The sequence below is a fragment of the Carassius carassius genome, chromosome 42 (assembly GCF_963082965.1).
Source record: "Carassius carassius chromosome 42, fCarCar2.1, whole genome shotgun sequence".
Taxonomy (NCBI): domain Eukaryota; kingdom Metazoa; phylum Chordata; class Actinopteri; order Cypriniformes; family Cyprinidae; genus Carassius; species Carassius carassius.
Window position 1 is genome coordinate 18,469,056 of NC_081796.1, and position 144,179 is coordinate 18,613,234.

Consider the following 144,179-nt stretch of genomic DNA (forward strand, 5'->3'; position numbering starts at 1 on the left):
TGATTTATTTCCCCTGTTGGACGTCTCTTCTTTGTTTTAATTAAAGCTAATTCTGCCAAGGGCGAGTCGCACAGAGGCCGAAGGGAATTTTTCTAATTATTGTACCCATCAAGACCGAATCTGGGTGATTAAAAACAGCAGCAGTTCCAAAGGCGCCATATATGACCGGGATCGAAACGACTCCGCAGTTTTTGTTTGCGTGCGAATTAGAAGGATTTTCTTAAACCATAAAACAACCTTGCCTCTAATGAAGATCTTGCACTGAAGATGATAAGACTTCTTTCAACCGTACCATATTTCAAAGTGCAATACAAGTGAGATAAAAGCGTTCGCAGCCTGCTTGATTTACTGCGCAGCATATTAAAAACTACATTGATTCATTAATATGTAAACTGCCTCAGTGTCATTAATATTGGTGGTTGGAGACGCCAGGCTAGTGCCGTGGTTCCTCGGACATGTGTAGATTGGGTTCAGGGCTTCTATTTCGACTGAGCCCCTAACCTTTGTTCTCCTCCTGTCCCAAGGGTAAGCAAGGCGAATAAATATGCTTGATTACTTATGGTATACTCCCATCAAGAGACAAATGTATGCAATTATTTGAGCATCTTACGCAGCCTTAAGTTAAAAGGAATTAAATATGATGCTACCTCCTTCATGATGAATGTTAGAAATGTCACATAGTATTTAAAAGATGACATTTGGCTGCAGTTTCTCTGATGCTATAGTGTTGCCGATGCACAAAAAGAGCGGAGAAGCACTTAATAGCGCTGGAGCTAATTGAAGTATGTTCTATACACATAGATTAAATTACATTCCTTTCATATTTCAGGTCTTTTCAACAGATTAATTATTTGCATTCATTACATAAAAGGTGAAATTGATCAAAATTGCAAATTGTGAATTATGAAGCTACTGCACAGATAATCATCCGTCACTTTAATGATAGCGACCTTGAGGTGAAAATTTTCCATCATTCTCTATTCTTACTCATCGTGAGGTATGATAACGCTTGGTATTTCTATTGTGACAAAAAACAAAGAAACAAAACACATTTTTCCCTTGACAATTTTTTCTTTTTATTCTCCTCCTAAATGTAAAAAAAGGGTAAACAATGCGATCTTGCGATCAGATCACCTAATTTAATGAACAATATCACTTTTTCTATAACGCATTATATAATATTATATAATTATATTTCAATATAATATAACAGTATAATATAATAATATATCATATTTTTAAACAACAGATTATATTATTTCACAAATGTCTAGTGATCAAAATAATTAATAACTTTATTTTTAAACATAAATTGTTTGAAAATCTTGAATTATTTATCAATACTTTTAAAATCGTCTAAGTGAAATCCACTTCTCCATTCTAAAACTGTTCTCTTTTTTTTTCACTCTCCCTAACACCAAGGGAATATTTTGCCCAGAATGCAGCTTTATCTAATGGGTGTGTTGTCTTGGAAAGCTGGTGACAAGTAAGGCAGTCAGAGGCAGGCTTTCATCACAGGTTATTTGGAGAAATAACTAATTTCAGTCTTTCTCCCAGCACGGACTCAACCTGCTGCCTCCGAGTCGTGATCTCTGGAGAGTTCATTAAGACAGTGGCATTCCAGATCTCCTAGTCAACAACTAAACATGGCAGTAACCTTTATACTGCAACAGTGTCTCATCTTGCCTTCGCCTGCACATGCTTAAATTCCAGTGTCCCATTCCAATGAGTACTTTGCACAGACAAAGGGCATGGAATGTTTATAGAGAATTATGTTGCTGTGGGCCAATTCTACAAGGAAGAATGAAATTAGATCACAAAATTACACCGTAAACATTGCTTGAAAATTGTTTGCTTAAAAATAGCTCAATATATTCACGTTTTAGACATTAGAAAGCATACATGTACAGAATATCTCTGAAGTTTATTGCCTAAGTGTGTACTTTTTCAAATACTAAAATGCCTATTACTATTATATTTAGAATTACATAAATAATTTAAAATTATCACTAACAGAACTACAAAAAGATCATAATATTATCACTGGTCTGACCTAATAGAATTGCAAAATTATTTGAAAATAATTTTCAATTGCATTTCTTCTTTTTATTAGCAGTAGTAGTAGTAGTAGTAGTAGTAGTAGTAGTACAGTACAGTTATCACAGTTAAAGAAAAGTTGTGTAACTTTTTTGGGTTTTATCCCATAAGCAAAGGCAACACGTACAAAAATATGACCTTCTGAAATTCCTAAAAACCCACCATGTGCTTTCTACAGGTCTCTCACCATATACCCATGTGCCATGCCAGGCTTATGGTGCCAAGTCAGGCTTGAAGGAACCAAAATTGCCTATGGCTCCCACACCACCGGAGGCACAAGAGCCCGTGAAGATTGTGCTAATTCGTCCATCTCAGTCAGCAAGGACAAAAGCAGGAGAGTAATTATTAATTCATTATTAAAAACTCGTATTATTTATTAGCCTAGGGATTGTGCCGCCTTGTATGTTTGGTATTCTGTCCAAAGAGGTCCCTCTGTTGATGAACACCAGCCCCAGGCACTGTACTGCCCTCTTTCTCTGTAGTCCAAGACGAGACCTGCTCCCCTGGGCATCACGCCATCATTCAACCAGGCTTCCACCTGAGACATCAGCTCCGTCGTGGCCCCATCATCAGTGTAGGTTTCTTCTGATCATAAGTGACCAAATTCCCACTTACAAGGCGCGGTTGTCCGGTTTTGACCTGATTTATATTAAGCTGTGTCTGGACACTCAGACCTACGCAAAGGAGCAAAAGGAACCCGATGCAAGATGCAACGGCCCAAGGCTAAAGGTTGGCTATACACAAGTGATGAAGAGGACTTACAGAACGAGCTGTGATCAGGCTTTATTGATTTTTCAAAGCACTTTCAAAGTCATAGCCAGCTTGTTTGTGAATCACAGAGTAATGCACTTCTTGCAGGAGAAGAAGGGGACTTCTATAAATTATAGCAGTTTTCACTATGTTGAAGCACGTGTACATTTGAATATTTCCAGGTGCATTAGAACTGCAGTTCCAACTTCACGTTGTCACAGAGTTTTACCAGTTAGGCTGATGGGTTTAAACCAGCCCCCACCCGGCCCCCTGCCAAAAACAGATTGTGAATTAAAAGCATGTTAATGGAACTGGGGGCAACAGCCAGGCTCTTGGTCAACCAAATGCTTCAGTGTACGACTGCAAAGTGATATTTATGTATATGTTTAAAACTCAATTTAACGCCAGGATAGCATAACTGTAATGGGCAGTACTTTTTGAGCTTGGAGCCAATCAATAATTGCTGAAAGCACAAATGATTCTGTTTTCTTGGGGCCACTGGAATGATGAGAGAATGGCTGAATTTGATATGTAACTGAATATTCTAGTAAATGTGTTAGATAAGATTATCATTTCGAAACCATCAGGCATGGGGCCTTGAGAAGCAGTGGGAGACAAACTCAAATCTGCACTGATTGATAATGAAAGGATCTCTACTCTAATCATTGCTCCTGGCTAAATAAAACTTTGTTGAATGCATTATTCTGGCTGACAGGACAAAGGCAGATGCATTGTGTGTGTCGCACAGAGACATCCAGCTAAGACACTTTTAGTCAAACAAAAAATTAGCTGTACAAGAAAATAGTATGTGGTCCAGGAAGTGACATAACACCTACAGAACATGGGGTATATCAAATGCCATATCCATCATCAATCAAATTATTTTTTTTTATGCATCTGAAGTACAAATGCCTGAACAGAAGTGTTCGATAAACCATTTTATAACACAACAATAACTAAAAATAAAACCTCAAAAGTCTGTATTTCCTCTTAAAAATTATAATTTTGGTTTGTACTAACTTGGAGAATTTCACCCTCTAGTCCATAATCATTCGGCTTGACCATTTAACATTCATCCAAATTACAAAAGAAAAAAATATCAAAATCTTTAAATTATGGAAAACATTTTCACTGTGGTTTTCAAAAAAGACTCTTATGTTCACCAAAGCTGCTTTTTTATATTTAAAAATACAAAATACAAAACTACAGTAAAAACAATAAAATTATTAACATTTAAAATGTGTGTTCTGTTTTAAGATATTTTAAAAAGTAATTGACTCTTTTGATGCCAAAATTCATAATACAGAAATCAGTTTAATATGTTGATATGGTGCTAAAGAAACATTTCTTCTTAAAATCAATGATGAAAACTGATTAAGTGCTGCTTAATTTTTGTGGAAACGGTGATAAATTTAAGGATTCTTTTATGTACAGTATATATTTAAAAAAAATGTGAGCCATAGTTCCAACTCACATTCTCTTATACAGTATACAAGTTTATACTAAAAGATCATAAATGAAATATATGTCCATGTACAAATCATAGTAAGAAAGACATGGACTAATCTTGAACAAAAAGTGAGTTCAAAGATAAATCGAAAGTTATGAAAGTACCGAAGTACCTAGTCAACAAACTAGACTATTTACGGTTTGCAATTTCAAGCTGATACTGCAGGTAACACAGATGCCTTTCATTCTTTTATATAAACTCAGAAAAGTCTGAAAAAAACATAGTCGATGATAACCCTTTACCACAAGTATACTGTAGTTATGAATATACTGTATAGCAACCTGTGCAACGGAAAGACACACATACAGACAAAAAAAAAAAAACATCATGGCCTCTCAGTCTTAAGGAAGCCATTCAGATGAACATCCCCATTTTGAAAACATGAACACAGCATCCAGTGGTAAACATTTTGCCTTGAGAGCCTCTTCAGCATTGGTAGATAAAAGCCTTGGTTAACAATCAGTTAATCAAAAAGTGAAGGTTTTTTCTTAAAAGGTGCTTTTCTGCTTTCAGTGGGTCTTGCACTGCAACACAGAACCAAAAGAGAGAAAGTAGACAGAACATGCTCTTCACAAGGACGTTGTAAAACCAACTTCATCAACTTTGGCACTGTCAATAGCCCAGACACCCAGCACATCACGAATGACTGATTGGAACCCACAAATAAATGTCTGCCCGGCTTGCCGTTTCAGATGTAAAGCGGATACTGTATGTAATTTAATTTCTCCGAAAAAAGGTGTCCCTTCTTATTTTATTATGAGCACCTTGGGAGGCTGGTGTTAAATGCTGTTTAGGTCACCTCTATGCGGTATAAGTGCAATCTATCTTCCTTTGTCACTGTCACAGATCCAGGGTCAAAGCACAGAACCACTGAGACTCTGCTTTCCACTGCCTTTGTCAGACTAAGAGTTCATTACAAATCCATGAGAGAAAAACAGGACGGATTAAAACAGGAATAGCTTTATTGATGCAGCTGTTAAAGGAGACTTGTAGGGCATTCAAAACACAGACATACTGAAGCTCTGACTTTATACTACCGGTATATAGACTGTACTACTAAGAATCCATGTCCACCATTTAAACAAACATGAGTAGGACAGATGCTCTGAGTTGCCATTAACTCTAACTTTATTACCTGCACTAGCAGTGGATATTCAACATAAGCTAGTAGAGCTTAACAAAAAATAAAAAATAAAAAAAACTTCTATATAAAAATATATTATGTCATTATTTATGATGTCATTATTATTAGTCCTTTGTCTGTTTCTTCTTCAGAGCAAAAAATATTATCATTTGAATTGTTAAATAATAACACTGAAAAATGCTTTGTCCTTATAATGAATTATTAATACTGCATTGATAAAACACAAAGACATTTTTCAGAAAAAAACTCTCCTCCCTATTTGCATAAAGATTTGAACTGACATGAATGTGAGTAAATCATGACATAATTTTTTAGGGGAAAAAATATCCCTTTTAAATCCATTTGTAACAAGTCATTTCAAAAAATTTTATAAAATATATTTTTAAAGAAATGTAAAGATCCATTCATCTTAACCTGGACTGAGGTTAAAATAAAATTTCAAAAAGTACTTTCAAAAAGATTTTTTAAAATAATAATTTAAATAAAGACTTTTCTCTGCACATTCATGGAAGCAGTCATATTTTATCCTTCTATTACTGTCTGTATTGTTAGGTGTAAATCACTGGTTACTGAAAATCAGAGGCTCTTGGCCTCAAATTTTATTGGATAATCATCACTGCCAACTGGGTTTTGAATTCCAATTCTGCACAAACATCAAACCATAATGAGAACTTAAGCAAAAGAGAGGCCCTCTGGTTCACTGGAAGGGGAATCACAGAGAGGCCAGTGTGATTTATGAATTAAACATTCTCAAAGAAAATTTTGTTTAGTAACATTTCGCAATATACTATGGCTTTCCTCCCTTTTCATTACAAACTGAAGTGCTGTAACATTTGCTGGCAGCACAGAGCCAGTTTTGAATGCTTTACACCGATGAAAATTTTTCCCTGGCATGCTAGCATAGCCACACATGGCTTTCCCACAAACAATGGAGTCTGGGTTTAGCAAAATAGCAGCCTGAGCTACAAATAAATGTAGCGGTGACAGACAGATTGCCTTGTTCCACTGTGAAGAGTCTGAGTGCACCATTGTCTTCCCTGAAAAGTATATTCCAAAAATCAATAATATACTGACAGATTGTATAAAGATCACCCATCTGCTTGCGGAGACCTCATTAGCGTACATACCTCCAGGAAAAATGTGCTGATAAATGAAAATAAAATTAACAACGCAGGAGCTCTTTTAAGAACTTGCCTGCAGTGTTCCTGTTAATTATTTCAGAGACCAAATTAGAATGAGACTAACCCGGCTTTTCACCTTTGGCTTTTGTGAAAAATAATACAACCTTTGTGTGGCTGTGTGTTCCTGGAGGCAGTGTTTCAGGGATGAGGGTAAACAATTCGCTTTCACTGAAGTGCAAACACATCTGAAACATGAGCCTTTAACAGATAATGACATGCCATGGCTCCGTTTGAAAGCTGCCATGCTAAGCTCAGATTTAACTAGTTCACTGCCAATTTCTAACATATAATGAAGGACAGTGACTCTAAAACACTGTTTGCATGATAAATCAAAGAGGATTTAAGAATATTTAAACCATTTATTTTTCTCTAAAATAAATGAATAGGATCAATAAAAACAGTAGAATTATTTATTTTATTTTATTTTGGTGATATCAGTAGGCTGAACACTGTCACAGAAATAACATTTTACAATAAAAGATGAAAGAAATACTCAAACAGAAGGGTGGTATAAATCACAAATCATGAAGTTGTGATTATTTTTTCTATCGACAGCTATAATTTTACAAAAATATGTATATATGTGAGACAAAAATCCTCTTCATCCTCTGGTTGGCCTTCTGTTTCTTTAATATATATGAAACCTAATGATCACACTGTAAAGTCTCTTTCTATTAAGCCTGGAATTAACAGATTTTGACTTATTGGTCGAATTTATACAAATTTGGCTCATAGACTTATCAATTTCAAAGTCATCCATAGAGCATACTGTACATAACTCCTTAGAAGTGGTTTCAAATTAAACTGCAATCGATCTATATCTGTCTGTAACATGGTATCATCAGGTATTTTTCTCCACATGTTTTAGGAACGTCCAGTTGTTGTCAACCTATGGACTGTCTCCTCAATCTTCTCAATCTAACACCTATATAAGTTGCTTTATATATTCTGTCATCATTTATCCACCCTCATGTCGCTAACTGACACTTTTTTTTCCCTATGGAACACAAAATGCATTATAACGAAGTTGATCTTTTCCATACAATGAAAATGCACAGGGATCACTGGTTGCTAATCTTGTTGAGTATTTTTAAAATAAAAAAATAAATGAAAAACAGACTGGTTGGAACCCATAGATTTGAACTCATGTCACATGGCAAAACTGCACCACAAAATGAGCACCTAACATTAACCACTACCAAGTTAATTATCCCACACTCTGAGAAAAAAAAAGGTACAAAAGTTGTCACTGGAGCTACTAAGCTACTAATACAGTATGTATGTAACATTGTGTTATTAATATGCACCATTTAGGTACTAATGTGTACACTTTAGGTGCTAATATGTACCTTTGCACCTTTTAGGAGTTAATTATGTGTACCTTTTGAAGGGATACTGCTACAGTAACAGCTTTTTGTACACTTAATTAATTGCACTTAGTAGGACAAGTAAGCCAGGATGACCACTGGTGCCCCTCTGAACAACTGGCAAATGATGCCTCGGTTACATTCCATATTTACCTCAATAGATGTCTTTACAGAAGCTGAACATTTAAAAAGCATGGAAAAGTAACACTAAACTAATCAAACAAAGCACTTTTGGGGTTCTGCATCAAATTCAGGGCATCGAATCAGGGGTAAGGCCCATCAAACCTATCAAAACACTGAGTAAAATTGCTTCAACATTAAGAGACTATGCTGCTGACCCTTGCTTTCTCACAGCTACTACTCGTTCTTCTGATGCACGCAAGTTCACCATGGCCATCAGTGAGCTCTCGGCTCTCGGGAAGGCGCACAGTCATTTCAATGAACTCCACATAGTTATCCTTCACAGTGTTGCTCTGAGTATCATTTCAAGTATTTGCCACCTCAGCCCTGGATGTGGCCTCCATAGACCCTCGTGCATTCATGTGTTTACTAAGAGAGAAAGAGCAGCATCCACCACAGGAAGGTGCATCTTACCAGCCTCTGTTTGAGGAGGTGGAGGTGTTGACGGGGGTGGAAGAGTAACCACAGTCCATTTAAATCGGCCCAGTGAGCCTCTGAAATTGCCTTTGGGGTGGAGCAATTGCAATGTTCTAGATCATTAGGTCAAATAAGTCATGGAGAAATTCCAGTTAGAGAGGGCAAATTTGCAGACATTTTGACAAAACTGTAAATCATGGTTGGTTTCTAAAGATGGGCCAGAGAGTGGGTTTTGCCTAAAATTGCTCCCTATTGTGAGGACGGAGTTAATGACCTCATAGCTCTCCTGTCTTTTCAGATGGCAGCCTGAGCTTCCAAACAATTTATATTAGTGTGACCAATGTGAATTGCAATACATCAGCCAATTTGATACTGAACAGCTCCACATGCTCTTCAAAATAAAAAAACATCCTAGTGTGTTGTGACTTTTTAAAAAACCTCACACCTTCATAGATATGCAAGAACTGATTCACTTTCCGCTGGTAAAATAACAGGCAGATTTCTGCTGTCGAGTAGTTTTTCAGACCGCTCTGGTTTCACAGTAGAGTCAGCCTCAAAAACTGCAATCATTCATTCTGAAAATAGAGTGGGAGGGTGTCAATTTGAATGCAAGGATGGCCAGAATTGTGAACTAGTTAGCCAACAACTAGACTGGCAATTAGTGACATCAGTTAGTTTATCTAGACCCACGGTGCTTTAAAAAGAATGAATAAAATGATTCAAACTGCATGCTAAAAGTCTTGGTTATAAAATCTAACATTAAAAAGCAGTTAAAAAAAATAAGTTTTACTGTTTCTGTTCAATTTCAAACAGACATGACCTGAAACATGAAATGCTAGCTATGCTAATGTTAATTTTTTTTTCCATGATTGCATATCTATGACAATTCATGTGGTGATCTAATCTACCATTCCTAAACTTGCAAATCTTATACATAGTCGTATAGTATCAGTGTACCACACAAACAAATGTAACACTGCAGATGGCGTCCAGCTCAGCCCACACAAGTTCAGTGTAAACTGCCTTATCAGGCAGAAAGCAAGCACTGAGGGTGTATCAGCATAGTGTGCATGTCCGTAGCGTACACCCTAAACACCCCGCTGCCTGTCTGACCACATCTGCAGTGTGTCACAGCACGTAAAACACTTTATTATGGCAGGTAATGTGTTTCCAGTTAAACCCCTGTCCACTTAAAGAAGGGTGGAAATGAATCAGCTTACGAAAGCATCACCTCACAGATTAGAGCAGTGGCGGCTTCATCTTATAGGTGGTCGAGGTGTGGCGTGGGGGCCGCTCAGCTCCCTTTGTAAAGCCCCCACATTGCCAACTGCTAACAGGCTTAAGAACGGGTCCATTGTCTTTCATCATGGCGGTGGGCCTGCTTGTCCATACTAGCCTGCCAAACCAATAGTTTTCACACATATGTATAGTTGGAAAGAAGTGGAGCAGATGTGACTTTCATCTCCCCTGACAAAGTTTCCCTAGAAATACAAACACCCCCAAAACTAAGTTTAATTCTCTGAGGCAGGGTATGATCCATTTTTTACAGTGGGCTCACCGCGTTCACAATGAAACACGACCCTACTGTTTGGCATTGCAGTCTGTATTTATTTTCAATCCATCCTTTCTTCTTTCTCTCATCTTTTAATTAATTTTTTATCCCCTGCGTGCGACTGGAGCCCCTTGCTAGCCTGTTCTCCTGTCGGGACGTTATATTATTCTCAAGCGTAAATGAAGACAAAGAAAATTTTCAAATCACCTCCAGTCAAGCACTATGATTTGTTTTATTCATCCTCGTCCAACCCCTTTTTTCCCTACATCCTCTTGTCAATTTTGCATATGCAGCCTGGTGTGAAGCCCTTCTCTGCTGTTTGTCCCACATGAGGGCTGTAACTTTCATGCCACTTTAGCATGCAAGTTCACTGCTGATCTCCCTCTAGGTACATGTATCCTTTGGTCTGAGGGCAAGTGTCCCGTCTGCCTGCAACATCATCTCCAGAAACAACACTAGTCCTTTTACAAGGAAAAATAAAAATAAAAATCACCTGTAATGAGAATACGAGTCTAATGCAAGCATTTGCAAAATGTTATTATTTCTTTCACTCTGTGTTTTTAATTAACAGTGCAGTGTCTCCACAAGTGCTTACCGATATTTTATAGCAGCTTTATGATTTATTCAAGTTTAGCTTGAAGGCATGTTACACATACCATAACAAGGGGAAGAACGAGGTAAGCTGTGTCACAATGTAATCAAGTTCCTATCCCCAGGAAAGGATAAATGAGTTGGAGGTAGATGAGCATACGTTGAATTATAATTCATTTCTGCAATCAGCTGAAATAGGGCCATAAAAATGACTTAGAAACAAAGTAAATTACAGATTTTTTAACAAAGTCTCTTATGCTTACCAAGGCTGCATTTGTTTGATTAAAAATACTGGAAAAACAGTAATTTGGTGAAATATTATTCATTTAAAGATTCACTTTTATAAAGTGTTTGAACACCGATATGTGCCCACAGTGTAAAAATCCACCAACACCTTTTGTTTCATTTTTTATAATCCCCTGTCATCCTACTATAGTTCCCATACGAGCACCTGTATTACAATTTTTAGATTAACATAACAGTACATGCTAGTCGATGAGTTGAATCAACGTAATTACACAACAACTACATAAATTTATCCTCTAAACATTCAGAAACGTTATGGTGCAGTCTAAAAGTCTCTATATCATTGTCCGAATCTGGTTCAAACATGTAAGGCTTCACTCCGTTAATGCTTGTTTCTGACATGGCATGAGACTCACCTGTTTTTTTGTTGCCGGAGAATCCAAAGAACGTGTAAAGGCTCCACCCTCTACTTGAAAGACTGTGGGGAGAACCAACTCATTTTCATTTAAAGGGACAGACACGGAAATGGCGCATTTTAGCCTACACCCTAATAGGGCTATAATAAATTATATGTGGGGTATTTTGAGCAAAAACTTTACAGACAAATTATGGGAACACCAAAGATTCATATTACATATTGTGAAAAGGGGCATAATATATTTTCTTTTTTGCTACTTTATAATATTTTAAAATGTAATTTATTCCTATGATAGTGAAGCCGAATTTTCAGCATTCAGCATTTGGTGCTCAACAAACATTTATTATCTTTATCAATGTTAAAAACATTTGTGCTGCTTATTTATTTATTTTTACTTTTTATGTATTCTCTGATTAATAATGAAGGTTAAAATCAACATTTTTTAAATGAATTTTCTGTTACAATGTAAATCCACTTTCTATCAATCTAATGTCAATAAAAGCAGTTAAAATCAAATCTTACCAACCGTACTATTTACATGGCCTGTTTAGCTTAACATTATTCATATTTTCAAAATCTAGACAGGAAAAGATTTAATATTTAGTATATTTGAACAAAATAAAACAATTTTCAACATCCCATAACAGTATTTTCTTACATTTAGAGGCAAAGATGAATGACCCTTGGTAATTTATAAATAATTTAGTTTTTTTTTTTTTAAGAATGGAAACTTTTCACAGACTGTGCTGATGCATTTCCACATAAAATTGCAAATCTAGCACAGTCTTTATATATATTTTCATTTTTAAATATTTTAAATATACGTACATTTATACTTTGTGCTTTCTTACCTTGGCATTAAATTACATAGAACTAGTTAATGCTGCTGCGTGACTATTTCTAATACTGTACATGAACCCCAGAAATGAGAAAACGTACCATATTTAAAAGTCACTCTGGCAAAAAATAATTTTGCTTGCCATTTAGAAAACTGACTTTGAAATTCCAAAATAAATAAATAATTGCATTTGCATTTGCATTAAAAAGACTTCTTATATGCAGCAGTGCACGATGGTCCCTTTATATCAATGTAGAAACTTGACAAAAATTGCACAATGTTTACTAGAAAAAGGGAGCAACACATCTTCCCCAACTCTCCCCTACTGTTCCAGCTCCTGAAAACATTGTTTTCACTTTCAGTAAGCTGCACTACCGTGTCCATTGTACTGCTTCAGCCGCCAGTAATACACTTGTGTTATCAACACATACAAGAGTTTGTAAGCTTGAACTTGACCTTGACTTGACATTTAAAGCCCTTTCTTTTGGTCAGGATTTGTTTTCAATTACAGCAACCTGTAAACCCCCCCACCACCACAACAGTGCCATGAAACGGGTCTCCGATGTATATTTCTGAGGTTGCTCGGCCTGCTTGACACATACAGAACATAAAACAGGTACAGATTTCTCAACCTCAATGGCAGCAAAAACAAAGACACCTTTGCTGAGAGGAAAATGTACTTCACTGTACCAAATCATCCAAATGAACACGGCCACTCTGTCACCCGCATAGCAAAAGAACACTTTTGTTCAGTTTAGCTACTTCATTCAGAGGATGTTCACACAGCTCTAATTATCTGTGGACATTAATAGTGAACAAAACTGAACTGTTTAATTACTTAATGTCTTGCTCATAATACAATATGCTCTTTATTATAAGCCAATTAACACAAAAAAGCGCTGCAACATTGTGTGAAGAGTAGTTTGAGATCTAACAACTGAGATTACTGACCCGATTAATCGCTAACTGATGAATTATTTCCATTATCTGCTACTTGCTAATTGCAAAGACTGCGGAGTTTATTTAAACAAATTAACTAATTGCTCTCTTGGTTTTTCAGCTGCCGGAGGGATGATAAAATGTAAATGTGAGAGTCATTACCAATTCTTGGCATCTATGCAGTGCCTCATGCCCTTATCAAACTGATTTTTACAATGTATGACTAATGCTTTTAATAATTTACCTTTCCTGATCATATTAAAGTTCATTGTTTCCAGACTCTGATTGCGAGACATGGATGGCTGTTACAAACGCATCTGAAAGTGACTGATCAAGAGAAATGTACTGCCATACTTCCATCAGCTTAAAGGTTGTGGGTCTCACAGAAAAGTGAAAATGGCAGACTCCTTCTACATGGAGAGGAACAGACCTTTTGTGCACGACTGACCTATAGGCTGATGAATTTGTTGCCTTGTTTTTCCTCATTTGTGCTACTGCTTGCAAACAGATCTTGCTGTAACTGAAGATGCGGGAAATTGTTTGTTTTATGAACAAATGTGTTTTAATTAGACAAAACTACTTTATCTGATTTCCATGAAATACAGTTTTATTTCCTTTTTTTGATGTACTTCCTTTTGAAACTAGAAGTGTGAGATATCATTTTCTTTTAAACAGCCGATCAGCTTTATGTTGCATCTATGAATTATGATTTATTACTTAATAGAGGGAGATTCTCACTTTAGAGGATATTTGATTGGACTAAAAACTTTGTGGTACAGAACAATGCATCATTATTTTTGGTCACTTTTAATGAAAAGAAAGACTGAATGTTATGGGTAAACATGAAAAGTCAAGATGAAGGTATATTTAATGCATTGACCTTCAAAAGATTTTTTAAGAAATTAAATAATTTAGCTTATACAATAAATTGATATAAAAAAACATGTATAATGTTATAAAACATTTCTATTTCAAATAAATGTTGTTCTTTTTAACTTTCTATTCTATTCAACTTTCAATAGAAATAAAAAAATGATATAGGAAATGTTTCTTGAGCACCAAATAAACATATTATAGTAATATACTTTGCATATTTCTGGACGTGACGCTGTGACGCTAAAGACTAGAGTAATGAGTTTTTAATGATTTTTATAATTCTTTGTCAAACTGATCAATTAAAAATGTAATTTAAATAAAGGCCTGCTTTCAGTTCATATCAACATTCAAATTCAAATGTATTAAAAATGTATAAAAAGAAAAAAAACATTTAAATGTGAATATTTGTTTAAGAACATTGACAAATTAAAGGACCACACTAGCATAATTAGCTGTCAAAACAGGCATGTAAAAAAGTGAGACTTTTTTTTTAAAGTTCATAGGGCCTTTAAATATCCAACACTACCAGGCTGAAAAAAATGGAAAAGGAAAAGGTGTGCTCTATTTCTACAATCTTACCCACATCTAGGCAGCCATGAAACATCCTAAATCATCAAGGTTTGTCCCAGAGGCCATGAAGATGCATAAATTAGATATAACATACTCTGCAGGTGACAAAGTGATGTGTTTTACTGACCCAGATCCACCTTTGCTTAGCTGGAGCAGGTCATAAACATCTTGTGTTTGCACACCCATGATCGGCCCACATCAAAAACCAGTCAATAATACAAAAAAAAAACACAGGGTGACATCATCCCAAGACTGAAAGAAAATAGCTGTTATGTAAAAGCATAATTCTCCACTGACTGATGAGTAGCCAAAGGGTGAGGTGTAAAGATCCCCATCAGATGGGAGAGCTTAGAGCAACATAGACGATCAATATATCAATATGCATTTAAAGGGTCTGGGTTGGACCTCTAATCAGGATTACAGCGCGCCTGAACAGGATTACCCTCAACGAATCAATTAACAAATGATATGTCCTCCATTGATACGTGTTCATAATGCGGCTTTATTGAAGATCGGCCTCGCTGCCTGTCACATGCCAGACCAGTCAAGGGCTGTTTTGTACAGCTCAGCAAGACCTTATCTTCTGTTTCATAGACTGCAGCCATGTCCTCAGCAACTGCATTTCCATGCTGTGCCTGCTGGTGTACAATCCAAAAAATGTCAGCTTAGTTTGCGCATTGTTATTCAAATGCCATCGAGACAATGGGGTTGATTTCTGGATGCAAGGCCATGAGGCCCGACTAATCCTCTCAGGGCTGTTACGCTTTAGCATCCCGATTCACTCAAGTCAGATGGGACACACTCAAGGTCTCATCACCTCCCAGCAGCCCTAGTATATAGTCACATCAGTCCTGAGAATTTATTATTGACTTGGTATTAATTGGTTAAGCTTTTAAAAGCATTTAACACAGTCTGTTGTGTGTGTTAAATACGGGCGGACTTCTAAAAGAGGGACAAACGTGAAGTGGAGCCAGGTTTAAAAAAAGTAACAGCTAGACTTTTGTTTTGGCTGTGATTTATTTATTTTTTCCCAAGCAGGAAAAACTGAATGGAGGAGGACATGCAGATAATCCTTCCCATGCGGTCTAATCCCTGCCAGCTAGTCTGAATTTAGAGATAGGCCGAAGCAATAAGAATCCCCATTTCTGGGGAACATTTCATAGTTTAATACGATCGATATCTGGGGTCTAATATGACCTAAAATATCACTGATAAACTAAACCGAATATTTATAGAAGAAAAACGAAATGATAGCTCATGATGTGATATGTGCTAAAACTTCATGGAAATTAACTGCACAGGACTGCATTGCAAGCACAATAAGTTTTAAGATGAACTTCAGTCCATTTTTGTGTTTAAACTCTGTCTGCATATCTGTCATAACAGAAAACTTCAGAAAACACTGAAATTACTGCCAAACAATTACTGAGAAACTGCTGACATCGTCTCACACATTTCCCGCATCTGCTGCACAAAGTCAACTTCAATGTCTAAAAGCCACATTAGTGCACAACGCATAATCTCTCCATACACTTTTTTCTATATTATTACTTTTTTCCCAGAGATGGACCACAGTTTTCCTTTTAAAAAGCTGCTACAAACAAACCGAACAATAAATCGATTTTCAGATGTGCATCTTTAGCTACTATAAGTAGTAACTTTTGTTTATTTACCATAATAGCTTGATGGTTGTGACCGTCTAGCACACTGTTTCTCAACCGGTGGGGCGCGCGAGTAGGCTACAGGATAGGAGGGGGGAAAAAACTGAAAAAAAAAAAAATATTGCAAATTTTTTTAGCACTAAACTACTGTCATATAATTTATAGTTTTGCATATACATATCTCCTGAATAAAAATTAAAAAGTGTTTGGACTGATTTAAAAAAAAAAAAGTTTGAACAAATTTCATTGGTTTGTCGATAGTGAGCGCAAATGCAGGTGATGTGGTTTTATTAAGCGAGTCATTGAGTCGTTCATTTTAAACGATTTGTTCAATCGGCCGGATCTATTTTTGCTGCTAAAATAGACCAAAACAGCCATTATTTCGTCTAAAATGTAAGTGACTTAATATTATTAACTTGTTTGTTGAACTGTCATATCAGTGTCACATTTTCAATCGCGAGGTGATGGTAAATTAAGTGATGGTCAATTGTCAGCTCTCTTGGTCGTCAGGCTGTGTGATGTATGTTGCTGAACTGTATTCAAATGTTATAAATATAAAAACATCACATTTTGAAATGAAACTGCAGTATGTCAATTTAGTGTACTTGTGTGTGCTGCGCTCATAGACTTTAGAAAACGGCGCTCATTTGTTTGATTTCTCCTCGAGAAGCTGCGCAAGCCTCAAAAGTTTAAGGTCCTTGCACCCTGACTGAGTCCGAAATTGTCGTATTCATTTGTTCATATTCGTCATTTGGTGGCTCTCAAAAAAAAAAAACTCAAAATATTTGCTACGGATGCGAAAAATGCAGAAAATCGAAACATCCAAATACATTTTTATGACGGATGGAAGTTTCAGAGGCTGCAAACGTATAAAACGTGAGGTCGTATTTAGTTTTTATATATATATATATATATATATATATATATATATATATATATATGGTTTTTGACAGAAATCAAATCAGATCTCGCGAAGCATCTGGATGACACTATGTGGCTTGCGTCTCTGTCCTATTTGGTCGATATATTTGACCGCTTGAATGGCCTCAACCTGTCTTTGCAAGGCCGCGAAACTCATATTTTCCTCCTTGCAGACAAAGTGCACGCCTTCACACAAAAACTCGACCTCTGGCATGGCTGCATCAGTCGAGGGAACTGCGACATGTTCCTCAGCCTCGCAGACTTTATTACTGATGCAGGCACGTCACACGATTTCTCCTCCCTATTTCAATCAATGTCTGAGCACTTTTCAGCAATGAGAAAACTATTTGCGACATACTTTAAAGAGGATTATTGCTCTTTTGCGTGGGTTCGAGATCCGTTTGTGTGCACAGCAAACGAGCTATCAATTGATATGCAGGAAAAGCTTATTGAGCTGAAGAGTGACAGTAGACTGACGGAACTTTTTAGCTCCTGCCCTCTTTCGTCATTCTGGGCAGCATTGATGCAGGAATACCCTCAACTCAGTGACGTTGCCTTCAGGGACGGACTGGGACTAAAAAACGGCCCTGGACTTTGACTAGGCCCGGCCCAAAGCAATCGGCGCGCGTAAACTCGACAACAACAACAATAACGCCTGGCATGAGTGTCAAAAGACTTTAATTGTGGCTCATGATACCATACCATCCAAATGATAGCAATAGCACTGATGTTGACTAGATGTTGAGCTGGAGTGGTTGTCTTTCTCTGCTCTTGGTCTAAGCTCAACCTGAATAAACAACGATGGAATGGATTTTTTTTTTTTTCCAAGATAGCATGGAATAGTTTATATAATATGCTGTTATAACAGCATATTATACAATATATTCCATGCTGTCTTAAAATGAATTTATTACTTAATAATCTTAATTTATGCAGTAATTAATTAATTAATCTTACTGCACAGATAATAATACCACATCTAAATGAAAATACACCATTACAAATGTAACTTCTGTATTCAAAATCTTCAAAGTTTGTAAGCATTAACTGTAACGTTACCAACATTTTTCAAAGTAAAAGCACAACATATTTCTTAATATTAGCTACTGCATGTGGCATTTTATAGCTAAAATGTTGAAGTTTAGCTGTTTTAATTACTGTAATCATTAAAAATGTAGCAACCTGAATATCACTTCCTAACATCATCCTCTCATGTTCCATACTTGGATCTGGATCTGCCTGTTGAACCAGCTCATCTTTCTGTCCCTCATCATCATCACTGGTGGCATGTTGCTGCATAGCTGTCTGGCTCACTTCTTCACTGCTGCTAATATTTATTGCGAGGTGCTGCTGCTTGAAAATATTGCTATATATTTCAGTTAGTTTGGGAAATTTAGCGGCTTCAGTATCTAAATTCCGCTTTTTTTTCTATCGCCTTCTCAGCCCCACCCTTTTATTTCCGTTTTTTACCCGCGGCCACGTTATGCATATTGTTTGTTTGTTTCTATGCTTCTTCTGTCTAACGTAAACGTCTTTGCTGTTCATTTCTTCCTACTCTTCCACTTCTTATTCTTCTTACTTGGCGGCCACATCCAGTGCAGTTGGCATCCAACTTAAAGATGCATTGCTGCCACCTACAGTACTGGAGTGTAAAACAGGTTAGCGGGGGGAAAAAAACTGCTGATGACTGCACGCGTGGCGGGTGGTGGCGCCCTGGAGTACCGGCCGTCCTGTGATTCTCCAGATCACACAGATGGCCAGTCCGCCCCTGGTTGCCTTGAAGATTCTCCTTCCTTTCGCGTCAACATACTTGTGTGAGGCAGGATTCTCAAAAATCACTACACTCAAAACGAAATACTGCAATCGTGCACAAACTGAGGATGATTTGAGGCTATAAAACATTGAGCCAAGAATTGAGGATCTTTGCAAGGCAAATCAGGCTCAGATCGCACATTAACATCACTGCAAGCTTCTGTAAAAAATGCAGATGATTGCCTACTATTAGGCCTAGTAATAATAATAATAATAATAAAGCATAAATTAATATCAGAGGTCTGGTGCAATTCCCAATTATAACAATAGCCTAGTAATGATAATAGGCCTACTGATGATAATAATAATAATAACAACAACAACAATAAAGCATGTAACCTCATTTCATTATATAGCAATAGCCTAGTAATGATGATAGGCCTACTACTACTCATAATAATAATAATAATGCCTGCAAGCTCATATTAGAGGTCTGGTGCTACTGCCAATTATAACAACAGCCTAGTAATGATAACAGGCCTACCTACCGCTACTGATGATAATAATAATAATAATAATAATGTGGGCCTAAAAATAATAGCCTAGGGCTATCTATCTATCTATCTATCTGGTGTGTGTGGGGGGGGGGGGGGGGGGGGGCGCTGGGGCCCCAACTGCAATGAACCAGCTTTGGGGGGGCCCGGCTTCCAAAAGGTTGAGAACCCCTGTTCTAGCATACGCCCCTCTTTCAGTTTCTTCTTTGTGAAAACATAAAATTTTAATATTTAAAATATACAATACTGATTCATTTTGTTGTGCACTTCACTACGGAGAATTATCTTATATAAGCAAAGGTTTGTTTCATTTATTTTAAATAATCATTATTTTTGTGTAAAAAGTTGAGTACACAATGATGCCCCTTAAACATTTATCTTATTTAAACTGGCTTTCTTCATGCTGGATTCATTAATATTGTATGGAATAATTTGTTTTAACAACTATCTTCCAGTCCATTCCAATCACTCTTGACCAGATTAGTTTTGCATGAATTTCTTTCTAGTGCAACATTTTTTGTTATATGATAATCAAGCTAACATATCACACCCCTGACAGTTGTCTGTCTCAAGCTTGTTTTATTTAACAGATGTGCACAACCATAGTAAGTCAGACTTAGAAATGAATTGCTAAATAAATAAATACTACAAATTAAACGTTGAGTGATGGACCAACATTTCGACAAAATAAATCAAAACAGTAAAAAACAAATCTGCTATCTGGTCTAATTCTGATTTATTAAAAGCATAATACATGTGCATTAACTCACTAATAACCTCAACAGTAAACACAGACCAATACATCTTAATCTAACATTTGAGATCTCACACAATGAATCCAGCAAGGACCAAAAAAAAGAGAGAGAGAGAGAGAGAAATAATGCTTAGATTGACCTTTGAGGGGCTTGCTGATCGAATCAGAATTCAGCAGTCGCCAGGCAGAAACTTTATTTGCTGTACAGGTTGAATTCTATTAAATACACCGACAAAAATGACCTTGACTTTTTGATGTTTTGATGTAAATGTCGAGAACTTGGCTACTTCAGGCTCTTGAGCTAAGAGAATCTATGAGTAAATGTGAAGAATGCATTAAAAACTGCAGAGCTGAGTAAATGCATGTTGCATTATACTATATGCTATGGCAAACATTGATTTGGTTGCATTTATTTCAAGCTATATGAAATGACGAGGGGTCAGATCAATCAAGAGAAAAAACATTTGACCACAAAGAGACTGTATGAGAGACTATTAGAAAGGAGCTAATCTTTTCAACCAAAAATCAACTTGCAAAGGATTCTTCTTTTTTTTTTTCTCTGACACAAGGTTTGGACTCTGTTAGGTCTCACAGCTCACAGGGGGAGACTGAAGCAAAACTGCATGTTTTCACCACCGCCCACCACCCCATTTATCTCCGCCAAAGCAAATGAGGCCCAGACAGGAATCAGCAGAGGAGATTCACACCGCATGAATCCATAATACATCAACACCGGCGAGCCACCAGCAGCCATGCTGCTTCAGAAATTGCATTTTACACTGCTGAAAAAAAAGGAGCCAGTGCTTATAAAATTCCAAAAACTGAGAAAAACTGATAGTGTTGTTGCAGAATGATTCACAAATCTATTTCATGATAATATAAAAAAATAAATTACCACAACATGATAAAGTTTTTAGTTATGCTAGTAACAATATAAAACAGGGACATTTATTACAGATTGGTTTGGGTCATTACAATATGCTGTTTTTATTTTTTAATGAAAAAAGAATATGAACAACAATGCAAGACATCTACCGATTAAATAAATGTAACCATGAATGTATTGATGAATGAATATATATACACACACACACACACAATTCTTTATTTAAATAAACACTCATCTCTCTAAGATTAAAAAAAAAATTGTATATATATATTTTTTACTTTGCATTCACGTGAACATGCAAATGCATAACCAAATCATGCCTACTATGTTTGCAAATTGCCCCCATCACTCTCATGTCCAGCTGGACGTTTGTTTCTCATCTTGAATAACAGTGCCACTGGTCAATATCCATATACATCTACATCTACATTTAAACAATGAAACTATCAGGTGAGTAACCGCGGCAGGACAGCAAGTCAATATGACTATGAAAGATCTCCAATAATCAACACAATTAAAGTCACGACATCTCTGATACATCTGCCTATCTTACTGACAGCGGCTGCTTTCAGTCACTGCATATCAACCCTAAAGTAAATCATCACTCCAAATGAAACCAGCATTTTCACTAAAGAACACACGACTTTATCCAGACCTGCGTGAAGAGAAACGGACAGCGGTTACCAGTGCAGCACACAGTCTTCAAGCATTATCAATTGATAAAATGAAGCTCATAAATCACATAAGAGTTAAAAAAAAAAAAATTCTGAACTTGGTCGACGCACATTAAGATGCAACCAGACTGAAGAAAATGATTAACGTGGGGGATTAAAATACTGATGTTTAAACAGAGTGGTTTGCCACTACAGAACAGGATTTTCGGTTTCATTTCCTCAGTCAAATGCCTGTCAGCGACTGTGTGGCACTGTTATAGCAATCAATGCAAGTCTGGTCTACAAACACAGGGCTGTTTTTTCTACCCCTTTTGCCACTGAGCATCTGTTCAAAGTGAGCCATTATACGGCATCATCATGTATAAACATTTTAGCAGGCATGGAGGGGAATAAACCTGCTCTCTTTTCACTTGCACACGTTATATTTCCATAATATGCTTTATTAGATTTTTTCGTGTGCATGTTTGAGTTTTGGGTGGGGTCAGTTCCAGGTCAGGGCCAATTGTACTGAGGGGTACAAGCATCACAGCTTGCAATTAAAGGCAGGTGATTTGGTTCAAAAACATTTTTTGTAATGCTGGTTCTGGTTGAATGTCTCTTCACATCCGGATAGCTATCAATAAGTTCAGTGGTCTAAATGTATTTATATCAACTGTGGAAGGCATAGGACCATAAAAAGTTCAACCAAACATTACGATTGGCTGTCCTACATGCCTGTCATCTTATGTATTTGAATGCCTCTGTGCACCTTGTTCGTGCAGACAGGATACAGTACATCATCTGTGCGTTCTATTACACTTTTGCAGACCAAGTGAGAATGGAAGGTTTTATTATTTTAATATTATGCACTTTATACTGTAATGTTTTCTCACCAGTGAATGAGACATGAGGTAATCTGACAGCATTGCATTCAATCCACCACCAATGCCATCTCTCATCACGCTGCTGATTAGCCTCTGCTCTGCCTGTGCAAGTGTTTTTTGGAGGCGTGGCTTTGCAGAGTGATTATGCAAGGAGGGTGGGATCTTGTTTTTAAAGCTAGCTTGCTATGCTATTGCTAGCCTTTTCCGAAATCACCTACCATAACTTTAATGCAGGAACATTTAATTTATAACATAGTGGGTGCTTTCAACAAACTTTGCAGAGCAAGATGGCACATACTGCTATATAAATGTAATTAATTATTACTGTAAAATAATAATTAAAAAAATAAAAATAAATCAATAGACAGCCTTAAAACGTTTTGGGCTGTTAAAGGTCTTTTCTATTTAAATACTTATAGCATGTTAAAAATACAGTTTAGACAAAAATTTGAAGTCTGTCATCATTTGATATTATCATTTATGCATGATCTGTTTTATACACAAAATGTGTTATTAAGCAACCGTTTTAAGAGATCAGGGACAGCTATGGTCACCATTCACTTTCATAACTGGAAAGAGAGCAGCACAAACTTCTTTGTGTTGCACAAAAGTCACACAGGTTTGACATGAATGAGAGTGAAAGTTGCAATTTATTTTATTTTTGTCTGAACTGGTCCTTTAAAATGCATTGACAGATATAAATAAAAGTAAATTTACTTCCCTGAAAAATAAAACTGCAATTTGTTGCTCCAACTAATGGAAAACATGGGGAGTGGTCAGGATTTTTATTTTTTATTTTTTTAATAGTTTGAAATCAATAACATAGCTCACATGAAGCAGGTGATGACGATGACAGAGAAACTAAGTGCAGTTTATTTAGAATGATGATCTAAAAACAAACATGAGGTCTTAAATACAAATCTATGGGTAATCACATGACATAAAACAACCAATGACTTAATTCTTACCCTGCTATCATAAGCTCACTGGGAAAACGCACTCCTACATACATTTTTTCCCCCCAAAGTTACCAAAAACAATTCACTGAAATGCCCACTAGTGTCCGTAAAACAGCAACAACTTTTATTCTTGTTCACACAAATTATTCCAGGTGCAGATTATCGAATAATAAAGACCTATTTGTTGCCCAATACTATGCCATGACCTCAAAACTAAGTCATTTTGATGTCTGAATCGTATAACCAGCTCCAGATGTATGACTTTTCTGACAAGGTAAACTTGCTCAGTAGCTAACCTTGTTCAGCACTTGGAGTGCAATGCAAAGCACCCAGGTACGAGTCCCATATCCAAGTTACGATAAAAGAACTCCAAGACTTGTACAAGCAAGCTAAAAATGGCATGGTGGCATTGGCATTTTTTTTTTTATCTCAAATTTCCTTTTTTAATCAGTAAGGTTGAGGGTAGGGTTTAGTGTAGGTGGAACATTCTTTTCAAACTTGACTCTTAGCAACACTCAACAGACATTTCACTTCTGAACTGCTTCTAGATGTACAATAATCAACATAAAACACTTATCTGTTTAAGATCAAAATGAACACTCTTTTAGAACCACTCCCTGAATTTGTCGCGTAATATTTCCTGGTTTGGAAATAGCTTACTTCCACAATGAACTTCAGACAGAATGAAACTGAAGACATGGTTAACGGTTAAATGCATGGTTATGTCAGCATGCATTGAAATATTATAATAAATAAGGCTGCACGATTATGACAAAAATCATAATTGATTATTCCCTTGAAATTGGAGTTGTGATTATTTATGATTATCACAATTTACACTGAATGATGTTTTTACCATTGTTTGATACAACTGCATGCCATATTATTATATAAAAATTAGCAGAAAACACTAACTGAAAAACCTTAAGTGCTTTTCTATAGTATTAAGCCTCAAATGTTATATACACATCAGATTGGTTTAAATTATATAAAAAAAAAAGTGCATGAATGATATTATAATGTTATACTAAAAGTAAAACAATGGAAAAACCCTTAAGATAACATAAAGAAGAAGAAAAAAACATATCTTAAGCGTGCAGAATAACATAAGTGAACTTAATTACCGATTTGAACGATTACTTAATTGTGGCATCCATAATTGTAATCGCGATTAGTTATTCAATTGAATGTGCAGCCCTCATAATAATTATACAGATATTTTTAGTAGGCCTAATTATACTGATGCAGATGAAGCTCATTTTCAAAGTGAGCTGGGCAGCGTATCATACACATGTCAAACATGAAGCCATTGGATACACAAAGATATTTTAACGTATAATTAAACTCATTAACTGCTGATTAGCGATTGCCTTGCCTGTGGCATAGGGCCTCCCATCATTTGGCCGACTTGAGTTAGCTGGCAGGGGAATAGGGCGTCCGGAGCTTAACAGGCCTGCTTTTGTCCACACTGACAAGCAACATGAGGAAGCCAATGCTGTTTTATTAATTAGTCCCTTTGAAAGTTGAACAATGTGGCTACACACATTACGACATTCGTGAGGCTGCTCCATGCATGCACACTTCTCCAGCTCCCTTGCTCTCTCTTTATTTCGCTATGAACGACTGAGGGCTGGTGGTCAATCATTACAGATGATCCATTCTTTCATAGCATGACCTTTGTGAGTCTGCTTATTTCAAAGCACTGCCCCTGCAATGCCTACATCTACCAGGCTCTCACTTTTAATTAAACGCAAATGAGAATGTTTGCTTTGATGAAAATGAGAAAAATCTTAGGTCAAGCACTTTCGTTATTTTCAACATGTAAATACTTAGCTTTGTTTTGCAATTGGTGCATCATGTTGATGCAGCAAACCCGAGGCACTGATGCTTTTGTTTTTGCCATGACTTACCCTTGTTTATTTGCCAAAAAACAATGATAGCATCATTATGTGAGATTATGTTTTGACAGGACATGTGCGGGGAGCGTTCGGCAGCAGACGAGCTCGGGATTACGTGCTAATGTTAAATCTGCATATGGTACAAGCAAAAATCAGCTTTAATGGGTCTGTAAATCCAAACTAATAAAGATTATTTCTAAGCTGATGAGAATGTAATACTGAATGTGAAAATGAACTACAGTACGTTCTGTCCTCGTTTTTTTACTAATTCCAGGGCATGATTAAAAACAACTGAAGAGAAACAACAAAGACAGACTGAACAAAACGAGTTATTGTAAATGACATCGTTTCAGCCATTTCATATTTTTCCTATTAAAATTATGAATCAGTGCATTCCATCATAAATACTGTCAGGGTAATATCACAGTGATTCTCAGGGTCATTTAGAGACATTTTCTTGCCTTTTTATACATCTCTGAACCTGCATTCGCTGATCTCTCACATCAGCAGTTGCTCAAGACCTGGGGAATCTCCTAATTGACTTTTCACTGAACAAATAATTAGATGAGTTAAGTCATTAAGAGTATAAGATGAAGTGCTACCATGGAGATCTCAGGGCGACTGAACACTATCTCAGCGTTGGATACCGACTCATCCTTCTGGACATGTAAATCTCTCTCTCTCTTCTGTTTTTCTCGGTCTATAAATGCAATGGAGTCAGATCTGATAATCAATCCTGTTTGATCCACAGTAAACATCACAATAACACAGTCAGAAAAGTATGTCAGCAGGCATTTGTAGGGACCCCTAAAATAAATATGCCTTTTGTTTTGAAGTATTTTAAAATATTGAAATTTGTGCTTTTCATTTTTTTTGTTTTCACATTTCAATATCATTTCAATGTGATATAACTAAATGTTTTGTTTCTTATCCAATGAGATGGCATTGAATGTAAATGTACTATTGCTGGCCAGTGATTGTTGAGCAGTATTAGTTTGCGTCATAACGTGTTACTAGAAGGGGGAGGAGCATCGCACATCGCGCATGGCGGAAAGAAAAAAGACGGTAATTTGACTGCTTGTGTTAGAAGTGCGTTATTTTGGAGACTTAATATATTCTGTGTAATATAAGGCCCAAAGTGTAGAGAAACGACGTGTGGTTTATTTTGTTTTTGCTATCTTCTTCGTGATCTTTGAGTCATAGTGCTGAGTCAAGACGTGTGTGATGAGGGCTTATCAGCTAGTGACATTCAAATTCATGGTCAATAACTGTGTCGAAGTTATTGGACGTTCGTGGTGGACTTCAGAATTCTTCCGGGACTGGAAAGATTGTGTGGTTCGTCATCGTGGGACGTGGATCAACTGGATTCATCGCGTGTCGGGACTGCTCGTGTGAAACTGTTCGTATTGACTACCCCATTGCTTCTTTCGTCGGATGGACGTAAGTCCATTATAAATGGACGTAAGTCCATTAAATTCATCAGCTGTAAATGTGCACCAACGAACTGGGCCCCAACGATAACCAACGACCGTATATTTGACTGCGTCACTGACTATGTATATTTGACTGCGTTACAGACTCTTAACTAATTTGCATACTGAAAGGAAAAACCTTATGTTGTGAATCGTGGGTTTTTTAATTGGTTTGAAAGAAATATTGTTTTATTTTCCTATTGCTCTACATGTTTCAGGAGAAAAGTGTTTAGCCTCTATCTAACAGGGTTTTGAATTTGTCAACTTGTATGCTGATTGAGGACAGTGTTTTAAAATAAAAAAGGAAAAAGTTAAAAATGCAAGTATAAAAACAAACATAAGAGAGACAAGGAATAGTTCTGAGACTGAACAGGTGATTTGTGCATTTTACTTACAAAAGAATAATCAATTTACATACCACTGAGTATAAGTGTTTATTTGTCTTCATACATAAAAAAAGTGTTTTTTTCCCCTTTTAAAGGGGATTATTACATTAATGTAAAATAAATATTTGTTGTTGTTTTTTTCCCCTTAACATTTGTATTCTGGTATTTCTTTGGAGTTTGGCAAGTTAATTCATTTAACAAGGTACTAATTTCTAGGAAACTATAAATAAGAATTATTTCATTTATTATTTTAGTAAAAGTTTTGTGTAATTGGTATAGGGAAAAGATACTTAAATTTTCATTTAAAGAAAAATACCGGCCAATTCACCATTCAACTGCCGGGAATCCAGGTTTTATCTTATTTGGGAAACATTAAAGTTAACCCCCAGGGTTAAGAAAAGGGTTACACATTATATTCATAATGGCTTGCGAAAGAAAAGTAACAAGTTTAATCCATCGACTAAAGCTGCGGTCTGGACTGAAACAAGACAAAACAAGCATAAAAGTCAGACAGCACAATCAGACAAAATATGGTTCAAATGTAAAAAAAAAGTGCAATCTCCCCAACCAGCACTATAATAATATATAGTGTGACCTCCGAGGAGGTAGGAATATCAGTGCTAGATATTGCAATGTTGAGGAGTCGCTGTGGGATGTAGCCATAGGTGGGAAATTGGCTCAGAGGGCAGCACGCCTGCTGCTCATGTGAAGTCCAAAGCCTCTTTGCTCAAGTACCGACTGGCCCACATCAGATCAACAACAGCAGGACAGCCAGAGCGGGGATACAGTATATCCTGATGAAAGATTCACCTCATCATTTGTAAGATGGAACTAGTCAAATCCTGGGAGTTCTCATCAACACTAGAAAGAAAAGTGTGGTTTAGAGCAGTGCTTCTCAACTGGTTTTGCTTTTTGCAATTTTACATTGGACATCAAGTGGCACCCCAAACCCAGTACCAAAATTGTTTATCATATAAGAGTAAACAAAAATGTCAAGCAACCTCTTCATGCGAGGTTCTGCCTTATTTCTTGCTTCTGCCCCCAAAAAACAATTTGTATCATATAGTATACAAGTAATTTCAAATTAAACACTCAAATGTATTAATAAAACAGCACTGTCTGATCAGATTATGCATGATTAGTGATGCAACAAATTAAAAAATTTCAATAATTATTTTAATGCTTTGGCCAATTCTAAAATTCTGAAATTTAGTCTAAATAAATAACCAAAACACTAAAAACCAAACCTTGATTGTTTTAATAGCTACATGTCAATTAAGTCATCACATTATAACGTATAGTATGAAAAAAAAGAAGAGATTTGGCAAATATAATATTTAAAATTGTTATTAAATACATATAGGTATGTAAAAATTGTGAAAATTAACATGTATAATCCAATATCAACTGATACAATACAATATAAATATCAACATAAGATATGTTGATATCTTTATAACAGCATAAAGTCTGAATAGATGCAAGACCTTGTCAACAAAAACACTGATAAATGCATTAGGAATTCAACAATATTAACGTTTCAAATAAGTATTATGGCCAGTGACGATACCCAAAAAATGCCCACAATATTTACACATTATATTTTAAATTTAGTCTAAATAATAGAGGCATCATATAAATGTACAATCCTGATATGTACAGATTTGCTAAAGATTACATTTAAGAGTGTAAATAAATTATTATTGTTTTTAAAGCTTATCATTAGAAGTCAGAATAATAATCTACATGTAAAAACAGAAAAAAAAAATTACATGCACAGTTAAATGTCCAAAAACAACTCATAGAATAATAATTTAAAAAAAATCATTGATAATAATAGTTTATATTACAGAATTATATATATATATATATATATATATATACACACATACACACACACACACTCAATAAAAAAATAAAAAATAAAAGGCACAAAAGCTGTCACTTTTTAAAAGGTACGTTTTTTTATATGTACACTTTAGGTACTAATTTGTACCTTTAAGGTACCAATATGGACTCTTTAGGTACAAAGCTGTGCCTTTTGAAAAGGTATCGCCCCAGTGACTGCTTTTTTACATTTTTTTTCTGAGAGTGTGTGTGTATGTGTGTATATATATATATTTTTTTTTTTTTTTTTTTTTTTTTTTGCAGTGTGATAGCAGTTTAGAACAACTGGTTAAAAAATATATCTACATTAGATATAATTTCTCATAAAGAGTGAAAAGGCTTCATTCACTCAATGTTCCCACTTCACAAGGGGTAGTAATCTACATTATTCTGTGCTGTAGTGGAAACTGAAATGATCAGTTATATATAACACACACCACAATAGATTGTTGGCCATGTGAAAATCATGAGTATCCAATCACACATAGACTATAAATCATTGATACATTGATCTCTTTTGCAACCACATCTGGCAAAAACACACAGTGGAAAAAATTGTGAAAAAAATGCTGCTTTGAATTTGTACACTGCCAGACTGAGGAATGCAAACCATGACACAGAGATGACTGAAACAGATTTGATTAATTTTATCTATCATTAGTGTTCACTTGAATAATACATTAATACTCGATAGAATTGGGAATTGCGCAAACATAGACAGCTGTCTAATTAAATATCAATGAAAGAAAGTCTGCCCATCGATATCACAAGGCTTGTGCATTAAATATGTTTAGTGTTGATGGTGATCATGGCACAATTCAGCCACAATCATAGCTTGTGTGTCATTAATAATTCATGAAAACTGAGTGAATAGATAAAGAGTAAATTGATCTTTATTTTACTAAACTTTACTCAAGTCTCACTTGCAGATTTAGTTATAATCTGATATGAAGCAAAATTATTAATCCTCTAAACAGCATAGAGTCTGATTAGACTCGAGACATCTGACGTTAACAAAAACACTAATAAATGCATGATTAGGGAGGCAACAAAATTAACATTTCTTATAATTATTTTAAATGCCAATTAAGATAAATCCCCAATATTAAAACTCTATTTTAGAAATGAAAATGCCATTTTGTCTAAAATAAAAAATAAATAATAACTCAATAATTTTAAATGTTAAATCTGAATTTAGAATCACAACATTTTAAATGTAGAGTGTCAAAAAATTTTTTTACAAGATTTGAAATTGTTTTAATACATTAATACTGACATAATTGTGGGAAAAGTGCAAACATAGACAGCTGTCTGATTAAATATCTATAAAATAAAGTTTTTGCCCATGAATAACACACTCAAGGCTTGTACATTAAATATGTTTAGTGTTGATGGTGATCATGGCACAATTCTACCATAATCAGAACTTGTGGCCTTCATGAAAACTTACTGATTAGGTGAAGAATAAATCAATCTTTATTTTACTAAACTCTTTACTCAGGTCTCACTTGCAGATTTAGTTATGATCTGATATAAAGCAAAATTGTTAATATTCTAAAACAGCACAAAGCCTAAATTTATTTTGTAAAAGCAAAAAAAAATTATAATAATACAAAAAAATATATATAATTTAAATGTTTGAATTTAGGCATCACAACATTATAATGTACTTTTTAAAAAACACATTTGTATTTGGAGAGTTGAATCGCTTGAATAATACATTAATACTCACATAGATGTGAGAACTGCGCACAACAAACAGCCGCCTAACTAAATAACTAAAATATTAAAACATTTCTGCACATTGATATTTAGCGCTGATGATGATGCGCAGCACATTTCAAACCTCCAGCTTTTTAATAATGAGCCATTCATGAAAAAAGTCATGAAAACTAACCAAATGGGTAAAGATAAAGAATAAATCAATCTTTATTTTACTAGACTCTCTACGCAAGTCTCACTCACAGATTTAGTTACGATCTGATACGAGGCTTTAATTTGTGTGTGCTGTTAGGATAGTGTTGTGTCACTGAGCCGAACGAGGAGCAGAAACAAACAATGAACAACCATAATCTGGAGCTTGAATCGTAGGTCACCGGGGGGCTGCTTGCGCTGCCTCCTAGTAAGTGTTGTGATGTCAGCTCCTTTACACACTCGCCATCCATCTTACTGAAGCAATGGAGTCCACTGCAAAAAAAAAAGAGAGAGGGAAAGAAAAACAATGGCTGAATGTATGTTTAGGGAAATAAATGAAATCTAAGGGTAAAGTACTCCTCCCCAGATGCAACATTTTCGACACTGAATCTGGAAACAAATGACGTAGGGGCCCCGCTAGGCCACAGCAAGACAGTTTGGGAAACAAATGTCCTCTGATCTAAATGCCCTCTGGTTTTAAGAGTCTAACCTACGAGCATTACACCAGGGCCCGCTAGCTAGGCTAACGCAAGCCATTATGCTCCTCTGCTCTTTACCTGCGCAATAGAGACAAGAGAGAGAAACAATGGAGCTCATCTTCTGCTATTCACACAGCACCTGAAGCAGAGCATGTCTTATTCCTCGCCCGAGGCCTTCCACCCCGTACAGGCTCGGATCACACCAAACAGTTCATCTTTAAAGCACGTCGCATGGAGACACCACAGTCATACTGATACCCAGGCTAAAGGTGCGAGGCTCTAGCATGCCTTTCTATCCCAGCATGCTAAGCTCAGAAAGATACAGGCTTTTAGATGAATACATAGCAGCTACCTATGTTATAAATAATGTCTCAGACCATTGTTAACAATGCATTGTTAGCCATATCTGGTAACAGAAAAACGGGGGTTTTCTGGAGAAAAAAAACACTACAAAATAAAATGCATTAACATCTATTTTAAATATTTTGACATTTGAAAAATGATTAAACTTAAAAGAAAACACACTTCTCCTACAAGGCTCCTCTTTGTTTTTCAACAGAGGATCTAAGCTTCCCTTTTAGTCATGAGCCATCTAAATGGGAGCAAATCTTATCATTCACAAATGCTGTGACAAGCTCACCTTGTTATAACTATGTAAGATATGATAATATGAACCCTCTGTCAAAGGAGCATCATGCGGTTACAGTTGTACTGAGTTTCATTTAGGATGTTTCTCTTTTCTACCCACTTCTTGTGCATGACACTACACATAAATCAGATGAAACATTTCACACTGCTCATCATCACAAAAACAAAATATAATTTCAAGGAGGATTTTCGAGAATAAAAATAGAAATGTCGTGTTAGTGCACTACCAGTGTTTTTTAGGAAAAGAGAAAAACTGAAATATGATTTCTTAATGACAGAGGAAATATAGCAGACAAAAAAAATGGCTAAGACTAAAAAAAAATTATTTGTAAAGTACATCAATAAAATACACTAATAATAATAATAATACCACAAAAGTGTGATTTTTTTTTTGTATACAAAACATGTTGCAAACATTTATCAGCAAAGCGACTCAAAAAAAACTTGACCAAAAATGCATACATTTATATGGAAACACAAATTGTTTTTTAGAAAAATAAATAACACATGAAACATATTTATACATGGTATGTGTGATCTGTTTTCTGTCTGGATTTGCTGCATTGCATTCTGAAAGTCATTCTCTTGTAAAGACTGGCCCTAAAGCACTTCTAATTTCCACGGTCTACCTATGCCTCCTATTGGCCTGTTTCATTCAGTCACCCTATACTGCATGCTGAGTGCAATCTAAAAGCGCAGAAAGACAGCAAGAAACCGAGGTGGTTGAGGGTGGGGGCAAGAGGGAGATGAGGTTAAGAGAGAAACAGAGAAAGAATGATATCTTATGAATGTTGACCACTGTCTCCTTACATAAATCTGCACATTAAGTACAATAAATGAGACTTTTGCTGCTGAGGCTTGGACAATGGAGTCTGAATCAGTAATGTCATTTAAAAGCATTCACATCAGAGGAGATGGCGGACCCAGACACAGCAAAACATGACGAGACAAGTCACACTTAGGTTTTAAATTTGTCTACTTGAAACTGAAATTTCTACATGCCTTACAATTAAAAGAAACCAAGAGATGCAAAACCGTTTACTATTATATATATGTGTGTGTGTGTGTGTGTGTGTGTGTGTGTGTGTGTGTGTGTGCACACAATATGTATGAATAAATATGTATGAATAAACATGGATAAGTGTTACAGTACTAAGTGGGTAAATGGCTTTAAGCTTGATTAGAAAAGAAAATAATGATTTTAATCTTGATTTTAAACTTTGTTACTTCTACTTCTTTTATAAATCCATTTGTATTGTGAAGTCTGTCCGTTTATTGTAATTTCGATAACCAAGCACATTATAAACCACATAAAAACAAATAAAAATAAATAAAATATATTTAAATGAATATATAATATACAAATATTTGATTAATATTAAAAAAGGTGTTTTCAACCCTGATAAAAAGATTTTCTTAAAAAAAGTCAAATAATCATATTAGTATATTTTTTTGAAGGATCGTGTGACACTGAAGACTGAAGTAATGACTGCTAAAAATTCAGCTTTACCATCCCAATTACATTTTAAAATATATTAAAATAGAAAAGGGGTATATTAAATAATAACTTAAAATATTACTGTATTTTGATCATGCGGTCTTGCTGAGCATTAGAGACTTCTTTCAAAACCATTAAATAAAATCTAACCAACCAAGCTTTATGTTTAAAACAGCTGTGTTGCTTAATACTGTTTGTATCTAATATCATTTTGCTGATATATACACCTGAAATGTATGTACTGGCTTCATAAAAAAACAAGATCATACGCCACATTTTGTTTAACTATAAATTAAAACTAAAAAATATTAAAGCAGTACCTCTTAAAAGGAAAAAGACAGATATTAGCTATTAGATCTTTTAATTTGTAACTTTAATTCTCAAATCAAGAAAGGTTCTGATCATTGTCCACACTGATGAGAGGAACCAGACTTTCAGCTTTTATTTTACACTTTCGTTCAATCCAAAAGCTCCAGATGGAATTTATGCATTTTATGTAGTAAAAGAGACAAGACTATTCTAAGCTTCGTACATGACCAGAGAGGACACTACATCGGTGTAAAAATCACTAAACGCACGTGCATTCAGCATTAGGGCCAAAACACCATGCATTAGTATAGTAATAAATATTGACGCACGCTAAAAATGACAGCATAAATGTTAGGAATCAGAGGGATTAGAATGTTTGAAGAAATGAAGCATGTAATGACGCTAGATTCACCTCCATTATTTTCAGCCTGCCACAATTCCTCTATTACTTCACTTAAGAGGCCACATCAAAGATGCAGCTGACGCCTTTGAAGCATGTATCGGAAACTGAACTCTCAATGGCCCCATTTTACAAAGCTTGACTCCGGGATCCCACCAAGTTCCAAGAAGCATATGACCCTCCCATTAGGCAGAACACAAAAAAGGGGTCAGGCACCCACAAACCCCCGCACATTTCAATTGGTAATGGAATCGCACGGGCGATAATTAATGTCCCTCTTTCCAAAGGTGGTTCATTTTAAATATCGCTGCTAAATCCCTCTCTCTGCACTGAACTGCTGCTTTTATTTTTTAAAGAGTAATCCTGCTATTGTTGAACCTGAACAGAAAGTGAGAGCCAACGAAGCACTGAGGTGGCAAGAGACAAAAAATAAATAAATTAAAAAAAATTGCGAATCCGAGTCATCAGAAATCAAGAAAGTGATCTAGGTCAGTGGTTCCCAAACTTTTCCATTCCACGACCCACCTAGACAAGTGTAATATATTTCACGACCCACCAAAATATAAAAAAAAAAAAAAAAACAACGAGTGAAATTACTTTAAACCTAATCTTACTTAAAATTTTTATGACAGAAATTAAGTATTTAAGAAAAATAACCATTTTATTTTAGAGTACAACTGAAAATTTCACTACAAATTTACAAGTTTTAATTTTTGTTTACTGGCGTTAAAATATGTAGTGTCCATAAAAACGTGAAGCAGGCTCACTCCAGTGAAGTGTGATCTGCGCTGCTGTGTTTTGTTGCATTCATGATCCTTCCGTGTGTGTCGGCGAGAACGGAGCACAATCCAACACTTTTTTAGAAAAGCATAAGAAGCAAAGCAGAACTATCTAAAACAGTTTGGAGATTAAAATAATTGTGAAATAGGTAAAAAAAGACCGATTGAACCTTTTAATGACATTGCTCTGAGACCTTCAAAACACGCAACGCACACGGACTTAATTGCAATTTGAAAATCACACTAAGGATATTGCAGTTCATTATTAATGTTGGTGGGCTATATCGTTGTGATGAGTGGGTTCCCAGTTCCCGCCTCCTTCTTCCTGTGATTGTGAAGATTTTAATGTTTTACACTGGTGCCGAAGCCAGGGAGGAAGGAGGGGCGCGCTGCCGAAGATCCTTCGCCGCTGGGGTGAATCCGCAGTGCCATCGAGCAGGGCGAAGGAGTCTGCCGCCGAGGGTGCTCGATGTGGTGGGCTGGAGTGAGTTGCCGGGGGGGGGGGGGGGGGGCGAACTCACTCCAGCCCACCGCCTCGATGACTCCTTCGTGGAAAGAGGTGGGAACCGGCGGACAATCAAACAAAGTTTTAATAACCAAATAAACACAAAACAGCGCGACAGCCCCTCTCGGATGACTGCCGTGCACAAATAAAAAACAAACACAAAATAAAACCCAGGCCTGGTCCTCTCTCGTCCTTCACTGTCATCGCTCCTCTTTTGTATCTTTCCGATCTCCTCCGTGGTTCTTGAGACCGGTGAGTGTTGCTCATTTCCCAATCACTCCACCGGCCTAGCTCTGTTCCCATGGCACTAGGCCCCGCCCCACTCGTCACATTCGTGCAGCCCTAGACTGAACTGTGTTAGTGTCTGTGTGTCATTGAAACGCAAAATTAGCTGCAGCCAAGTGACTTTGTGCGACCCACCTTGTTCCATTCCGTGACCCACGAGTGGGTCGCGACCCACAGTTTGAAAACCCCTGATCTAGGTGACCGATTGGATTCCCTTTTGATGCTCGGCCACAGTGGCTCTACGCTTGCCAACTCAAGCTCGGACCGTATACAGCATGGATCATCCAAACCAAACTAAAATGAAGAGGTTGATAAGCTAAAGTGTATTGGATCTGGTAAGAGTTTGTTTCTGGCCCCTGGGTGGTGGTTTATGGTAATGTTAGTATCAATACAAACAAAGGCCATACAGCTGTACAAAGTACATCAAGGAAATGAAAGACAAGGCTGCCTCTGTCAGTGCAGTTTACAATAAAAAAGGGATTTAAAGGCAGGCCGACCGATCACTGGGGAGCCACAAAATGAATGAACTGTAGAAATGCTCCGAGTTTATCCTTTTCGCTAGCGGTTTAGGGACTAGCTAATGGTCGGGACAGAAAATATATAACCCGGACACGTTTGGGCATCACAAAGGTCAGGAAAGGGTCAAACCAAGCAGACAGAATGATAGGGATCCTGTCATAAAACGCCATTATTGAGAGAATAATTGATGAATTTCTGTAAGCCATTAGATAAAACATTTCTGATTAGGAAGACGTCGTCAGCCATCACGTGAGAAATTTATATAGGGGTTAAATATGAAGTACAATCAATACACTGTTTGAAACCTTTAATGACAATTAAATGAAGAACAGGGGGCTTCAAGGTGAGAACAACCATTCATTTCTGAAAGATGCGTTGTGGATTTTAAAAAACTAAGTATAAATACATCACACTCACTGGAGAAACTCAGTGATTGATTACCATTTTTTAGTTTTTTGTTTTTTGTGTGGTTAAAAAATCATGTACTGTATAAACAAACAAGAAAAAAAAACCTTTGAAAGATATTTTAGCATCACACTGTACATCAATTATGAAATTGGAAATAAACATCCTTGTGTTGACATTACAGTATTAAATTCTTAAGAACGGTCTGGTGAAGAAACACAAAGAGATTGAGCACTTGATCCATATGAAGGGTTTATGACAAATCTCTGTTATCCACAATAAATCCATTCTTTTGTCCATTTCAGAATGTCCTCATTATTAAAATCTGGCAAAACAAAAATAGTATTTATGCTGATGGCTTAAATTGCATTGAAATTAAGATACTTACAATAACTAAGAGCTTAAAAACCCTCAAGTGCTCAATAAAAGCTCCTCAGAATTGCTAAGAATGGTGTATTACTGTATTACTATATTTCTGCTTCCCTGTATTACTTAATCTTGTTTCATTTCATTTTCTCCTGTCTCATTATGCCTCATTCTATAGTTTGTCTCTCAAATTATACGGAAATTACACTTAAAAGCAATAAAGGGTCATCTAAAATAGCTGTGTTTAAGATTGAATCATGAATTTCAAGGACCTATGAACGCAAGCTTCCATTACGGTCCAATTCCCAGCTTATTTCCCCGATATACATCTCCTGCCTGTATTCAAAATTCACAGTTCCACAAGTGACAAGAGCATGTCTCGGACATCTGAGAAGTAAAGGCTTATTCCTGACCTGGTTTCCATGGCAACCCAGTGCTGACTATTTGCTGGCAGGTTTTGACACGAAGGAGAAATGTAGGTCTGGCTGTCTTTGTTGAGCATTATATGTTTATGTTTTCATGTTCAACAGGATTTTTTTTTTCTTTATCAGATTGTGCTTTAAGGTTAATATACAAAATATATACCATATTCTGTGGCAAATATTTGAAATAAATATTGTGTCATTAATTGGTTGTTTCTAATTAAAACATAATACTAATTGTTACTATACTGATATTACTATATTAGGAAAAAATGGATAACATATTTGAAAATTATATTTTTTTTTGAGTGGGTGGGGGGGGGGAATCAATCGACTTGGCTTGCTATACAGGCCATCATACTGCAATTCATAATTATTTACCAACCCAGAGTACAAGAATTAGCATTTTGATTTATACTGACCCTGTTCAGGTTCAGGTCAATATCACTTCCATTTCTAAATAAATTCAGGAGAATTAATTGAAAATGAATTGACTGCTGAATTCCCCTTCGGTTTCCATATAAATGTCCAAAAAATGTATCCAAGTTCACCTCTTAAGTCTCTTACATCTCATCTCTTTACCTGCTTTCTGAATCAGCCTAATTGAAGCTCGAATAGACTCCTACATGAGATATATAACCCGACACACATACAAGTTCTATAAATCATACTAACATAAAAACATAACTATATTTTATCCTTTTAGTATGATTCACTTCAGTAAAAATTAGAAATTTTAGCTATTACAATTTTGACTGAAACTAAGAATAAAAAAATCATGGGATAATAGACTGTGAGAACAATCCCTCTCCTGTCACTTTGTAATGCATAAATTGCCAAAGCTGACCACCGTTACTTGTAAAAGCAATCTGGCATTCCTCTTTCATTTCTCCATCTCGCTCCGCAATCCTCCAGCAGTATTAGCGATACTAGGAAAGGTCACATGATAAATGACTGACAAACACATCAAACCATATTAGCTTGTAGCTTTGTTATCAGCTGACGGCAGAGATAACAGAAAAATGAAGCTTCTCCCGAATAATTCGGCTTTGTGTTTTGCCTGCTCTGCAGTCTAAATCAGAAGGAGGGATACTAAGGGGAGAAGGGAGAAGCTGTTTGTCTCAGCGCCTGACAGTGGGAGAGCAATAATACGCATTAATGATGGTGCGTGTGCAAGTCTGTGCAGCCAGGAGCAGTCAGTCACATTGGCTCCCAGGAGGTGCCAGTGAGCCAGGGTACACTTACACACACAGACACATATATATACACCTCCCCAAGGCCCCCAAGGTGAGAGTGACCACCGGCCCCTGTCTACCCTTTGAGTCAAATCAGGGTTTTCCAAAAGAGTGATTAAGAATGGCACAGGCGTGTTGAGAAGCGGGAAGAAATTTGGAAATGGCAGTTCAGAAACAATCAAGGCGAATTTCAAACGGATTAGCCTGGGAGGTTCTGAGCACGAGTTTTTAGACGCTAGCTCAACTTTCCAACTGAAAGTCATCACACAGCCAGAAAAAATCAATCACGTCTCCTCCAGGATGAGAAAAGTAATATGAAAAACAAGTGCAATGGCTGCCATCTGCGCAACACAAAACTGTTCTGCTCCAAAATGAATTGCCATAGATATTTCCTTCCCCAGCTTCCTGCTTTTTATTTGTGTTCCCCATCAGCCTGTTCTCATTTCTCAGTTGTACTTTTTGTAGTTGTGTATACAAAAAAAAAAAACTGTTCCGCTGAGAAAATTGGGTAGCTACACTTAGCAGGTTAATATTCCGCAAGTTAATCGAATTGTTACTTATAGACAACAAAGAAAAAGCAAAAGACGACAGAAACAATTTCTACTGGGTTGGAAACAACTTAAAATAGCAAAATGAAAGAACAAACATAGGGACTTGTAGGCACTTACATTGCATTGCTTCCGATCTTTACATAGTATTCTTTTTTACATAAAGACTTCTATTCTATATTCTATACTTATTTTTACTTAATGTTGCATTAATAAGATTAGTGTATAGCACTTTATGGATATACATGTCTATAGTTTTGTATGGTATTATACAGTACAGATATTCCTCTGCATCACCACAGCTGATTCAAAACAATGTTTCTTGCACTGAATTTACTTGGTAGCAAATTTTCCATGCGCTTCCTTTCCATCTTAAGCCTGACAGCATCTTAAAACATAGATTTCAGTGTTAGCAGGCCAGTTTGAGCGCTTTGGGTTATCCACTCCAACTTATGGACATGACCTGAGTGGGAGAGGAAGAGATTATGGCAGAATGAGCGAGGGAGAGGGCGCTTGGGACCTAAGCTCCCTCACATGAAGCTTTCATTACATGAAGGGCGAGCCGCAGAGAAACCTGATTTACCATGGGAATGTGTTCCTGCGCCAGAAAGCCAGTGCTCCTGTCAACCTCCATACCGGTATCCCTTACTGTAGCTAAATGGAGAGAAAGAAAAAGGAGACCCAACAATCCTTGTCAGAGCCAAATACTGTCTTTAGCCCGTGTACGGATTTGAAATAATTGCAGTTGTCATTAATGCCAAGAATTAGGCAGTGGCCTGCAATGGTGGAGCCAGGGCAGATGCTAACGAATCATGTGAAGCCATGCATACTTGACATTTATTACATAAAACAATAAGCAGCAAAAACCTCTTGCTGCATAATTACACCATTTAGACATGATCGGGATCAGACGTAATGAAAAAGACCTGCAGGAAAAAATAAATTAGTTGCCATCTGCTTTCCTGGAGGGCCTGCCACCACCCTGGAGAGACATCACGGATAATGTGAGACTTTAGGAGCTCTGCTTTAGCTGGGGAATGACACTAATTCTGCCCAGTGTTTATCTCCCCTCACTGAGCAGAACTCATAAAGATTTCGTGTTACTCAAATAAGCCCTACAGTTTTCACTCTGATCGTGCTATAGATAGATGTGCTAGACACAGCAGGCTTTACACAATCTTACAGCATACGTTTTATAGAAAGGTATTAAGACAAAGCGTCTTCATTTCAGACTTATCAAAGCTTAGTTTAACACCACTGTGGAAATTCAACTTAAATATTTATTAGGCTGAAGTTTTAGTATCAACAATTCGCATAAATCAGATAATGTGAAATTCTCAGTTAGGGGTCTTTTACTGTTTAGAATTTAGTAATAATAATGATAATGTACTATGAATTTCAATTTATATTTATAGAATTATAATCTTTATTATTATTATTATTACTAATATTGTTGCTATTATTATTATTATTTCTTCATCATCATTTAGGTAACTTTATAACAGTTTTCGACTTTTTTGCTGTATCCACAGCTGATCCAACTTTCTTCCAAAACTGAAAAATGTAATTAAAATGTCAAATATCATTGCCATCACACAGAAACAATATTACAAATCATCATCTTCATACACCCTGCACCAAAATCAAGACAAGTTGATCAAGGCCATGATCAGATGCTTATTCCAGGCCATACATGATAAATGTTTTAACATCTATTTCTATTTAAGAAGACAATATTAGTTGTGGAATAATTATTATTTATTAAGTAATATCAACATGGTAATATCATATGACACATTAATCTCATATCTCAATAACACACACACACATAATATAAAATGTTATATATTTATAAATTATGCCACAAATTATGACACTGGATACCAATTTACATCATGTTAAACAGTGTGTTCTTGTGTACTTTGCTTGTATAACATGCATGATATATTTAAAGGACAGGTCTGATATGGGTTTTGTGCAGTTTTCTGCAGCCAAGAGCAGCAAAGGCATATATAAGGCATTATTTTGGTGCGCTCCTGGCTACAGAGAATTAGAAAATATCAGACTGTCATTGTGATTTGATACTAGGATGAAAAATGTCAAAAGTGGAGATGACAAATCAGCCCAGTGAGGAGAAGTGGCTCTCAGACAGGGGATGTCATTTGTCATGATTGCCATTTGACTGCACTCCCAGTCCCCCTCCTCCACCGGCTTTACTGCCTACAGATGAATGATAAATTGATAGCCATTAATTCTAAATTACCCAAATTTGCATCTAGCATGTTTGTGAAAATCAAATTTATCAATGCTTTCCTTTTTCCATTTTTCCTCCCCTTCGCTCTCCTCTTCTTTGCTTTGCACGAAGCCTGAACCTTTCGGTGGACAGACGGGGAATTAGATTTGGACTCTGCACAATACACACAGCCAGACCATCAAACCCTAAGCTTGGTGACATTTCCAAATGTTCATCTCCCCTCATTTCAATCGTCCATTTGGAATGAATAAAACAGCCAGGCGACTTGAAAGAACGGCAGCCCCCTGAGCTTCGCTGAATCTATGGATCATATCTCCACCTCCTCGAAACCCCCAACCGCCCCCACCCTTATGCCCCCACCCTAAGCCCAACCTTTAGGAAGCCGAGAGGCTTTGTTGGAGGGGGACACAGCTGAGCCTGCCTCACATCCAGAGCCCCCTGCATAATACTGGAGGTAATTAAGCCACAGCTTCAAGGTTGCATGGACACAAGACAATTCGGCCTAATGAAGTATCGATCGGCTGCAGCAGAAGTAAAACAAGTTGACATTCATTTAGAGGAACTAGTGAGAATATGCCACAATGCCACGAATGACGTAAGGCTACAATGGCACACGGTTTAGTCATATGAAAACAATGTAGTCTAGACTATAAAACCTCTTGTTGAGCTACTTTGTCAAATCAACAATCACGACCATGTATGTTTTTGGTACTATTAAAGGGTGTATAATAGAGAGTTTGGTTATAAAACAAAATTAAAAATTGATTTCAAAGAAAAAAATAAGATTTAACCAAATGAGTTTTACAAGAAGCAATGGCTTTCAATGGCATTCCCCTTAGATTGATATCAGTCTAAATCTTGATATTACTTTTTAATAGAACAACGGACATTCAGATTGTATCAGACTGTGCGGTATTAAACAAATTCACAATTATTCCAATATGAAATATCCTGAGAAACATACTTGATTTGGTCTGTCAGGAGATGTTCCTGAGAATATGATATTATTGCTCCAATGAGGTCTGATCTAGGTTTGGTTTCACTAAAAAAGGTCTACATGTCCTGAGAAAACCTCTCATAGCAGAAACCCCCCAGTGACAATCAAATTTCTTTAACAAATCTGACTCATTAAAGTAGTTTGATTGACAAATGTTATGATTCATTACATTTGCCCTAGTTCAATGACCAAGCAGCTGACTACGCTGTGCTAAACTAATGAGTGGCTCTCTGAAGACCTTGCACTAGATCATCTTAGAGCAGCTTGAGAAGGCCTTTTCCAGATCAAAATTGGGTTTTGTTACTTAGTTTATTTTGATTAAATTAAAAATGACTGAGAATTCTTAAGTTTTATTTAAACACACTTACTGTACGGAATAAATTTAAATGTGTAATATCAAGTACTTACAATTCATTTGCATTCAAACTTCTTGATTATCATTATTTTATTTTTTTTATGCAATGCAGACTTACAGAGACGCATTTAATCATTTGTCTTAGAGTAGTTTAATACTTAAAACAATATCTAAATAAAATATTTTTTTATTTAGCATTATGGTGGAAAACCTATCACTCCCTTTTATTTGCATCTAATCAGTAAAATGTAAATTAATTTCTAAAATAGTAGCAAATCTGCTGAAACAAATTATGTTTGTTGAAAAGGCTTAATTTATTTATATGGTAAGGTTTTCACAATTTAAGTTGAATGTTTTTTTTCTTTTTTAAGTGCACATAAGGAGCATTAGGATGCGAATTACACATTTTACAGCAATTGCCGAGAAGAAAAGGTCTGACGGTCATCTAAACTACATCACATGCTAACAAAATGCTGATAAGAAACATAATTCACCACAACTAATCAATTCATTTTATCTGAAATAAACACAGCTCCGCACTTTCCATGAAATTCAAACCGAGCACTCAAAACACCCACATTTGTAGCTTATCAGCCCAATCAAATGCAAACATCTGGGCGAGAGCAGAAATTTTTCCTTAAGTAATTGTCAGTCTTTTAATGGAGTCCACAAATGTCAGTTGCCAATATGTTTTAGCATTAAATGCAGCAGGAAGGATCCAGAAAGGTGGGCTATTCAGCAGAACACAACGCATTGTTAAACAGCCTCAATTATGCCAAATAGCCAGGTTTGGACACATATTTGCATTGTGTAATATCTACAATCAATGCAGACATGAAAGTCAATTTGACTCTGCTTCATAAGGTGAAACTCACAGTAAGTGAAAACCACTAGCGCTTTACATAAAAAGTACAGTGAGTTCCATTTGTCAGAGGCACGGTTCAAATATTTTGACATACTTTATGATAATAGCTGCATAAACCTGCTAACAAATCACCAATCATGTGCAAACAGGAAAAAAGAATTCGTTCCACTGCCAAAAAGATCACACTGATGCATTACTGTATCTTTGTCAAAAAATGGCAGTCAAGTGTCACGGTGCGTTAACATTAGCGCAAGGCCTTAAATACATTTACACAAAACATGGTACAAAAAAATTCCACCCACAGAAGCAGAATACTTTATATAAAAGTCCGCATAGCATTTGGAGTGAAGGTGAGAGATGCTCAAAGTGCAGGTCAGGTGACATGATAAACAGAGAACTGAACATGTACTCAAATCTCTAACTCCCTTTTATTCTCTCTGTGCTCATGGCATAGACTGCAAAGATTACATAACATAGCATAACTACACACTACATTAAGGATTCCGGTAGAAACACCTAAAGGCAAAAGCTTACTCTAAAAAGGTTTTTTATACACATTTATATGGATATGAATTCAAAATTTGCTGGCCAACAAAACACATTTTGAGACAAAAGCTAAAAAGGTTTTAATGAAACATTGGTCATTCAGTTGCACAGACTAATTAAGAAGTCAGACAGTGAATTATAAACCACCTAAACATTTGATTTCACTTTGTACTCAGAAATACTACTACTTTTTGATAGCTTATAGCGATCATAAATCACATAAATTATAAATGAGAGATTGTTTTGACACACATGGAGAAAAAAAAAAGAAACCGCTGTCCAGTTTATGAAAGAAGTCAGCATAAATAAAAAATGTTCTCATGGGCAATCATAAATATGGAGAAGCGAGGTGTGAAAATGAATATCTAGTCACCGCAAAAAAGAAAGGAAAAAAAAATAGGGGCGCATTGTGCAGGGCTGCTCTCTGCTTGTCTTACTGTGAGTTGTTTGGTTTCTTCTCTTACCCGTCACAGACGCAGATGAGTCAGTCCAGTTTCTCAGAGGATTCTGCTGCTGCTGAAGACCATCTACAGAAACCACACTGTGAACACTTCACTGAAATACATATACTTCAGATATTATTTGCGTCAAAACATCCACGACTTTAACTTTTGTCACAGCTCGCAAAACGCACAATGATCGCTGTATACATTTGCATGTATTGGATTTTGTACAGCTCTCAGTTCTATGAACGTGTATATCTACATTCACAAAGCTGTACTCTGAAAAAAAGAAAAAGGTGATCAAACAAATTTCACCACACTGTATAATAAGAAGAAGAAGAATTTTAAAAAAATACACTTAAAATAAAACAAACAAAAAACAATAAAAGAAATATACAGCTTGTTTAGTTTCTGATAGCAAAAGCTTTTAAAGTAAAAAAAATTTAACTTATTTATTGCTTGTTTTTAAAAATGTTTTTAAGAAAATGTAAAAAAGAATTTTCATTTCCCTTTATTATGATTTTATATATATATATATATATATATATATATATATATATATATATATATATATATATATATATATATATATATATATATATATATATATAATTTCAAAAGAGAAAGAAATATGATAAACAATAAAAAAATATAAATAAATAATATTAAAAAAACACAAAACTTGATTAGTTTTTGATTGGAAAAGCTTTTAAAGTTGTTAATAAAAAAGTATTTTGATATGTATTGACATAATAATGAAATTTAAATATGAATTGAATTAAATTATATATATATGATTTATTTAATTTTTTTATACAGTGCAATCTTAAAAAAAAAAACAATTTCATACACATCATATTTCTTTTGTAATTAGTTTTTATTCAACCACTACTGTAATTTAAAGTGTTACTGATATTAATTTCACAACTTCTGGCTAGGCAGACACTTTACACAGATTTCAAAGTTTCTCTTTAACTGTACTTTGCTAAACTGCAATATCAGTATGTCATATGAAAAAGTAGGCCAGGAACTATCAATCTAATCCTCATCACTACCCAATCTGCTGTATATGAATAGTGCATGATTCATTCTTCAGTATTAATCATGTACTTTGTTCATATAAAACAAAGCTTAAGCTCTATTTGCTAAGATATTTGACCCTGTGAAAGAGTTAAGACATTACAGCTTGGATTTAAAATGCATCTAAAGATTAAAACTCCTGGTTGACTATTAGAGAGGATTATAGATGAAGGAAAATTATTTTTCATTTTGATGCAAAAGTAAAAATAAGGAACAGGTGGTACATAATATAAATTTTGATAGCAGATAAGGTTACGCAGAATATGTGTAACATATCGCTCCCCTCGCTTCAATCAGAGCAATAAAATTAAAGTAATACCTTGCACAAGCAACAAGATTTGTTGTAAATATATGCTTCAGTGCTTCAGGCAATGTGCTACTTCAGAAATACAGCACGACTTTGATCTTTACTCATTGTAATGAAAAAATCCTTTATGACTATCAAATAAGTCTTACATTTTTTTTCCTTTTTCTGACTGTGAATATTTTTTACCAGAAAAGAAGTGTATGTTTACAGGTGAAAGGAAATTACTCAAGAGACACCGAAAGTTTTGGCTCGGCCAAAAAAAGCATATTTTCGCAATTCAGTTGCTTTGAAATGCAACCAAGGTCACTGTCAAATAAATCAATTTTAGCATTCACACTACCTAAAGCATTTCAGTCGTTTTTTTCTTTTGAAATCAAAGATACTGGGTACAAGACTACTTGCAACTATTATTCTCACATAGAGTTTGCTCAAAGCAAAAGGGTGGACAATGACCTTTACCAATGACAGGACACTAAAATACAACAAAAAGCTCTGTTCTAGCTCATTCTATCATTCCTTCTCATTTCTATCATTTGATTAATGGAATTGTATGATCAATCTATGTATTCCAGAACAACTCTAAAGGACTCTTTTCTAGGTAAATACTCCCACCCATATAGTGGGGATCAAATGTCTGAGATTGCATTGAAGATCTGGGAATCTAAATCAAATTTAAACTTAACATTTTAGGATGTCGACCAATTTTAAATAGAAATATTATGACGTTAAATGAAAAGAAATGTACATTTTTGCAGGTCAATATGCATATTAGTACATTTGTAATATTGATTGTGTGATTAAAAACACCCAGAAGTGTAATAAATGAATTTTTTTTTTCATTATAAGTTATATTAAATAAGAAAAATGCAAAACAGAACAAATTTTAGCATAGTTTTCTTAAGCCATAGCAGCCCACTAGGTGACTGATCACTGAGGGAAAAAGGATTTACATTTTTTCCAATTACATTAAAATGATCTCAGACTTTATGATGTTTTTAAATCACTCTTTCACACAACATGGAAGAGGTTCATAGTTCAACAGGTCACATTTCCGGTCTCTGCCAACGAATACTTAGTATTTACTTTGTAAATTGATGTATTTCAATCTTGTGATGACAGTATGCACAGCTGTAAATGTATCTAATTTGAAGCAAAGCACCAGGATGCATTTTTATATGGAGGTCCTGAGATCTATTTACTTGATTAAATCTGAGCTCCTAATCCTTCATAAGAGACAATGTTGATAATATTTTTGGCATCTGTTGAAGTCCACTATTGGTGTTTATTTGATCCACTCAAGCGACATACGACTCTTGCTGGCCAAGAATTTCAGTATAACAATAAAAATAATCTGCCATTAATTTGATAGATTGTATTAATATAATATAGTATAATATAATATAAAAACAACTTGACAAATATTATTAATAATGAAACAAGTAAACAACAACACAACAATATTAGTTCATTTTAATTGGAAAAGCTTTTTTTGTTTGTTGATAATATATTTTAAAAAATGTTTTAAAAAGTATTTCTATATGCTATTATTTTATTATGAATTGTTTATTACATGTAGTAATATAATTTAATAAAATAAAGTAAATTAACGCAAAAAAGTACAAATAAACAACATTACTTGAAAAACAACAACTTGATTAGTTTCTGATTGGAAAAGCTTGTAAACTCGTTAATTCTTTAAGGTTAAAGTCCTCCGATGTTCTGGATGCATTTTAATTTCTATGCTTTTAAAAGGGGATGGGCAGATCAGAGTTGTAATCCTCTCTCCTTTGGCCTCAGAGGCCTGTTTGGCTCCATGCATCAACAACAAATGTTGAACTTGCTGTTCAAAACTGAAGGCCTTAAAGGTAAATGCAAACAGCAACCCGGACACCTCAAAAGAGGACCGGCTTTTGATGTTGAGGAGCACTGTTTTCAAAGCAAACGCGAGATACCCATAGGCTCAAATTCCATCAAACAGTTCGTTCATATATGTAGCTTGTAGGTGTTTATAATTACAAACAAGTGGCATCATGATTAAAACATTTCGGAATGATCAGAGGCCAGGGAAGACGTAATAAAAAACACAAGAGGGAGGACAGGTGCGTTTCGATTTTCCTCAGACGTCTCGCGCAAAATCAGACACACACAATCAAACATTCACGTCGAGAGACAAAAACACCCTAAACAATTAACTAAAACTAAGCCCAAATATGAATAGAAGCCACCAAAATTTTACTTGTTTACATCCGATTCTGTCCAGGTAACACATGAGTGACACTCTGACATGTTAATAATGTCAGTGCCACTTCAAAGCGAGGAAGGAAACTTGGGAATAGTCCCATCATCGTCTGTCGGCCGGATATTTTGTTTCGCAGAAGTCACACGCACAGTCAAATGGTCAAGGGCTGTCGTGCTGAGATTAATGAGGAAGCTCTGGGCATTCTGTGAGATCAGTGTGACAGGAGGGATAGGGGTGTGGGAAAAAAAGCCCTCCTGGACACAAATTCACTCTAAATGAGAGGAATGATTGGTCTTGAATATGCTTGATCTGACATCAACTAATTAAGAGAAATTATGTGGTAAGGATTGTTTCCATAATGTCTTCAGGGGCTCTGTAATGAATCCTGATGTAATCCTAACCGCTTTCAAATGGCCTGTGACAAATAAAGACTGATGTTACGGCATGGCAGTTTGAGTGCATTGAGGACTTTTGTCTCAGTGATGTAATCATAGACTGAGGATGCTTTTAATTACTAATTAAATATTTACATTGGCAATTAAGATAATTAACAAACACCATCAGTCACACTTGATGGGCTGACATAAATTGCAGTTACTTATCACACTCAACAGTGCGATCACCCTTTCATGTGATGCATAAACAGGGCTATCGAGAATATAAATAAACCTGACCGTTTCTACCTTCCTTTTCTTCTACTGTCATGTCCAATATGGCATTACAGAGAGAGACCTTCACTAGTCTCTTTAGTGCCAATCTCTCTTGATCCCGATGTGTGGTCTAAATGAAAACTCAAACAGATCCATTCTCTCAAGTTCCCTCACAGATGTGAGGATCAATACAGGGACATGTGGGTATCGATCAGCGTAAATGGTAGCAACACTCACAAATTTGCCAAAACAAGACCTTTTTTTCCAGAGGTCCGAGGCCAGCGCCACGTGTGCTGTAATGTTTTTACAATGTCTATGGATTTTATTGAGGTAGATTACAAAGAATTATGTTGTTCAATTTACAACCAGGACTCTTAGGATGGCAAACCTTTTGCTGTGCCTTTTCTCAGACTGCAATTTAAATGCAATACTGCCAAATTTGACATGCAACAGACAAAAATGACAAAAAATACAGATCTGTTGACCTAATATTTTCAAAAATGTTTTGATATTACCTTTGGTATTATGAAAAACTATATAAAATATTCTCATATATTATAAACTGCAAATATTCCTAGTAAATTTAGTATAAAGATAGTCTATTGCAATTAAAATAAGGCAGTTGATTTTGATGATTATGTAATGAATGCAATCAGTTCAAACCAACAGATGCATACAAGATAAATTATATTAACAAAATATAATTTGATAAATATAATTTGATATGAGTGTCAAATCCTAATGTCAACAGGCACGCTGACAGCACGGTCTGCCACTGTGTTAATAAACACACACTTTCATTTGCGCCCATCATACTAATGAGGCTCCTGAGATTGGATGGAAATTGCTTTTGTCTTTCACTAAGTCCATCGGGTTTTCTGGAGAGACAAGCCAAGAGGCCAAGATGTGCAGCGGAGTGTGTCAAGTTGTTCAGTGGGGTGGAGATACAAATATGGCATCGGACGATGTCTACACTGAAACATCGCGATGGACGATGACATTGATTTGGGGGGGGGGTTGATTTGTGTTGGAATTGGAGCGAGGGGGGGGGGGGCGAAGAGGGAATCCTTATAAGGGAAAACAACAAATGATTCCTTACACCGTGTCTACACTGGATGTGAGCGGCGCCACGCAACAAAATAATATATAACCACTGATCTATAATAGAGATTCATTTTATATATATCAGTCAAGTGACATGAGTGACGTGATATACTCAGAATTTGTGCTCTGCATTTAACCCATCCAAAGTGCACACACAGCAGTGAACACACACACCGTGAACACACACCCAGAGCAGTGGGCAGCCATTTATGCTGCAGCACCCGGGGAGCAGTTGGGTGTTCGGTTCCTTGCTCAAGGGCACCTCAGCCGTTGTACTGCCGACCCGAGACGAGAACCCACAACCTTAGGCCACAAATCCCTGACAGTAGACTGCTGCTTAAAATTGGTCCTAGCTGTTAATTACTGATATTCTTTTACCCGACAAGCCGAAATGATCGTATTGTGTTATAAGCTGATATATATCATTAGTAGAAAGTTTGTGTTGAGTAAGCCCATCGATTGAGAAGCACGGGAGCAGCATGCATCCATGCTTTGCATTTTATGCAAGACAAAACAATTGATTTTTGCAAATCATTTTAAATACATTAGCAGTCCTTTTACCTGGTTTTCCCAATAGACCCCTAGCGTTGAGTGGAACCATGGTATGTCTTTAGCAATAATGCAAAATCAATGAGCAGAAACAGAGCTATCATCTCCTTAAACGCAAACTGCTATTTCACTGATTTCTAATTAACTGACAGTGAGTCCAAACAAACGGGCATCCTCACTACGCTGATAATACAATACTCTTGGTTTTAAAGACCAAATAATGTGGCTGACTTCAGAGTAACAAAAAAATTATACAATTTCGCTTTCTCAACACTGAGTGAAAACACGTTGATCTGTAAACATACTTCTTTGATCATTCGAAATGCTCAACAAAGCCTAGTATCTTGAAATAGATATTTGTATGGTAATTCTTCCATTTATCTTTGAGATGCGGTGGGGAGATGAGAAGCCCTCTTCTATTTGCAGTTCCATTAATCTTTTGAAGTCTTAAATGCGTAATCCAATGAAAGACAAAGCTGAAATCCAGAGCCAGTCGTACCGGATTAAATATTTATATTGGATGCCTTTCTCCGTTCTTACACCAACAACTTCTACGCTTGTTGCTCTTTGCTATGAAGTGAGCTAAGGCGCTTGTGTGCTCGCTGGCCCATAACGGGGAGGACAGAGCAATCAAAAAAGTACCAGAATCAACATGAAATAGCTAACAATTACTGGCATTTTCCCCCCTTTTTTACATGGGCAGGAGGAAATGAGGAGCGTATAAATCAAGCCATTCTGCTAGGTGGAGGGCACAGGAAAGTAACTGTGCTGTTAAATGATTATGTCTCATTCTAGTTCTGTCACTTTGTGTTTACACCACTGTCAATGACATGCCAATCAAGACTTTTATAAGACCTAATTCTCACAGAAAAGGCCATTGCTTTGCTTTTAGGGAGTTTTCGAGTTGTCACCAATGAGTATTTAAAATCATGTCTTCTTAGATCTCTGCTTATAAGAAAAACACCAACTTGACCCAAAACTGATGTCACTCTGTAGTCTCTATTAAGTAACCAAAATAGTTGATTGCACCTGTGATACAAACTAGTGCAGTCAAGTGATTAAAAACTCAAACACATAATAGGCCGATTAAGTAATTGTATGTCAATTTAAAAAAGATACTTTAAGCTTAAAATTGCCCCGCTGATGGAAAACAATGCTTAGAATGTTTAATAAAGAAATTATTAAATTTATGTTCATATTTAGATTTTATTTAGAAAAAAAATTTAATTACAATATATTAAATAAATAATGAATTTAATAAAATAAAAAAATCAATGAAATTAATAAATTAGTGGGGGGGGGAGAATAAATGAAATTTAAAACAAAAATGGAAATGAAATGAAGTAAATTATCAAATAAAAAATAAATCATTAATGAAATCAAATAATTAAATCAAAAGTAAATGTTTTTCAAACTAATTCTAAATTTGTGTTTGATCACTGTGCTTTGTTTCAGTAAAAAAATAAAATAATAATAATAATAATAATATTAAATAGATATTGTGTTGATTTGGCATCTGGCATTGTTTTCTGGATTCCTGTCCTTGAACTTATAGACCTGCCATAAGGGATTTAAAAGATTCCCTGAATCTCACTCTTTTCAACAGTAAATCCATGGTATTATACTCCTCCAGGCTTTTGCTGTTTTACAGCAGCATTTAAATAAATGAGCATGGGGGAAATATGTCAAAGGTCTGTTACAGATGTCCAGTAGTCTTTCTGTTCTCCCTTTGGCTAATTTAGCACTACATGGAGCCTTCAAGGGAGGATTGATGGTCCTGAAGGTGTCCCCCCCCGACCCCCACCATAACATGAGCAAGTCTCAGGAGGGAGCAGCTTCCAACTTCCAACACTTTATTATTGGACAATTTGGAGTCTTCTTTCAGTTGGGTGACATGGCTTAGGAGATGTCACAGACCGCCCAATCAATACTGGAAGCTTAGCTGGCTGAAGTGTCTACCACCGCAGTGGCAGCAGCTGTGGCCGAACACACTGCTGACCTGTTTACGGGATGGTAATTACTTCGGAAGTGCCCAGCTTTTGGCTCTCACTGACCAGAGCGCACTAATGCAGAGAAGAAGAAAAAAGCACGGGGCTAAGCAATCAATCCATCCGTGAGCTTGACCACTGCATTTTAAATGATGGGGTCACTGATGATTACAGCTAGACAATGAAACAAAAAAACAAAAATGAATTTAATAACAAAATCTATCCGTCATTCCCTACACTTACGGCACATGTGACTGAAAACATGCTCACTTGACAAGTTATTTTCGGTCTCTCAACCAGTCAATTATAATTTTTGCAAAAGACTAAGGTTAATGTTTGTAAGCGAAACAATTGCTTTGCTGTAACGATTGCACTTGACTGAGATTTAAAAACAAAACAAAATCTCCCACCCACAGAATTTCTCAGTGAATCGACGAGTACTAACTCCTGACATGTCTTCACTTATTTCCTTTGAATGAGGAGCAGGAACAGCTAGAAGCTGCGTGTCAGGCTGCGGTTGCCTGTGGCTCGATCTACTTGACTTGTGGTGTAACAAAGCGCTCAGCATGTAGGCAATCCAAAGCCCAGTAGTCGGCAAATGTATTGATCCTATGGATTTCCTCCAAAAGTAGTGATAATGATATATCATGGCCAGATTTGGATGAGCAAAGTGTTGGAGAAGTGTGAAACTAATTTAAGGACATAAAGACCATGACTTCCATTTGCAATGCTTCAAACAACAAAAGGACAAAGCGAGAAAAATCTATGGAGACCTTTAAAGTCTTTTACTAAAGGCTTCATTGGTCTAGAGATGATTGTTAAATTTTTCTAAACTTTTTAGAACAGTAATCATAAACTTTATACAGAAAGTATGATGGCTGTTAAATATGAAAATGTCGTTTGAATTGAAACAAACATGATAATGATATAAAAACACGCAAATAGTATATACACATTCAAATTTTGGGGTCAGTAAGATTTTTAGATTGTTTTTGAAACGTCTTCTATATGCTCACCAAGACTTTGTTTATTTGAGCAAAAATACAGAACAAATTAAAGATGTATAATATTTGTGGAAATTAGCATTTTAAAAAAACAATATATATATATATATATTTTTTTTTTTAAATACATTATAAAATGTGGTTTATGTGATGTAAAGCTGAATTTTAAGCAGCCAGTACTTTGAGAAATTTAGAAGTGCATCCAAAATACAAAAATTTTGAAAAAAAAATTAATAAATGTCTTCTCTTAATCAATTTAATGCAACTCGCTGAGTAAAAGTATTAATTTCTTTTAAAAGTCACACTGAATGATAGTTTATACACACAATTTGTAAGCAAAAGTAAAAGCCAACAGCATTTTAGCATTAAGGCAACATGATGTGTGTTAATTAATAAGCATGCTGCAGATGTATATAGATTGTATGTAAATTAAGTTGATATCTTGCTCGTAGGGCAAAAGATCACTTTAATTTTATTTAGCTTATTTTCAAACTTTCAAATTGACAGTTAAGAAAACACTAAAGTATCTATAATTCATCACAGTTTAAAGAAATATGTATAGTTACACAGCAGTTTTCCTGCATACTGCACATGTATTAAAGTTATGGGAGGACAGAAAGACAACTTACAGTATGTGTTTTCGATTATATTCTTGGAAATCTGGTCATAATCCTGCATGTTAAATATCAGACACTTTCATTTTTTATACTGAATCAATGCATCTGTGCTTTAAGCTTCTTAGTATGCTGAAGAATTAGATTTCTGTGAAAACATTACATATAGAGGTTTTTATTAAAATCTATCGTTAATATTCCATTTTTACCTGATTAAAATGTAACATCTGACTATAGGGGAACCCTTCGCAATCTGACTGACATGGAAAAATTTTCATTTTAATCTCTCCAACATTTTAATTACTAGGTCAGTTCTTACTTTAAGAGAAAAACAAATTATTGGTGCAACCTAAAAAGAAAAATATATCTAAATAGAGATAAACTGTTATTCTTAATTAAGATTGACAAAAATGTGCTTACTACACCACGTTCAGTATTTCAATATTAACAAATTCATATTTTCAATTAAAATTATCAGAAGAAACTTTTATTTAAAAAAAAACTCATAAAAGGAGTTTAGGTTTCAATTTAAATCTGATGCACTTTGCTATATCATGAAACAACCATTTAATTTACTAACTTTTGCTAATACTCAAATGCTATATAATGCTAAATAAAATACGTTCATGGATAAACTGGTCTCTTTCTGTTTCAGGCTACACAACCTTGAAATCAGACTTTCCTTTGGAAATGAAAATAGGTGGCATTTATGTTAGTTTGCTTCTCATTGCTCTAGACATGTTGTTTGATGGCAGTTGTAATTTTGCATGATTTTTCCCTTATATAAATTCTGAAAGGAAACTCGCAGTCCTTTGTAGTTATGTTTTAAATTCAAGCGCTCGCCAGCATGCTGAGTGTTCATTTTGGAACTGTGATGGCCAAATCAAGATAACAACATGTCTCTCCAGACAAAATGACCACAGCATGATGCTGCCAGCTGAAATTAATTCTGCAGTTGACTCGAGGGGGGATTCTGAAGCAGCGTCTACTGTACAAGTCTTGAATATTTAGGGAGCCTTATCTTTTACATGCTGTTATCAATTCACTCTCCCAGCATTTACTGACGAAAATGTACATCATGCAAAATATTTCAGTTGAGATCCTCACAATGCCATTAAGAAAATGGTGGTGCATCACTCCTACGAAAAGGTATATTTGTTGGAGCTATTCTCTGAGGCAATTCTGGAGAGGTCAGAATAAAATAATTTTTCCTGTCTATGCAACATGACATCCAAGATTTTTAGGAGCAGATTCAAAGCACACCATTTAGATTGCATGTGTACTATTGCTTTTCATATTTCAAAGATAAAAATAAAACACACACACACACACATATTGCTCAGGATGAATACAATATTCAAATATATTTAGCATGAGTCACCGATACATTTAAATGCAAAAATCTTTTTTAATGGTCACAAATAAAATATTTTCATCCAACTGCTTAATTTTTTTTTTATTCATTCATTTTCACAGATGAGCTGTTTAGTTAAGTAATGACCAAAACATACCATGTTTATTATTTTTACAAAAAAAATAATAATAATTAAAAGGGCATATTTTGGTCCACCTGTGATTTAGCAGGTTATGATAACAGCTAATAAGTTAAATAGCACGCGATGCAACCACAAGGACCAGTCAAGACTTCATCCATCTCATGGAATCTTGTCTTTGTCAGTCATGTGGAAATATGGCGTCAAAATTCTGACATTTCCATTAAATAGAGATGTTAATGTTTGAAATATTGCCAAGGTGATTTTGAAGACTGATCATTATAATTCACAACATACACGTAGGAGACAATTCATAAATATATCTAACACTAGAAATATATCTAACACTATATCTAAAAGTCTAAGGACTGACCAGAAACCACTGAAAATAAATGCATTATAAATTAAGACAAATACATGCTTATAATAATAATAAATTTGAAAAAAAAAAAACATTTAAAATTAATAAATAAATTGATTTATTTACCGTTCATAAACATATTTAACACTACATTAACAGTGTAAGGTTTTGCCAAAAGCATTAAAATAAATGCTTTATAAACACAGAACTAAAAAAGTGAACAATACTACTACTAATAATAATATCAGATTTTTTAATATAAATATTTAAATACAGTTTGTTCATTTATTTAATCATCACCATGTTTAACATTACAAAAAAAAACATTTATGCCATACGCTAGGAAGCTACGACCCTCGGTTATGCCACGGCCACTTGACGTCTCTATTCAGAAAGCAGTGTTGCAAATAATTACACACAATTAGCACTTAATTAATAAGGCTGAAACAAAGAAACAGCTCCCCTGGCGCCTTTTTTCAGCTTGAGGAAAACACAGCCTTGCTGCTGTTAACAATATGCCATCTGTTTCCAAATCCGAGCCCTGGAAGCTCCGTTCTGTGATAATATGGCATGTTGAAACAGTAATCGCCCCCTTGGGCCGACATAATTACGACTCCATGTTAATCACCTAACAATTAGCAGCCATCAGTTCCAAGGGGCAATCAATGAATTAGAGACTCTCCCACATGTTCAGTGTTGTTCTGCTCATTTAAAAAGCAAGCATCCCTCCAGACTGACAACTTCTGTGCACAGAATAAGAAGTCATTTGCACTTGTACCAATTAAGATTACTAATATCCCATGGTGAATTGAAGCACCTTTCACACCTTTTGTGGTGTTGATTTATTTATTTTTTTTTCACACTCACTTTTTTTCATTTCTTCTCCTTAAGCTTTTGTCCACCATGTTTTTCCGAGGAATAATTCTCGATATTTGACTCTCCTCCATCATCATTCTCCTCATATTAGAGCCATTTATTATAATATTATATATCATTTATAAATAATATTGTACAATTTGATTTGAACAAAACTATTGAGCCAGGTGCAGCCCTGAAACTGATCTTCATCCCTATTGTGTTCCATTCGTTTTGATCAACAATATTAAAAACAATCCAAATACGAAGGCACGCCATCAATCATTTCGCAAATATATCTCCATAAGTGACATGCGTCAAGCTGTATGGCTAACTATTTGCACATTCAAAACATACACTGCTGAGATTCATGTCACTCAGATTTGTTAAGCAGCAATAAGAAGCCAGATTTGCTCTGTATGTGTGGTTTCTTTTCCTGCAGAGTGATAGACTTTAGAAGCAATGTAAAATTTAAAAAGAACCGCTTATTATTTCACATTAGGAGCTTTAATTCAATTGCAACCTTGACTGTCCTTTATTCCTTTCATTATTCTTTATATTGCACAGATGTTATTACTGTGCAGATGGCCACCTTTCCCTTATTACTGCACTATATGGCTGCAGCCACATGCATGAATTGATGTGTGAGATGAAAATATTATACATCCGAAATATATACCGGGTGACATTGTAATGCATATGGGGGGGGGGAACATACACAGTCATTCATATTCATGCCTAACCTGCCCCACCCCCCTCGAATAATCAGCAGAGGGTTTGGGAGTCAGGTGCCAGCCACTATAACTGGGGCAGGGGGCTAATTTAAATGTCAGCCTCAACATCACCAAAAAGTACCTATAACAATCACTGAAAGGTTAAATAGGTTTTCTGTCTTGTTCTTAATTTGCTGAAATTGCGAAATCAATACCTGCAGTTGTAGTCACAGCTTCTTGTTTTACTGCTTTAAGATAAAGTCTACAGGAAGGCAATCTTCACTTCCAATTTGCAATGTTCAGCATCAGGGTGCCTCTTATCAGTGCTTTTAAAAAGCAGCTGTCCGGTCTAACTGCTGTGCCGACACACTCTGTGACGCGAGACCTTAAAAACACCTTGAGCTGACAGGAAGAAGATATATACATTAATACACACACTACCAAAAAGAGTGCCTAATATCATTTGAATTAAAGCATGCCGTGCATTTTATTTTTCTCAAAGCATTTCATAGGGATTAACACATTCTTTATGAACCTCTGTTTCTATAGAGTACACTACAAACAGCTGTTCATCAGGCTCAGAAGCTACAGGGAAACCAAGGATAAAGAGCACAGCCTTAATGCAGAGTCCCCATACGGTCCACTGGATATATATGTGCGTGTGTGAGCTTGTGTGTGTCATCTTTGTCTGCATATAAAACACAAATTTCACCCTCAGAACACAGCTAGTTTCAGTTCTACATGTGAAATAGCAGAGAAAGCTTGATTTACACAAAAAGCCGACATACATGTGCTCGGTTCTAAAGCCTTTCTTGCCCTGTCAAGCATTTAGTGTAAGTGTTTTAGCATTATGCTAATGAAGCTTTGGAAAGTGTGTGTTCATTTAACTTTTTTTTTAAGGCCCTTTCAGATCTTTTGTCTCAGTGTGGGCACTGTTAATCTATCTTAAAACCTCATTTTAATCTCTCTTTCATTAGTGGAGATAACTGCAGAATGCCACCTTCGTGGCTTTTGGCTTTGATTGTGGGTTGGTCATATGAGAAAAAAAAGTCAGTAATATTAATAGCCTGACTGCAATCAGAAGGCTCTGGGGACTTTTGCATTTTATTGCAGAAATAATTTCACATGTTCTAGAACAGATTAAAGAATTTAATCTGGATATTAAGAACATTATATCTTAAAGTTTAGGGTCAGAGCTGGTACAGACAGGAAGAAATCCACAGAAATTAGAAATGGATTTGATTAGGGCAAACTGTAGATTTAAGAACTATAAAGAGGGGGCAGCATTATTATTATTACTATGACTCTTATCATCATCATTCAAGCCTGGCTTGGAAACTACAGACAGCCTTTTCTGTAAATTTTCAAATTATTTTGTGACGTCCTAATTTGTTCTGAATCATGTTACTCAAAAGCAGATTTAGCGAGGAAATAAATAGCAACCAACTGAACATCATTTTCAGAGTCATTTACGTTTCGGTTTCATTTATCATAATCTTAAAATCACAAATGCTCTCTCGACGACGCAAATACTTCAAACAGTTGCGCTCGACACTTTCATGATCTGAAGAACCTGTGGTTAAAGAATGCCTTGTTTACCATTTTCCATTAGGAAAAAAAGGTTTAAGAAGTTCGTTTCTTGTCTCATGCCTACAATTGGAATGCTTGGGGAAACACTGCCATCTATTGGTCATGCAAACAACAGGTTAGAGGGTTACCTATTGAAAATGCACAGGAAAACATGCAAATGGCCTACATGTTAAGTAACAGAGCTCCTTGGGGTGTGTGCAACACATATTGCATGCACATTTTAGCCTTAAAATAAGCTCAGTGGAGTTCTTGGTTCCACGGTGGAACCAATGACAGTTTTATTTCTGTAAGGAGACATTAAATACACTGAGACCAAAACAGCCACGATTGTACTCCTTTTTAAACCCTTTATAAAAGAAAAACAGGAGCTACAAGTGACAAGTGTTAGTTCAAAATTAGCAGTGATGGTTAATTTCAATAAGCCACACTACATTAAGTCAGTTTAAAAGTCACTATGCAAACAAGCATTTGCAAGCCACATCATATGGAAGTAGTCTTCAAAAGAAGGGTGTAGTAATACTGTAAGAATAATCTAAGGATTACTGCAAAACTGAGCAGTTAACTGTAAAATAAGTCTCTATGCCCTGGCAGTGTGATTATACTTAATCCCTGTAGTTAGGTGTTTTGAATTTCCATTTATTCACACACACGTTCCAAACAAATGTAAAGGAAGAAGAGGAGGGGGACAGCGTGGAGGTAGTAGCCAAAATGTCTGCTGCACCTTTTATTAAAGCGTATGAAAGGAGCTGAAGGAAACCTACACCCTGTTTTCATTAGCCTCATCTCAAACACAGAGAAAGAGGGAGAGGGAGATAGAGAAAGAGAAAGAGAGAGGATGCATTTTCTTTCCTTTTTACCTATATGCTTCATATTACAGCATGAAGCTGGAAACCTAAACCAGAAAGGACTTTTTTTTATTTCTTTTCTGTTAGGGAAAAAAAGGTTTAATTCAAAAAGATTTTAAAAGCTTGGGTGGAAAAAAAACATTTGCTACCTTCTTCTGGTTCAAATAAAAAAATACATATAATTTTAATAATATTATGCACTTTTTTATGATGGCCCATTAGATGAGGTTTGAATGTGAATTTAAAATTTAAATAAACAATAATATTATTGCTAATTGCATAAATGTAAATCCAATTGCACATATTCATTTTAATTTAAAATCATACACAAAAAAAAAAAATTAGCTTAACATTTTTTAAATCAAGTTCAAACACAAAAGTGCATTTTCCCAGTCCATAATTAACAATTATGTCATTTATGTCGGTTTTCACTTAACATATTTGCAAAACGTCTCTGTATATGACTAAACAAAAAATATTTTTTTTTAATTTGTGGTGCTTGTGAAAATAAAACCAGATGTTTATGTGAGGAGGAGTAGAACGGAATAAAATTTACACATTTAAATAAAATAACTCATAGTACTTTAGTAGGTGTGCATGCATGTGAATATCACTCATGGATGTCACATAAAGCTATTCTATTATACAGTAAATTAACACAACATGTAAATACAGTATTTTTGTATAAAATCATGCAATGTTAAAGAGGGACAAAAAAAAAAATATTGAACACTAAAAAGACAAATGACTACATTCCTTGCATGTGCCCTCATCAGAATGCAAACAGAAACAGTGTGGGTAAAGATGAAGAGAATCAGAGCACAGGAAATGTGCATGTCGATCAAGCCGCTACGAGCAGCTGACTGACATTGTGTTTGTTAAAGCCCTGTGAGCTGTGAGAGCAAGCCTGGCTTATTACCATGTAGCATCCAACGCCAAGACTCAGCTTGAGGAAAGTGCGCTCTAACAGGCACAAGACCCCCTCAGCAGAACATTTCGGCTTATACACATCACTGCCCCGAACGAGCATCAGCAACCCAATGACGCCTCTGCCAGCAAATTACATTCCTTAATGATCATTTGACTGCGATTGTCACACACATCACTCTGTGCTCATGCAAATGTGCACTCCTGGCCAATGGCAGATACTAATAACTGCCCCACATGTGATTAAAGATGATGGATCTCCCTGGTTGATTACCACCACCACCACCACCAAAAAAATAACAGAGACTGCTCACCGTAAATCTATTCATCCTAAACGTCACTCGGCGTGTCTCGCTCACACTTATAAAAGGAGAATTAACGCAGGGAGATAAAATTGATGGAAATAACAGGGCGCCTCCTGTATATTACAATGGGCAGTCAGTGCCCCCTGAGCTACAACAATATAACCGTCATCAGGAACGGCGCAGAATTACAAGCACATGGAATTACTAAAGCAGCACTCCAAACTCTGACACAGCAGTAACCGACAGCAACCACCATTTAACCCAAATTACACGCACACTGCAAGCAACCACTGAGATGAGATAGTAAAACAACCAGATGGCACGAGGGTTCATGCAATATTTTGGCAACTCACTGATTGAAATATGACAGAGAGAGAGAGATGACATTTAAAAATATTTACCAGAACATTTCCGTCTTCTGAACCGCCCTATTTCACTGTGTTTGAGCGAGTGTGTGTGAGCTAGCCTCTTCTTGGACCGGGGAAAAAGCAGACGGGGGATAAGACAAGTGTGGTGTGTGTATGAAGCCGTGGCCCCGAGACGCATGACCCACCGTGATGTTTCGGGAGCCAGTCAGTGACCTTCTGCTATTTCTGTGATTAATTCCCTCTACCTTGTGCTCGGCTGGCCCCCAAAATTGTCACCAAAAATTGTCACATTTGCACAAATAAAACCTAAGGTTTAGTTTGTCAATTCAATTTTAAATAATAAACACAAACAATGTGTATATGTAGACTGGATGTGCATTTATAGTTGGGAAGGGAGCAGAAATGGAAAAAACTAGAAGAAGAAAAAGCAGCCAGTCAGTCAAAATGGAGGTTTGCAGTAAGGAAGCCATTACAAATATTCTCTTTTTTTCCCTCCAACCAGAGATTCTTCTCCTCCACGGCACGGCGATTTTCATATTCTGACAGAGTGAATTACTATTCATTTACTTTCTTTTCTGATTATGTGCTGGACAGCGAATTTGGGGGGCTGCGAATGCAAAAAAAATGTCTTCCCCCCTCTCGTCTGACACCATGACAGCAGTCCCTGCCGTCACAAGGGCAAAGTGGGGAGAGGAGCAATCTAGCATCCAGGGAGATGAATTTCTGATCAGTGGCGGGTCGGCTGCTCCTACCGCAGGCTTACAGTAATCCCATTGGACAACCGGCTCTGATGAAGACAGGGAGAGTGCCACCACAATGGAGGTGGCTTACAGTGACGAGAATCTCACTGTAAATTAAAGTCACGCATTTTGAGCACCACAGATCGCGTAAGGAAGACCAACAAGGAGTGATTTAACAGCTGGAACGGTTATGTAGATTGTGCTAACCCGTCCTACACACCCATTTTCACCGCTTCCATTGTTTATATTAGCTCTCGGTCAAACTTGCTCGCCTGACGCACTGTTTAACAAACATTTTAATGTGCCCCCTTGGGCCACCGTTGATTAATGAACTTGGGTTTGATTCCATTCACGAGGAAACACTGGTATTCGTTCATGTATAATGTAGGAAAGGGATGCAGGTTGGGTGGGAAATAATGAATTGTGAATCTTTTAATCAGTTTGGGTAGTCATGCATACATTTTCAAACAAGAAAAATGGGTTTCGAGTGGGTTTTTGGGTGGAAATCCAACCCGCTCTGGGAAGAGGCTCCAAAAGGCCCTGGGATTTGTTGAGCAAACATGAGCGCAACAAAGTTGACCAAGACTATCAGCAGCTGTTAGCCCGAGACAGACAGAGCACATTCTTATAAAGGTCATGAATCTGGGCTGTGTGGACACATGACCAAACGAAATTCGTAAATGTTATTGTACAGAATGACCCGTGTGAGGTAAGGTGTGCCTCAATCTGCCCTAGTGGACAAAGAAGCCTGTAACAAAAGTGGAAATGTATTGGATCCCACTGCATGAGACCAAAAACCCAAAATATATTAAAAAAAAAAACTAAAAGACAAAACCATGGCATTTTGTAGGTCACTATTAATCAAATACGAAAACATGACACTGATCATATGACACTTAGTACAGACGGTCAAGTATTCTTTAAGCACTAGATGTTCTTTGGATCATTATGATGAAGATCATGATCAACAGGTTCTACACAAACTTTTATACAAACTTATGTAGCTCAAGTGCTGTTGTTAAGGGACAAACTAAAAATTCACGTTAATTGTCCATTTAAATTTTCATTCAAATTGTAACAGTAAATATTTGTTATATGAAATATAAAAGTAGTAATTTTCTTAATAATATAAAAATATGCAGTGTATATATCCGACTAATTGAGTTTTTGTCACAAATGTTTCTTGATCACCAAATCAGCATATTAAATCGATTTCTGAGGGATCATGTGACACTGAAAACTAATGACTGCAAAAAAATCTTCTTTGCAATCACAGGAACATATTACAACTAAAGTTGTTTTAAATTGTAATAATATTTCAATATTAGTGCATAGTATGCAAACAATGATAAGATTTTTTTTTTTAAGAAAATAAGAGACTAAAAAAAGAAGAAGGAAATAAAAGAAAAACCTTAATGAGCAACAAAGATCTCCATGTGAATATATATTAGTATTACCAGCAGACAAAAAAAAACACTATTAATTTATCATAACTCAAAATTAAAACACACCCTTCTACATTAACTCAGGATGACATAGCAACAAATTGCTGCTCCACAAAAGAATATGCGCTGACCCACAGAGTAAAAACACACAAAACATGACATCTTATTGTTCCACCATAACTAAGATCCCAAGTCTTTGCCATAAAACTGCTTATGGGCATTTTAATGACGGGGAAGTCATCCACAGAGAATGAATAATGAATGAAGCATTTGATTTTGGAGGCAGAGTCTGGGTTCCGGTAGCATAAAGGATATTGTGGAGAGAGTGTGGCAGTTGAAAAGCATGAATTCCCAGGCGGGCGCAGAGAAATCAGCAGTTTGCTTGAGCAAATTAATTCACCTCAGTACTGTGAAGACGAGAAGCTCGCAATATTAACTGGGCTCTTATTGTAATTGCATGATTACAGTGCACCCGGACACCAAATAAAACCATTATTTTGGTATTTTTACACACATATTTGATCAAAGCTGACTGACATGTTTATATATTTATGCATTTGTTGGTTTCCAAACCCACAGTGATGACCAGAAACGATGATGTCACTTGGGCAGAGAACAACAGCGGCCCAATCAGACGCTACAATCCCTCCTGCACGCCTTTCCTCATAACCGCAGGAGCAGGTGATTTACAATATGGAAAACAAATTGTTCCGGATCTTCATGATGCCTCTCGTAGGGGGAACCAATATTGAAGGAGGTTAAAGAAATGAGATTAAGGACCAGGCCCCATGCTGCACCGCCACAAGATTGGGCCCGGGGATAGACACATGCATTAGACTGATGAAAGTGAGGCTGCTGATCAGAGCTCTGAGATGAACACTTGTTCCAAAAAAAAAAAAAAAAAAGAGCCTGATGGAAAAATAGAAAGAGAGAGAGAAAGAGATGACAACATCTGTGAGGTAATGAAAGCGCATTGTGCTAGATTGTATGGAGGCAACTAATCAGATCTCAGAGGGTAGAAGGGTGCCGGTGTCATTCGCTGGGTTCGTCCCGCTATTGTCGTGATGGACCGGCCTTCACAACGAGGCCTTCGCTTGATGATGAGTGTCTCACACATGAGGGGTTATGGGAAGTTCACGTGAATGAATGAAGTCCATTTCCGAGGTGTGCGATGAGAGAGCAACACAACCGGTGTTTTCAATTTACAGCTCGGGCCAAAAAAATGTACATCTGCGGAAGAAAGCCGAGGAAAAAAGCCCCAAAAATGCTTCCCGCAGAGGTGGCCTGCAAATACAGTGAAGAATGTGGTGGGATTTCTCTAGAACGTGACAAGATGAATTGTGGGATCAGGGTTGCGTTTTAAAAACATTATAGTCAAATTTTACGGCCAGGAACTTTCCTTAAACTCAGTCGCGTTGTGAGGAGAAACATCCTCGCATATGTTGGACCTCTGTTTACGTGCTGATTCGAGATGGGAACTGCAAGCACCTCAGAACTCGAATTACTGCAGGCATCAATGCAGCCAAGTCTAAAATAACCAGCATCACCTCATTATGCCGTAGGTGGGCAGAATTATGACTGCTGGCAAATTAAGTTGTTACATATGTGCCGTGTTGAAATATGGAGTACAAATAGATGCAGGGAGGCAAAGTCGCAGAAGCGCTTGACTTTATCAGGAGACATGCTGGGTACCAATCTCTCTCTGCCAGGTAGGACATTTACTTCCAGAGCACACTCGGCAGTATTGAAGCAGTCATGACTATCTGTCCCAGACACATGCCTCACAGAGCACCAAGCTAAATGCACAAATGCATTTAAAATGCAGCTTCCATTTTTCCCCCACAGACACACGTATACATGAGGGTTCTAAAGGGGCAAAATGCAGCATGCATCTGAATATTTTATTAGCCTGTGACTGTGTTGCATCTCAATTTCAATCGACAGGCTTAAAAAAAAAAAAAAGCACCCGATGATGTAGCAAACAGTCTCACAGATCACACAGGAAAGTTCAATGCTAAAGTGCAGTGGAATTCACACATATGAACACTTGAATACATCTTTTCTATGATAGGCATGTTTTTAACTTCAGAATTAAAATACATTTTGATATATAAAAACAAGCAGAAAAATAAACACAAGAAAAAAAGAAAACATGCAGACCCTCATGACCAAGTTTAAGGTCAATAAGTCTAGTAAAGTATCAGATAATTAAAATATTATTTCTTGCAAATTCAAATATATTTGAACTAAATAAGATAGTTATTATTATTAATAATAATAAAATATGACACTACCATTCAAACATTTTCTGATTATATTTAAAACAAGTTCTTTCCTTTTTTCTTCTTTTTTTTTATTGATTAGGATGCAATGAATAGTTTAAATGTGAAAATAGAGACTTTAAATTGTTATAAATAAACTATTTTTCAAATAAATGTTGTTCTTTTGAAAATAAATAAATGTTTCTTTGAGCACCAAATCAGTATTATCAGAATGATTTCTGAAGAACCATGTGACACCGAAAACGGCTGAAAAGTCGGTACTATAAAATATATTCAAACAGAATTAAGTTAAGTTTTATTAATATTTCACAATGTTATTTTTACTGTATTTTTGATCAATTAAATGCAGCCTTGGTGACTTTGATTAAATAAATAAACTCACCTGTGAAACCTTCAAAAGTTTGGCAAGATCTGTGTATGGTAGAATAATAAAACAGAGAGAGAGAGAGAGAGAGAGAGAGAGAGAGAATAATGATTATAATATAAATGTCCACTCACATGTATTCAAGGTGTAAGAGCAAAATACTACTTTTACTTTAATGTTACACCACAAGACATTAAATGACATCAAAACCATAGGAAATCATCATGAATACAAAGAGCACACTAGATTACTTATTATCTTTATAGTGGACCCTTATATACCACTGACCCATATATGAATCAAACAAACAAGACACAACCACTAAGTGCAGTATCTAAACCACATGAGTTAATGACACCATAAAGGTAATGAAAAGGACATAAAAGACATAATCAACGAGTTGGACCACATCTCTGTTTGTTCCTTCACCAACTAAATGATAAAGGGTGTATTATTCTGCATGGAATAATGCTAATAGAAATGTCCTCATCAAATGTTGTCTATCAGGGATGTAATGAGAGTTGCATTATTCCAGCAGGGTGGAAGGTAATGAACTTAAATTCATTTACAATGATTGTTCAGGGGAGGGGGAAAAAATGCATGGAAGGCTATAATTTCAAGGTGTGCAGAATGATCGGCTATCTATTTCCCTTATTTCCAGAAGACGCCTGTGGAGCAGTTTGCCGCGGTGCCCCGCAGAGAGCAACACATCAGTCTAGTCAGCAGGGAGTCATCATCATTCTCTTTTTGATTAACGATTCCCCAACTAAATATGATAGAATAGGATGGTTAGCACATTATTTGAAATTAAATAACTCACAAAACTTCGGCTGCATTTGAGTGTTGTCACTTAAGAGACAAATATCAAACACAGTATAAAAGTTCAGAGTATTAAATGAAGTATTAATAGGAGGAAGTTCCAAATAACAACGGTCACATTCCATTTGCCATGCATTAAAATTAAATAAAATAAAATAAAAATACCTAAAGATAAACTCGAATTATTTTGCTCACAAATTAGGCTTTGCAAGTACAGAGAAAGCCATTGTGCTTGTGTAATTAATTTCTTATACTACTTGTGAGTGCATTTCAGAATTATTCAAATTTCCAAAAGGGCTGAAACACTTCCTTTAGCGGAGAGAGTGATTTTCTACACTTGACTTCCTGTTATAATCAAGGTCTTTCTAACCTGATAACTGAAGGTTACGCCTCGGTGAATAATTCAGTAAGGCACGAAAACTCTGGTGGCATGGAGAGCACTAATCTTATATAGTCACAGTAAAGGATATTAGGGAACAATTGCCAAAAGTGACACATCTAATAGAGAAAGATTACTCTGCGCTACATCAATTTGATTTGAATTGAATACGTTTCATGAGCATTTTCTGCTGTGCTGTCTGGGAATAATGCAAGAACGCAAGGTGTCAGAGAAGGCCAGGAACAGTCGGCCATTCTCAGACTAAACCCACATTTATGAAATGTTCTCAAAGCAATACTGCGGTTTAATCAGGTAAGACGTGCAGGCAATGAAAAAAAGGTGGAAATCATTCAAGTTCCAAATGTGTCCCTTCAATGCTGGCAGCCACAAGGTTTCTACACCTTTGCCTGCTTTCAGCCAAAAAATTCTGTTGATCTGGAAAGGAACTATGGGTAAAATGTGCGGCTGAAAAATGATGGTGCGCAATCTTTACCCTTAATCTCTCATTGAGTGGCAAGCTGGTCCCCAGCCTGACAGACGCCATTAATTTTAAACTGTACTTACATTACCAAGTCTATCCGTGTAGTGATTTCTATTTAATTTTTTTGCTCTCTTTCGCTCTCTCTCTTTCCTTTGCTTGAACCTTGATCCAGAAAAGGGTGTAATGTCAGCCTACCCTGAATTCAAGCCCACCGCAGCTAATAGACCAGCATTCATTCATTTTAAATGGAGAGCGGAGTTAATCAAAAATATTCCACCGGTGGCACAAATAAATGAACACGCCTTCAAAAAACGCTTTATAAAATAACCCAGCGTGGAACACTTAAGCTAAGAGTCTTGAAGGCAGCTGCAATTCTGATCCACGTTTGCATACGTTATAAAATAAAAGATCAAGTGAGATTTGTGGAGACTCTTGCTGTAAATTCCTCACAATAAGAACCATCACGACAGTGGCTGTACTTACAATGCGCCTTTAATGACACCTAGTGGGCAATTTTTGTAATTGAATTTAATGGGGATGTATTCAAGTAGTATCAACTGAAACTAAAACACATTAGTGTCTGTTTAGCTGGTAAGTAGAAAACTAGATTGATTCTAATAGCTTAGAAATAAGGATGATATTTGAAAAAGTATGACAGATTCCCACAGTATGATGACTAGTAAATGCAAAATACTAGCATTTAATAAATATACTGAATATGTCCTTGCCACTAGTGCAAGAAGTATAAAAAGGGAACTGAAAAAGATGCCATTCCTTATTGTCAGCAATTAGAAAAATATCACCAGTTATATACTAATTAGAGAAATAAATGTTAAAACATGTTGCTATAGAAACATTAGATAATTTAAGACAAGTTTACTATTACAAGAACAGGGTGTCGAGGTAAACATTATTGCCAGTTCAGGATCCAAAGAAAAATGACACAATAACAAGCAGTAGCTCACCTTCGCGGTCTTTCCACAATGAAGCTGGAGTATGTGTCATTTTTGGTAAATTTAATATTCTTATTTCAATATTTATCCGCCTATCATATAAATCTGAAATGTATTAGGCCTAATTAACAATCAAGCAGGCCCAGGCCACTTCCGTGAAATTTAGTGCCAGCGAAATTAATAAGAATAAAATTTTTATGTTATTTATTTACCAACTGTATATATATTTAAGTTTCTTTGCTTGTTTGTTTGTTTGTTTAAGAAAATAAAATAAAATTGCTTTTGCGATTAGTGGACCAAGTTGTTCTCTGAGGCCCCGCCCACAACTAACAAAAAGTCAGCAAGTCACCGTTTGTCTATTATTTGGTTCATTATACAGTGTTTCATAATCTTTTTTTATAGTTATACAACTCTGTCATTTAGGTTCCTTTAAAATTGTATTATATAATTCAGTATCAACGTAGGCCTATTATTAAATTCATTAACATACAGTAAAAAAAAAAAAAATAAAAAATAAAATATATATATATATACGAATAAATCAATAAAACAGATAAATTAGTTTTCTTTGCTTTTTTTATTAAATAAAATTAATAAATTGTGTTTGTTTGTTTTAAATCACTTTCCTAAAATATTATTTCTAATACTTTCTAATTCTAATAAAAATATGACATTAAAAAATTTACATGAAACCATCCCCAAATCTAAATTTTCTCACACATAAGATTAAGATTAAAAGAGCCTGAGACCTTGCCAAATCAAAGCAGGGGTTTAAAGGGCAGCACAGTAACAGAAGCCGTCTCCATTCTGGAAGTGTCATTATGCAAACAAATGACGGTTCTACAACAGATAAGGGAGGAAAATTCCTTCTATTCAGCTTGTCGGCGATGTGGATTACAATCACTTTGAGTCTCCTCGCTGTCATGAATGTCAAGGGGTAGTGTGTGAGAGTTTCCTTCACCAGAAAGGTGAAGAACAGATATGCTTATTCCATCCACTCCACGTTGCTCAGAGGAGGCTTACCGAGCCTTAATACCACACCATCACACAAAGCTGAACGCCTCAGATGAGATGTGTGCCTTGAATAGCAAGAAAATGTTTTGTATACAAATAAGTGCTTTCAGCCTTGTGCGCTTGTTCATTAAAGATCACTAGATGCTCAGCCTTCTCCTGTCAAGCTTGCCATTTAACCCCATCGAGCTGCCACTCCATTATGGAGTTGATTGGAGGGTTTGCAATGTTTATCTTACCTTGCTCACTCTCCATTTCCACTTCCTCCAAGCTCTCCTGCAGTATAATAGACAGCTACTACTGACGGCAGCATCCGACTCATCTGCCCCCAGGCCTTGTGCACTTACACCTGTGATATCAGATTGCTTTCTGGAAAATCATCCAAACAGGGCACACTCCAAAACTTATTACAGCTTCCCATGAACGCCGTGGTACTGACAACATGGACTTCACCTGCACCAAATGCTGTTGTTTAGATGCAGAAAATAGCCTGATTTGATGTGGTTTCAAATGAGCCTACTGTTCTTGCTCTTTCTCTGTCTGTCTGCCTCTCTTTTGGAATTGATGAGGTGGCAGAGATTCACGATATGTCAGAGAGCAGCACCGTTTCACCGAGCTCAGATGATATGTTATGATCCTCTGCTTTCCCATCTCAGCTTCGTCGTTTTGTTATAATTGCATACATTCCATATATAGCTCACAGTGGCTTTTCACTTTCAGGGTTTGCTTTAGAAAACTGACAAAAACTGCAAATAAGAGATGTGCTTTATAAACATTAGGTCCCGTCTGTCTTTTTATGCTTTATATGGCTCCAACATGAATCACTTGTATGAATGTACTGTTGCCCTTGCATTCAGGGTCCATTGACATTTGTAAGGATATGCCTTCTAGTTGTAATGCAAGTGACATTTTGATATTTATATGAAAAAGATTTTCAAATGCAATGTGTCAGTATTTAGTATAAAATACAACAAAAAGCTCCTCTTGCCGTTAAAAAGTGAACACATACGGATATATTAATGAAGTAAGCATATTTTACGAAGTAGCCATTTAGCAGTTTTTATCCAACATTTTCCGGAGCAACCTTGATTTATAAAATCACATATTTGTAAACTAAAACACACTACCATTCAAAAGTGTGGGGTCTGTTAAAAATATTTAACTAAATTATGTTAAATTCAAACTATTATAAAATGAAATAAAGAATCCTATGTATCATGGTTTCCACAACAATTAAACAGCACAAGTGTTAATATTACAGCACAAGCAATAATATTTCAGAATATTATTGTTTCTACTGTATTTTTGATTCAGTAGCTTTAAATTGTATATGTAGAGGGATAATGAACTTTCAGCAAAAAATAAGCTTCTTATTATTGTATGTATATATATATATATATATATATATATATATATATATATATATATATATATATATGTGTTTAAGTTGTAAAAAGTTATACATACACACAACACTGATTAATCCATAAATTTTTTTAAAAATTAACTCAAGGCACTAAGAGCATTTATTTATTGTGTTTAAGGTCACATTTTCAAATTAAATACAAATTTCTTTAGAGTTGCAAGTACCTTGCAACTGACAATAATTTAATAATAAACAAATATTATCCACATTTACTAAGTTAACAGCGGTAGGCTGATACAAGGAGAAACCCAGGTCTGCCAGCATGACAGACGCTTTAATGAAATACATTTTTCAATTAGTGGTGATCCACTTTATAATAAATTTAAAAATTATTTGGAAAGTTCCCTTTTGATTAGATAAATATGTTGCGCTGGATGTGGGGAAGGTCATAACTCATATAATTTACACATATACAAACATACAGGGCATGTAGCAGATAGTGGACTCAAAGGGGAGGCTCAGGAGAGGGTCTGTTTGGCATGGGCTGTGGCAGGAGCAGGAGAGCCGGGCTGCCGGGTGGCTGGTAGACCTCCTGGTTCTGTCCTGAAGTGGGAGATGGAATGGGGGTATCTGGGGAAGCTAAAGCTTGGAATATAATGAGCAAATGATTCAAATCAGGGTTATTATCATTAACTAATACTAAGCCTAAACCGCTTCACTGATTCATTTTTATTTCTCACCAAGGTCCGATGTCTGGTTTTTAAACCACTGCCTATATTTAGGAACAGATAAAAAAAAAGGCTATGTCTTACCCATCTGCTGTGACTGTGCAGATCCTGGGATAGAGCTAATGACTATGGTCTGTCCCGTTATTGGAACCTGAGGGTGACCATTGTGATGTAAGTGAGTTTGCTCTGTGTTTAGACCTGCAATAATAAAGAAATAAATTGCAGAGGTGGATTAATGTGGCATTTCCCTACACAAAATCCCATATATATATATATATATATATATATATATATATAAAAATAAAAATATAACGTTACAATAATGATTTATATTTTAAGCAGTTAGGTCAGATTTGGTGGGAAATTTTATGTTCACCTAATTCTTCTGTGCCTGTTTTCTTCATGTCCAAAAGTAAAGAAAAGAAAATCTATGTTATAATCTACATAATCTACGTATAAATCTACTACTGTTGCATATATGCTACTTCCAGCTTACAAGTACAGATGGCAATAGAGACACCAAAGTTATATAATGCACAAAGTGCACATAATATTACACCTCTCTTTAACGTCTCGATGTAAAGACAATAGAAAACTGCAGGTATTTTTGTAGGTCAAAACCCAGAAATGAGCATTTTAGCACTTCCGGTGCACTGTCCTGAAGTCAATGGGTTTTTGAATGGCTTTTTGGTTAAATGCCTGAAATAAGGTTAACACAAGCTCACATTTTGTTCAACAACATAAAATACATCTCTCAATTTTCTGGAAAAATGGACTACAGAGGTTAAACGTCATTACACCAAACAGGAAAACTCATCTACACACTAGTCTAATTAATGTCTTATGGTTTAGTAATACGGCAAATGCATAATTTTGCCTCATCATATTACATAATTTTCCAGTATAATATGCAGTATTATAAGAGAAAGATTAAGCAGACTTGTTACCGAATAATCTCCCTGCTTTCACCTAGTTTAAAAAATGATCATAAAGCATTTTTTCAGCTCCAAAAGCCCCTGCAATTAAATGCTTCACCTCCTACTCACCCCCAAGAAGCATCTCCTGCAGCAGGTTATCTATCTTGGCAAGACCGAAAAGCTTGATAAACTGTAGCTGCTCTATCATCTGCCAGGTTATGCTTTGCAGAGTAGGAAGCAGCAGCAAAAGCTCCCCGAATCGCCCACGCGAGTCATACTGCCGGTCATTAATGTAGTCTTCCAGACTCATTTGAACCTGATAACGCATCGCCTTGATCTTGGAGGGGTCTCTTAAGCTTTTGGCATCTGGAAGAAAAAAAAAAAAAAAAAAGAGATGGTAACATATGTGGCTGTTTTTGCATGAGTGATAGTGGGTGTTAAATGAATGCCCTGTTTCATTCGTTATACCAGGGTCGAAGAACACAATGGCCTTTAGAGCTGCATATTCATTCTCGTCAATTTGGATGTCCTGGAAAGGAAGAACCAGTTCATCCAAGACTCGATTAGATACACGACCTATTTCCGGCTCAGGGCAGTTTCGATGGACAATACAGCCATTTCCTGCATGGAAAAAGGAAATCTGTCTATCTACAGAATAATTATGTTCAATGATGAAAATAAATATTGGAAGTTACCTAGAAGCAAGAGGTCTTTGTATGGCATTGACCTCTTAGCCACGCCAAGCAAAAGATGCTCCCCAGCATGAGCTCGTAATAAACTAACCTGAAAGAAAAATCAGGCCTGGTTTAACATGTTTCTGTAAAACACAATGAAATGAATATCTGCTATACTATAATGAAATATTAAAAAAAAGAAGCAGAAGAAAATGTTTGAGCCTGGTAAGATTTTTTATGTTTTCAAAAGAAGTCTCTAATGCACAGCAAGGCTGTATTTATTTGTTCAAAAATACAGTAAAAAATTAATATTGTAAATGTTATTTATATTTTAATAGATTTTTAGAAACACTGTGTAGTTACAGTCTCTACCAGCAGGTGCCCTGCTTATTGGTTTACAGCATGTGTCCAAAAAAAAACCAGTATAATCAGTATAATGCAAAATAAAAATAATTTTTTAATGCATAAAAAAACAATGCAAAAAATTATTTTGCCAACTTTTAGTGTATATAGTATACTAGTGTATTACTAAAAACCTCAAATCTAACATACATGGCGTAAATTATTTTTTTTAATTCTTTGAGCATATTTCATATTTAAACATTTGAAGGTCCGGCATGTTCAATAACAATACACGCAATGGGAAAAATCTGAAATTTAGAGCAACACAGACAGCGTGCTAAATGGAGGCTAAACTGAATCAGCCATGTGAATAGCAAATATTGAGCTTCAGTGAACGGCCCTGCAATTTAACCCAAGGGCCTCCCCAATTAGCACTGCCAGTTTTGCCTTCCAACAGGCATTACCTGGTCATCAAGTGGCAATTCGCCGAAGGCCGGGATGTATTTAGCCCACTCTACCAGAACAAGCAGCTGTTGCTTCATAGATTCACAGACATCACTGATAGTGGCTGATTTTTTCTCTGAAACATCAGCAGGACCCGTTTGGCTGGCGACGTTGATCTGCTGGGAGACAAACCAGAAAAGAACCGAATTTACCGTGTCCTCTAAAAATGCTTTCACACAGGCTGTTACCTCTCTCTCAGAATAAATTCATGCAGGGACTCATGCAGATAATTAGACATGTTGATGACTAATGCTTAAAGAAAGTAGTGCTCAGTTGTTATTTATCTCTCACTGTCATTAATAACTACTGAGCAGAACTTCATTACTGAGTTACTGTAATGAAACCTCTCTTCCTTCTTTTATCAGCCCTGTTGGTTAATTTTTGTCTTTGGTGACTATTTATCTCTAGCATAATGCATTAAACCATACACCTTTGCTTTAATTGACAATCATAGAAATGATTTATTGCTCAAAAGCAATAAATGTTACTGCTGCAGATACCATTTTTTTTCAGTGTCTCTGCCCTTTTCTGCTGATATTTTCTTTCTTTGTGTGTGTGTGTGTGTGTGTGTGTGTGTGTGTGTGTGTGTGTGTGTGTGTGTGTGTGTGTGTGTGTGTGTGTGTGTGTGTGTGTGTGTGTGAGAGAGAGAGAGAGAGAGAGAGCGTTTCGATTAACCTTGATAGGACAGTTTACCTGCTGCGAGAGAGCTTCAGCATGAGCCAGGGCTGTGATTGGTGGCAGGTCATGTGAGTCCTGTATGTTCCTCCTCGAGCTGATACGGTCCCGCTCATTTTGCACGGCTGCAAACAAGCATAAACAATTTTGCTGATTAGTGAGCTACTAACAGTTAAGAGTAATTACTGTTTAGCCAAGATGATGGGTGTTTTTCTCAAGTTTATTTACAGAAAATCTCACACATTGCCAAGATACAGTATTAGCAAAACGAAGCATTCATTGTAATGTATTTTAAAGTCATTAAACATAAAACACTGCAATGGGAAAATTTACAAGCCATAAATATTTCCTACTGGCCATGTTACTGTATTTTGAATTACTTTTAAATGTTTTTGAATACAATTTTTATTTTTGAATATTTCTTAAATACCTTTCTTTATCAAAATGGATCTTTTGTAACCTTTTTGTTATATTGTTGATGTGTGATTTTTCTCATATCTAGACTTTTGACTGGAAGACCAGTTTTCAGTCTATGAACACCAGCTTCGTCACCCAGGTAAACCAGCTTAAACTAGCTTAAACTAGCTAAGACTGGTAAACAATCTAAGGCTGGTTTAAGCAATTTTTAGGAAACAATAGGAAACAATAGTGAGCAAAAAGAAAAGCTAAGCTAGAGGTAAAACTTTAACTGACCGCAGTCCTGAACAACGTGTACGCACGGAAAGTGAGGTGGAGAGCACATGATCGCCCATCATAAAAGTCTAAGCCAAGGTTATACATCCAATAAACTAAACATCCTTGTGTAATCAGGGCAAGTTTTATGGCATCATCTATTTTACTCTCTTCCCTCTTCCTTGTTACTCCATTCTGTTTGAAACTGTGGGAAAATGGAGTATTTGTGGGGGGAAAGTATGCATATAAAATGTGTACCTTCTTTCTTCATTCCAGCTCGAAAGCATTTGTGAAGTCTGCAGAAACGGCACTGGTTCCTTTTGTCTTTATCAACAACACATTGACGATTAAACCTGCCCAAAAGTAAAAATGAATAACTAAATATGGATCCTTATAATGACCATATTAACATCTCAGCAATAGATCTATTAAAAAAGTGGTGCATTATTTCTAATTAGAACTGGAACTGTCTGGTTCTGATTTTATTTTCACTAAACAAATCCAGCTCCTTAATTGCATCTTTAATGATTCTTTCTGTTCATTTTATATGGACTTGACAGAAGTCATGGCTTATGGGTCATCAAATTGGTCAAATAAGGATTAATTACACCAATTCAAATTGATAACTCACAAGTTCGAGACTGATTCATACGTTAAAGCACTAAAATAACACATTTCCTTAGTATTTTCAATACACAATATTAATTTTATAACGTAAACATCTCAGTTGGGTACCTGCAGGAGTAGACGTGACTCTTCCTGATGCTCCGGCGGAAGAAGCCTTTGCAGCCATCACAGCTGGAGGCGCCATAATGTTTACCTGTGGCTTTATCACCACAGATTGCACAGTTGGAGCTCACGCCATTTTCTCCTTGACTGATGCTGGGCTCTGTCGGCATGTTTTCTGTAAAAAACAACATGGACAGTCAATACTGGGATCATCACACATAATGTTACTGCCACCTGAACACTTTGGTTTGAGATGCAACAACAGTTCAGTCAAGCGAGGGCTTGATGAATCACTTGGGTGGCTCATTCAGAAGGTTTTAGATCATTTAAAATACAGAATCACGCCCATTGTACATCCAGAATGTTAAATAGTGGGAATCTACTGCTGCTAAGCTAAGCATGCTAATTCAAGTTAGGCTAACAAACAAGGAGCCTCGTGAGTCTCATAAAGCAACAGCACGATGCGTCTATCAAATCTCAGCCTTTTTACTCAGTCTCTCAATGATAACAGCTAATGAGGAGAATGAGGAAGAATTCTGCATAAATGAACAAAGGATGCTCATCCTAAAAGACCTTCTAATACAACAGAGAGCGGCAACCTTCTGTTCATATAGACCAGGATGAAAAATCAATCATTCCTTTGTGCATCCAAAATCATAACATTTCAACAAAAGAAATGCAGCAGGGGACTTTAGCCTTTTATGCACTGAGACTGATTGGAGCTTCCCGCTGTTGTAGGACAGACTTAATTAGGATTAGCCTGTTTTATCGCATGGATAGATATTCAATGGAGATTGACATCTCGTGGATAAATGTTAATGTAGGTTGAAAGCAATCTCAGCTGATTCAGTATATTCCGAAAGTGATTCCTTCTCATTCAGAATAAAACATAATTTGAGGGCACGTGTGGTTGCAGAGAGCAATTTCATCTGGTCGGCTTTCGTACAACTGCAGAGCATGTTTTGAAGTAGTTAGTTTCAGAGTAAGGTGATACAGAACTTACACTCGAAAACGAAAATCAGTATGTGAACAACTTCAACACATTCACAGATTTATGGGTTTAATTAAAGAAATTCTGTCATTGCTTACTCACCACGTTGTTCCAAATCTATATGACTTTCATGACTTTGTTCTGCAAATATTTGGAAAAAAATATTGGTAGCCAAGCAGTTTTAGTTACCATTGACAACTTTTCTCAAAATATCTTCTTCTGTGTTTCACAGAATACAGAAAATTACTATCCCTTTAAGTACAAGAAAGCTAAAGAATGCCAAGATGTGCATACAAATTAGCCAAACAACAACCAATCCATCCAAACACTTTCTTACATTATAATATATGCAAACATTTGCAAACTCAAAATGTGAATTTTGCTTATAACTCCCTGATTTAAAATTAGTTAATGCTTAATGCTTGATTTTTTTTTTTTTTTGGTCAGTGCTTAATTTCACTGTATGCAACCCATTTAAATTTCTAAAACGTTTTTTTTTTCATTTGAATATATATATTGGAATCAATTAATGTAGATGTCACCACAACAAAGCACATTAGGTTAACTTTTTTCAGTTGTACTACTAGTTAGCATTTAGCAACTGCAGCAGATTCATTCTAGCCAGAATGAAAGTTCTAATTGTATCGGGTTTACTCTGTTCCATTTCCACTACATAAGGTATTTGGGTATTGATTATTTTAGGAAAATCCAACTGAATTAAGTTCAGCCAACAGATTTTTTTCTAGCTGGCCATCTGCAATGTTTAAGATTGTGCGTTTACCTTTAAACAGTTTGTATTCCAGTTATTTTATGGCCTTTCTCTATCTCTGTGTTTCAATGTGCTGTAAAGAACTGTAAAGATAACTGGGAAATCTCTTCAGCAATTTTAATCCAGCATTAGGTTAATGGAGAACCAAAGTGGATAAATCACATCAGATTGTAGTGATGTAATTGAGCCAGTCTAAAAGAGTTGCCCTATCCACAATGTACCTTTGAGCAACATTTCCCACAATGCTGCAGGGTGACTGTCCCTTTATTTAATGTATAAAAAATACAAAATAACATCACAGGACAAACATCCTTTCATGCTTCAGAATATCTCCTCTGGTATTCAGGAGTTAATTGCTGCTCTTGTATTGCTTTGAACTAACTTTGGAGTTGTACAAATTATTAATTTACACCTAAACATACCCCATTTTGTCCTACTCTCCCAACCTATGAACCCATGGAGATTCCAGTCTCTAATCCTGAGACTCAGAACTCTTTTCTCAGGATTTGACCAAAACCCTCTGTTGAATTTTAAACCGAATGGAAAAACTTTCAAAATAGTTAGCTAACAATTATCTCCTTTAGGCTGAGGTGAATGATTTTGCTGGGACGAATCATTCCAAACAGTTCGGATAGCTTTTAAACCAGTGATGACACACCATCCGTCCCCTGCAGACAAGTCTGAGACAGTCATACTAAGCCAAATTAACACCAACATCAATAATAATAAAAATCTTTATTTGTATATAGCGCTTTTAAAGCAGCTTCTCAAAGCACTTTACATAATAAAAAAGCAAATAAAAATACAACACATGTAGAACATCAGTTAGAATCTCTGAACTGACATTAATTCAATTAGCATTTTAATAACGGTATAGCAAACACAGACTTCAAGCAGAATGATCGTCTGTTTATTAATACAAGCAGATGCATATACCCCATCTGCATCATATAAAGTACTTAAAAACTCATATTCTGGACTAAATGCACAGCACTCACCACCACAATAAAGCACTTCTGCATTCTCAAAGCCCAGTGTGCTATAGGTCGGGTCCAGGCCCTCGCAGTAATTGGCTACATCCATGTCTAACAAGGATTTAGGAAGAGGAGTTGGTGAAAACTTCATCCCTGCCTGACAATCTCTACTTAAAGTCGTCCCGGGACAGTGTCTCTTGGAGAGAGAACTGAGGGCAGCCTAAGGTTGACCATCGCTTCAGAATGCTGATTTGTCATCTTCTAAGACAAGGGAGGAGCTTTGGCCAAGACTCCTCACCTCCTTGAACAGAACTTATCTTCTCACCTTATCCTATACTTATCAGAAGGATGAAGAGATAACAGTATTCGTTCCAGAAAGTAACACAAGGTTTTATTGGTGCAGCCAAACCAACAGGCCCTTTTTTCAGAAAAAATTACATTCTTACAAAGTAATACACCATCAAAAAAAACAAAATCCCTGCTGTACTGTAAATCAATGGTGTTTTTTAATTGGTCAAATAAATTTACAAAAATTACAAAATTAAAAAAATAAAATAAATTTAAAAAAGCAGTTCCAGAATTCTGTTGCAATTATTTAATTATTATAGATATCATTTACAATCGTCTGACACAAATTCTGTTTTGCATGTTAACGTTTATTTAAATTAGAAGAATTATTTGAATGTAATATATTGAATCTATGAGTCATTATTGATGAGCTTTTCTTCTTAAAGAGTTTATTTATTCACCCTCATTTCCTTCCTTACCTACATTGTAAAAAATATTTTCAAAAGGTGTAAAAAAAAAAAAGACGGTTTTACAAAAATTATCAGTTGAGTCTTTCACCTTCTAAATTTCACATTTAATTCAGTGTGTCACTAGCCATTTCTTCATGACTAATTGTAAAATGTATTAGTAATTACTTAGTGAATATTTTTTAAAGTAAGTTTTATGCCAATATTTTTGTGTATATTACTTTTATTGCTGCACAGAAAAAAATTAAGTAATATATTACAAACGATACATATTTTTTCTTCTTCCATAGAAGTCAATGGGGTCCAAATGTTTTATTTTTGTTATTTTGACCCCAGAACAAAGAAATGCATATGAGTTTGGAATGACATGAGGGTAAACTATCTTTTTAAGAGTTTTTATTTTATTTTTATTTATTTTTTTATTTTAAAAGATCTGTGGTTTTTTCAAGTACTCTCTTTTCTGTACATTATATTGCCTTGTGGAGCAAGTTAATAACTAGAAAGTCAAACAGAATAGCAGAAAAAAGACAACAAAATACTAAAAGAAAAGAAAAATATAAAATAGAATGAAGGATTGAAGATAGATTCAGTAAGCACAGGGATAATCTGAGGCCACATCACAGGTTACATTTTAACTTCTCTCCAACAAACAATGTTTTAAATGAGGAAGTGCTCAAATGCTCACGTGATAAGAGTTTTGATAGGAAAGGCCATTCATGCAATCTATTTTCAATAACATTACACCTCACTATCAGCTCCGATGCTGAAAGATGAATGCTGTACTTAAAAATCACACTGCATAATATTACCTACATTAGCCAGTTGATGTCATACCACTAAAACGGTAAAATAAATTCAAGGTCAAACTAGAGTTGTTTAGAAGTAAAATATCACCCCAAAACCTCACAGTATCAAGGCAGTACATTCAGTTTTACATAAAAGAGCCCAGTAATGTCACTTCTACACAGGCACCTGAAATAACTATCAGACCTAAATTATATAAAGGCGTATTTTTAATGTAAAAGGCGACCTTTTATAGAATTACATTAAGTAAATATAACTGTGAAACTGTAAATGACAATAAATATTTTAAAACATTATTCCAGCAATATTGGCTATAAAATACGAAATATAAGAGTAGCTATAGCCTAACAGGCACCACTTATTTGTTTTCACGACATAAAATATCAGAAAACACAAATCCTGACTGTTTTCTATATATATACGCGAGTCTCTGTGTGTGTGTGTGTGTGTGTGTGTGTGTGTGTCAAAACGAAAAATAATAATAGGCTAAAACGCACAAATAGAGAATTACCTAATTTAAGGAATGCTGACGTCACAACTGCACGAGCGAAACTTTCTTTACCGTCAAAATGTTGTAGCAAGGACTTCTTTTAAGACTGCATATCCAGGCAAAAGATTCAATGACCGCATTGGTCTTACCTTCTCCACGTCCAACAAGATTTGCATTAATCCACCAAACCCCAAACGCCCTGTGTCAAAAATGTATGCTAATAAATATGATATTTAGGCTTTTATAGAGAGCAAATGAAGTGTTTGACATGTCAAAATCCTTACATTGGATAATACTTTTGGTGGTGTTGGGGGAGCCTCATTAGATCGATTTACTAAACAAACTGAAAGTTGGGTGGAGATGTTAAACAGTAACTAGCCCCAATAAAACACAAGACATGAATCGTTTTGCCTATGCGTGGGTTCACACTGTAAAGAACACGGACAAACGAAGCATAAAGTCAAGAAGGAAACATTTGAATTTATAATATCATAAAAATGTAACGGACACTTTTGTGAGCCTACTTATGAACACTGGTTGAACCCTTCTCAGCTCCTAGTTTTACAGAAATATCGTTTGACGTTTCAACTACCTCAGAGTGGGTCTTTGACGTTCTCCAAATTTATCAGAAGAGGGCGCCAAATCTCTAATTTCCTCTCTCTCTCTCTTTCTCTTTCTCTCTCTCTCTCTCTCTCTCTCTCAATGAGAAGTCGAACATCGTTTGGCCATTATCTTGTCACTCACCATAAAACCATATATTTAAACCATCAAGTGGTGTCATTTCTGCACGAGGCTAGAATCGTGCCCAAAAATGAAACCAACTGAGGCGCGCTATATCCCTCGCGAGTTATTGGTTAAAACTGTGAAAACCTAGAGAGATAAACGTAATCGAAAACTCAAAAAGAGTGTGGTCATTTTTAGTTCACCGTGACTCATTCTGCACGACACGGATGTTTATGCAGTTAAAATGATCTCTAAAATAGGAACGCCACCACATCCCAGCTCACAATAATAAGATGTGCTCATAAACTTTGGCAACTTCCTATCAATGTATGAACATGGTCTCTCTTAATGTTCAAAACATCCTCTTTCCCCCCCCCTTTTTTTAAAAAAAAAAAACTTATGTTATGTGAACATTTAGTAAAAAAAAGTTCTGGCAACGTAACTTTTGAAACATGTAGGCTCATAAGTTATAACGTTTCAAAAACGTTAGACAAATGTAAAACTAAGACGTTTTAGGAGGGAAAAAAAACCTTCCATGAAGGACGCAGGCTATATTTTGTGCTTTGCGATCACGACATTTGACCAAACGCTTGTATTATTATGTGGAAGAACGTGTATTCATAGCCTTACCAGAACATTAGCCAAAGTTCTTAGAACGTAAGCCTTAAATCACTGAGATGCATTCGTTAGAATTCAGTTCAGTTATTGTGTATTGAGTAAATAAAAACAGTACACTAAATACAGTGTTTGTATTCCTGTTACTGTAATTACCATGCTATATTGGATTTGTCATGCTACAACAAATAAAAGGATCAGAAAATTTAAAAAAAGAAAAAAGAAACAGGTCTGCTTTTCAAACAATGTAAAACGCTTTCAGAGTCACAATGAACCACTATTGGCGCAAAATACGGCTAACATGGTAGGCTATAGGCTACATTTTGCCTGATGTTCATTCACCTTTACTGTCTTTACCGTATTATAATGAGTAAACTAGTTTTGTGTTAAACAGTTTTCCAGCATCACATCTGCAGACCTTTAGTGATGCTGAAAATAGTTTTTTTATCCGCTTTATGTCCAGCACACTTTACATATGCTCTTCCCTGTGAACGTCAGCATGTCGAAACAGGTAAGCCCGGTGATGGCCAGAAACACTTCATTGATCTGATGAAGGTCATTTGTTTTGTTCAGGTATTGTAGCCGAAAAAGGTGGTACGGTACCAGGCAGGTGAGCATGATGAGTACAAAGCTGAGGTTTTTTATTTGGACCCAGAACTCCTGCTGGGAGCGGCTGGCGGGTCCATACTTGAGTATCATCTTGCGCAGGATGATCATCTGGATGCAGGCCTGAAAACAGGACACGGTGATCAGAAGGATCGACAGAATCATGTTCAGGACGTAGATAAAGGGATTCTGTAATTCATCCCCAAATGTGAAGCACTGTTTATCTGGTATGGTGTTGTTTCCGTATTGGATCAGCACGAGTGGGAGTATGATGATGAACAGGATCGTCCACACCAGAGCGCTCGCGCCCAGCCCGTGCAGCCGCCTGTAGAACTCAGTCCGCTGCGTTTTCTTGTAAAAATGTAGGAAGCGAACCGTGAGAAGAATGGAGTAGATGGTGAACACCATGTATATGTGGAGATGCACCATGGCACTGACCAGTTTACAGAATTCCGGACCCAGCTGCCATGATTCGGACGCGTAGTAGTAGATTCTGAATGGCACGGTGAGCAGGAAAAGAAAGTGTGCGACCATCAAGTTCAGGAAGGCGATGGTGGTTAACGAGCGAATGTTGGTTTTTAGCAGACTGATCATGACGCTTAAGCCCGTGATGCCCACCAGAAGGACAACAGTGTAGATAGTGATCAGGGCATCTCTGAAGGGCTTGGTGAGGTGGGTTGGTTGGCTTGAGTTGGTTGTGATTGCGGGACTGGTGATGTTGTCTACTGTGGTGTTCATCGTCATGGTTCCTAGTAAGAAAACATACTGGAAGACAAGCGTGATAAAGTTAATTAACAGATGCAATATGCATCTGCATTGTTTTTGTCTTAATTAAACTTTAGATTCGTTTACATTGATTTTGTCACAAAAATCACTGACAGCGATTTAACTCAATTTTTGTTAATAGACTAAGCAATCATTCAAAAAGCTTTTTAATTAGTTTAAGTTTAAAAGGATAGTTAAAGTGGAAATTCTGTAATCATTTACCCTTATGTGTCCAAACCTTTAAAACTTTCTTTCTGTGTAAGATCACAAAATATATTAAAAAGAATGTTCGCCAAAGTTTACGTTGACTTCCATTGTGTGCAGAAAAACACTTAAAATAGTTTTGTATTACTGGGTTTTGGAACGACACGATGGTGAGTAAATATCGACAAAATGTCCTATTTTGTTAGCCTACACTTTACAGTAAGGTTTCATCGGTTACCATTAGTTAACTTCATTAGATGGCATGCATTAATAATGCAAAACACGTTATAAATCTTAGTTAATTTCAACATTTACCAATACATTATTAAAATCAAAGTTGTATTTGTTAATATTATTTAACTGACCTGAGCTAACATGAATCAACAATGAATCTGAAGTTAACAAAGATTAAGTATTAACACGTACAAATGTATTCTCACTGTTAGTTGATGTAAGTGAATGCATGAACTAATGGAACCTTATTGTAGACCGTTACCAGCTATATAAATGTACTTTTTGAGTAGGTGGCAGTTTTACTATAGTGTAGATCTGTATAAACAGATCGATAAAAAGCCAGTGTATAGGTAAATGTATTTTAGAAATCCTTTTTGCACTCCTTTAGAGTACTTCATGCATTTCTCTGTAGCTCTTTTGAAAGTGCCAAACAAGCTACAAAACTATTTTATATGTACATCTATCCCTTCAGAAAATTAGATGAAAGTAAGACATTTCAACTATCTATTTCACCACAAAGTGCAATTAACATGTAAAAATTTGTTTACTTGGTCAAAATTAACAGCCTATTGAGACAATAAAGCAAATACGCACCATCAGAACGGCAGCACAAGTCCCCAATGGCAGAGCAGATGAGGAAGTAATGTTGGTTGCATCTGCTCCTCACTCATTTAGTAACCACCTTTTTAACACATTCTCTCAGTGAGGCAGACAATCTGCGGTTTGTTTTCATGGTTCGCTCAGTTGCATTCGACACATCAGTTTAGGTGGCCAGCCTCAAAAACAATGAGTCATGTTGCAAAAAACCCTCAAACAAACCTTCAGATTTTAGTTGTGATAGAAATACTGCAAGATCACAGCCATCTGGAATTTCTGCTCTGGAGGAGTCTGAATGTATTGTCATAGTGGCCCTCGATAGTTTCTAGTCTTAAGGTGACATGGTTTGTGGTTTTCCTCTGTGTGCTTGACAGCTTCAGGGGGAATGTGTTTAAGTTTTAAATGGAAATTGATAAATAGACTATAATAAAATGTTCATATGTAAAATCAAATTGATATAATATTCGATACATGTTTTTATATTATATAATTTAATTCACATGTCAATGCTATTAATGACCGTTTTAGCTACACTACCATTAAAAAGTTAGGAGTTAGTAATATCTTTTTGTGTTTTTTTAAAAAAAGTCATTTATCCTCACCACGGCTGCATTTCATAAAATACTGTGAAATATTATTACAATTGAAAATAACTTTTAGATTTCAAAATGTAATTAATTCGTGATGTCAAAGCTGAATTTTCAGCAGCCATTACTCCAGTCTTCAGAGTCACGTGATCCTTCAGAAATCATTTTCAGATGCTGATTTGCTTAAAAAAACATTTCATTTCATTTGCTGACAAAGATCAAGGTTTTTTTTCCATTATTATTATTATTATTATTAAAGGCATGACACAATGTAAATGTTTATTGTAAATAAATAATTTGAGATATTTACATAATATTAAAACACAGTATTATAAAACTACACATTTACCATAATACCATCTTAGATTTAGATCCCATTTAAAATCAGCTGAAATAAGTACAGTAACATTCCTCACCTTCGGCATAACTCATACAGTACATAAACAGAGACATAATCAAGTACATTCCCTTCAACCTAAATCAGTCTTGTGGCCTTTTTTCCCCTTAAGTCCCAGAACTAAAACAACTGTAAATCCACTGTATGTATCAACAGCAGACCCCTTTCTTTATTAGTTATACCATACAAAGTCTTCCTATTATAAGATGCAGAGTCATAAGTGTTAAGTAACATTGATGTTAAGAAATACCTAGAAACAGGAAGACCCTACGCTTAACATCCGTCATGTTAATGTACTACTGAATGCTTGTTTTTTGCACCTTGTAAACATTAGCAGGGTGGTCCTGGTACTAGGTCGTCACCTAAAGTGCTTTTTTTTGTTTCCATCCGATGAGGATTCTCTTGGAGGTTAAAATGTGCGTCATGATGCTCAGCAACATGAGGAAGATGGTCATGGACATTACGATGACATAGTGACTAATACTGCAACACAGAAGAAACATCTGATCATATTTGTGCATTAACACATGCGCAAAGACAGACGCAAACCAAACTGAGCTTGTGGTCAGTTTGGTTGAGGACGGAAACAAGAAGTACAATACAGTTAACCCACCTAGTGCCAATGTCAAGCCAGCTTCCGTGATCTTTTACTAAGAAAAAGAAGTGCTGGTGAAAAAGAACAGAGATAAGTTAAGATAATTAGTAAAAATAAAAAAAATTGCCATTATTTGTCATGTTCTCTATGTTAAGCTTACCAATGCCATCAAGTCTGAGATGACAAGCACAACGAGGAAAAGGCTAAAAAATAAATGCAGAATTTATGCAAACTCATGCAAAACAAGGTCATAGAGAAATCTTATATTTTGTTCCACCTGAGGAACATCATATCCTTGTTTGGACTTTTTTTGTTGTTGTTGTTGTTTTTAACAAGTACTCTAATACCAAAGCAGAGTTGTTTACAGTCAACAGTGAAGTGTCTGTGAGGGCATGAGCACAGATATAGCAAACGCTTGAAGAAATGGTCAATCTGCAGACAGTGTGGGCAAAAAGCCAAAGACCAGCTGGTTTTCTACTGTTCTAATTATTCTGCTAAAATTACCTTCGTGATGAGAGCTGTGTTGACACTTGAATGCTTTCGAATGTGCACGTCACAATTACAAATGGAATTAACACCTGAAAAAGAATGCTACAGTTAAAAGAAGTGTGATAGCACAAATAGGTGTGGCACCCATAGCACGAATTAAAAATAAATAAAGTGTCAATCTTTAACTTTATGCAGAGCAAGCGCTATACCTTCCACATCAGCAGGCCGCCCATAATGAAAGGATTGAAGACAGTCAGAAAGCAGTAAACGGAGGATGGATCAAAACTGTGAGGGAAGATGAAGGCACAATTCATTTATTTTAGTTTATTTTCATTTATTCATTATTCATTATTCATTTATTTTACTTAAAAAACAAGCAGCTTACCTATTAATAGAGGCAATGTTACCACAGCCAAAGAATGCAATTATAATGAAAAACACCTATGCCAACAGTTAAGGAACTACATTATTTTAAATAGTGTAAGCATTTATCAATAATAAAAATACACAAATAAAACAGACGGTAGGCTAAAAGGATGCAAAGAAGTAAGATCTCCGAATGTCATCCAGCCTCAGCTGCCTGATCTTGGCAATGTCAATGTTTTCAGCAAAATCAGCGCTGGAGAGCTGAGAAAACCAACAAAACGGTGCAATCAGTGGTATGTCTACTATAACTTTGTTACATAAACTTTAAACAATGCCATATGCTTTAACCAAATGTTTTGGCTGAAGGAAAACCCCTAAAGAAGAAGCCTTGAGGAGAAGGCAACCTACCTCAGTCCGACTTGAAGTCCCTTGTGTGTTCATGGTTTCCTGTTCTATGTTTATCCATGCAAACATGAGCCATGACAGCAACGGTGGAAAAAGAGCCTCATACCTTCACAATTTGCAAACCAAATATCTGTTAGAATAAGGGCTTTCATTTAAAAATATTAATTTAGAATACATTATAATACAATTTAGAATATATCTCAACAAGTATCACATCTTTAAAAATCCATTTGATTTATTAATCAGAACAACATGTGATTTGATTAATATTTAAGGAACATACACAATGGTTCAGAAGTTAAGGTACTTCACAATAATAATGTTACAAAAGATTTCCTGAAAGTAACCTGAAAATACAATAATAAGAAATGTTTAAATGAGCACCAAATCAAATTATCAGAAGACTGGAGTGATAGCTATATTTAGATAGAAATGTTATATTAAATGTTATTATTTTAATGTTTTACTGCATTTGTGATCAAATAAAAGCAGCCTTGGTGGGAATAGAAGACTTCCTTAAAAATAACCAGCCCCATACTAGTGTATTATTAAATTCTTAATTATTCATTTGAATATTGCATGTAAAACTGAAACCGTCTCAAACAGGTCAGCAGCTGAACTAGAAGCTTTTGCAACTTACTTGCACTGTGTTTTTTTTTCTAATTCCATTTCCTTAGACAGGCAACCTCAAGAGGAGAATTTGACTAAAATTTACATGCTGGATTACTTTTAAGCATAGCATGGACATAGCATAGCATGATTAGACTGATGGTCAGTGGGTTTTACCCTGTGCTCAGGAGGAGGTAGACACAAACTAAGGACATCAGGATACTCAGAAGTCTGTGAAAGAGCCTGGTGGAACTCAACAATGGTATCAAAAATGAGGAAACTAAAAGGAAAAAAAACAGTGTGAGATAACAGGGGATAAAGTATGAACCGGATGGAAGAAAAGAAGAAGTACAATTCACTGGTTAAAAGACACGCTTCAAGGATTCATCACACCATTTTCTCACCCTTATATCATTTCAGATCGTTATGACTTTTTTCTGCACAAAATAAAGTGTTTTGGTGTTCCAACTTTTAAAATAACACTGGACCCTTTTAACTTTCATGGAGAAAAAAAAATACATTTCTCTAAACAATCAGAAAATCATACAGATTTGGAATGGCATGAGGGTGAGTAAATGTATGGATGAACTATCCCTTTAATACGGTGTATATTGGTAACAAAGCATGATCGGAATGAAGATGGCAAACCTAGTGTGAGCCAACTAACAAGCTGGTTGAAGAGTGGCAAGCCTTGCTTCAGCTGCAGACTGGAGTGTGTGCTGGTCAGGATGTAAGCACACAGCACCACCTGCATCATCTGGAAACAAATGCACACAAATAAGATTCTCAGATGAGTTTAAAGTAGGATCAATTTAGATTTAGCCAATACAGCAATAAATAAATGAATAAATAAAATATCTGGCCAAAATGTATTTTAAATATGTTAAAATTAAAGTTAACGTATTATCACGTTAATGCATTAATTGATTAACACCGACAATTATTTTATCGCGCGTTAACGCAGTTTTTTATTATTATGAAAGTCCATTGCTCACTGGCTCTGAATAATACCTATTTTATTATACCTGGTCCTGATCAAATTATTTAGGCTAACCATCAACATTCACAAACCACTAAAAAAAAATGACACAAGCTCGTAATCATGACTTTATAAGTTGGAAACAGGAAGTTTCTGATAGCACGTGAAGACAGCAGAGAAGCGCACGCGAGTTCTACCCGCCCATCAAGTTTTGTCCCGCTCCCCACTCTGCTGCGATGGGTCCCGCGATCGTGCAGGTCTAGGAAGATGCCTGTTATAATGTTATGATCGAGGCTCTGGACTCTGAGCATAACTTGTTTTTCTATAACAAACGATAAAATATTTTCTATAAAAACGTTAATGTGGTGGAAGTGACAAATAGCTTGTTTTATAAATAGTTGCTACCATGTAAAAGGAACACTGCTGTAAAAAGCACCATATTTATTTAAAGTGTTTGCAAACCAAATGTTATTAGTAGGCCTACTTTTAAATGAAAAAAGTGAACAATACTTTCGAATGCATTATTAGTTTTGTGCATAACATGCAATTACTTGTGATTAATAATGTGATTAATCGCGATTAACTAATATATATATAATATATTATATATATTATATATATATTATATTATATTATATATATATATATATAGGTTCAACTTTCGTGTACCAAAATATATTTTTAAAAATGTATTTCAAGAGCAGGAATACACTTCCATTCTCACAGTGTAGGCCAAATGCAAGTGTTAAAAGGAATAGCCTTCTAGAGATCAATACTAGATGTTGTAACAAACCAGTATTTAAAATGTGATTAAATAATTAGATTTTTGAAGTTAGAATCTGAAATTAGATTCACCTAAAATCTCAGGGGGTATGTCAAGTAAATATTTTACGTGAGAGGGATTTGGCTTAGAAAAACATTTGGGAATCTCACATTCAGATGCTGTTTAGAGCAGAATCTGACCTCAGATGTCGGCACCAAAATGTTAATGGTAAAAATGTCCTGTGAGAGTGAAAAAGGACAAAAAGGAAAGAGTCGAAAATGACCTGGCAGATGAACAGCTGACGATCCCTTCGGATCAGAGGAGAGCATCTCCATGATGACCAGAGGTATGAGGACGAGCTGAAGAGGGTCAGCACTCCAGCACAAATTCTACAGTAAAACACATTCAATTAAGAAGATAAGCCTTCCTGACACCATTCAGCATCACTAATTAGATTGTATAAATGTATTTAACAGATTAAAAGAAGAAAATATACAAATTATTGTGTGTGTAACAGGATTTTGCATCAGTAAGTGAACAAAGAGTGCTCACACATAGTTAACGTTTGGTTCCCGTCCCACGACAGGCAACAGTGGAAACACAGCCAGAAAGAGACAGCTCAACATCCAGTTCAATGACCTGAACTACAGTAGCATAAAAGACAAAAATAAGTCTTAAAAAAACACTCCTTTCAGGCCTCAAACCAGAACAGGCCCTGAGAAGGTCACCTTACTTTTGCTTTTGTGTAAAGGCCAGAAAGCACAGGCCAGAGTGCCAGCACGACCAGCCCCAAGGTCAACATGGCCCGATAGAAAAAACTCACAACCTAATAAACACCGGCAGAGAGGAAATGAATTGAAAGAAGTGAAAATAGTTAACACCTCTAATTACTACTACGTGCTAAACACTCAAACAGGACAACAGAATTCAGCAAATCAAGCACTTACTAGTAACTCAATTCCAAATGTAACCAGTAAAAAATATCCAAAGCATTTGCTGAGCGGTAATGAGGGAACTGATTGAATCAGACTGGCAAGAGTTTCAAATCTGTGACAGAGAGAAAACACACAAACTTTAATGTTTATATATGCTGGTATAATGTTTATGACTTTATGCGTTCTGCAAGTGAGCAGCTCATTAAAGTGCAATCTTGCAAAATCACTTTCATTGACTTTAACTGTTCCCTGCTGGTGGAATGACCTGACCATCAAGAAACTGCTAAAGACTCATGTCTTCCATCTACATTTGACCTTCTATTACTAGAACTCACTATTCTATCTAATTTTTTTTTTATTTATTATAAAAAAAACACTCTCCATTTTTATTATATCTGATAATCTTCTTTTATTTATTATAAAAAATGTGAGCCTCTAAGACTAGCACTTTTTATTCGATTTCAATTATATCTTCTGTTTTCTTTTTAATTCTTAAGAACATGACCCTCTAACGCAAGCATTCTCTGTTAAATATCTATTCTATCTTCTTGTTTTCTTTTTTATTTATTATAAAGAACTTGACCTTCTAACACTAGCACTCTGTATTCTATTTATATTCTATCTACTTGTTCTTGTTATTTAAAAACAACAAAAAATAAACCTTGACCCTGTAACACTAGCACGATCTATTCGATTTCTTTTCAACTTTTTATTTATTACTAAAAAACCTTGCTATGTGTACTGCGTTAAACATGTCAAAGCACTTATATATTGTTGCTCTTTTGTTGGTTTGATTGCTTCTATTTTCCCCATTTGTAAGTCACTTTGGATAAAAGTGTCAGCTTAATTCTTCAATGCAAATGTAAATTTATTAATACATTTAAATACGATTAACAAATATGGATTTGTTTATGGAAGCATTTTTGTGAAATGCATCTATTTTCTTATTCATCCTTGGTCATGTGAATAATTTAGCGAATTGTTGGGCCTGTTAATTAACATTATAGATACACAAAATATATCAGAACGGCAATGATTTTTGGACATCATTTTATATTAATTGATATATAATGGACTTACATCAAGGAATACTGGATATTTAATTTTCCATGCTCATTTCTACCTTTGCCATCATGTATTAATCATTTAAAAGTTAATCTTTAAAATGCAATCTCAAAATTATATTTTAATAAAAACAGGGATGAATAACTTACTCCCTCATGACAGAAAACCACACGGCCACAGGGAGCAAGCAGTAGACGTAGTAGGTCCAAGGACTGGACTGGACCATCAAGAACAGAGCCACAAGCAGGCCTATAGATAGAAACATCTGGCCCAGACTCCTTTCTGTTACCTTGAATTCAACAGATTCAAACAGATACAGGAAGTGACATTTATTTTAACATCTGTTTAGTTTTTTTTTTTTTTTTTACCAATAAATCATAATTACCTCATTATTAGTGACAATGACCATGACCTACAAACATGCTGAACGCTGGACTACAACATCCCCTGCTTACCATGTGCATGTAAGTTGGAGGTTTGCGTAGACTAGCATGTGTCTTCAGGATGAACAAAACCACATAAGAGGTCCAACCAATAAAACCCAGAACCACACTGCTTCCAAGGAAGAGTCGGTCATATGTGTGATAATATGACAAGCCCTCCATGGCCTGAACTGTCAAATCTTTACAATAACTGATCTAGGGAAAAAGATAGATAGAGAAAGATATGGCAAGACAAGATAAAGATAATCAACAAGTCAGTTTGGTCAAGACAACAACCAATCAACACTCACTGCTTCATCAAACTGTCCTTTCTGGATCAAATTTCTTGCATTACGCACAAAATCCATCTGTTTAGAGTCAATCAGAGGCCTAGAAGTAAACAAGACAATCTTACAACTCGATCTGACCTTACCAGATGTATACCAACACCTTCAGAACACTGCCTGGGAAAAAAACTCAATTCAAAAATCCCTCTTTCCCAAGGAGGAAAGAAGTCATACAGGTTAGAAAAGACATAAGAGTGAGCAAATGATGACTGTTAATTTTTAGGTTAATTATGACTTTTACTCACTGGTAGGGTGTAAACAGAAAGGATAATGTTGTTTCTTTCTTCTGTGCCATTTTCACCTGTTTATTTAATAAACAAAAGATTGCTGGTTATTTCTAAGTAAAACAGACAGAATGGATCAAAATGTACTGTACCTTACCCTGAATTGCTCCAAGATCTGAATTGCATTTGCATATATACTCTCAGCCTTAAAGTGTTGGCTGTTATTCAGGTAATTCAGCGGTAAGACACCCTGTGATGCAACAAATGCCTCAGAAAATTATTTAACAAGTGCATTCATGTCTGTATAGCAGTGTGATATAAACTCGTGATCTGAAAGCTCTGACAAATCATGCTCACCACAGAGTTCACAGGAAAGGGAACTCCTATAAGAGATGACATAAGTGGAGCAATATCAGCCTGCAAAAGCATAAAAAGATCAGATCAGCTCCTGACATTTATAGACATTCCGTAAAAAAACGAGACAGAAAATCTCACCTGATTGACATCCACTCTCCTTAATGTTTCCAACCCCCATTCTGAAATGTATGCAGGGTTAAAGAAATATTGACAAAATTAATTCCATGATGTAATTAGGTTTGAATATGGAAATAAAGTGGTGTGAGACCAATAAGGGACATTAGACAAACCTTTTAAATAATTATCATTATATTTGTGAGAGCCCTCTCTATGTGCTGTCTGAACCCCAGCGCCCCATGCTACCAGTGGGGTCAGCGTCTCTGATGGGTGTCCCGCACCGTGAGATCCTATAAAACATAAACCCGTATACTGCACTGAACAGATTTATAACTGATAAATTACCTTTTCTACACTAAATGTTATTTTGTAATGCTGACTTGAACTTGAACTGTAATATAAATCAGGTGAATGTTATATTATTAGAGATAGTTTACCCCAATTTGTCATGCCATGGTCAGATGTAAAAATATAAGCCGTTTTTCCATCATGCCCATAAAAGTCGTCCATCACACTGACAATTTCAGCGACACCAGAATCAACGAGGCCAATGTTCTCTAGATATTCCCTGTAAGTGAAGAAATCCCAAAGAAAATATTACATTTGGGAATATGACAATGGTAGGAGCTCCACCTAGTGGTACATTGTATCTCAAGGTGTTCTGAATAAATGTATTTCCGTATGTAAATTAAATCATTTTAAGGTATCTCAACACATAATACTGCAATCCAATACATTTTTTCTTGCACATTTTATAACAAACATTGCTTCAAAGTGGCTTTAGATAAAACAGTAAAATAAAAATAAAAAACATAAAAGGGAAAAAGTGTTGTTAATGACATTACAATATTTAATGTGGTGAAATGTTTTAACTTACTTTGACATGGGCCGGTGGGCATGGCCATTGGTGTCTATCCCCAAAAGATGAAGGAAAAACACATTCTGTTCTTCATGTAACATATTCAGTAGAGTTTCATTGCTTTTGGCAACATTGAGAAAATCCTTAATAAAAAAAAATCATATCTTATTTATTACAAGATAATTTCAGGGTTTCAGACCTTATAAAAAATATTTTTTAAATAAAGTAATACTTTTTTAAAAGTAAGGATTAATTAAATTGATTAAAAGTGACAGTAAAGACATAAAAAGGTTAAAAAAAGATTTCGGTTGCATTTTATTTTACAGTACGTGTACTTACATGTACTTATAGTGTACTTAGTGTATTTATCTAAGAAAGTTCTGGTAATACAAGGTAACTACATGGGGTAGGGTTAGGTTTAGGGGTAGGTTCAGGGTTAGTACCTAGTTAATGTAATTACTATAATAAGTATATAGTATGTACATGAGGAACAGGACTGTAAAATAAAGTGCTACCAAGATTTCTATTTCAAATAAATGCTGTTATTTTCTATACTTTCTATGCATCAAAGAATCTTGAAAAGATTATTGCATCAGTGTTTCCACATAAATATTAAGCAGCTGTTTACAACAACTGATAAAAAAAAAAAAAAGTTTTCATTTCAATAATGGTTCATGTGACACTGAAGACTGGAATAATGGTCTGGACTGCTGAAAATATAACAAATTACATTTTAATTACATTTTAAATAGCTGGATGCTTTTGCCCATATAAGCAATTTCCTGGTATGACTTTCTGAGCGAGAGCACCCTCCGGCTTCGAGTATGAATGAAACAAACACTTCATGAGTGTGTATAGCGCTCCTTGATGTTCATCTCGCCTTCTGGGTCTGAATAAAATATCATGTCATGCACAGACTATCCTGTCTCATTGAGTTAAAATCTATATTCACTCACACCAGCTCATGAAAACCTCTATTCGAACACACTTGACCGAAAAAGTGCAGGGGACAAATTTCTGTGATATAAAGTGGGGGGACATGTCCCCCGCGTAATCTACGCCCTGGAGACGTGTCAAAATTATTTTGTAAATCTCTTTTTATTGTAAATCCCATTGAATTTGCACTTTCCCAGCATTGAGACTGATAGCCTAATTAGCACTGCTTCTCCATAGGTTAATGCGCTAGACTTTGGGATTGGGTTCCCGCGGGACGCAAATTTAGCAGTTAGGGTACCGCGAGAAAACCCCCCACTACCGTGAGATTTGCCTATTTAAATAACCCGCATTTTGACAGCGGCTCACTGATGTAGAAAATTATATGCAATATACAGGAGCAGGACACATATTGCAGGAACACAGGAGGTAAGGTACAACGGGGCTAAAGGCACACATACTGGGCTATTCACTGCGCCTAAAATATGTTGTATTACAAAATAATACATACAAAATAATAAATACAAAAATATAATACAAAAATATGTTTGTATTGACAGTTAACGGAGCAACTGATTTAGTGTAAAAATAATTAATTCAAGTTATTCGTTTTGTTTAAAAATCCTATTAATGTATGAGGTGGCAAGAGGGGCCTTTTACCCCACACACGGGGAAGAGGCGCCCCAGCACGGGGTGAAAGGCCCACAGAGGTTTAGTTCACCCAAAAATAAAAATTATGTCATTAATGACTCACCCATATGTCGTTGCAAACCCGTAAGACCTCCGTTCATCTTTGGAACACAGTTTAAGATATTTTAGATTTAGTCCGAGAGCTTTCTGTCCCTCCATTGAAAATGTGTGTACGGTATACGGTCCATGTCCAGAAAGTAGGGCTGTGCAAAAAATCGAATGCGATTTTCATCCGCATCTCATCAGTAAAGATGCTCCTGTGATTAGAAGTATATCTCCAGCATGTGCGTTCAGATCAGGGTTGCCACGATTTCACAACAAATCCTGCCAAGTTGCTCCTCAAAACTAGTCCAAAACTAGCCCAATCGCGTTTCCAAGGAGGTTCCCCGATAAAAATTGCTTCCTTGGGTTAAAATATAAATTTTTTGGAAGGGTTGCATTGGTAAAATTCACATTTTAGGGGCTAAATATCATGTTATTTGTATTGGGGTTGCTTCAAACCGCGGACATGAAAAACAAAAGCAGACTTGGCAACACTGGTTCAGGTGGAGCGGCAGTTACTACACAGAGCCGTAGTCTACCGACAACTAACACAAAATCGTTTTCAAAATCGACAAAGAATCGCCTGCGATTTTAACATCGATTTTGTGTAGATTGTCAGTGAATTACGGCTTGGTGTAGTAAAGGCCAACCAGTATTGCCAAGTCTGTGGTTGTTTTTCATGTCCGCGGGTCAAAGCGACCCCAATACAAATAACGTGATATTTAGCACCTAAAATGCGAATTTTACCAAGGCAACCCTGCTAAAAAACTTATATTGTAACCCCGGGAAGCAATTTTTATCAGGGAACCTCCTGGAAGCGCGATTGGACTAGTTTTGGAGTTTTGAGAAGCAACTGGGCAGGATTTGTTGTAAAAACCTGGCAACCCTGATCCGAACGCACGTGCTGGAGATATACTTCTAATTACAGGTGCGTCTTTACTGATGAGATGTGCATGAAATCGCATTCGATTTTTTGCACAGCCCTACCAGAAAGGTAAGAAAAACATCTTCAAAGTACACTACAGTGTAGTGATGTCCGGTTCGCGAAACGAATGATGAAATTGAACCAGTTTACCAAATCGAACTGAATCGTTTTAAACGGTTTGCGTCTCCAATACGCATTAATCCACAAATGACTTAAGCTGTTTACTTTTTTAACGTGGCTGACACTCCCTCAATTCATTTACTCAAACAGTACACTGACTGAACTGCTGTGAAGAGAGAACTGAAGATGAACTCCGAGCCGAGCCAGATAACGAACGAAAGATTGACTCGTTCTCCAGTCAAGAACCGTTTCTGTCGGACGCGTCCGATTCGAGAACCGAACTGATTCTTTTGGTGATTGATTCTGAAGTGATTCTGTGCTAATGTTATGAGCGCGGGTAAACCGAAGGCTTGAATCAAGGGCAATCATCGCCAATGATGTCATTACGTCGAGCGCAAAAGAACCGGTGAACCGTTTAAACGATTAATGCTTATTGGAGACGCGAACCATTTCAAACGATTCAGTTTGATTTGGTGAACTGGTTCAAGAAGATCCGGTTACATCGAGTGATTTGTTCGCGAAACGGATATCACTACTCTGCAGTGAACGTGCTCACAACAGACCCGGAAGAGAAGACAATGATGAATGAAGTCGTAGTTTTTGTTATTTTTGGACCAAAATGTATTTTCGATGCTTCAACAAATTCTAACTGACCCTCTGATGTCACATGGACTACTTTGATGATGTTTTTCTTACCTTTCTGGACATGGACAGTATACTGTACAAACAGTTTCAATGGAGGGACAGAAAGCACTCGGACTTAAACTAAAATATCTTAAACTGTTTTCCGAAGATGAATGGGAAGATGAGGTCTCACGGGTTTGGAACGACATGAGGGTGAGTCATTAATGACATAATTTTCCTTTTTGGGTGAACTAACCCTTTAAGCTAAAAAAATGTTTGTTTGTTTTTTTTGTTTTGTTTTTTTAAATAATGTTAAAGTTAATACTTGTTCAAAACAATCACTTTAGCAGAGTTTGTAATATTTTCTGCACATTTTGAAAAATAAAAAATATTTTTTGTTCAGTCTATGCGTATAGGCGTTTTGTGGCATATCGCCGAAAATAACTTAAATTGCACTTTCAGTTTTGATCGTACAGGTAAGAGCAAAACATCAATCGAATCTGTTAAGGGTATACTTTTATTTGTATACACAGATAATAAGAAAACTTTGTGCATTTATAAAATAAAGAAAACAAACAGAGTGCGCTGTCTGCAGCCTTTGTCTGCATGATCTTCATTTAGAAATGCGTCATTAAAATGAACTGAAACTCAACAAATACTCCACAAAGAGATATGTGAGATATTTCTATAGAAATCTTGACATGTCTACTTTTAAACTAAGCATGTCTTATCGACAACAAATATTAAGAAATAAAGTAATCCATATGAAACCAACGCGATGTCCAGTCTTTTACGTCTCCCTTCACTAACTCTAATGCGACCACGCCCCCGCGCTATAGATATATAATCATCCATGTGAAGCGGGCAGCGCGTAAACATTATTAATATCATGTTTTTAAATATGATGGTTTCATTCTAAACATGGTGATTATCTCCAAGGACACCCAACATAATATGGTATTTAGCAACTGAATCTAACCATATGTCAACAAATGGAAAAGTCAGCAGTCTATTAATTATCATGTTAATCATGGCGCCTTTAATCGCTACAGTGGGGGCGCTTTTTACCCCAAATACCATACATTTACATATTCTTTTGTTATTTAAAAACCGTTGCTTTAATTAACATAATCAAAACTTGAAAATCATAAAGACGACCTTTGTCTCAAAATATATGCATTGATTTTTTTTCAGCTATTCTCATTTGCTGCTTAAATCTACAACATTTAAAAAAACAAAACAAAATATTAGATCAAGCAAGCACAGAATCAACTTTGCGCTGCTGCGTGCGATCGCGTCAGAGATGAACAGATAACCCCCGTGTTTAGTTCTGTTTTTGACAGAAGCACATATTGGACAATTTTAAAAATAGCAGCATAAACAAAACTGATTTCAAATTTAATTCAAGCACTTTCAAGGACCTATGTTATTTTTCAAGTACTTTCCAGGCCTTGAATCCATATGTCTGAAATTCAAGTACTTTCAAGTACTTTCAAGAAGGATGGGAACCCTGAGTTGTGTTTTTTTATGTTTAGTTCATCAAAAGTGATTATGTAAAACTCATTAAGTATCCTACCTTCACTTCATCAAATACCCATGTATCAAGTCTGGATGCATCAGTGGAGGCGAAGTCCTCCCGCTCTGAAGGGTAAGTGTAAGTGTACACATGGTCTCCAGTGGCTCCTACAAAACACACATGCTAGTAAAGCTATTAGATAACGTCACTGTACCCTCATAGTTCTATTCACAGGTGTGGAGTTATACCTTTAGCAAACATCGGTAATATGTCAGGGCTTCCCCAACACCAGGTATGTCTGCTCTCATTAAAAACAGAATCAAACTCCACCGGATTCTCCTTCCAGCCTGTGAACATCGAATAAGAGACATCTTATTGAATTTGCACATGTACAGGTTATACACAAAGACACATGTGACTGCTGCTTACCCTTGGCAACAGCACTAACATCCTCATAAAAGCCCGCTATTAAAGCCACGTGACCTGGCCTTGATTCCGTAGGGACTCGCGTGTGAGACACTCCCCATGTGCCGCTCTTCTCAATCACACTCCTTATAACAAAAAACAATAAGAAGCACAAGTTAAATGCATTTATGAATATATTTTTGTTGGAGGCACACATGCATAGCAGACAGAAAATCAAATTCCGTTATTTTAAAATAATGTCAGGATTTTCTGTTTATAATATGGAATCCATGTAAAAACATTAAAGTGTCCTTGTTTCTAAAGGAGCATACAATTAAAAAGTCTAAACGGTGTTCTTTGAGATTAGAACACAACAGTATAACAAAAGTATGCAACTTATTTTTATTAGTGTGATATATTTTCTGAATCATTCTATCTGCAATCATGAAGGATAGTGAATATTTTGAACAATAAGCATTTAATCAGTAAAATAAGAGACTGAATTTTCAGAACCACATCCGTGAATTGGACAAGCACATGCATGACAAGATTATTCCACGTTCATCACCTTAGGTAAGGAGCCCTGCCTGTCCTATTGTCAAAAAGACTGTCGGCTCTCAGACCATCTGCCACAAAGAGCACCAGGCGCTTGGCCGGAGGGGCCAGAGGGACATGCTGTGGTGTCATTCCATGGACAAGAGGGGATGTGAAATAGATGTCAAATATTGAGAGAAAGAAGACTACGTGGACAGTGAGTCCCACGATGAAGAATATCATCATCTTCATCTTGTCTGCTATCAGAACTGTGGCACTGATTTAGAAAGAGATAAGAAAGACAAGAGAAAATATGGACATTTGAAATGCATTCAGTTATATTTAAAAGTCTTTTGAGTTTTGTCTTAAAGACATGACCTTAACATGACCAAATTCAAAAGGACTAAATAATCCATAGCCATCTCAGAAGTAACATTTGCTAATATTTTTACAATAGTATGAGTGTATAAAAAAGGTCTTACCTTTTTGCTTATTTCAAAGTAAAACTGAATAATAAAGTCGCTTAACTGATCAGTGCACCAGTCGTGTCAATGAAAGCACCCAGCAGAGCGTGAGTGACCGTCAGTCTGCGAGAACAGTCTCTAAACAAAACGCCTGCTTCACTCAGGCTTTCAGTATGTTTTAGCGTACTGTTGATGTCTTCTTCTTCTTTAACGGCGGTTGGTATCCACTGTTGATGTCTGGCGAGCAACTTGGCTTCTGACCTACTAAACCAAATAGTTTGTAAGTAGATTAACGAAGAACTTTTCTTCACTTCCTTGTATAGTGACCTTTGAACTGGAAATCATGCAATGCATTGTGGTAAATGTAGTTTACGACCGGTGAGCTTTTCCCCGCTTGAGGAAAACAGAATGTGTTTTTAAACGACAAAAAAAAAAATCTAAATTTAATTAGCTTAAAATAATGTCAGTAATTTTTCCGACTATGAAATTAATTTAAAATTTGATTATAACTTTTATATGTAAGTCTCCTAATTTTTACAGGAGCATACACTTTAAAAATTCCAAATTGCACTTTACATTTTTATATGATGTAATGATTGTGGCCTTTTTCCTTCACATTTGCAAATTTTATTTGTCACGTAGTAGTCCAAAATAATGATAAATTGTAGTCTTTCCGGCCATGTTTCTTTTTTAGATTAAAACGATATTCAATCAACCAAACAAACAAGCAAGTAAATAGATAAATATGATACTGTACAAACATTAAAACAAACATTAAAGAGCAACAGAAAAGTTCAAATGCAACAAACGAGAAATAAAAAAAACATAGCGTTACATAAAATAAACGTAATCATAAAAACGTAAAAGATAAACATAATAAATTATGTAATATAGATATATAAACTACAAATAAATAAAATAACTGACAAAAACATACTTAAATAGACAATAAGTTAATTAATAAAATGAAAAACAAATAACCAGAGGGAAAATAATTTATCAACAAGTAAAGTCGAGTTACTTTGACTTTTATTTTGACACTAATATAATTTCTCGGTAACGCGTATGTTCGGTCGCTGGCTTCACCCCGGTCGGAGAGTTGGTCAGGAAAGGGATACAAAAGGAGCTTTGTGAATGATTGCTAAATGTTGCGTTTACATTTTTAGATAAACTACACGCTTGAGCTTTTGTCAAGAATTTTTAATCTCGTAAATTACAAGTGGTATTTAATATATTTCGTTATAGTTAATCAGAACGCGACTCTAGCTATGGCTGGCAGTAGCACCGCGATGAAAACATGGGAACTGTCAAACAGCATGCAGGAAGTCCAGAGTATTGATGAAATATATAAGTATGATAAAAAACAGCAACAAGAGATTCTGGCAGCCAAACCGTGGACTAAAGAGTGAGTTTTCCACACCACGCGAATTTATTCCTCTTCAAGGGGCCTGAATTGTTTTCGAATGATTAATATCTGTTCTCCATACTGCTTTTGTTTTTGTTTTTTTACAGCCATCATTATTTTAAATACTGCAAGATATCAGCTTTGGCACTGTTGAAGATGGTGATGCATGCCCGCTCTGGAGGAAACCTCGAGGTGATGGGACTTATGCTGGGGAAGGTGGATGGAGAGACCATGAACATCATGGACAGTTTCGCTCTGCCCGTGGAGGGCACTGAGACCCGGGTCAATGCTCAGGCTGCTGCCTATGAATACATGGCTGCTTATATAGAGAATGCTAAACAGGTACACACTGACTATACCTTTTCTACTATTCCTATTAGGTAAATACTTCAAACAAACCCACACTTAGTTTCTAAATATAAATCGGGTACATTGTGACTCTACTCATGTTAGTTGAGTGACTACATGGAATATGTGCACATCTAAAATTGTCACATTAAAATACCATTTAAAATAAACAATTAAAGGCTAAATGAAATGAAATATAAAAAAATATTTCAAAAAGTGAGTAGTTATAGGAATTAAAATATACATGTATTGTGAATGTGATATGCTACACTCGTGTAACAGAATTTTACTAATATTTTTATATTTATTATGCATTCAGTTTTCATGATCTAAAATTAATTGAGAGACTATATGGATTATTTGCACTTTAAAAAATGTTTATCACTTAACAAGACCATTTAAAATGAATTAATGAAGGCATAAATGTGATTTAAAAATAGTACAAATCTTAAAATAAATAGTGAAAAATCACAGGAAGGAACTAAAATATACATGTACTGTATTGTGTATATGCTCTCGGTTTCATATGCTCTACTCATCTAAACATATTTTACTAATACTTTTATAATTTTTATGCATTCATTTTTCATGATTTTATAGTATTTGATGGACTGCATGGAATATTTGCACTTTAAAAAATGTATTTCTCACATCAAAAGACCATTTAACATAAATTAATGTAGGCAAAAATGTCATTTAAAATGAGTAAAAATCTTTAAATAAATAGTGAACAGTCACAGAAACTAAAATATATACACTTTATACTTTCAGTGACATATTATGCAGTAACTTCCCATGAATGTCATGTCCAGCTTATGATGAAATATTAGTAATTCTGAGGCTCGTCATTTCTGAATTCATTTAGGTGGGGCGGTTGGAGAATGCCATTGGATGGTATCACAGTCATCCTGGATACGGCTGCTGGCTTTCAGGCATAGATGTCAGCACTCAGATGCTTAACCAGCAGTTTCAAGAGCCCTTTGTCGCAGTAGTGGTAAGTGCTCTTGAAAATGTTAAACTGGCTGCTTATTTTACATTAGGGCCGATTTGGCAAAGTCCTCTCTAAACTCTGTTACCATCAATCTCAAAAGACAGAGGGGGGAAATAACTCAGCCGTGAAATTGTTAAAGTATCAGTACAAATTCAGTAATATCAGTGATCCATAATTGACCCCTAAAATACAAATGAGTTTGGTGACATTTGTAGTGGTGTCTGATTAATGGCTGTTAGCTTTGTAACTAAATACATTATACAGTTTACCGTTTCTTTTGCTTATTTTGTGCTGAGGGCAAATAGTGACCTGGTGCTCATAACTTTCACTTGCGAAGCTGGCAGCTCAGTGTTTTTATTTGTGATATTTAAACTGTTTTGCTTATTACAGTCTTTGTAATTTTTCATTCTTTTCAGATTGATCCCACAAGAACTATATCCGCAGGGAAGGTCAATCTTGGAGCGTTCAGGACATATCCGAAGGTAGGAACATTTTTTGAGTAAATAGTTTTTTGTAACTGTCTAGTATTTCATATTTATGTGTCTATTCATTTTGTATGAGTGTGAAAATATTTTTCTCCTCACATATTTAAATTTTAATGCTAGGGTTACAAGCCTCCAGATGAGGGTCCATCTGAATACCAAACAATACCGCTGAATAAAATTGAGGACTTTGGAGTGCACTGCAAACAGTAAGCTTTTTTTCTACACATACCTGTATTTCTACTTAAAAATTGATTTGGCTTGAAAATACTGGCAATTTACAATAAACCGTTTTCTGCTTTTAGGTATTATGCTTTAGAAGTGTCTTATTTTAAGTCTTCCCTGGACCGCAAACTCCTAGAGCTGCTGTGGAATAAGTATTGGGTCAACACGTTGAGCTCCTCCAGCCTTCTGACAGTAAGTACTGTCTTTTATTGGTGTGAAATTACTATACTTAATATAGCAATATGTGCAGAAATCTTCAGTTATTTAAGATTTATGTAATCCTGAATCTTCTTTTCTGTGCTATACTCATCTTAAAATAGTTTACTAATTGTTTTATAATTATACTGCATTCAGGTTTCATGCTCTTATGAAACCTTAGAGACTACATGAAATATTTGCACTTTTAAAAAAATTATTGAAAACAGTTTTTGAGTGAAATAAGCATTATTTATGGATCATTTTGACTATATGAATTCACTTAGATCATGAAGCCTATGATTAGTCAGTTCTGAAAAAAAAAATACAAAACCTGTTCTAATCAAATGAAAACAAAGTTGATAATATATTTAATTCAGTATTTGGTCATAATTTAGGATAATGAGATATAATGGGACATCACAAGTGTAACAAGGTTGGGGGAAAATGATCAAAATATTATCCACAAAATGTTAGCAAGTTGTTAAACACTAAACGAGCAAAGTCAGTAAGTATTAACATTTAACTAGCATTTATGACATTTATTGTTTATATAAATGTTTGTCATTTTATTGATATCTTCTCTTTTGTTTATATTAAAATATTCACGGTTATTATCTTTATCATCCTGAAAATGTTTTGGATTCTGAAGGATACAAGTATTTTTCTGTGCAGGAGATGGATAATATAACAGGGGTTTGTTGACAACTTGTGCACATGATTCATATTTGTAGATGCTGGTTTTGTTTCCCTACCTATTTGTTTTGAAAGCTTGTCATTGTTGATTATGACATTCTGTCATGAGCTTTGTTTAATGCTTTCAATGGGCTGCAGACTATCTAAACAGCAGCCTCAGAGCTCTGTGTTCTTGTCAAAAAAGTGTTGTCAGTGATTACGCTGTCATCACATGCCGAGACCTTTAGTCACCGAGTCTGTCTCATTCAGGAGGCTTTAGCAAACAATTCATCAACCTACTGAATTGACCATCTGTGGAATGCACATTGTGAAGGTTTGAGAAGTGTTGTGAAATTGTGCATTAACCTAGAGCAAGTGAAATGGTGGTGTTAATGGCTTTTATTCCTTCAGAATGCAGACTACACCACTGGACAGGTGTTTGACTTGTCTGAGAAGCTTGAGCAGGCAGAAGCTCAGCTGGGACGTGGCAGTTTCATGCTGGGCTTAGACACACATGATAGGAAATCTGAGGACAAACTTGCAAAGGCAACACGGGACAGGTAATACAATCCCTGTCAGTTGAGTATTATATTTTTCCTTTTGTAATATATAATCAACTATAAGTAGAAATAAACAAACAAGCCTAGGTAAGTTTATTTATCTCTAAATGTCATGCACACAAAAAAGTACTTTATAGACAATCATAGTTCTAAATAAAATTATAAGTAGACCCTACATTTCAACCAGGTTGATTTTTATATTTGAAATACATTTTAAGGAGGTTAATTTTGTTTCAGACATTTGAGTAAATATAACAATTAAATGCATAAAACTACATGGAAAAAATGTAAAACAATGTTTTCTTTTCAAGTATTGAGAATATAATTTTTTTCACTGCTTTTGCCATTATTTTTTTACTTATAAAAGATTATGTATTTATTTTGTTTAATTGATTCATTGTTTGAATAATTGGGGGTAAACTTGTTTCTTTTGGGTATTAAGAAAAGTATACTGACTTCACAATTATTCTTTTCTTTTCTTTCTTTTTTTATAATAGAGTATTTAATGTTTCATTTATTTATTTTATTTAACATTTGTTTATATTTATTTTGTGTGAGCTCATATGTGACTTAAGTGTCTTTAGTGGTGCAAGGGACCCCACTTTTTGACTTGTAATGTATTGCAACTAATGACTTTTATAAAAAAAAATGTTTTTATATAAAAACATGATTAAACATATTTCTTTGTTTTTCAGCTGCAAGACAACCATTGAAGCAATTCATGGTTTGATGTCCCAAGTTATCAAAGATAAACTCTTCAATCAAGTAAACACATCTGCCAACTGAACATGGAAGGGACTGTATTTAGATGACTTCACGTGCAGTGTTTGCTTAGTTATGTGTTATTTCATTACTGTTTTGAAAGATTCAAAGGAATTCTGCTGTAGGAATGTTTGAATCATTTATCATTTGTTTAAACAAAGAAATAAATGCTGTTCATTAGTTGACAGACATCAAGTGTTTGGGCTTCTTTTCTTAAACTTTTTAAAATTTGTCTTCAAAGTATTGCATCACATTTACAGCTAAGGTCTTGTCTGAAGGTCTGAAATTATAACTTGCACAGCTCATCGTCAAAGCTGTCCTTTAGATCAAGACAAATGAGTTTTCCTTTACGCTGTTTGTTAGCAGATGTTTGAAATGTCTTCTCCTCTGGGTTCAGTGTGTAACACGGCACCACTCCACTCCCATTTCCCACAGCTTGTATCAAGAGCTGTAACAGCAGTATTCAACATTAAATTGAACAAAAACCACAGTGCTCCACAAGAGGTCATTTTCATATTTGCCAGTCATAGCATTACATAATGGAATAACAAACTCAACGGACCAAAGATAAACATAGCTTGGAATGGCCACAGCGCATCTGTCAGGAAGACCCTGTGCAGGTTGTCTCTGTGTTGTACATAATCCTTCAGGATTCTGAGCGTTACGCCGTGGCCTTTCACTGATGTATCACAGAAACGGGAGCTTGATACAGTGGAGTCTATTCAGCCCTGCGTGTCTGCTCTTTATCGCTGCAGACACTCGCGCCCGTGAGGTTTCATGCACACGTGCTCGCATGTTTTTTTACAGACAACAGTGCTAACTTCGTATTTATGAACTTGTTTTGTACCCCACATCATTGTGCTAATTTTAAGATTTGCTGTTATGTTCCACAAAGCATCAGTCTGTTCACCAGTGGATGCTCTGCAGTGAATGGGTGCTGACAAAAAAAAACAAAAAACAAAAAAACAAAAAAAAAAATTGTTAAAATGAAGAAGAAGAAAAGGTTAAAATGCTTTAATGATGTATTTGTTTCTTAAAAATATGCAGCTATCCACTTCAGAAGATGTTTTTGATGGACTTGAGTCTTGGAAATTATTTGTGGATTATTATGTTTTTATCAACTGTAACTCTTATAATAAATATATAAAAATAACTCCCGTATCTCTTTGATGGCCTGAGAGTGAGTACATTTGTAGCTAAATTTAAATATTCCGTGAACTATTCCTGTAAAATATTAGTCATCAAAAATCCCCCATGCTCTGTATTTCACCCATTAATTAAGCTTTTAATCATCACCAGATGAGTATAAATGAGATGAGATATAACTAAGCCTAAGTATATTATGTTTTCAAGGAGTGAACTTACATCAGCCAATTCCATTATGTCAATTAAGGTATGTTTTCTATTAGCAAGTGTCTTCTTAAATTAATTGGACTTCCACTTCATTTGATAACCCAGAGAAAATGTTTTGAAATATTAAGTATTAGGAGTTATGATATAAATGTGAGTAAGAGAATGTATCCGAGTGATGAGCATAAATAATCAACAGTGGCTATTGATCACAAAGCTAATGTTAACCTAGCCTTTGTGACCAATGACAGATGGTTTGATAGTCCAGATATTTGGTAGGACCGATATTTTATTTATGGTCCAGATATTTTCTTTGGACCATAAATAATCTCAACAAGCATGGTAGGAAGGAGGTGAAATGTGTTCAGTGCCCCAGAGGAGAGTCTGAAAAGAGCTGAACGCCCTCTCTATGTTCCTAAACCAACCAAAGCAACATTTCCTTTCTGCCAAGTATTCTGCATGGAGGCAAGTGACTCAGTCTCAGGAAGTGCATTCCTCCACCATATATAACAATACACGGGTCACCACAGTAACTCAGCCCACCGAAGCCCACCGCACTTCTCTAGAACTGATATGCATTATTAGGGACAGCGGTTTGAGCTTGAAATGAAAGAGGGGAAATGTTAAGCTCTTCCAGCTGAAGCTTATAAACATGGTTTCTGTTTTAAACATGTAAATGCTTAAGGGTCTTGCTAAGCCTCAAGGGTGGCCCTAGGTTTTGGTTTAAACCTAGTTTTTCTTTTTCAACAATTGTTTTTCTCTGCAATCCTCTGCGCACATGTATTTCACATGTGAAATATAGTATCTTCATATATATATATATATATATATATATATATATATATATATATACCCTTTAGCCCAAAAAGGAATGTAAAATAAAAAATAAGACTGTTTTGAATTTTTATTAAGGTTTGTTTAATTTGTTCATTTGCTTTCTTCCTTTAAATAAAGTTAATTACAACTCAAATTGTTTGTAACAAAAACCTGCGCTGGCTTGAATTAATTACTAAAGACTTTTAATAACATCAGTAAAAACATTCTTTCACATTTTCACACAACAATATAAACGATGAACATTGTGTTCTTAAATTGACATAGAATTTAAAACAATTAAAAACCTTTCACCATCTGTGTTGGGAATGTGTCATGCCGCATTTGAACAGCGCATCCCTCTGGCGCGTGTAAAGATGACCCTGCGCTCGCGTCTCGTCAACATGCCAACATCTGCTATCGCTTCCTAAACAAAGCCAAGACAGGAAGCAAAAGATAAAGATTTAAAGCAGCAAAAAAACAACAACAGTGGTCTAAGTTGCTTGTCTTTGTTTATTAGTAATAAGAGTGTAAATTTCCAATATATTGTTAAACATACAGCAATATATTATAATGACTGGCAAACTGCTGTCTCCATCCAGATCCCTGGAGTTTAACCAAAGAAAGTTATTGATTTTAAGAGGCTCTCCATGTCTTCTCCCCATGGTCTGCTACTCTGAGATCAAGTGTAAAACCGACCTGCTGTCATGTGTTGATGTATCTATTCCCTTTACTTCTGTCCTAGTGTTCAACGTCTGTGGTTGACAACACAATATAGATAAAAGACTCAGCATACGGAGTAAAATATTGTCCTTTTTCAATGAGGTCTTGTTACTGTAGGTCTGGCTTTATATAATGTTTTTATATAATACAGCATGCAGATCTGCAGGGTCAATCTTAATTTATGATAATCTCACTTTATGATAGTTTTAGGTCGGGTCACATGTCTATTTCACCTTTGGCCTCTTTCCCTCTATTCAAAAATAATGTATTTTGACAAAAGTTTAAGGGTCAATTGACTATACTGTTTCTAAAGTAGATATCATCAAAGAAATAATGGTAACCACATCAATTATACCTTTAAATCCCCTTTAAAGAGTGTTTTAACCCTTATTTAAATCTATATAGAAATGTATTTAGAGGTCAGTGCTGTAAAATGTATTTGATCATAAGTTATTGCATTGTTTTTAGTGTTTTTGGCTTTCTCATAAATCTCCCTCTTCCCTTGACATGCTGTGCTGCAGAAGAGAAATCTATCCTGTGATATTTTTGCACACTGAGTCATTATGGTCCGTCTAACAGTGCATCTGATTGCAAAATCCAACAATTACTCAAAAACCTGCAGAAGTGAATCTCTCTTGCAGTATCTGAAGAAACTGACCCATCTCAACTTCTCCAATAAAAGTATAAAGGACATTGTAAGTCCATATATATCCAAATTCTATTTAATATAGTTTCCATTAAATCAATATTACAGTACCATTCAAATATTTGAAGTCAGTAAGATTTTCTGATGCTTTTTAAGATGCTTTTTTTCAGCATAGATGCATTAAATTGATAGGAAGTGACAGTATAAAATATACTATATATAAAATATACTATATATATATATATATATATATATATATATATATATATATATATACAGTACAGACCAAAATTTTGGACACACCTTCTCATTCAAAGAGTTTTCTTTATTTTCATGACTATGAAAACTGTAGAGTCACACTGAAGGCATCAAGGGCTATTTGACCAAGAAGGAGAGGGATGGGGTGCTGCGCCAGATGACCTGGCCTCCACAGTCACCGGACCTGAACCCAATCGAGATGGTTTAGGGGTGAGCTGGACCGCAGACAGAAGGCAAAAGGGCCAACAAGTGCTAAGCATCTCTTGGGGAACTCCTTCAAGACTGTTGGAAGACCATTTCAGATGACAACCTCTTGAAGCTCATCAAGAGAATGCCAAGAGTGTGCAAAGCATTAATCAAAGCAAAAGGTGGCTACTTTGAAGAACCTAGAATATGACATATTTTCAGTTGTTTCACACTTTTTTGTTATGTATATAATTCCACATGTGTTAATTCATAGTTTTGATGCCTTCAGTGTGAATCTACAATTTTCATAGTCATGAAAATAAAGAAAACTCTTTGAATGAGAAGGTGTGTCCAAACTTTTGGTCTGTACTGTATATATATATATATATATATATATATATATATATATATATATATAGTATTAGGATTTGTTTTTTTTCTTGAGCACTGAATCAGCAAAGAATGATTTCTGAAGCAACGTGTCACCGCTGAAAATTTAGCTTTACTCTCACAGGAATAAATTACATTTCCAAATATATTAAAACAGAAAAACAAAAAAAAGTTATTTTAAATTGTAATAATATTTCAAAATATTATTTTATTTATTTATTTATTACTGTATTTTGATCAGACAAATGCAGCCTTGGTGAGCATAAGAGACTTCTTTTAAAAACATAAAATATAAAAATTATTGATTCCAAACTTTTGAGCAGTTTCTTTACTAAATATGTTGCCCTTTTTAACTTGTAGAATGATCTATTAATGTGCAGAAACCTCATAGTCCTGTACCTATGACAAGCAAAAATCACAAATCTGCAACTTTGGGTTTGCCTCAAACCTTACACAATTATACATGCAAAATAACAATATATCTTGCATAGAGAACCTCTCTTCTCTGCGTAACCTTTCCAAATTGTAAGAATGAAAATACATGCATATTAACACATTCCTGCTTGCACTGAAATTTGAACTGTGACATTAATGTTTTCCATTGAAAATATACATACATCACTACTAAATGGCCATGAGTGTAAGCGTTAACTACTAATGTTTCGATATTTGAGGTTCTTGGGAGGAAACAGCATCACTGTCGTGGATGGATTAGACGAGCTGAAAAGCCTGAAGGAGATGCATGTGGAAGGTCAGAAACTGAACTGTGGAGAAAAGCTGGTCTTTGACCCCTGTTCCATATCTAGACTCTCTGTGTGTAGCTCATTGCTTTAACATTCACCTCAGTGAAAAGCCTTACAGAGGGTGTTTCATGGTATCTATAATCTAGTGCACTTTATATTTAGATTGATATAGCCCTGTGTCCTGTGAGTTTGCTGTCAGAATCAGATGAGAGACGTAGGACTCATGGACCAAGATGTGTATCAAAGCAGTTCTGTGCAAAATTTGATGAGGGTAAAAGAGGTCTCTGTGGCTGCCTCCTTGTCTGACAAATTAACAGGGAGTGTTTACTGCCAAGGCTATGGGAAAACAAACCAAAAGTTGGTAATTTTGTTTATTTTGATAATTAATGAAATTACAAGTGTAAGTGCACCCAATTTTTTCCCCTGCCAAAAGATTCCTAAATGCTTCCTTTTACTAAAACAGTGAAATCTGCATTGGCTTACCAGAAGGGGGACTGATTTTCAATTTAAAGTGAATTATTAATTATATTAATATTGTATTTGAATTATTTCAGGAAACTCTGTGCATTTTAAATATCAGCAAAAATAACACTGATGAAATATGGGACTTGGCCCCTCTCAGAAAACTGACCCATCTTTATGCTACCGATAACCAGCTACAGGACATACAGGTAAATATGAGCTTCTGCGTAAAAAAATATTTTTTGTTCTGTTTAGATATTACAAAGTTGTATGTTTCTATAAAGTGTGAAATGATACGGGGAGAGCAGTGCAAAAACCTAATCCTACAAATCCTTCCAGCAGTCTCCAGACTTGCACAAGGTCAGAATTATTCAACAAATCAACGGGCCGGTCTCTAGGGACAGCTTCTGCTGACAATTTAAACAAGCACAAGTTTTCCTCCTTCCTTAGTCAACGGATTTTCCTCTGAAATACACTGAGTGCCCCTTATAACTTCAGTCTTGTATTAAAAACCCATTTGAGCAAAACATTTAGTGAAACTTAAGCTGAAAAGTAACCTTTTCTGGAAAAGTGATTTCAGTCTATTGATATCACACATTTTATGACAAAAAAAAATTGGTTAAGGAACACTTTCCGAACACCACTGTAGAAAAGCAGCTTGGTAACTTTGTCTTACAACTCAAAAGGCAATCCTCTCAGCAACTGCCACCGATAATAGTGATCCATGTGTCAGAGGAAGCTTTCATGTTTAGCAGATATCTCCTTTAATTTATACAACCCCTTTGCCACTATTGATTCAGCGGCGACAGCACCCAAAGGATCAATTCCTCCCTTACTCAGTTTGGTCCAATTCCAGAGGAAGCATTATGGATTTTTAAAATAGATTATGACAGGCAGTCAGCCGGGTGACAAATGGGTACTGCAGAGGCTGTTAGAGGCGCACGACCAGACAGTGCTGATAGGGATCGAAGCGCTGGTCAAATACAGGTTCATAACTGGCCATCATTAACCCAGTGTGGGGCTGGAAAGATCCCAGTCAGGACTGCATTCAGCACTCCCGTGCTTTGGAGGGCAATTTGGCACTGGGCAGTTCCCAGCCAAGCCCTCAGAGTGACAGACCTGACACCATCATTTATCAAAGCCTGAGACCGCGCGGCTCGCTGGGATCCCGCTAGAGCTGATTGCACGCGGACTGGAAAGTGGAAGCACTTTAGTTGAGACAGGAAGGCAATGAACAATCAGAGCGTGTCCAGAGAGTATTCATATTTCCAGCCTGGATTAATGTGTCCTTAGATAAACATACACTGCAGGCAACATGCTTGAGGACTATTGCCCAGGGGAACTTGTTAGTCTCGCAGTCCGAGTGACAGTATTTATTAAAACAAGCTGATGTCTTGTTTATACTTTTTGCCCTCTGAATTTATTTTTATGCTCGTGGCCTCTTTGTCTTAAATAGGATGCCATGATCATTTTTAGCCTTGCACATCTATTAAATCTGCAAAATTTATTTAATGTTACAGAGGTTTTCCAGCATTCAGCAGCTTTTTTGGAAAATTTGGAGAAGAAGCTACTGTCCTTTACTGTGTCTAATAAATATTACATAAAATGTAATGCCTTTATTTATGCTTTCAGCAATTAGAGACAGTGTTCAACCAAAGGGTTCAACTGCAGCTACTGGATCTGAATAGAAATCCTGTGTGTCACAAACCTAAATACATAGACAGACTAATAACTGCCAGCAGTTATTTCTCTAGGTGAGAAAAAGCATAGCTAACTTGTGATGACTATGGAGTCGGGCTGTCAAATAGATTAAATAAAAGTTTGTGTTTACAAAATTAATGTGTGTACTGTGTATTTTAATATGTATATAAAAATACACACACATACATGTACACACACATATATATATATATATATATATATATATGTATATATATATATATATATATATATATATATATATATATATATATATATATATATATATATATATATATATATATATATATATATATTTGATATATCTTATAAACATGAGTAAATATTTCTTGAATACCGGTATATATACATTTATGTGTGTATTTATATATACATGTAAAAATACACAGTACACACGGATAAATTATGTAAAAACAACTTTTATTTTATTTTTTTTATTTTTTTATTTTTTGATTGGAAAAATATGGAGTCATTTAAAATCTTATTATTTATGGTAAAAAAAAATCTATGAATAACTGAATAACTCTTAATGACCTTTTTGTCCTTCATTATGTAATTTAATTATTTTTATATTCTTTTAATTTATTTTGTTCCTTTATTTTTTATTGTATTGTATGTGTTTTTGTATTTATCGTCTTTAATAACATTTCAATTATATTTAACATTTTAATTAGTTATTTTAATAAAAGTTATTTGTGTTTATGAATTTGATAAAATGATTGAGTGAAATGCACAGAAACTGTATGTTTTCTTTCTTTACTTTTTTTTATTATTTACAATTATTTACACTAATGAATTATATAGACTTAAATTAAATGTTAAATAAGTTAAGTATATGACTTTACATATTATGAACAAAGTGTCCCTACATGTCACTGTTATTTCATTTACTGAATTTCTGTGCTGAGTACATTGCAGTGACACTTTCATTTTGTTCTCTAATTTCCTAGTCATTTGAAGTATCTTCAAGATTTTCTGTCTATTAACACATTTCTGCATTCTGCCATTGTATATCATCAGCATGTAGTTAAGTAAGCCTTACACATCCCTTGTGTCAGTTCTATGACTATATGTGACTAACCCATGTTTTGCTGTAGCTGATTTTCGCATGGGCCCCCTTCATCCCTTTGCCCATGAATGCAGCAGCTCTCTGAGCCTTCAGAATATGGGAAGCCCGGCGTTACATTTCGAGTACAAGGAGACAGCTGAGAAAAAAGGTATGAACAATCACAATGTCTACTGTGCTGTTAACAAGACTCCCTTATCCTTTATATAATCTTAGGCTAATGAAAATTTGTATTTATATTTTAATATGCTATTTTATTTCATTATTAATATTATTTTATCAAGTACTTACGACTCATTTCATATTTAAAAAAGGAAATAAATTCTGAGATAAATGCTGCAGTAAAGTTGCAGGTTGCCTTCAGAGATGCTAGATAAATGCCTGCTATTTGTTAAGTTGTAGGACTCTTATTTTCCCACCCATGCAAATAAACAGCTTTCTCCTTTAGAAATGGCCTGAGGTTAACCATAGTTCTGTGCTGCGCTGTGTAATGTGACACCATCTACAGTTGCACTGCACAAATCATACCCCTTTGATGTCTGACATCCTAAACATGTTAATTTTATAGCTATCATTTCAGTTGATTCATCAGTGTGTAGCCTCTGAAAACAAATCATTTCTGCATGATGTAATTCCAATAAATATGAACTGAATGTTTCTGTACTTATAAGAAAAAACTGTATTGCGCAGGAGTATACTAATGTGTGAGTAATAGGAATGATAATGCTCAATGACAGTTGTTTACTATGTTATTACATAAGTCCAGTAACAGACTGATTTTTTTGTGATAATTTACAGATGCATATTTTAAACGATGTGTGCCAGCATTTCATGATGTGGTTGGCTCTTTTTTTTTTTATACAAAACACAAAAGCATGAAAGTCAAGAAATAATATATATATTTTTTTTTTTTTTGGTAATTTACGGCATTTAATTTAATTTATTTAATTTAATTTATGACTGTTCTGGTGTGTTCGCAGGTCAAGAGGGATACATTTTCCACTGAGGACTAGCAGACTCTGAAAATCACTACTGAATAAAAATGTGAATAGCTTCTCCATCGTGTAGGAATATACTCTCTTTTACACCGACTACTTTGCATTTTCATATTCTGTTTTAAAAGAAATTAATAACTTTATTAACTATTTGTCTGTGTGTTTGTTTTTAATAAATGTACTAGATGTTGAGTATTTTTAAATAACATAATATTTTGCACATTATTCTTTAGGATATAAAGATACATTAGGTAATAATATTCATTAAATATAATACAAATATTGAATAGATTAATTTTTTTCCAGTTAGGAGCAAAATCTCCAATAGAGATTTTAGGTGTCAATGAAAATGCCTGTGAAAATGCAGACTACATCTGTAGTTTCAATTTCTGTTTTTTTAAGTTTGGTGATGCTTTTTAGTTATTTGTAAATTACGTCAGCAAACATACTTTTTGATTGTTTCGTTTATTTTTCATGTTTTTATGTATTTTTTCATATTTATTTTATTTCTCTGTTCAAGTATGGAGTATTTTAACAAATTAACGCTCCAATCTCGCTGCATCATGCTTTAATTTAGCTAATAAAATGATCTTATTTAGAGCATTAATTTACAAACTAAAAAAGTTAAATAATAATAATAAATAATAATAAATAAATAAAAGTCGTTAACGTTATTTATTTATTTTTTTTATGAGACGTCATTTCAATTGCACATTTTCCAGAAAGTTTATCAACATCATGGACACTGCGTTCTAGACTGAAACGGTAAATTAATATGAATTATAGAACTGATTTAATAATAATGTTTAGACATATACGTACTGAGTAGGCTACAGTAACGCATGAATGCAATTCCTGCATATTTGAGTGAATATCTACACGTAGGCCTAGATAGGCCTATAACCTCTGAAAGATGTAGAGTAGCCTAATTAGACAGCGAAGCTTACTTAACCTCATTTGCTCTGCTTCATAATTACTGGCCTGGGGACAATACTGTTACTTCATCCTTACAAAAACAATGTTTATTAAGAACAGTCTCAGATATACATGTTATGAATAATTCCTTTCATTAATTCTCACATCTCCGTTTGTGGAAAACAGTGATTAATTTAGGAGTCTCACAAGAATTTCCTCAAGCATGCCAGTTGATTGCAGTGTTCAGAGTTTATTTATTTACTTTGTCCGAGGCAATGAAGCTGATGTCTGCGGCTCAAAATTATAATATCAGTATCCCTTTTAAAATGTTAAAGAAGAGTTCAATTGTCGAGAGCACTGTGCAGTTGATCTGATAGAATCAGTTTGGCAGCTTGAAAATGATTTTATTGTTGAATGCTTGAGTCTCACAAACCACATCAGTTTTCACCAAACAAAGCAAATCAATAGGAATAAAGTATTTATTTCTTGAATAAACACGATTTCATATAATATTCAGAAGCTGTGGTTTGCAAAGCAAATGGGTGGACCAACAAATGCTGCCTCTGGCGTCGGAAAATGGACTGTGCCCTCCTACAGACCGACGGGAAGGGAAAATATAGAGAACGGCTCGAGTTGACAGAATTTTAAAGGCTTTTGATTAATTGCACCGGAGTGAAACACTTGTCAGCTCTTTGTGTTCCCCGATAAATTAGAGGCTCAGGAGACTTTACGCAGTCATTCAGGTGAGGACGCTGCGTGTGCGCGGACATATATCCACCTTATATATATTTTTTACAACGAAAGGGACTATTACTTTAAACAGGAGATGACTTTTTGAAAAGAAAACTTTTTGCTGAGCTCTGGAGCTTTTCATGCCTTGATGTGTTTTTAAGACAACACTTTTAACAATAATACAGGTATGTTTTACATTTTAATAACTTTTCATGACAATGCAACTTATAATTCTGAATGGTTGTGTTAAAACTGCATGTTCTTGGCTGGAATGATTTATTGACAATCAAGCGTCTATTATGGCTATTTATTGTTTTGACATTAAATTACTCATATTGGCCATGAGATTTTTGGCTCACTTGAGGAAAAATGTTTTTACAAAGGTTTTGATGAGTGCATAGGCTTAAATCTATTTTTGACATATTATTCTCAGATATTTTAATAAAAGTGCATCTTTGCTATTTAAGTGTGTGTCTGTATTTTTTATTTTATTTTTTGAAAATTTACTGTTTTAACCATGCAGGTTAATAAGTGATTTCAGTGGTTGGAAGACAGTCGATCCATATGGATGGCATTGTGACAGTTAGGGATGACAGTCCCGCATCGAGCCCTAACTCGAGCCCCAGTCCTGACACGCTCTCAGCGGACAGCCGGCGCGCAGAGGCCCTGTCCCGCTCCAGGGTGGTCCCGTCTAGTGTCCTCGGTGGCAGAGGAAGACCCGCGGCAACCAACGCAGCGCGCGAAAGGACTCGCGTGCAGACGCTCAGGCATGCGTTCCTCGAGCTACAGAGAACATTACCGTCGGTGCCCCCGGACACCAAACTCTCCAAACTAGACGTCTTGATATTGGCAACCACATACATAGCGCATTTAACAAGAACCTTGCAAGAGGAAGGGATGGAAGAGGACAACACAAAACAAACTGAAGCTTTGAACTCACTTAAGGGAGATGGCTACTTACATCCTGTGAAAGTAAGTCGAATTATAGCCTATTTTAGGATGAAATAGAACTGTAAAGCCGAAAATATTGCAAATTTGAGATTTTATAAATTTTAATTCATTTAAAACATTCACTCTTAAAAGTTTTGAATAGGAGACTTCAAAGTTAATGTTTAGTCTGCTTGAAAATATCCACTATACGCATGACAATTCATTTTTTAAAACAGATGATTAAGTGTTTCTATTTATCGCTTTTGTCTTTCAGAAATGGCCAATGCGTTCCAGACTATATGTCGGTGCCACTGGCCAGTTCCTGGATAACTCAAATGAAAATCAAGAGGCATCTTCGTCATCCTCTCAAACATAGATCATTTGCACATAAGACTTTTGGAGGTAATGATAAAAAAATGAAGAATAAAAATAGAGTTGTCGTTTTAGTAATTTTGTTGCAGTCTTTAAAATTTAGCAAAATTGTTTCACGCGGCAAGTGAACCAAATTCATTGAAAGTATTATCATTATTGTGCCATATGACAACTGAGTATTGTGCATATTAATATATCCTAATTATTTCAAATATGTAAATAAGATTAAAATATTAAACAATATGTGTAACCGTGGGTTTCTTTCTGTTTCTGCAGTTCTGTACTTGTACTTTGTCTGAAATTCCGTGTTTTGGGTTCAGTTATGCTTGAGCTGTCGGCTGTGCACTTTCTGTTACATTTGCACTAAATGAATGTGTGAATAACCTAAACATTCGTCATGTGAAGTGGTCTGTCAGAATCGCAACAATAGCATCATCGTCACCTTTTCTCCTCCCTTGGCTCTTTCCTCCTTTTCATGTGAATAGCACATGTGGAATAGTAAATAAAATCGTTCTTAAAAATTATACTGATCTCAAGTTTATTATTAATGTTATTATTATCGATGTTTTTCTATAACGCCTTCACAATGTGCAATACGTATTTTATAATGTGTTCCCAACACGAACATTATAATTATACCTTGGTTTAAAATAGGCCTATTTGACATACCCTACACTGAACATTTTTAATATTGTAATATTTTAATTAATTATTGTCTTCATTTACAGTTCTAATATATCACATGTGATGGCAGCATGCTGTGAATTTGCATTTAAAAACCTTTAAAACTCTTAATAATGGAGTCACTGAAAGTCTGTGGCAAGTACTGAATAAGTCTGTAAAGCATTTTTAAACCCTATAAAGAGGTTTAAAAGTTAGGCTTTAGATTTAAAATTTATAAACCAGAACAAAGGCTACTATTGATCTAAATATGTCACTAAATGGATCATCGTTATCTATTTATTTAAATGTCTCTCTGTTTACTCTTTTGTTTACTTTGAATTGAATATGCATGAGAGAGACAAACTATTGGATATGATTATTAAATGCACGGTTTAGGCTTTTTTAGACGTTTAAGTTTTGTAATTTCATAAGGTTTTTCATTAATTGAAAACTGTTGGGAGCGCTATAAATATACAAAAAAAAAATTTACTCTTGGTAGTGCTTTAAATATAAACTTGTGATGAACATATGCAAGATTTAAGCACTTCCGGTCGACTTCAGTAAACCTCAACACGCATGTGCTGCTCTTTCTAGGAAGTTCCCCTTTAAAACGTGAAGTACGCATGCGTTACATTCTTTCTTCGCAAGAGCAGGAAAGGAGCTGGTCACATATTTTACACGGTGCAGCATAACTTGAGGTAAATGTACTTCGATTAATTATTGTCGTGATGCATTTTAACAGAAGTGAAAGTATAATTAAAGATATTGGTAGAACTGTTCATGAGGTTAAAGGCTCGCGTAGAGGTTTTTTCTTCCTGGCTTTGCCACGTGGTGGGTCAGCACGCGCGAGAATAATTTATAAAATACTTACTTGCTACATCGTTTCGTAGAAGAACAATTCTACTTTATTTACTGGAATCTGAAGCATTCCCATTTTATCAATCCCAAGCATTATCGTGAATCTTTAGGAACGAGACGCTCTATATCACATGAGTTGCATAATGAGAATCCTTGCATTGACGTTAAGTTAACTGGATGGGGAAGAAATGTCCCAGTAGATTTACATTCAGGTTCTCCTTTTCGAAATGGAATGATTCCTAAAAGTTGGATTGTCTATGCCGGGTTTAAAAAAATAATTAGAAACACTAGTTTTAATTTGGAATGTAGATTTTTCTTTACGTTTTTTTTTTTTAGCATTTTTGCAGTTATGTGGTGAAGAGACCTCGAGTTACTCTTAATTTTGAACCCAAAGTGGATACAGATGTATTAAATTCCTTCTGGGAGCGTATGATCAATATTGTTAAGTCCAGACTTTCTACAAAAATTTAAATTTTGTCAAGTCATGTTGTAATCATGACCTATCCTAAAAAAGGATTTAAGTATCCCATGAGGACCGTTATAAATCATTTTGGCAGGTGAGTGTCCTAGATCTGGTGATAAATTGCTCCTTTGCCATTTGTTCTGCTGTCGGCAGGACTGTGCTCTGTCCGGCATAGGTCTGCTGTCCCGTGTGGCCTGGCTGGTTTTGGAATGGCCTTCTATGACCTGGATTGGGTAATCAGGGCTTTGACTCACTGGAGGTGCTGTGGTCTTGATAAAGGTCCTGACCTTGAGTTGAACTAGAGCTGCCCATGCCTTTGTGCTGCTGTGGGAGGGTCTACTCTCAAGCTGTGTTACATGTGCCTTTTGACCTCTAGTTCATCAGTCATCTTTGAGTTTTTCATTTACTGGCTGTTCCCTCAGCACGGCTTATTTGAAGCAGAAAATCAATAGCTGAAACACAACATGGGTATTTGATGGTCTTTTTAGGGTGGTCTATTTTGTTGTTCCTTATCTTGGAAGATTTTACCTTCAGAGCAGATCTGAAGCTTAAATTATCAATTAAATCTGTCCTTTTTTTGTTGTTGAATCACAAACAGATGAAGATGGCTGCAGCCACTGGAAGAGATCATGACATTTGGCACTGGAAATGGATAACATGAAGTACAGATGAATTAAAACCGGTAATTTTAATGTATAATAATAGCTTTAAATTTAATTCATTTAATGGTTTGTTGCTATGATGAATGTCACTTTTGCCGTTTACCCATCATACCAAATTGGGTTGCTGACACTGACTGTCTGAAGCAACAGCACAGTCGACTATCCAGTAGCCTTTTTGAGATTTTGACAGCATTAAATTTATCCTTCTATTTTCCCCACTAGATCTAAGGATTACCACTAGAAAAAGGGTGCCCTGAGAAGTGCAGATGAAGACCGGTAACTATAATACTTTAAATGCTAGTTTGTAATGTCAAAATTGAGCCATTTTATTTCCTTAAGTGATAATTGTGTGGTTTTGATAAATCCATGTTGCCATGAGGATCACATTTTTGCCGTTTACCCATCAGACCAAATTGGAATGCTGACACTGACTGTCTGAAGCAACTGCACATTTGATTACCCAGTACCCTGGTTGAGATTTCGCCAGCATTAAATGTAACTTTTTTTCTTCTTTTTTCCACCCTCACACCAGGTCCAGGGATTGCCACTGGAAAAGGGTGACATGGGAAGTGCAGATGAATAAATGGTAACTTAATGTGTACTTATTGTAAATGCTTTAAATATGAGGTTTAAAAAAAAAAAAAATTTGTTTTTTTAATAAGGGGTCATGTGATGCTATTTCAAGTTTTCCTTTCTCTTTGGAGTGTTACAAGCTGTTTGTGCATATATTAGATCCCTAGAGTTGCAAAGACTAAAGTCTCAAACCAAAAGAGATTCTTTATAAAAGTTAAGACTTTTTCATGTGGAAAATGTTTTTACACCACAAACGCATTGCATTACACCAAATGAACAATGTTATTTTAACAACGTCATAGGACCGCTTTACGTGCTAAGTATATTTTAGGGAAAATGCTTGTTGCTATGATGAGTCACATTTTTGCCGTTTACCCATCAGACCAAATTGGTTTGCTGACACTGACTATCTGAAGCAACCGCACAATTGAATACCCAGTACCCTTTTTGAGATTTCGTCAGCGTTTAAGTTTGTCCAACCTTTTTCCTTACAGGTTCAAGGATTGCCACTTGTGAAACCTGAGAATTGCAGATGAAGAGAGGTACCTTTTTTTGGGGCAGGGGGGTATACGTTGTAATGGCTTTAAATGGTAATTCCAAATGTTTTAGCAGTTCAGCCATGTAATGTTTTATTTAAGTGCTAATTGTGTGGTTTGGAGGCAAAATGAATGCTTGTTTAGAGTGACACAACGTGGCATTTTCTCAGGACCTGGCCAGGATTTCTATATTGCCTAAAATATGCACATTTTGACTTTGTGCTGCGCAGACCAATTTTTTTGTCAAAGTACCATGAGAGCTCTAGAGAGCAGACGGTTTTGTGTGCTTTTGAATTGCTCTCACGGTTCTTTGATTCAAGTCGAACACTAATATTTACACACATTTGCATGGCTTTGACCATTTTCTGTAGATCCCACCGTCTCACACACAACGATTGGTCGATTACGTACAATGTTCCTTCAAGTATGAAAACAGGAAACCAAAGCCAAACCTGGATATTTTAGGCAATATAGAAATCCTGGCCAGGATGTGTTCAGGAAAAATGGCACATATGGTCACCCTATGCTTGTTGCCATGATGAATGTCGCATTTTTGCCGTTTACCCATCAGACCAGATTGGGTTGTTGACACTGTGACTATCTGAAGCAGCCACACAGTTGATTACTTGGTACCCCATTTAAGATTTCACTAGCATTAAATTTGCCCTGATTTACTTCCCACTAGGTCCAAAGATTACCACGAGGGGAAAAAAGGGTGACCAGAGAGGTAGATAAATGAAGTGTGGAATGTCTTTTTTTTTTTTTTTTTTTTTTCTTCTCATGAATTGTTTTTTTCTGTGTGTAATACCTTAATTTATTCCTCAACTGTGCAGGTGGCGTAGGTTTGCACAAAATGCAAGATGTGCTTGTGGGATTCTTCCAACATGAGGTCCCTCTGGTGCAAGGAGTCCAGGTCACGGAGAGCACAAGGAAACACCGCATCGGGTGGAAAAACAAGCGCAGAGGCCCCTGCATTCCCAAGACAAATTTTTTTTTATTCCCAAACTCTATCATGTACTCACTGTAACTGGAGCTTGATCCTAATGAATTGCTAAAAGGTAAATGGGTTCTGATCAAATGAACATAAAATTAAAAATAAATTCTCAGTGAAACATTTAATTTTGTATTCATATGGGTCAGACTCTAGAAGCAAATAATTTTGGGGAACTAACCATGTTTTAGGGTGACTGAACTTTCGCACAGCAGAACTGCAATGACTGCATCTTCCTCCAGAACTTGTGTTCTTAAACTGAGTTTAGCATGAGCCTGGGCCAAAGCAATCCTGCCAGAACCAATAAACAATGTCATTTGTGTATAAAAGTAATTTTATGTTTGATCTTTGAATAACGAAAGAGGTTAAATTTATTAAAAAAAAAAGTTTTGCTAACAGTTGTTGGCTGCTTTAGCTGAATATAGCAGTCTTAAAGACTTCTGTGTACCTCTAAATAAACTGACATGGTATTGTAAATATTGTTAAACAATTTTTCAAACAAAAGCTCGCAGTCCTTTGGAAACTCTGGAAGTGCTGTATTGTGTATATAATTGCTCCATCTAGTGGTATAATAAGGCAGTGCTTTGCAAAGAAAAGTAGCCATGTGTAGCTGTCAGTATGTTGGTTTTGTAGAACTTACAGCAGTTTGACAGAAGTGACTGAGACAGTGGATCTCTGTGCCGAGTCAGAGCGAACCCTGCGACTGGCCAAGTAATAGCTGTGGATCATTCTTTCAGCCTCAGGACTCAGGCCCACCTTTAGTTCCCTTGCGTGAGCCAGTAGCTGGGAGAAAATACTCAAGTTTGGAAAAACTACTTTTTTATGTAACTTAGACTAACCACATTATGTAAGTTACTTCTCTCTAAATGTTTCAAACTACTAAAAAAACAGCCTAATTACAGTTTATTGTACACTTCTGATAAAAAGTTTGGAATAAAGCTTTGTTGTTTTCTATAAGTCTTTTCAAGAAGGAGGTTTATTTTAAAATACAGTAAAATGTATTTTAAATATTACAATTTAAAAGAGTTGTCCCGTGATCCTTCAGAGGATCATAAGTTAGAATGCCAATCAGAATAATTTTACTAAATAAAATTTTGATCTGAAGTGTGCATTGACTGACCTCTTTATAGTCTTGTGTGGTAAACTGCATACATGCTGGATATAGGGGCTCTTCTGGGGACATGGCCTGTCTCAGGGTATGCACTGTCATAGACAGGAGTGGATGATTGCTGCTTGTCTCTCTACACTGTACTATGACTCCAAACAATTCGGCAAGCTGAAGAGGAACTGAGCCCATTTCCTGCATTTATATAACAATTTTAATTACTGCAAGATAAGCAGATGCTGCGAAACCATGACTTCTATACAGAAGCACTGATGTACTATAACACTAAGTCATTTTTTAAACAATTTGGAGTAACTGGGATTCAGTTGCTGACACGAATAACCACTGTGCGTTCAGTTCAAGCACATCTGAGGGATTTACATCAAAACTGAACTGATAACACGGCCTCTGTCTGCTCTGCTGTGCACCTGAAAGACACATTTCCCTTTTTCAGTGTGTAAACAGTCATGAAGATATGGGTTCTTGTTATTTTAATTTAAAGATCAAGGATTAATTTAAAACTGGGATTTGGTTGCTGACACAAATAAGCACAATGAGGAACTCCCCTAAAATAGATGGCATTGTCTCTGGTTCCTGTTCCCAAATACAGAAAGAGGTGGGGTCATCTGGAAAGCCGAGCTGCATTCCTTCTACATCTGATCAGTCCTGTGGTCTGTATTTAATGCTTATAAAATTCCTATCTTATTTTCTGAGGAAAAGCTCCATTTGGCTATAAATAAGATATGAACCCACCACAGAACCCAGCACCACATTATCACATCTGGCTGTCCTCTTGGAGGGGGAAGCAGCATCAGCTAGGGCCCAAAAGTTGCACTGGACTGGGAAGGAGAGGTGCTGGTCCATATCATCACCATATTTCTTGCCAGGAATGAAAACAGACACGGTTCTGCTTTCGAGAGCTGAGGGGAAAAATAGGTTTGCTTTGCTTGATTGCTTAAAATGCATGCACAATGAATTCTATCTTGTGTCTTCATCTGTGATAGAAATAATTTAAACAATTGGCACCAGACTGAAGCATGTCCATCTTGTCTTTCTTGTAGCATGTGAGATCTCCCAACAGACAGACACCTCCAGATGCCAGCAAAGCTGAACCTGCATGGATGTTGGCGGTACCAGCTCCATGTTCATCTCTAGATAGAGATGCCAACAGCTCTCCTGTTAGCGCATGATGAATGCCACGTGAGGCCAAAGGCAGGCTATATCTCATCAACCTGTGAATGAATATGCACATAATATGCATAATATTTTGATGGTTATTATCAAAAGAGATGTGCATTTGAAAAACCCAGACCTGTCAATGATTAGAGTGTCACTGGTAAGAGCAAGCACATCCAGGTGGTTGGGAGAGTCTGGACTATCTTCAGTTTGCACTAGGCTAAGAAGAAGCCCCAGTTTTAATGTGTTGTAAAGTCCAGGTGGAATCACCGGGGAACCAAATGAGTTGGCTACAATGGCAGCAAATCTCCACGGGGAACAGGCCGAGGCTGTCTGAAGTTTCTGGAAGTTGTTGCTAACCAGACAGGGGCCTGTGAGCAGCAGTCAGGAGCAAATGACTTTGACATTCTGTGAATATGTATGGTTATATTCATACCATCAAAGTCAAAACAAGACTTTACATTTGGGGGTCAATGGTTGGATGCTGCAAGCCTCTACGCTCCAGGTTACATTGGGCCACTGGTGTACATGAGCTGGAATCCCCACAACTCGGTACAGATGGCCGATTCTCATGGAGTTACACAGTTCATCTAATTACATTAAGAGAAACAAAACAATGCCAGCTGAGAGCTGGTCTTCACGTATTATTTGAGAAACATGTTCACCACCAACACAACTGCCAAGAGAAACACTGCAGGCTCTTTTAAACAAGGATTCCACTATGGGTTGTAGCAACTAATGAGTGTACCTTATATTCATTAACATATATGTTCAGTAACTGGAGCCTGTCGTATTGAATTCCAGACTAATACTAGGTCAACACAATATGCTAATACCATCCAGAGAATCTGTGGTCTCTCCAGTTGGCTAACTGAAAAATATTATTGAAGGAGACAGGATACTGAATACTGTGCGTGGATGGGTTTCAGCAGTTTATTTATTTGAGAGCTTTGCTTCAACATTATGAAAACCAGGTTAATTAGGCATGATGATTCACACACTAACTGTATTAAATCCTAATGGATAGTTAAAAAGATTTTTTGCAATAGCATGATAAATAAAAAGGGGTATTTTAAGATCTAACAAGCATTTACCTCTTAGAAAAAGGGTGACAGATTGATATCTTAAGGAATCAGCATCATGAACTCCTAAAACATCCACTGCTCTCACATGAATGAGCTCAACTAGCTGTTTATCTGTGGATTAAAAAATAATTTTTTGAAATATAAATATTTTGCAACATTATAAATGCTGTTAGTGTCACTTTTGATCACTGCATTTATTCCTTGCCAAATAAAAGTATTCATTTATTTAAAATCCCAAAATTTTGAATGGCATTCTATAAACAATAGTTTTTTAAATTAATGTTGTCTCACCCCCTAAAACCCGGGACTTCACATCCTCTCTCAGCGAAGAAGAGCAGAGAAAGCAGGTAAAATCACTCCTAACTGTGACAGACTCTGTGGCACCTGGTGCATGAACTCTGATATGATGAAACCCTTTGGACAAATTGACAAATCGTGTAGGACAACAATTACAAAAATAACCAATAAAGTTTATAACATTACCTACCTCTAGAACAAGGGCATTTCTCTTCTGAGCAGAGAAATCTGGCTCCTTGTGTGTATTTGGTGACACGTGTCATGGCAATTACAAGGCCCTCCAAAGCCAAGGGTCTCATTGGACCATACCCACAGGGAAACTCAGAGAGATCCAAACAATAGTTGGGAAAAGGTGGCAAGTGGGTTGGCTTTAAAACAACATTAACCTATACAGAATATAGATAGATAGATAGATAGATAGATAGATAGATAGATAGATAGATAGATAGATAGATAGATAGATAGATAGATAGATAGATAGATAGATAGATATTCTCGCACATGAAAAAAGTGAAATCTGCATTTAATTAGGCTGCTGCTTACCTGGTTTTCTGTTTCTATGTGATCAATAAGTGACAGTGTTTTTATAGACAGATAACATACCTGAAAAATAACCAGTTTAAATACAGATCTGATGTAAATATGTTAAGCACAATAATATATATATGGTATTTTCACACATTTCAACCAAAAGAAAACAGTAAGTTGGGTACTTTGTATTTTTATTTGTGAAACTCACTGACTGAAAGAGTGAAATGGCTTTGACAGGGTCGTGCAGTATACAGTCTCCCAGTGTGGCGTTCAGTTCAAGCACATCTGAGGGATTGACATCAAAACTGAACCGATACACGGCCTCTGTCTGCTGTGCACCTGAAAGACATGTTTCCCTTTTTCATTGTGTAAACAGTAATGGAGATATGTGTTCTTGTTATTTTAATTTAAATGTTAGAATCAACTTAAAAGTTTAGATAAAAACCAGATGTGGACACCGGACGTGTCATGTAACGTAATACTCAAGGGCTCCTGTTCACTGAGGTAACGTTACGTATTTAAATATAGAAGTAACGAACTAATTAACTAATAAGGCATCCAACATTATAAACAAACCTTTATAGATTTTACAGTCTTCAATGAGTTTACTTAACCCACCACTTCTGTCTAAATAAATAATTATAGCTTCTTTTAGGGAAAGCAGACCATCCATATCGCTGAAATGCACCGCCGTTGGCTCTGAAGCTCGGCGGGAAGCTCGTGCTCAATGTAATATATGCAAATGAGATGCATCACGCGTAACCTCGCACAAGGCGTCTAAAACCTATAAACATTTTTAGGCGGTGCAGTATTCAACAAGTTTAGGTAACCCTCGACATACATTTAAATACATTATTATCACTTTATTTAGAAAAGGAAAAACTTGTTTCCGAAAAGTGCAGCTGAATAGTTGGGCGGGAAGCGCGTGCTCAATATAATATATCAAAATCCTTTATAAATTGTCTCTGAATATATGCAAATAAGATTTGTCCTACATGAGCAAACATTTTAAGGCGTTGCATTATAAATTCTGTTAAGGCTTGGTAACTGGGCGCAAAGCTTTGACCCATAACACATGCAAATATATGCAAATGAGAGGAATCACACAACAGCCAAGTAATTCAAGAAAGGGTGTTTATTTGTACAGTACATCATTTAAAGGTCATAATAAGTCAGTAGGCACTGTGGTGTCTCATCTCATAATTAAATGACGGGAAATGAAGCAGTGGTTTATTATTTGGTCATTGTCAGTAGCTATTTAAGTGCTATTAACTCATTAAAATCTAAGTTGAAAATAGCCACAAATGTTCAATTTACACTACTATGGCTGTTGATGACCCCAACCCTTACAGGGTTATCAACATTCATTTTGATTTCAAAACCGCTTAAAAGTTCTGCCTATTTTCTAACTCGCATACATAGTAAACATTATAAATTGAATATATATTAATTTGTCAATAAGCAATTTTTTTGATTGCTTGCGTTGACATTATAACAAAAAAAATTCATAGCAAATTTCTAATAAGAGACTAAACTACAAGAACATAATTGGTCATATACAGCACAGTATTAAAGCAATCAAGTGTAGGAGTTGGGGCAAAACAAGGAATGTGTCAAAGTAGATATTTTGTTTAGAAATATCATCAGCCCTTGAAAATAATTCTTACGAAAAAGAAAAAGCATCAGTACTTCAGCTCCTGAGCTAAACTCTTAGGGAAGGCGTTCAAGGTTACACAAAATATAATGTTATTTATGCATAAAAATAAAGTTTTAAACACCCTGCATCCCAACAGGTTAATGCACTGCTTCTGTTAAGAAACACAAAGGTCCACCCTCTAATTACGACATCGTACTCGCCAAATTCTTCCCTTTCATCAGAGAGAGCGATCACAGAGTTTCATTCAGCTCTCTGTGGATCGCCATTAGCAGCGTCACTCTTATAAAAAAGAATCTTCTGATGGCGGAGCATAAGAAAATCCCAGGAAGGCCTCATCAGCTTCCATAACACTAGCGTTGATGATTGACTGCCCTGAAGAATAGCACACAGAGTTTGGCACGGTTTCCTCCGTGAACTCGGGATCAAAGTTTGAGATGTCATACTGGGATTCCTGCAAGACAATATTAAAGAGTTGAATGTTTTAATACATTTATGCATACAGTACTGTTTTGAAACTTGTTGTTTAAGGTATAGTTCACCTAAAAATTAAAATTTAAAACCTAAAAGTTAAAAAGGTCTTAATGATAGATTTATTTATTACAAAAACACAGCTTTTCACATCACAAGACACTAATTGATGGACTGGAGACGTGTTGATTATTTTTAGTTTACTGCAATATTTTTTATTCGCTTTTTGGACTCTCTAATGGCACTCATTCTTAGGATTCATTGGTGAGCAAGTGATGAAATGCTACATTTTACAGCATCTGCAAATCTGTTTCGATGAAGAAAAAAATTAAATAGCCTGAGGATGAGTACAATTTCAGCAGCTTTTCAGTTTTGGTTGAACTAAGTCTTACCACACTAGGGTTGAATGGAGGAGGGAGCTTTTTCTGTTCAAGGTCATCCCACTTAATAGATAAGAAAAATTCATGTCCTTTGACTTCATTCTGCAAAAAATGGGACAAAACACACAAGGCCTTTTTAATATTCCAAGAAATTTTCAATTCAACATTGCCTGCTTGAATGTAATTATAGGAAACTGAGAAATCCTATTGAGATGATATTGAACTATTTAACAAAGTCATCCACCAGGGGGTGATATATCAGTACTAAATAGCTCACAAAGTCATCTATGTAGCCAAGCCTCCTGGTGTGGTCTTTCTCTAGCAGGGCCAGAAGGATGGACCAGGCAGCTGTGGATGCCCCGGGGCGCATGATTAGATCCTTGTGTAGAATGTTGTCATACATCTCATGTGTGTCCCTGCTGTAGAATGGAGGCTGTTGGCATATAATGTTTAAACAAGATTTAAGCTTCATTGCCTATATTTTCAGAGACAACTATCCACATTTATGGTTTATTTATAACTTACCAGGCCATAAAGCATTTCATACAGCACAGAACCCAGACACCACCAGTCCACAGTGTTATCATAGGGTTGTTTCCTGAGTACCTCTGGAGCTAGATACTATTGTGACAACAAGAAGACAGCAATGTTATGTTAAAATGATTGTCATTTGCAGTTAATTTTCTGAAAATGTAACTAGGTTAATCAAGGAGTGCAATGAGAAAATCATTAACAATTTAATAATAAGAATCGTGGTAAGTAGTTATTTTTAAATTCAACAACTAATTAAAAAGAATATAGTTAGTATAAAATTTCACAGTTATATGTTGAACACTTTTCAGACATAAAATCGAAAACATGCAATACACAAAAGTTTGGGGTTGGTAAGATTTTATGTTTTTGAAAGAAGCCTTATGTTCACCAAGGCTGCATTTATTTGATAAAAATTATGTAAAAAAAAAAAAAAAAATCTAGTATTGTGAAATATTATTACATATTATTATTTTAAATAACCGTTTCCATTTAAATATATTTTAAAATGTAATTTATTCCTAAGATGGCAAATGTAAATTTTCAGCAGCCATAACTCCAGTCTTCAGTGTCACATGATCCTTCCAAAATCATTCTGATATGCTGATTTGGTGATCATGAAACATTTCTTATTATTATTCAAGTTGAAAACAGTTGTGCTGCTTAATATTTTTGTGGAAACTGTGATAAATTTTTTCGCATTATTTGTCAAATAAAAAAGTATTTTTCTAACATAAAAAAATCTATTTTACGACCAATTTAATGTGTCCTTCCTGAATAATAGTATTTATTTCCTATTAAAAAATCCTACAGACTCCATACACTCAAACTGTCATGAAAGCATCATTCATCCATCGTATTTGTGTTTTTAATACCTCAGGTGTCCCACAAAATGTGGTCGTTGTGTCTGCTTGGGAGATGCCCTCCTTACACAGTCCAAAGTCAGTCAAGACTATATGTCCCTTAACAGACAAAAGATGCCAACAGGAACATTTTCAGGAAGCCACACAAAAAGCCTATTCTACACAGAGCCAAAGAGTCTTACTGGAATATTTGCCAGAGCCTTGTAACCTCAGTTTCATCAGATGCGATAGGAAATGCACAAGTAAAACTTGAAGCATTCATACAAATTAAAAACAAGTCTTCAGTTTCATTGCAATATTTCATTTGGCTGGCCAAAGCTACACTTTGTACATCTCGTCTCGGGAAATCAGAACAGTTTGTTATACTTCACAGCGAGGGTAGACTACTCTGTTTCCCCTGGAACTCTCTAAACGTTGATCTGCTATACGCTCTGGCAATGATAAAAGTGTGGAAAAAAGATGAGTACTTACTTGAGAGTCCAGCAGGATATTTTCTGGTTTCAAATCCCTGGGAACACAAGAACACTTAACTTGTTGACATTGTCATATGTTTCCAGTCAGGAACAATTCAAATAAAAAAAAAACATTACACAGAAAAATCGTAACAATGAACTATAGGTATTATAATATGATAAGACAGACTATTCATAATGTATTTAATTCATATGAAGAGAAATTCCTTGCGGTCATATAGGGTCACACCCTATGAATGCAAACTATGATCTCATGATGGCCATTTTATACATGAGTGTAATTTTAAATGACAACAGTTAAGCCAGTTCACCAATCAAAATTTCTCAAAAACGTTCTGGATAGCAACTGGGAAAACCATAAGAGAGAGGAGGTGTAGAATGTGTCTGTTAAACATTCCTCTGCCTCTGGGAATTCTCACACACTTTAACAGCTAAACATCATCCAAGAATCACCAAACCTGTGTATTTATAGACAAGTGATCGTGTAGTAAAGCTGCATTTACCTGTAAACAATGTTAAGAGAGTGCAAATAACCCAGAGCACTTGCCATCTCAGAGATGTAAAACTTCGCTCTGGGTTCAGGAAAGGTCCGCTCTTTTTGGAGGTGAAAGAAAAGCTGTGATTGAAAAAAATTCAACAGTTTTAATATTCACTGAATAAATGCAAAAAACTGACAGGTTACCCATTACATCTTGGTTTGTCATGGCTATTTTGTAGCCTGCCTCACTAGCTAGTAATTATTGGTGTAATGTTTCATTAGCTGACATTTAAAATATCATCAGCAGACTTTTAGCTAAAAAGAGGAAGTCAGACCAGTGATAGAATTAAGCATGAGAATAGGAACCATGCTAAATGCCAATTAAATGACCAAATATTAGCAACAGTCATGCACTTGTTTTATGATCTCATGTACATGCCACATGAAAGTCCCCTGCATTTCCTTAAGGGATAGTTAAAAAAATTAAATAATAACATTTTGTCATCATTTACTCACCCTTATGTCTGTTAAAACCTGTATGACTTTATATCTTCGAAGGAATACAACATGTAAGTCAATGAGAACCCCACTGATTTTCATTGTACGCATTAAAACAGTTAAAACATTCTTCAAAATATCTTACTTCTGCGTTCTACAAAAAAAAAAAAATGGGTAGTAGTCATATAGGTTTGAAATGAAATGAGGATGAGTAAATGATGCCAGAATTTTCATTTTTGGGTAAACTGTCCCTTTAAGACATACAATGTCACGGTCAGCTATAGCTGTATTCATAACATATTGATTTATAACAGTGGCTTTTGAGATGCAATAAGGCAGACGTCAGCCTTGAGCTTCTCAACCACAAATACTCACTTCTCCACCATTGACAAAATCCAGGACAAAGTATAACTTGTCTGTTGTCTGAAAGGAATAGTGCAGTCCAACCAGGAAGGGGTGTTTAACATTTTTTAGCAACACATTACGTTCAGCCATAATGTGCTTTTGCTGGCATGGAAAAACAATTAAAGGGAATTCATTAATCATATGTCAAAGACCATAAAGCAAGCATAAAGAAAGGTTTAGGTATTAAAACAAAGAAAATCATTACCTCTCTCCTTTTTAAAATGACCTTTTTTTGTAAGACTTTAATGGCGTAATACTTCCCATCCCGTTTCCTCTTTGCAAGAAGAACCTTTGTGTGGTAGAGAACACGGTGGGTTAGCTAGAGTTTCACCTTCCAATAGGGCTGTCCATGGACATAAAAAAGCTCTGATTTCAAAACTGAGAAAGTTTCACTTCCTAAATGGAGAGTCCGTGGATCAGAAACAAACACTACAGCTAACCATACAGCAAAGAAAACAGGGAAAAATTAAGTCTCAGAGACTTTCAGTAACTTATTCATAATGTTACCACAAGGGATCGACCCACTTTCTCTGACAAACTTAGGTTCCAAATTTCAGATAAGTTTCATCATTAGGCATTATATTTAAAAAGAAAACTCACCTTCCCAAAGCTTCCCTTTCCTATGACTTTAAGAAAGTCAAAGTCAGTGGGCTTAGCACTATTGAAAAAACACAGTGATTAAGGCTAAAATTAAAGCATATGCATCATTCAGTTCTACCAGTTGGATTTTTTGCATCCAAATTATGACATTTTTGTCACTATACAAAAGCAATAAACTATTTGAAATACTTATAAAACACTTACTGTGGATTTCCAGATGGCCCTAGGTTTATATTTCTAGAGGTAGAGGTACTCTGTAAGGAACATGACAAAATTAGGTAAGACTCGTTTAAAAGCAGTAGTAAAACACTAATTTATTTATTTAGAGTTTATTAGTCTGGACAGTACAAAAATATAATCATAGACAGAAAAACAGAAATAAAGGATGCATAATAATTTATAGGACAAGTTATTTTGCATCTTGGGTCCTTAGAAAGGGGGAAAAAAAAGAAGAAGAAAAAAAACATAATTCCATACTTTTATTGCATGTTAGAAAATGCTTAAAATATAACTATACAACACTTAATGCCTGTAAATACAGCTTGCAAGCAAGACAAAAAGAAAAGTATGAAGATAATTTAATGTGTTATATATTAAAAACATAATATTAGTACATATACCAACCTTATCATCTTCATCCTCTGAGGCATCAGAGAGGTTTTTAGATTTGTCCATCTGCAGAAAGTCTTTGACATCGGGACTGTGCATTTGAAATGAACATTCACGTTAGAGGTCTGACTGAGGCGAGATACAAAGCCACAGCTGTGTGGAGGAATACAAGCTAACATCAACAGCTCTCTATAACAAGAACTGTAACCATAGCAAATTTCACAGAGAATCAAAAAGAAGCATTTTTTTATTTGGCACAAGTTCACAAGATATAATCAGACCAGCTTTGTACTCAAAGTTCAGAGAGTAACTCGTTGTGGCACGTTTCCATTGTAAAGCCCACTCAAATTTTTATTTATATACATTTAGATGCACTGACACTGTGAGTGGTTAAGAAAACTGATATACTCACTGGCTGCAGAGCTCTGGATGGGACAAAATCTTCTGAATGAACTCATGTAACCCCGCTCTCCTGTGTTTTATGAACTCTAAGAATTATACAAAATACATAGGTAAAAATTAGCTTAAGAAAAATATTATGAAAATGTGCATAGTAGTGATTTCAACTGATATTACATTCATCAGATAGTAAGTCCACACTACATTTTTAATGCATGTACTTTTAATGTATTAATATTATTATGAACTGCATAGCCCCAAAAAGGATATTACCATAAAACAGGCTGATAAGATCATGTACAATGTTTGTTACAAAATGCCTCTTGAATTTTGGTTTCATGCTTGTGGTAGACAATAATACACTGCACTGAACACTTTGTGGTAAACACAAACCATGTTGATACTCATTGCAAGTGAACCCATATTTGATGTAGCCTGGGTGATTTTTTTTTTTTTTTTTACTTTAAACAGTTTTTCTCAGGGTTTTTGCAGATGTCAAGCAACCTGTCCAAACTGGCAATTGCCTAATTTCCATACTTCCAGAAAGTGACATTTACCCCAAAATACAGGAGAGTATGATTGGGGTTATGTTAGCATCTGATATGTCTGATATATCATGCTGCCCATGACCAGAACACTTCTAAGAGCCATTTTTGGAAACTACTCAAGATAACCATCAACTCTTACTGGAAATAACTAATTTATCAGTCACTTATCAAAAACAAAGGCCTCAGTTTGCATTTGGTACTATTGTAAAAATATGCACCAAATAATTAGATTGCTATTGTCGAGTGAGACAGCAATTATCCAGAAATAATGAGAGGAAGAGGAAAATTCAGAGAGAGAGAGAATCTTACCAATTTACAATGTGCACAAATTTTTAATGAGCTTTCAATGGTCAGACACATGGTTTCTCCATGAAAAAGATCCTAACCACATACTGGCCACATAATTGGTCACACATGAGCTAAATACAATTGGTTCTTGGGTGTGCATTCACATTCTGTTATTTATGTACACGATTGTGCTGCCACACTGTCTGAGAACATAACATGAGATTAAACAAAAGACAAAGATTTGGGCTCGGGGCAGGGCGGATTTAGCATGGTTGATTTTCTGTATTGAACACTGTTGGATAATCTAATTTGGTAAATACATGTGATTTCTGTTAAGCTAAAGGAAGCAAAGTCACTAACGTATGTGCATGAGATGACAAGTTCCAGTGGGCTCTGAACAATATGCATTTTATTACATGAGAAAATAAGGAACTATAAAATACCTGGGTCAAAGTTGTCTCCAAATATTCTCTTAGCAGGAATCTTCAAATTCAGAGTAGGAAACTGTTTTTTTAACTGTGGAAAAACACATTACAATTAAAAAAAAAAAAACAATAAATTTTAATTTAAAGAAGTGAATCCTTTTATTTCTGCATTAAATTCATCAAAAGTGACATTAAAGACATTTATTATTTTACAAAAAATATATATTTCAAATGAATGTTGACCTTTGAAACTTTCTATTCATCAAATAATCGTGTAAAAAGTGTCCAATATTAGGTAGTTCAATATTACAAGTTTTACTTTTGATAATAATATGAAATCTTTCTTTAGCAGCAAATCGGCATGTTATTAAAAGATCATGTGACACTGAAAACTGGAGTAATGGCTTTTGAAAATTCAGCTTTCTCCATCACAGGAATAAATTTCATTTTAAAATATATTAAAATAGATTTTCATATTTCAAAAATATCATCAGTTTTATATTTTACATTACTTGGTCATGTGTGAATATTTCATTAGAAACAAGTTCCAAACTAAAAATCAATGTTACTTAAAAATAGCTCAGTTCATTTTCTCAGTTTACTTACTGTGTTGTACAGTTTGTCAAATTCTGCATATCTCCGGAAAACAAACCACTCATGCCTTCCAACACTGACAATTACTTTGTAAACCTATCAAAGCGAGGATTAAAACAGTCACATATCCAATCCTACAACATATTTAAACACACAGTGCGCCAGAGCTTTCAAAATGTAGATAAGAGCATCAGAGGTCACTCACAGTATAGCGTTTCTTCTTGTCTCTCTGCTCATTGGAGCAGGGAATGCTGACATTGGGGCAGCTAGGTTGCTCCTCCATCTCACAAGCAATCGCTCATAGATGCAACAGGTCCTCAAATCACTTCCCTGACTCTCTGGCACACCTGATTCTGATGGGAACTCTCCATTTTGGTCCTACACAGAACACAAGCATACCAAAACATAAGCGAGAAGTTCTATCACAGCCAAGCGTTCTTTTCTGCAGTGTCCAGCGTCCACTTTAGCTCCAGAGGGCTCTTTGGGCCTTGCATGACAGGACAGGAGGGCCACTAATCAAGTGCGGCATGAACACAGAGGAGATCCTCAGTCTGGGCGGCAAAGCGAGGAGTCTCCACCTCTCTTTTCCTCACTCTCTTTCATCCTCCCCTCTGCTTCTCTCCAACTGGGAGGGAGTAAAACAGGGACGTTCTTCTCTCATATCCCACTCCCTCTCGCTCACTGGGTGGCCAACATTCCCCTTCCCCTCTGTACAAGAGGTATTTTTAGATAATGCTGCACTGGGTCTACAGAATGCAGATTTAAAGGCTAGGAGGAGTCTCCCAAGTGCAGCTTATGATATAAATATATCTTCATCTAAAATTGCATTTAGGTGTTCAAGCAAGAAATAAGGACATTCCACTGTATAGTAAATTAATTGTACTTTTCTGCATTCCTGCAAACTTGGAGGAATGTCACAGGTTTATTTGCCTACGTGGTCGACTATTCAAAGACTCGGACGGTTTAATGATTTAATGGACTACTTCTGAAAACAACACATGCATATTTAAATGTACATGTGTGTGCATGCATACATAGGTATTAGTTTAAATTTGCAAATACATTTCTGGCCAGCCCTAATGATTTACCTGCAGACAAAATGTCTCATTGTTCAACTGAAAACAATCACCAGGAAGCAAGGCATGCATTCATTTCTGTTGTCTGTTCCAGTCTCTGTCACATAGTCACTTCACTTTAAAAGTGAAACCAGAAGCCGGTTTCTTTATGCATTGCATGAGAAATGAAAGATCACTCTAAAAAGGGCATATTTCAAATAAACAAAATTGAATAAGGACAAAGGATACAACAGATTCAGGCTCATTATTATGCAAATCAAATCAAGAAACTATAGCCACTTAGTTCATGTCCTCACTACATTGGAGCTGTCAAAATGTTAATGTTATTAAATAGGACCTCATCCTTTTAAAAAAACTCAGTTAAACAGGTTTCAGTGGCAAAAAGAAAGTACAAATGAACAGGTATAAACTTGCACGGGTACGTCACACATTAAAATCTAGATTTCTGCTGTGCAAAATGCATCAGTCCAGGTTTGTCTTTGAGATTCTCTGGTTTTACTTACATTAAGAGTAATCCTACACTATTAAAAAAGATAAATCTAAAACAACAGTGCATTGGAACCCATAAGTAAAATGTGTCAAAGAAACCAACTGTTTCTGTAAAACATATTACTGTTTAACTTCCAATAAATAATTCTAATGGAAGGCTTGGTGAATATTTCACTTGTTGGTCATATCATTTTTCCAACAGTTAACATTGCGTAAGCTATTGCTCATGGATAAGAAATGACAAAAGACTAGCCCACGTAAGATTCATAGTTTCACTTCCCAATAAGCAACTATTCCATGATTTCTCTCACTTAAAACTATTTTCTTTTTAATGGTGTAATAACAAATATGCAAATAATTTAAATTTAATATAATATCATTACATAATTACATATACAATTTTTTTTTTTACCAATACATAATATTTTAAGTGTCCAATAATGCATTTTTTATTTATTTATAGCATCAATATATATCGATACACAGACACACACACACACACACACACACACATACATACATATACATATATACATATACACAAATACACATATACACATATACACTTATATATATATAACACAATGGTTGGGTGCTTATTAGCAGCCGATATTGAAGAACCAATAACTAATTAAGTAAAATAGTGATAATCAAAATTGATCATTTTTATATTTATCTAAAAAATAGCACAGCTGTTCACAACAAACTCAAATGACATAAATGGTTGCAAAAAGGACACTGAATTGATGGCCATATGGTGTAAATAGGGATTTTCTTGCACATGTTTTCCGAAGGTAAGAAACGATACTGTAAATTAAAACCAACCAAAGCTTCAAAACAAATTCCTTTTGACCGTGGCTGACATTTGTTTCTTTTTTGTAGAGCCCTGTATTTCTGGCATCGGGGTTGCCGGTTTTAAATAAATAAATAATTTTATTATGTAATGTACATTGTGTACTACTGCAGAGAATGGACCTGTTACAGTCAAAACTTACTACAACCACCGACGTACTTCTAGAGTCACTCGCGTGCTTCAGATTGTTCAAAGAGAGTAAAGTCACAACTTGCCTTAATATTTTCTCACTCTTTCCTTCCAACTGGCTCCAGTGACGTGTCGGGAAGCAAAGGCAATGCAACGATTCAAAACCAAACTCAGCGTGTCTGGGAAACGAAATATTGATCCAGCTTAACTGAAGAGACAGCATTCATCGTGTTACAAAAGAGCCGCCCGTGAAATAAAGACACTAACGTTTCTTCCGAAGTTCCGAAACCATCAGTCACGCGACAAAACGCGAGGGACGAAGAATAATAACGTTGGAAAGGAACACGAACAACAGCACCATCTAGCGGAAGAACTGTCACTCATACTGTCAGTCACGTTCTATATTATATTGTTTATATTTATTCATATATATTTTTCAGGTTCTGTTGTGACAACTATATATAATATTACATTGTAAACTTTTATATAATATTGAGTGCTATTCCTCATGACTAAAATAGAAAAGAATATATGTACTCACACGCACACACACACACACACACACACAAAATATTATATTATATTATATTATATTATATTATATTATATTATATTATATTATATTATATTATAGAGAGTATGTGGTATGTTGAAAGTGCAATTCATCATTAAAATAGAAAGGCCTGTAACGTTAGGAAATATGCAACACTGCAAGGCAAATGTTTGTAAAATTGTAAGTAGTTAAATTGCCTGTTGTTTTTAACAGTTTAATAAGTTTTATGTCAAACAAAGCAGATATATTCATGTTTAAATTTCCAAAGACAAAATAAAATCACAAAATACCCGCAAGAGGGCAGCAAGGGCTTACATAATTAGAAAGCTCTGTAAAATGTTCAATAAGAACATTTTTACGTCGCAGTGCTGTAAATCATATTCAAAACCTGCCAATAAAGCGTATCCTTCCCTAAAAAATACCTTTATGTGATTTATTTACACATAAAAAGTTTTAGCGGTAAACCTAGGTAATTTCATATGACCATTTGCAAATAAAAAGGGCGTGAGCAGTTCAACGAGAGCGTGCTGCTCCGCCTACATCTCTCCACCAATCAGCGGCGAGGCCGCGTGCGCAGATTCAAACCCGTTTCCGGAAGAAGGCTGGGCGCGAGATTCGGCGGGATGGACAAAAAATGAAACAGAATGAGAGGAATAACCCACGCACACACTGAGAACACAGTTCAGAGTGACAGTACAGAGGGGTGTGTGCGCGGTCAAGGCGGGCAAGACTAACACAGTTATATTTATAGACTTTTTTTTTTTACCATTTTGAGATCCCATTGGAAGTATTCTTTTTTGACTTCTGTAATTTAATAACAAGCATTTTGAAAGTACGTTTTACGTTGTCATATTTCTTGCATAATTGCTCTCGGGGATGTGACTGTACGGATCTGAAGCTTTTCACGGAAAATAGTCACGTGTGACAGTAGCATGTGTGGATAAATATCAGCTGTGGGTTCTGATTTCAAGAAGAATTGCAACATTGGATGTTTTAAAGAATTTTCCCTTTGAAAAGAACTGGACTTGGACACAGTTTTCATGGCCAATATGAAGTCTCGCAGGTGAGATGATGGATCTTATTCACTGCCTTGTAAACTTAATCAAAATCATATCAATAAGAACTATTTTAGCTGTCTTAAGGATTGTGTGCAAATGTACAGATCTTATGTTGATGTTATGTTTTGAACTTACAAAACATCGGGAGATCGTGTAGATTGTTTATATCTCGAGTTTTCAAGATGAGTTCTTTGTGTCACAACAGAAATTGCTATGGCAACAGTAAAGCTCAAAATAATAGTAATTAAAAAATTATTTGCACAATATCATCTAAAACGTTAATAAATATTGGTATTTCGTTTGATATGACAGTCCGATCCCTGTGACGTATCATGTTGCACCTGCTGACCCACAAGGTTGATCATGATCAAAAGACAGTAAAACACACACAACACACACACATATTTATTTATTTATTGCTATCATCTACAATCGTATTTCCTCATGCCAAATTTCATTTGTCAAACCTTTTTTTAAGTAAATTATTGTGTTAGCCTCAATGCTAGCGGTTAGCCTAGCTGTCCCCTATTGAAAAGTACAGCTGGAGTGTACTAGCATGCTAATCGGCTATTTCATAATATCTAAAGTAAACTTGGTCCGAAATATAAACAAGTCACCAGTGAATGAAAAAGTTTTACATTCACCTACGAAAAAACCAGAATGAAGGGTAAGTGCAAGTGGATTATGGTATTAAATGAAACAACTGTGACCTGCTGCATTTATAGGTCATAACTATATTATAAGACCATCAATATCTAGTTATAAAATAGGGTATTAAAGCAGATCGTGAATATTTAATTACTTGTATCTTACTCTGTGTATAAATGTACATGTTTGTTATACTTTTACACTCAAAATACATTTTCTGAAAAGCTATAATAAAGTCTATGATTCAGGTTGATTTGATTAAGGTGGAAAAGCATTTGCCATATACAGTAATATAGTCACTAATATATAACTTTTATAAAAAATTTGAGGTAAACAAGAAGCATTGGACTATATATTAATGTGTATTTGAGTTGTAACTAAAGGACTAGTATATTCATCAAAAGAAAGTATATTCATCTTGTGCATAATGTTTGACACACAAGCACTTATTCACATCTAGTTTGGTTTATAAAACTGTCCGAATCCGATTTTCCAAACGTGGATGTTTATAAGGGAATTTGACCTACATCAAATGGTTGTTGTACCTAAAAAAAAAATTTTGTTATTAATGGATGAATGGAGATTTTAATGTTTGTGGTCCTGGTATTTTTTATTATTTTATTTTGCATATTGATTTTTTTATGTAAAAATGCAGAATTTTCTGTAAGGCTCATGTTTAGGGGTAGGCTTAGTGTTAGGGGATGTAATATACAGTTTGTACTGTATAAAAACCATTATGTCTATGGAAAGACCCCATAAAACATGGAAACCCAACATGTTGTGCATGCATGTTTGCATTCTCCCTTGTCCTCTCTTTGTTGCTATTAAATCGGGATTGGTAAATTTACGTGTCACATTTTGATGGAAGATATCTGAATGTCATTTCAAAAAACAAGATCAGCTGCAGGCCTTAATCTGACAGACTAGAATTGTAGTTTGTCCAGATCCTATTTGTGCATTTCCACTGGCCAGGCATTACTTTGGCCTGCCTCCTGACTGAACGATGCATGCAGATCACCACTGAAGCAAACCAAGTCACCACTGAAGCAAAACAAATCACCTCTGAAGCAAAACAGGCTTGTGCATCACCTCACCCCTTCCTTGAGGGTGAAGATCATACTAAAGCATGTTTCTTAAATGAAACACTTCTTTCATAGGGTGGCTTGTAATACTGAGAGCCAATGTTTCAATGTTAAATATGCAGACTGGCAGAAAGAAGGATTTTGGACTTCCATATTTGAACCGCTTTAGTCCAAGTTGGACTAAGGCCTAATAATACACCTAAACACATTTCCTCAAAACTTTAGACATTACAGCAAGTCATTCTGGTAGAATGTGCCATGCATACTTCTTAAATGATAAGACTTCCTTGTTCCTTTCTTGCTCTTTTAGAAAATCTTTCAGCTCTGGAGCAAATAAGGTTTGAGCTTGGTTTATGTTGACAGTCACTATTAGCATCGGATAAATTATTTTCCATCTAGTTTGTGCTCTGGTATCCCAGGGAGAATTAACTACCCAGTGCATGGTGTTGATTAAAAACTGTCTACCTCACTGCATTGGTGAAATGTAACCAGGCAACAAAGCATTCCTATAGACTGAAGTCTTGGGCAAAGTAATTGTCAGTTTGATTTACTTGTATGGACATGACTTGAATTAAAATGTTTGGAGAATGGAATAAAATAATATTTAAATAAATATAAAAATTAAAATGCCAACTAATGCACTGGAATAATTTGAATAATGTTTGAATTCACTTTTGTAGCTTGCATTGCCAACTTGCAGAGTAA

The 144,179-nt window shown here is 35.7% G+C and overlaps 8 protein-coding genes, 2 long non-coding RNA genes and 1 pseudogene across 23 annotated transcripts in view; 5 read left to right on the forward strand and 6 right to left on the reverse strand.

The window, feature by feature from the left end:
• Positions 1-31,013: 31,013 nt before the first annotated feature.
• LOC132124155 (uncharacterized) lies at positions 31,014-69,886 on the reverse strand. Its single transcript, XR_009426724.1, has 3 exons — positions 69,586-69,886; positions 45,140-45,230; positions 31,014-31,533 (listed from the first exon to the last, which is right to left on the reverse strand). It is a non-coding gene; the product is annotated as an uncharacterized LOC132124155 (long non-coding RNA).
• A 2,215-nt stretch (positions 69,887-72,101) lies between these two features.
• Positions 72,102-82,665, reverse strand: LOC132124157 (hepatocyte nuclear factor 4-gamma-like). Of its 6 annotated transcripts, none has more exons than XM_059535023.1 (10): positions 82,567-82,665; positions 77,198-77,366; positions 76,721-76,815; positions 75,809-75,915; positions 75,076-75,234; positions 74,291-74,378; positions 74,064-74,216; positions 73,725-73,961; positions 72,763-72,876; positions 72,102-72,589 (listed from the first exon to the last, which is right to left on the reverse strand). In XM_059535023.1, exons 2-10 carry the CDS (start codon positions 77,359-77,361, stop codon positions 72,456-72,458), a joined length of 1,251 nt encoding a protein of 416 aa, XP_059391006.1. In that variant the 5' UTR covers positions 77,362-77,366; positions 82,567-82,665; the 3' UTR covers positions 72,102-72,455. The 6 variants fall into 6 exon arrangements, with proteins under 6 accessions (XP_059391006.1, XP_059391005.1, XP_059391004.1 ...); XM_059535022.1 differs by lacking the exon at positions 82,567-82,665 and adding an exon at positions 82,259-82,323; XM_059535021.1 differs by lacking the exon at positions 82,567-82,665 and adding an exon at positions 82,124-82,261.
• Positions 82,666-83,418: 753 nt separating this feature from the next.
• LOC132123965 (probable G-protein coupled receptor 141) lies at positions 83,419-85,988 on the reverse strand. The gene is made up of 2 exons (XM_059534657.1): positions 85,716-85,988; positions 83,419-84,683 (listed from the first exon to the last, which is right to left on the reverse strand). Exons 1-2 carry the CDS (start codon positions 85,716-85,718, stop codon positions 83,766-83,768), a joined length of 921 nt encoding a protein of 306 aa, XP_059390640.1. The 5' UTR covers positions 85,719-85,988; the 3' UTR covers positions 83,419-83,765.
• A 585-nt stretch (positions 85,989-86,573) lies between these two features.
• LOC132124016 (GPI ethanolamine phosphate transferase 1-like) lies at positions 86,574-101,825 on the reverse strand. 4 transcript variants are annotated; one of them, XM_059534742.1, is made up of 29 exons: positions 101,552-101,825; positions 101,058-101,300; positions 100,514-100,635; positions 100,333-100,431; positions 100,145-100,251; positions 95,253-95,377; positions 94,813-94,943; positions 94,549-94,665; positions 94,397-94,437; positions 94,259-94,318; positions 94,059-94,151; positions 93,923-93,978; positions 93,642-93,720; positions 93,364-93,546; positions 93,058-93,197; positions 91,856-91,955; positions 91,642-91,734; positions 91,461-91,552; positions 91,192-91,297; positions 89,815-89,923; positions 89,344-89,446; positions 88,561-88,663; positions 88,327-88,413; positions 88,172-88,227; positions 87,996-88,071; positions 87,802-87,875; positions 87,458-87,500; positions 87,316-87,368; positions 86,574-87,185 (listed from the first exon to the last, which is right to left on the reverse strand). In XM_059534742.1, exons 2-29 carry the CDS (start codon positions 101,273-101,275, stop codon positions 87,065-87,067), a joined length of 2,787 nt encoding a protein of 928 aa, XP_059390725.1. In that variant the 5' UTR covers positions 101,276-101,300; positions 101,552-101,825; the 3' UTR covers positions 86,574-87,064. The 4 variants fall into 4 exon arrangements, with proteins under 4 accessions (XP_059390725.1, XP_059390724.1, XP_059390726.1 ...); XM_059534741.1 differs by having other exon boundaries at positions 101,506-101,825; XM_059534743.1 differs by having other exon boundaries at positions 101,675-101,810.
• Positions 101,826-102,541: 716 nt separating this feature from the next.
• On the forward strand, positions 102,542-107,321 carry LOC132124017 (COP9 signalosome complex subunit 5-like). Its single transcript, XM_059534745.1, has 8 exons — positions 102,542-102,892; positions 103,000-103,234; positions 104,106-104,234; positions 104,648-104,713; positions 104,837-104,922; positions 105,019-105,130; positions 106,220-106,368; positions 107,064-107,321. Exons 1-8 carry the CDS (start codon positions 102,756-102,758, stop codon positions 107,152-107,154), a joined length of 1,005 nt encoding a protein of 334 aa, XP_059390728.1. The 5' UTR covers positions 102,542-102,755; the 3' UTR covers positions 107,155-107,321.
• A 2,566-nt stretch (positions 107,322-109,887) lies between these two features.
• Positions 109,888-114,459, forward strand: LOC132123922 (protein phosphatase 1 regulatory subunit 42-like; annotated as a pseudogene).
• Positions 114,460-118,243: 3,784 nt separating this feature from the next.
• On the forward strand, positions 118,244-119,626 carry LOC132124080 (transcription factor 24-like). The gene is made up of 3 exons (XM_059534862.1): positions 118,244-118,313; positions 118,652-119,100; positions 119,333-119,626. The coding sequence occupies exons 2-3, from the start codon at positions 118,693-118,695 to the stop codon at positions 119,432-119,434; spliced, it is 510 nt and encodes a 169-aa protein (XP_059390845.1). The 5' UTR covers positions 118,244-118,313; positions 118,652-118,692; the 3' UTR covers positions 119,435-119,626.
• Positions 119,627-121,977: 2,351 nt separating this feature from the next.
• LOC132124031 (uncharacterized) overlaps positions 121,978-144,179 on the forward strand; it is a 130,376-nt gene continuing 108,174 nt past the window's right edge. Inside the window, exons 1-5 of the long non-coding RNA XR_009426704.1 lie at positions 121,978-122,096; positions 122,299-122,352; positions 122,609-122,662; positions 123,144-123,191; positions 123,871-123,927. This is a non-coding gene — a long non-coding RNA (uncharacterized LOC132124031). The remainder of the gene's footprint in view (positions 122,097-122,298; positions 122,353-122,608; positions 122,663-123,143; positions 123,192-123,870; positions 123,928-144,179) is intronic.
• Positions 123,991-129,100, reverse strand: mcmdc2 (minichromosome maintenance domain containing 2). Of its 2 annotated transcripts, XM_059534763.1 has the most exons (14): positions 128,947-129,100; positions 128,579-128,709; positions 128,383-128,442; positions 128,030-128,225; positions 127,834-127,956; positions 127,552-127,653; positions 126,919-127,047; positions 126,594-126,828; positions 126,308-126,513; positions 126,035-126,201; positions 125,297-125,476; positions 124,817-124,959; positions 124,358-124,467; positions 123,991-124,154 (listed from the first exon to the last, which is right to left on the reverse strand). In XM_059534763.1, the coding sequence occupies exons 1-14, from the start codon at positions 129,041-129,043 to the stop codon at positions 124,000-124,002; spliced, it is 2,034 nt and encodes a 677-aa protein (XP_059390746.1). In that variant the 5' UTR covers positions 129,044-129,100; the 3' UTR covers positions 123,991-123,999. The 2 variants fall into 2 exon arrangements, with proteins under 2 accessions (XP_059390746.1, XP_059390747.1); XM_059534764.1 differs by lacking the exon at positions 128,947-129,100 and having other exon boundaries at positions 128,583-128,693.
• On the reverse strand, positions 129,491-138,092 carry LOC132124019 (serine/threonine-protein kinase Sgk3-like). The gene is made up of 16 exons (XM_059534748.1): positions 137,792-138,092; positions 137,599-137,682; positions 137,011-137,083; positions 135,745-135,820; positions 135,348-135,423; positions 134,928-134,977; positions 134,724-134,781; positions 134,329-134,412; positions 134,094-134,225; positions 133,246-133,358; positions 132,741-132,777; positions 132,282-132,368; positions 131,401-131,496; positions 131,153-131,308; positions 130,888-130,977; positions 129,491-130,478 (listed from the first exon to the last, which is right to left on the reverse strand). The coding sequence occupies exons 1-16, from the start codon at positions 137,867-137,869 to the stop codon at positions 130,308-130,310; spliced, it is 1,461 nt and encodes a 486-aa protein (XP_059390731.1). The 5' UTR covers positions 137,870-138,092; the 3' UTR covers positions 129,491-130,307.
• The window catches only part of LOC132124020 (myb-related protein A-like), a 12,405-nt gene continuing 9,464 nt past the window's right edge, over positions 141,239-144,179 (forward strand). For all 5 annotated transcript variants that reach the window (XM_059534749.1, XM_059534750.1, XM_059534751.1 and 2 more), the window contains exon 1: positions 141,239-141,749. In XM_059534749.1, coding sequence (XP_059390732.1) covers positions 141,727-141,749 — 23 coding nt within the window. In that variant the 5' untranslated portion in view covers positions 141,239-141,726. The remainder of the gene's footprint in view (positions 141,750-144,179) is intronic.

Coding starts and splice junctions, on each gene's coding strand:
- LOC132124016 (XM_059534742.1), bottom strand. CDS start 101,275: ATGAAGATGATGATATTCTTCATCGTGGGACTCACTGTCCACGTAGTC. Junction 100,432..100,513: donor TGTTAGTGCTGTTGCCAAGG/GTAAGCAGCAGT, acceptor CGATGTTCACAG/GCTGGAAGGAGAATCCGGTG. Junction 100,252..100,332: donor ATTACCGATGTTTGCTAAAG/GTATAACTCCAC, acceptor TGTGTTTTGTAG/GAGCCACTGGAGACCATGTG.
- mcmdc2 (XM_059534763.1), bottom strand. CDS start 129,043: ATGGATGGTCTGCTTTCCCTAAAAGAAGCTATAATTATTTATTTAGAC. Junction 126,514..126,593: donor GACACTCTAATCATTGACAG/GTCTGGGTTTTT, acceptor ATTCATTCACAG/GTTGATGAGATATAGCCTGC. Junction 125,477..126,034: donor ATGTGGTGCTGGGTTCTGTG/GTGGGTTCATAT, acceptor ATATAAATGCAG/GAAATGGGCTCAGTTCCTCT.
- LOC132124157 (XM_059535018.1), bottom strand. CDS start 80,076: ATGAAGTTTTCACCAACTCCTCTTCCTAAATCCTTGTTAGACATGGAT. Junction 74,379..75,075: donor AATTGCCACTTGATGACCAG/GTAATGCCTGTT, acceptor TTTTTCTTTCAG/GTTAGTTTATTACGAGCTCA. Junction 72,590..72,762: donor TGCACAGTCACAGCAGATGG/GTAAGACATAGC, acceptor TCCAAGCTTTAG/CTTCCCCAGATACCCCCATT.
- LOC132124017 (XM_059534745.1), top strand. CDS start 102,756: ATGGCTGGCAGTAGCACCGCGATGAAAACATGGGAACTGTCAAACAGC. Junction 103,235..104,105: donor ATATAGAGAATGCTAAACAG/GTACACACTGAC, acceptor GAATTCATTTAG/GTGGGGCGGTTGGAGAATGC. Junction 106,369..107,063: donor GCAAAGGCAACACGGGACAG/GTAATACAATCC, acceptor TTTGTTTTTCAG/CTGCAAGACAACCATTGAAG.
- LOC132124080 (XM_059534862.1), top strand. CDS start 118,693: ATGGATGGCATTGTGACAGTTAGGGATGACAGTCCCGCATCGAGCCCT. Junction 119,101..119,332: donor GCTACTTACATCCTGTGAAA/GTAAGTCGAATT, acceptor TTTGTCTTTCAG/AAATGGCCAATGCGTTCCAG.
- LOC132124019 (XM_059534748.1), bottom strand. CDS start 137,869: ATGGAGGAGCAACCTAGCTGCCCCAATGTCAGCATTCCCTGCTCCAAT. Junction 134,782..134,927: donor GGGCCATCTGGAAATCCACA/GTAAGTGTTTTA, acceptor TTTTTTCAATAG/TGCTAAGCCCACTGACTTTG. Junction 133,359..134,093: donor ATTTTGTCAATGGTGGAGAA/GTGAGTATTTGT, acceptor TTTCAATCACAG/CTTTTCTTTCACCTCCAAAA.